Below are 144,179 nucleotides of genomic sequence, written 5' to 3' on the forward strand. Positions count from 1 at the left end.
GCTATAACGACTTATTAACTATTCATTGTTACAATATGCTGTTTGAGAATTGAAAAGCTGAGGTGGCGGGGGGGAGAGAATTAAATTTCTTAACATTTTACTTCATAATTATCAATTTTCCTCCTCCGAATTAAACATTGAACTTAAAGCGGATGGATATTGTAATTTCTTGAATGTGACGCTATGAACAGTGTACTGTAATACTAGGCTATGAAGACTGAGCAGCTGCTTCTCCTTTGTTTTTTTGACAGTTTTCATATTTAACACTGAAAAGTATGTTTGAGGGGTTTAGTGCTAACTGTGCCAGGGGTGAATTTGAATCTTGTTAATGAATGAAACTGAATGCATACATCTGAATATACAGATTTGCAATGAGGGTTTTGCATTCCCATTTTAAATCAGTTTGAACACAAGCGAATGTAATTTCTACATTTAAAAAATCCAAAATCCATTTAATGGTCATACCTGAGATCATCAAGAGAGGCTTTATAGGCTATTCTGCAAGCAGTGGGATGCTATTGTGTAACAGTGCTGGTACCCATCCTGTGAAATAGCCTTTTCCCTATAGAGTCTGCAAAGTGGAGCTTGTGCTCAGCTTTAAATGTATTCTGAAAACATACCTGTGTACACAGGCATTCCCCAGCTGATTAGGCATCCTCTGTTTTGTATTATGTTTTACATTGTTGTCATTAGAAAGTCTTAATTTTTTAAGCAGTGTTAATATCATACTAGGTGTACAGTATATATCTAGGATAAGCCTCTTGGAGATTTTATTACACTGCGCAGCTATGAAACCTACTTGTAAATAAATAAAACATATACATTACGTCTGCTCAAAGATTGCCAGAACTCTGCATCTGGTGAGATGGCAAAGAAGAACAGGGTGGGGGAGGAAGATGTGGGAAAACGTTTGAGGGTTGATTCATGAACTCTGCACCCACCAGTAGGGTTTTTTCAATAGATTTTTTTCACTTAACAATTACCTGCAATACATAATTAAATCCATAACAAGTAAATATGCATGAGACTTCTGCGTGGAGATCTGAGGCAGAGGAAGCTAAGCAGCAGAATAGCCAATTAAATAATAGCTAATTAGTTAGTGAAGAGGAAATTGAGAGATTCTATGATGCAGTCAAGGAAAAAACTGACAATATACCATCACAAGATTTCATACTAAAAATTGGAGACTTGAATGCTAAAGTTGGCAACAAAGAAGAATAAAAAATAGTAGGAAGATTTGGATTAGAAACAAGAAATAAATCAGGAGAGCCTCTGATAGAATTCTGTGAGGCCAATAATCTATTCATTGCAAATACCTGCTTCATACAACCGGATAGGAGACTATACAGTTGGACATCACTAGATGATAAACACAAAAACCAGATAGACTACATAATCGGAAGTAGAAGATGGTGAAGCTCTATCCTTGTGGCCAAAACCAGACCAGGAGCTGATTGTGGCACAAACCATGAAGTGCTCATAACAAAAATCATAGTTAAGCTGAAAAAGAAATCAAAAACCATCATTATACCAAAATATGACTTGAATAACATTTCAGATGAATTCAAGGACATTGTAAGAAACAGATTTGAACTACCGTTATAATTGACCGGGAATTTGAAGAACTGCGGACAGAAGTCATGGAAGCTTACCACACTATTCCTCTTGGTCTGTTCTGAGAACAGAACGGAAAGAGCAGGAACGAGTGCGAAACGAGTGCGGAACAAGTGGGGGATGGATTTTACCGCACACACCAGTCCCTCATTCGTTCCGTTCCCCCTCTCTTCCGTTCTCAATCCATTCCAGAGGGGGGAATTTTTGAGAACTGTTCAGAACAGTTCTCAAAAAGTGTTCCCTCTGGAACGGAATGGGAACAGAAGAGAGGGGGAATGGAACAAGTGAGGGACTGGAGTGTGTGGTAAAATCCATCCCCCACTCGTTCTGTTTCCTGCCGGGCCGTTCTGAGAACGGCCCTGAAGACCTGTGCGGTAAGCTTCAAAGACATAATTAAGGACGGATGCAAGAAAACACCAACAGTGGCCAAAAAGAAAAATAAGAAACAATGGATGACAGATGAAACACTTCTTGCAATAAAAGAAAGAAGAAAAGCAAAAGCAAAGGGAGATAGGAACAAAGCCAAAAGTATGGAAACAACTGTCCAACATCTGACACACAGAAATAAGGAGACATACTACAATGACCAATGCAGAGAAATAGAAGACAACAAGAAGAGAGATTCTTACCGGAAAGCAAGGCCTTTACTCCAGTGGAAGTGCCCACCCTAAGAGGATAAATTTACAACAACCAAATGTAGGCAGAATATAAGTTTAAAATCCTCAGCAGGAAGCATATTTATTAAAGAAATACAGTCATCCCTCCATATTTGCGGCTTTGATATTTGCGGATTTGATTATTCACAGATTTCATTAATATGTTCTCTCTAGGACTGTCTAGGTCCTCCAGTGCAACTCTGTGGTCAACTTTAACTAAAAGTTGCACCGAAAGACCATTTGTAGCTACTCCAGTGCCATTCAATGGTCAGTGTATGTTGGACATTGACCACAGAGTTGCACTGGAGGACCTAGAGATTCCTAGAGAGGTGTCCTCTCAGGGAAAAACAGTGTTTTTGTTATTTGTGTTTTTTCCATATTCACGGGGATCTTGTTCCCCTAACCTTAGCGAATATGGAGGGACAACTGTACATTCATTTTAAAATAATGGAAGCCACAGAAATGGATAAACTGACAGAAGTTCAGATGGACTCTGAAGAAACTGAAAAAGAATGAAATATTCCTTTAAAATATTGTAAAGAGAGGTGGAGTTGTTAGAACACGCAATATACTTGAAATTCAAATAAGACACAATAAATAAATAGGGAATAACTTCTGAGGTGAACAACAGGTAACTAAAACAAGACTGAAGTGACATTGACATTACAGCAGAATGAAAAGAGGGGAAAAAAGGCTTGCACCAAACAGGGAAAGGAAAATCTGACTACAATGAACAAGAAGTAAGCAAGAAGTAAGCAATAAAGATAATTAAATATCAACTCAAGACAAGGGACTAAGGGGAAGGGGAAGAGATGGGGAAGATATGATAATAGTATGATGTATTATGATATAGCTATTAACATAACAAATTATGATAGTATCAGTGTTGCCAACAAGCCTTGAAGATATTCTCGGGAATGTTTTACCAAAATCCCAAATCCCCGGAATTCCCCAATATTTACCGGAATATTCAGTCAAAATCCCCGGAAAGAAATTAATTAAATTCTCTGGATTCCAGGGAATTCCCCGGAAATTGGCAACGCTGGATAGTATAGTAATACATTTTTTTAAAAAAAGAAGTACATTATTTGGATAGAAACAGCCTGGTCTTTTCCAGAAGAGATGAGAATAGCAAGCAGACAAGTTATAACATGCCCACTTTCATGAAGAGAGAGAAAACAGACAGCATAGGCCAGAAAAACAAGGTGCAGAGAGTTCAGCCTGGGTTAGTTCCTTTTCTTTAGAAGAGTGGGCAGGCACTTAAGAAACCCTCACTGAACCAGGTGATGTAATCTGCCCACAATGATCTGAGATATCGACGGGGGAAGCGTGTCCCTACTGGTGCTCTTGGACATCTCAGCGGCTTTCGATACCATAGACCATGGTATCCTTCTGGGACGCCTGGCAGAGGTGGGAATCGGGGGCACTGCGCTCCAGTGGTTCCGCTCCTACCTCTCCGGGAGGTCCCAGATGGTGCAGCTGGGAGACGTGTGTTCCGACGAGAGACCCCTTAAAACCGGGGTCCCTCAAGGGGCCATTCTGTCTCCCATGCTATTTAACATTTACATGAAACCGCTGGGAGAGATCATCCGGAGACATGGGGCACGGGGTTATCAGTACGCTGATGACACCCAAATTATTTTCTCTATGTCTCCGACTGATGCAGTGACTGGGGATGGCGTCTCTCCTCTCGTGGCCTGTCTAGAGTCAGTAATGGGCTGGATGAGGGAAAACCGACTCAAGCTGAATCCAGAGAAAACGGAGGTACTAGTGATAGGTTCTCCTGGTCCAGGAATGGCGGTGGTTCCACCTGTCCTGAACGGGGTCACGCTCCCTGTGAAGGACTCCGTGCGCAGTCTGGGGGTGCTTCTTGACTCGTCGCTTCACCTGACTGCTCAGGTGAGTGCGACGGTCAGGAACCCCTGTCATCAGCTTCGGCTGATTCGCCAGCTGCGCCCATACCTGGCCCAGAGGGACCTAGAAACTGTTGTACATGCTCTGGTAACTTCAAGACTGGATTTCTGCAACGTACTCTACATGGGGCAACCCTTATACCAAACTCGGAAGCTGCAAATGGTGCAGAGCATGGCAGCCCGGCTGGTCACTGGTGCTCCCAGGACCAGCCATATAACACCGGTTTTAAAAGATCTCCATTGGCTGCCCATTCGCTTCCGAGTTCAATATAAGGTGTTGGTAATTACCTATAAAGCCCTAAATGGCTTGGGCCCAGGATACCTAAAGGACCGCCTCTCCCCGTACATTCCGCCTCGCACCCTCAGAACGTCTGGGCAGCAGCTACTGAAGGTGCCTGGGGCTAGGTTGGTCTCCACCACTCGGAGGACGTTTTCCATAGCTGCCCCAGCCCTTTGGAATGCGCTGCCCACAGAGCTCCGCTCGTCTACTACCCTGGCCCAATTTAGGAAGGATCTCAAAACCTTCCTATTCCAACAGGCATTCCCCGAATAAATATCCTGTGGGCCTCCCTCCTCTTCCGTGGCCAAGAGGTTGGGCTATGGGACTTTTTGCTTGTTGGTTGATTTTAATTATGTATTTGTGTATTTTTATGGATTGTATTTTAATTTGTTGTAAGCCGCCCTGATCGTAGGAAGGGCGGCATATAAATAAAAATTTTATTATTATTATTATATGTGGCTGACAAAGGAAGCAAACAAGCAGAAAAGAAAAGTCTAGACACAGAGAAGTGAAGAACTACAATGTCATGCAGTAAAGCAATAGAAAGGTGTTACTATCCATCTTAACCTCCACTTTCTTTCCTCATGTGATAAGCTCCTCAGCGATTCAGTTCGTAAGCCGTGTGGGTTTGAGAATTGAGGGACTGAAGTGAAGGGGGTGGAAGGAGATGAAGAGAGCATTTGCAAGCCAGTGATGAGATTTTAAGCCAAGACAGGAGTGAGGAAGGGGGAAGGAGAGGGAGGGAGCATTTGCATAATATTTGACTGCCATATTCCAGTAACAGATGTAAATTGCCTACATGTCAACAAATGCCACATAGATAATATTTGACACAGGGTAGGTATCTGTGGATGAGCAACAAGTTGAAATAGTAGGATCTGGAAGATTTTGAGATAGATCAAGCAGCATTTGAAGCATAAAATCTGTCCCTCTCATCACTAATAGTTCTGCTTTGGAAAGCCGCATTTTCGATTCCATCTTCTATACAATTAAATCTTCCTTTGCAACCATTAAAGGTGGTTTTTTAAAATATGGTTTAGAGTCTTGAAAAGTCAAAATCTGTGCCAGATAATGGATTTCATGCTGTTCTCAGAGCATATGTAGGCAATTGGTCTTGCATACATGCAGGATTTGGCCATGAGTGCAACAAAAGTTTTATTAAGAACCTTCTTGGTGATATTATTTCACCACCTTCTCACAGACCATTATAAAAACCTATGCAATTTCACTCTTTTTCTTCAAAGATCTTCTAAATCTCCATTGGATTTCATTTACAACTTTTCCAGATGTGCTAAGAAATAACTACTTGCGTTGACACTGTACAATTGTGATAAAATGTGACACTGGTTTGTCTTGTTATTTTTGGTTATTACCCATAACACTTCCTTCCCTGCTTCAGAGGCAATTGGGAAGAGTCAACTTATTTCTGGGGCTCAGAAATGAGATTTTATATTTTGAGAGGATTTATGTACAAGATTTCATTAAAGGAGGACCTTTTCTTTCATTGCTGTCTGTGACAGCTAACTCCTCCATTGCAGACTTTCTCCTCTCTCTACAGCATATTGCTTAGAGCTGTTGCTGAACATTGCACTTATCTTGAATATATAAATGTTAATGGATAGCTATTTCCTCCCAAATTCCCTTAGTCATCTCCATCTAAGAGATATCATTCTAAGGCAATAGTCTTGCAGACAATTATGCTCATATAAAATCTATTTATTGAGACAGATTTTATTGTGAGAAACATCACAGTCCTAGTCCATCTCAAAAGGTCTGTATGTTCCAAGCTACAGTAGACCCAATGAATCAATTTGCTTAGTCATAAAATCTACATTTACACAAATCCCACTGAGTCAATAACTATGCTCTAGTTGGGACTAGTAATTGAATCTATGCCCCAAACTGCAAACTCTACAAGCAGTATGGTATTCCCCCCTCCCCCAGATAATTTCCTGGAAATGCTAGGCTTCTTTCTTTTCTTTTTTCATATAGAATATCACATTTGAATATATATATATATATATATATATATATATCCTCAAGATTATAGAAAGAGGTGTGAATTTTACAAGGTATGTTGAGGTTCAAGTCTCACTGCCATGACAAAATAAAATTTAACATGTTTGAACATTTAATGGAATTGGTTGGCTCTGAATATGCATGCATTACTAACTCCTGACACCTTTTGATGTTTTAAGAGCCAAGAGTCAGGTTCAGGTTTAACATATCCATCTTCTGTCTAAGGCTGCTTCAGTACTGCAGAAACAGTCCAGTTTGGCACCACTTTAACTGCCATGGCTTAATGCTATGGAATTCTGAGATTTGTAGTTTGTCATGGTACCAGAGCTCTCTCTTACAGAGAAGGCCAAATATCTCACAAAACTACAAAACCCAATATTACACATCATTGAGCCAGGGCAGTTAAAGTGGTATCAAACTGGATTATTTCTGCAGTGCAGATGCAGCCTTAGTGCTACAGATATGGTAGATGTCTCTTAACCTGTTGAGATTGAGTCTCACATGCTGTTTTTCAAAGGGACAGAATTAGTGTTTTGAACTGGTCTCAGTAGTTATAGCAATAGCAAGTACATTGTTTATCAGTGCACTTAAGCACTCCCTAAGTATTTACAAAGTGTAAGTTAATTGCTCCCAACAAGTTGGGTACTCATTTTAGCGACCTTGGAAGGATGCAAGCCTGAGTTCACCCTGAGCCTTGCTTTCATAGCAATGTGATCTGTAGAAAGTTGCAGATTATAATAGTTCCATGCCATGAGTAAACATTTCACATACTACAAATTTAGGCATAGCAACCTATGTTAACCTCCCATTCCCATGATCCAGCAATCTTGCTCACACATCCTGCCACTTTTTTGTTGTTGTTAACTACCCTTGAGTCAACCCCAACTTATGTTAACCCTGTGAATAAGATACTTCCAGGGCCCCCTATCATCCACTGCTCTGCTTTGATACTGCAAAACCATGCCCATAACCTCTCTGATTGAATCTATCCATCTGGCATGCAGTCTTCCTCTCTTTCTACTTCCCTCTACCTTTACTGGCATCATTGTCTTTTCGAATGATTCATGCCTTCTCATTGTTATTACTATATTCTTCTTATTATTAATTTTATTTCTATGCTGCCTTTCTCCCAAAAAGGGACCTAAGGCGGCTCACAATATTCTCATGATGTGGCCACAGTATGACAGTCTTCGTTTGATCATCTTGACTTCCAAGAAGATTTCAGGCTTGATCTGTCCAAGGATCCCATTTGTGTGTCCTTTTGGCCATCTACGGTATCTTCAGCGCTCTTCTCCATCACATCTCAAATGAATTGATGCTCTTCCTATCCACTTTCTTCACTGTCTAGTTTTCACATCCATACATGGTGATGGGAAATACTATGGCTTGGATGATTCTAACTTTAGCGCTCAGTTGTATATCTTTACCCTTTAGGATGTTGTGTAGTTCTCTCATTGCTGCCCCTCCCATTCCTTCTTCTTCTGATTTTTTTTGATGGCAGTCTCCATTCTAATCAACTTTCCTAGAGGTTGTAAAAAAAACCAACAACTCATCACCAACAAATGTCCACATTTCAGTGTAGGCTTTCCCCCCATCCCAGAGGAAAAGAATGAGCTCCAAATGTCACATAGAATAGGTAGACATCTTGTCCCTGATCTAACAATCAGTGCCTTTCTAAGAAAATAGTTGCTAAGTAACTGTGTAAACATGAGTGTCAAGTTCTAAGCCCAGGTCGCAGGCAGCTTCAGGTGGCTTCTCTGATAGCTGTGGGGACTGGCTGCTTCTACGTGGCTCCCCTCAAACTCTGAGGGGATGCCTAGCTCTATTGTAGGAACGTGGGTAAGCTCAATATGTGTCTCTGTGTTATGTGCATTCAAGTGGTTCCCTGTGATGGCCCTATCATGGGGTTTTCTTGGCAAGATTTGTCCAGAGGAGGTTTGCCATTGCCTTCCCCTGAGGCTGAGAGTGTGTGATTTGCCCAAGGCCACCCAGTGGGTTTCATGGCCAAGCTGGGAATTGAACCCTGGTCCCCAGAGCTGTAGTCCAACATCCAAACCACTATGCCATGCTGGCTCTCAAACCTGTGATAAATACTATCCGTGGCTGTTTATATGGCTCTCTGAGTAGTGCTTTTTTTTTGCTCGAAAAAGAATGCAGGGCTCACATCTCAGTGTAAACCCCCTTTTATGATCTGGATGTTCTCCATAATCTCTGGGTGTAGTAAAATCTCTGCGTTCATTTAGCGGTGAGAGAATGCATCCTTCACTGCTCTTTTCATTTTTGCCAATACTTGGTATCTACCAGGATCAAGCATTCACAAGTTCTGGCACAACTTACATCTGGACCATGTCATTAAATGAAGCTTTCCAGCTTGAAGGGATAAGCACTGAGAAATCTTTTGAGATCAGGTTGTGTGTGCGCGTGTGTGCATTGTGTTCCTTCAAGTCATTTCCAACTTATGGCAACTCTAAGGTAAACCTATCACAGGGTTTTCTTGGCAAGATTTGTTCAGTCTTTCTGATTGTAAAATTCTCAATTTCTTTCACTGAGCTCCTTGTTGGAGGGAGGAGAGGCGGAGCTCAGCTTTCTTTCTACCCTCCTTGCCTCCAAGATAGCTCTGTCTTTTAGATGCCAGGTTGTTATTTCGTTCATTTTTATGCCACCTTTTCCCCAGAAATGGACCCAAGGCAGCTCACAACAGAATTAAAAAACAAACAAACTTTGAAATAACTTTTAAAAACCAATTAAAGTCATCTACATTATATACTCAACTATAAGTCAACCTCATGTATATGGCGTGGGCAGGTTTGGGGACCAAAATTATGGATTTTTATATGACCCATGTATAAGTCGAGGGTAAAACTTTGGAGTATTTAACAAAGGATGTAAAGCTTGAAGGAAAGGAAAGGATGAAGGAAAGGAAAAGGATGCCAAAGGAAAGGGGGTTGTTGCTTCTTTTAGTTTGGACTACGCTCTTGCCTTTTGCCATTCTACTCAGAGAAGGAGATGGTTCATATTTATATAAGAGTTAAGATATAGAACTTACACTGACATATGAATAAGTAGACCTCATTTTTTGGAGTTGATTTTTTGACTAAAATTTCTAGACTTATACAAGAGTATATACAGTAGTTAAAAGTAATTAAAATTAGAAGTATAAAATTCATTCTCACACCTCACATCTGACATCACCTACCATGAAGGCAGAGTATATATCTACAAAGTGAATTGCAAACTGGGCACACATGAAGCAAAATCATAGATGCTTCACCGTATCCAAGTTTCAGCCCTGATCACTTAATTCAGTGGCACAATTTAGGGAGGCTGTATTTCATATTGTTTTCCTTCAGAAACACCCACATTTCTGGCTAACCCACTTGTTCCACATACCAAATGGCTGTTATTAGTAAGAAATACAGTATATTGACTAAATATAACATATGCATTCAAAGGGGCCAACAAATTACCTAGGGCTCAAAGAAGCCCAAACCAACACAGTCACATTTTACACTTGTCAGCTGTGCCTCTGGAAACTAGCCCACACCATTGTTCTGAATGTTATTATTCTGAATTTCAGGCAAACAGAATCATTTAAAAAGAAATAAACCTATAGGCTGTCTGGTCTAAACCATCTCCCTGATGGATGTTTTCTGAAAATGTTTCATGACAACGATGGGTCAGTTACTTTGGGAAAACCTCCCAGACAGGCAATTCATTTCCCCCCAGCGTAAACAGCATTTTTCTAATGTTTCTCTGAACTCACTTATTTTCCACCTTTTCTTGTCCGTTTCTTCATAGATATATGTTCTGCCTTTTCTTTTGACAGACATCAAAATATAAACACACACCTTCAAAATGCCTCTTCTCAATCTTTTCCTTCTTTCTTTTGTGCTGTAATATACCCATTTTATCCAGCTTTTCCCTCGCACTCTCTGTGGGTTGGCTTAGTTTGTCATCTATTGAATGAGACAAATTGCTGAGATACAGGGGTCTACAACCTGCTGATGAAAGATGGAGCTGGGCATTATTTTGCACCTGTGAGACCTTAAACATCGCACACAGGCCATGCAATGTAAACAGAAAAGTAGTCTTTGATAGGCTCCTGCTGTTCAAGCTCAGTCCTTCCTTTAAATTCTTGCCAACAGTACAAACAAATTCAGTACATATTCTGCCATAATCAGGACAATGTGTATTCCATTCTCACCCTACAAGTGTGGCACAGCCAGAACCCAATCTATTCACAACTATTACCTTTCTTTTTTAAAAAATCAAATTTTCAGCCAGGAAGATTAGAAATTGTACAGGAAAAGTCTAGTGAAAGCTCAAAAGGCAAGGTACTGAATATGATTTCTCGCAGTTGTATTGCTGTTGTGTGCCTTCAAGTCATTTTTTTTTTTTTTTTAGCTAAGGGTGATCCTAAGCCACACTTAACATAAGGTTTTCTTGGCAAGATTTGTTTGCCATTCCCTTCCTGTAAGGCAGAGAGAATGTCACTTCCCCAAAGCCACCCAGTGAGTTTCTGTGGCTGAGTGGAATTTGATCCTTTGTCTCTCAGAGGGCATTCACGCTTATGTTTTTGTCCCGCAGAGATCTGGATCTCCGTGGTGACACAATACAGGATCGATGTACCCGCTACAATTAATGTGACTGAATCTCTCTGAGGCATTTAAATCTTCTCCAGCGTTCACACATGCGCCACTTCACTTCCATATGGAGGTGCCTCCATATCCGGGAACGGTCCCCACAATCTGGATCTATTCGGTAGTGTATTCACACTACAGGAGCTCTGGATCGCTCTGGACCTTTAAAAAAAGATGCACTTAAGGACCCAGTGCCAAATACACCAGATTAAGCAGGTTTTTCCGCACTTCCCTCCTCCCCCCCCCCCACACAAATGGCGCTGGGTGCATTCAGGGTCAGTGAGTATATTGCGAAAATGACCCAGTTATTTCTGTGGTGTGGATGGGCCATAGTGTGGAGTTCCCTGAAAGTTAAAAGGAGTGGGTTTTGTTGACTTTCCGTTCGGATTAATGTAGCATTATTTCTCATTGATGCCAACGTCGTTTGAAAAACTACCTGCTTTTGTGGGTTATTTTTACTTTCTGTTCGAGTTAACCCCAAATGTCATGTGAAAAACAAACCACTTTCGTGGGTTGTTTCACTTTAAATCCAGTTTTCCACGGGATCTATCTCATGTGATAATGTCCATAGTGTATTTGAGGTAAAAGACATTCAGAACTGGTTTACTAGTCCTGCCATTTGTGAAATGCTAACAAGGTGTAATAAGGAGACCTTGGTCTGGGGAATTTATCATTAGCTCAAATAGAAGAGCGGTCTCTATCCTATGTATACGAAGATAGCCAAGGTAATAGGTCAACAGAGACAAGTTTTATGAAAACTGAATACTGTTTATTATTCATACACACATAAGACAATCATACACTCACACAATCACCCAAGAACTCCGGAATATAGTAAGTTAGCGTTGGATGGATAACATGAGGCTTTCTAATGGCAATATTCACCTGCTTTGGAGGTGCTCTGGGTCAAGATTGATGAAGACTCAGCAACACAGAGGGGAAGGAAGAAAGGGGAAGCAAAGTGAAACTATATCAGAATCTGACAGACATGAAGCCTGTCTGGATTCTAACATAGAACAATGACAAAAGCTTTGAGGGACCTTAAATAGGCCAAATCTTGCCTCAGGAGAAGAGTTGTCTGGTGTGAGACACCCTACTCACAGCAATGCTATCTCTTCCCTTGCAAGAGCACCTAGTCCCACCGTCATGGAAAGATAGTGCCATGGTGTGTAGTCAACATGTAGGTAAATACCATTGAATGATTGGGTGTTCTTTAACTACGACAAACAACAGGATTCAAAGCAGACCTTTGTCTTCTGTTTTCTGATCTTTGTTCCTGGTAAACCTTTGCCCTTCTATTTTCTTGGATTGGTTTGTTAAAATGTATAGCATGACAAACGTTTTGAGTTGTTGCTGCTTGTGATTTAGCTCTCACCCCAGACAAGTTAAATCCCTTTGGGGTTCGAGGCAACCGGCCTCTAGTTCCCAATGCAGATAAAAATGTCTGTGCATTAATGTTAAGGCACCAGGCAGTGCACAACCTGACAGTTCACACAGAGTAGCTTCTGGACTATATTTTGAATAGTTGATAACCAATAGCATGACACTTCTCTTTTGCAAGCACATCTTTAACAAAAAGACGAATTGCCCTCTTCACTTGAAATCATTGCAGAACAAGCTAATTGAAAGTAAATGAACATAATGTACAGTAGACATGGAGAAACTTTAAACAGGACATAACATTTGGGGGATGAGGGGCTCACCAGTTGATTGGCTGGAGAACTGGAGTGTTCTACGCATGGTTTTATTTTAATTGCCAAATGTTGGAGGATACATTATGCAAGCCTGCTTACGTTCCAAAATGTACAATTGTTGCAGAAAAGTGTTTTTCCAGTATAAAATTATGGTTCTTTTTCTGTCAGTTCCAAATTACAGTTATTACAGAATTTTGAACTTTAAAAAGTATCAGTGTGCGCTCAGTCCTGTCCTCTGTATAGCTTTATGTCATAACATGGTTTAGGTAAACTGTGGCTTTTACTGATGATTGGATATATAGTGCACCAACAAATAAATGTAAGGATGCATTAAGGTGGGCAGTACCATTTCCAGCAGGATTTGGAAAACTTACTTTGGGGGCTGTTGCTGTTGCTCTGTGCCTTCAAGTCATTTCCAATTTATGAAGACCCTAAGGCAACACTATCATGGGGTTTTCTTGGTAAGATTTGTTCAGAGGAGATTTGCCATTGACTTCTCTTGAGGCTGGGACTGTGTGACTTGTCCAAGGTCACCCAATGGGTTTCATGGCCGAGCAGGGAATCAAATCCTGGTACAGCACCCAGAATACACCACCCACCATGACTTATGTCTATGGCCACCCTGGCTGGGGGATTCTGGGAGCTGTAGTACAGAACAGTAACTTTTCCAAGTTCTAAAAACATGCAGGGGTAGCTTGGTTGGCCATTTAACAAATCCAAACAAAAATCTATTTAACAAATATTTAACAAATTGAAGAAATGCAAACAAAAATCAAGTATACTGTGCATTTTGGTTGGCCAATAAAGGTATCACTGATGGATTTTCCAAGTTCTGGAAGCACAAGATGGCAGTTTTGAAAGGGTTGCAGGCTGGCCGGCTGAACGGTCCTTTCAGCCATAGCAGGAACAAACTGAGACAGAAGGACTCTGTGGGTCTGGAGGACTGTGTTGATCCATGGTGTGTTGAAAGAGTTCTCCTGATTTCCACAAATGAAGCCTTCTTGTTCCCAGTGGGTAGCAAGTGAACTTCTTCAGAGATTTGCCTGTCTGCTTGGCCCTACTTGAAGAGCTGCTTTCCTTGTCAGTAATGAAAATAATAATGCATCCCTATACCACCCCTTCCTTCATTGTCAGAGGCAAAGTGTGACCTTCCCTGGCCCCATCAAGCTAACCAGCAAGTTTGGAGAGGCGGCCAGATTATAGTGCTCAATTGCTAATTAGGGGCTCCCTGTTGCCTGTCTTCCTCCAGCATGCTAACGGTTTCTATGGCAATGTCAGAAGCAAATGCAGGAGTGACTACACTCAGGAGTATCGGAAAGCAGCCCAACCACAACCTCCCGAGATCTTCCTGAAGAGGATGAAGGTGAGTGACTGAGGGGGGAGTCATAGAATCATAGAGTTGGAAGAGACCACAAGGGCCATCCAGTCCAGCCCCATTCTGCCATGCAGGAATTCACCTCATCAGTTCCAATCTTTACATCTTCATCCTTTTCTGACTGATACACATCTTGTACCCAACTTCCATGGGAAACATTTTAACCATTTTCTGGAGTCTATATCTACAGTTGGCCCTCCATGTCCACAGATTCTTTACCCATAGATTCAAGCATCCATGGCTTAGAAATATATAAATTCCAAGAGGCAAAGCTTGATTTTGCCATTTTGTATCAGAGACATCATTTTACTATCCACTGTATTTAATGGGACTTGAACATCCACAGATTTTGGTGTCCACAGAGGGTCCTGAAACCAAACCCCAGAGGATACCAAGGGCCCACTGTACTTTTTTTTTCTTTGAGTCTGTTTTAGTTTTCCTTGTATCTTTCCTGCGTGCTCTCTCTCAGTCAGCAAAAACTTGAAATGAGAGAAGAAAACAGTAAAGGTGCTGGTGGCATATTTGGAGTTAGGCTGTAATCCAATTGCAAGTCATGATCATGCTGCTAACTAAGGTCCAAAACACAGTACAGAAATAATCTAGACCTCATTCCCACTTACAGATAAATTGGTGTGCGATTTGAATCGATAGATCAATTTGACAACAGAGCGTGGGTCCCACTGCATTTGCCCCAATCGCATTTTCCCCCTCTAAAATAATCCACTTGTAGTTCCCATTCATGCATGAATCAGTTCAAAATGGGTCCACTCCAGCTGGCTGAAGGACAAATTTAAATTGATTCTAATCCACATCTGGTTCACACTTGCGCAGAATCGATTTATCGAAAAAGACGTGGAAAACATCAGTGTCAAAAAGATGTGGATTAAATGGGTCTAGCGCATGGCCCCCCCCCTCTCGGAATTGCTTCAGCAATTCAGTTTAAGTGGTTCAAACCACTGATGGATGATATACTCTCTACCCTTTTGCAATTGTATTATTGCTCCTTTCCAAAGAGTTTAGAGCAGTGGCATCACTGGGGCATGTGTGTGCAGGGGGTGCAGACTGCACTGGATGACACCCCAGAGGAGGAGTGACACCTGTTTGGGCCCTCTTCTCTCTTTGGAGCAAGAGGGGTCAATCTGCGTGTTTCCCGGTAGCTCTACCATGGGCCTTTCTCCCTGGGGTGGAAGGCCATCGATGGTGGAGAAGGAAAGCCTGATGCCAGGACAAGATGGAGGGGCGAATGTGCACCTTTCCTGGCTGCTCTGACATTGGGCTTTCTCCCTGCAGCTGGGTGAGGCAGTGGCTGGGGAGGAGAGGCAAGGGAGTCCACTGCAACCTGACAACCTGCGGGGAGGGGGTCTGCTGGCCAGGGAGGGGGATGCAGGTGAGCAAGTTATGGGAGGGGTGGGACAGCCTTTTAAACTTCCCCAGCAGCCCTCCACACCAGATGATACCAGTGGTATCACTAAGGGGTGCGGGGGATGCGGCCCATACTGGGTGACATCCCACAAGATGGGTGACACCTGGTCACCCACCCACCCCCACCCCCCACACTCCCTAGCTACGGCCCCATTCTCCTTATGAGGGCAGTGATGCCACTGGGTGACACCATAGAGTAGTTACACCACTGGCTCAGAGCACCAAAATATGAGTTTGCAGATGGCCTCCCATCACAGAATTACTAGGCTTGGACCTACTTAACTTCTGTTACAGGACTGCAACACCATCTTGAAGATCTGTCTTGGAAAGTAGACCTTCATCTTGTGTCTCACCTCAGCTACTTTTTAGGAGAAGGGACATTTTCTTTGGGGGTGCCAATATTAATGTTCCCCAGTTCTGAGGATTGAAATGGCTGATGAGTGCTTTCCGAAAGCATTCATAAATGTGGTGCTAATTCCATTCTTCCTTCAGAACTGGGAAAATCAGAGGCTGGGGAGGATCCAAACAGAGGCTGCATCCACACTGCAGAAATAAACCAGTTTGATAACACTTTAACTGCCATGGCTCAGTGCTATTGAATTTTGGGAATTGTAGTTTGTTGTGACACCAGAACTCTCTGGTAGAGAAGGCTAAATCCTCACAAAACTACAGTTCCCAGAATTCAATAGCACTGAGCCATGGCAGTTAAAGTGGTGTTAAACTGGATTATTTCTGCCATGCGAATGCAGACATAGACGTGTTGCCAACAGGCCTCTCTACAGCCAGGAAAGAAGAGAAGTTTGGAAAGGAGGCAGCCAGCTGCTTAACTTGAGTTTAGGCAGTGTGTACATTTCTATGTGCATGATGCCCAGGATAAACATCTGAATTCAGTCTGGATAACGCTGCTTCTCAAAAACTGATTATTTTACCCCGTTTGACTTCTCTGCACATCTTCCAACTGTTCTCATTATTCCCAGCCCCTTTGCATGGGAACAAAGTAGTTCAAGGTTCTGGGAACTGTACAAATTATGACATAATATAACACATTGTAATATAAAATGGTTTTCGAATAAAAAGAGCTTTGGGGGAAGCTATGTTAATGGCTTTGTATTTATGATCAGTTTTATGAAGATGTGAAAACCACACTCATAGAACCTAACAACTTCTAATAGCCCAGAATGTTGTTAATTGCATCTTAATTATCCTCCTGCTGTTTCAAATAGCTGCTTGGAGGGCTTTTATATTGGAAATGTGAATATACATTTCTCAAATAAAAAAAATAATTGATTTTTAAAAAGATACAGCAAATTCTAAGGATTTGAGGCTAACACCTGTGAAAGTTATTCTCATTTGTTAGCTGCTGGTGGGAAGAATACCCAAGTCCATTGCAGGCCGCTCTTTTCTGCTTCTGGGAGAGCCTGGTTGTCTCCTGTTGCTGTGATAGGGAAGTACGAGTGCTCCTTTTATGAATTCTACCTGCTGGGATTTGGGGTAGTAGCTAAGCTCTATTTAATTGCCTTGGCAATATCGAGAACAGCATGTTGTGGATTAGACTCCTGCCACCACATCCTGGCAGTGACAGTAAGAGGCTTGGCATCTGTCCCTATTAGCTGATAAACAGAGCTGACTTTTAAATCTCTACCAGGAACCTACAGCAGTATTTACCTGTTGTCAGGACTCTTGTTTTGCTGTACATCAGCCCCTTCTATGCCTGAGGTCCTGTCACATCCCAGCATTGTAGAGGCAAGTAGCAGAGTACTGTGTTGTGATAATGGGCATATATCATGTGTCACATTTGTTCTGCTCAGATCATCTCTTTGACTGATTTTTTCCCTTTGCAAGAGGGAATCTCCCGCTGCTGATTCCTGACTACATTACATCTTAATCACCAGATAAACAATAGCACTCAATATAGATCTGTAGGAAACATATCTAGTGTGACTCTAGAGTAGGGAGATCAGAAACAACCAACTGGTCTTCTCTCCATGAATATTGGTATCCATTTGAGCAGCTGCTACTTTTCCCATTCGCAGCATGTTAACATGACAAGCTGCACTGTTGATATTTGCTCTTCAGAAACTTAATAATGGTACAAAAGCCTTTGCAGTCTGAGTGCCCTGAAGCACTTTATCTTGCCCCTAGACACAATTGTATTTTTAATGATACTATAATAAAAAAAAGTTTGCTAGCAGCTTAACTTGTACTAAAATTTTGGTTTTCAAACACTGTAAAGGAGATGGTTCCATCTCTCTTTGAATGATGAAGCCCATGTTAGTTGATGGTGCTGACTTCATTATGAAGCTTGGGCACAAATGAAAGGGTGGCAAATATACCTCTCACCCGTGACTGAAATAGGTATCTGGGGAACCAAATGGTTTCCAAGAATACAGAAGAAAATGGCAATAGTTCAGTGTCAGAGGACATGTTTAGCATACAGATAGCCCCTAGTTCAATCAGTTCTCAATATCTCCAGTTAAAGGAGCTCAGACCTCTGCCTGAAACTGTAGGGAGCTGCAGAGATAGATGGAAGGATCTATGTATGATCTGACTCGATATAGGAAAGTTATATATACTTGGAAGTCAGCCTTGTTGTATGCCATTTGCCCTTGCACTGGGATTGGGTTGTCAGTGCTTGCTGCTAGGTTTTCAATCATAGCTCACTTGTTAAGTCATTGAATGGGACATGCTTTTCTGCATATATTGAATGTGGGATGGAGGTAAATGACCTCATAAGCAGAGTATTTGAAGATGAAGTGAAAAATAAGAAGGGCCATAGTTCTGTCACAGAACATGTGGCTTGGACACAGGAGGTTACAAGCTTGAAGGATGTCAGATGTCAGGAAGGATTTGCATGAGGTCTTGAGAATTACTGCCAGCTAGAGTAGATTATAGATAATAATAAATAAATAAATCATTTATTTGTAGCCCGCTTTTCCTGGGTAGATCAAAGCGGGTAACATGGTTGTATACAATATACAAATTGTAAAAACAATCAATCAATACATCAATATAAAAACAATTAAAACAAGGTTAAAAAATACAAGCTAAAACATACAGACTAGCTGTCTCAAAAGTGCATGTGCGGTGTGCAGTGGGGAGATAACAGATGTTACAATGTCTGGGGAAAGGCTTGTTCGAAGAGGAAGGTTTTTAACCTCTTCCTAAATTGGTCAAGGGAGGTGACTGAGCGGAGCTCGCCGGGAAGAGAGTTCCAGAGCTGCGGGGCCGAGATAGAATACGCCCTCTGAGCAGTTGCAGCATATTTTGTGTCTGGAACCCTCAACAGTTGCTTCCCGGCTGATCTGAGAGCGCGGGGCGGATTGTATGGGGAGAGGCGGTCCTCCAGGTACCCTGGGCCCAAGCCATTTAGGGCTTTATAGGTTATAACCAACACCTTGTATTGTGCCCGGAAGCGAATAGGCAGCCAATGTAGATCTTTCAAGACAGGTGTTATGTGGCTGGTCCTGGAGGATCCAGTGACCAGTCTTGCTGCCATGTTCTGAACCAGTTGTAGCTTCCGAGTATGGTACAAGGGTTGCCCCATGTAGAGCTCATTACAGAAATCCAACCGTGAGGTCACCAGAGCATGTACCACCGTTTCAAGGTCCCCCCAGCCCAGGTAGGGGCGCAGCTGGCGTATCAGCCGAAGCTGATAACAGGTGCTCCTGACCGTTGCATCCACCTGAGATGTAAGGCGGAGTGACGAGTCCAGAAGCACCCCCAGACTGAGAACGGAGTCCTTCAAGGGGAGCATGACCCTGTTCAGGACAGGTGGACAAATATCCTTCCCCGGGCCCGGGGAACCTATCACGAGCACTTCCATTTTCTCTGGATTCAAACTGAGTCTGTTTTCCCTCATCCAGATGGGATAGACTAGAGGGGCAGTGGTTCTTGTAAGCAGTGTTCATATGGCATATAGATGAATTGTGAACTTTTATTATGTATATGTTATGTACACCATCTGTTTACAGGGTACTTTACAAATGTGAGTATTGAACCACCTATCAGGCTTGATAGGCCCCTTCCTCAAGGGGACTGACAGTCTGAAATCAGAAGAGGGAAATGAGAAGAAAGAGTGGGGCATGAAGGCTGGGATTAAAAGAGGAAGAATGAGGGAGTATTTCAGTTACACATGGATTGGTTACTATCTTTCTGTGGGTTGTTATTGGAACACTGGGGTTTTCTTAGCAGGCTTCTTCTGGGTGGGGTTCCATTGCCATCCTCTGAGGCTGAGAGAGAGTGGATAGCCAAAGGTAGGTTTATGCAGCCTAGCTAGGATTCACACCCTGGTCTCCAGAGTCATAGTACCTTACCACACAGGGCACAGAAGTAGGGTCAGTTCGCATTGGTCGATGCGTATTCGCGTTATATCGCATTGGTGTTTCACACCTGTGAGCTCAGAATACGTATTGAGCAATGCAATATAACGTGAATACGCATCGACCAATGCGAACTGACCCTACTTCTGTGCCCTGTGTGGTAAGGTCTTATGACTCTGGAGACCATTCACGGCGGGGTTCCGAACTGAAGGCAGCCGGCTCCTCCGTTTTGCGAGTCCGCAAAATTAGTGGATTCACGGGGTCTGTATTGATGGCCAGTGCGAAACCTCTGCTGCTTTGGCTGGTGTGTACATCCAATCCGCTGGTTCTCCTGAAGACCACTGGGTTACAAATTTCCCATGATGCTGCGCTGGAATTTCCCCCATCTCCTTCCGCTGGCCCTTTCCCCTTTCAGGACAACCGCCGGGGCTGGGGAGCTATTTTTCCACTGAACGAGATAAAGCAGAAACCTTTTGTGTGTGTGTGTGTGGGGGGGGGAATGTATATGTATATGTGTGTATATATGTATATGTATGTATGTATACACACACACACACACACACACACACACAAAGATATGTGTGTAAGCATATACATGCAGCACTACACTTTCGGCTGCTCCACAGTTTGTGTGTGTGTGTGTGTGTGTGTGTGTGTGTGTGTATGTATATGTGTGTATATATGTTTATGTATATGTGTGTGTATGTATGTGTGTGTGTGTGTATATATATATATATATATATATACATGCAGCATTACACTTTCGACTGCTCCACAGTTTGTGTGTGTGTGTGTGTGTGTATATGTATATGAATATATACACACACACACACACAAAGATGTGTGTGTAAGAATATACATGCAGCATTACACTTTCGGCTGCTCCACAGTTTGTGTGTATATATATATATGTGTGTGTGTGTGTGTGTGTGTATGTATACACACACACACACAGGGAGATGTGTGTGTAAACATATACATGCAGCATTACACTTTCGGCTGCTCCACAGTTTGTGTGTGTGTGTGTGTGTGTGTGTATATAATGTATATGTATATGTGTGTATATATGTGTGTGTGTGTGTGTATATATATATACACACACACACACACACAGAGACAGCTGTGTGTGTACACATATAAATACGGCTTCACACTTTTGGCAGTGCCACTATGTGTATATATGTGTATATCTGTGTGTGTGTGTATACACACACACACACACACATATATATATACAAACACTCAAGCAGACAGATGTGTGTGTACACATATAAATACAGCATCACACTTTTGGCTGTGGCACAGTGTGTTTTTGTATATATGTGTGTGTGTTTGTGTGTGTATATATATATGTGTGTGTGTGTGTGTGTGTGTGTGTATATATTAACACTCATACAGACAAATGTGTGTGTACACATAAAAAAGGCATCACACTTTTGGCTGTACCACTATGTGTATATGTGTGTATATCTATAGATGTATATATGTGTGTGTGTGTGTGTGTATACGCTCATACAGACAAATGTGTGTGTACACATAAAAAGGCATCACACTTTTGGCTGTACCACCACGTGTATATGTGTGTATATCTATCTGTGTGTGTGTGTGTGTGTGTGTGTGTGTGTGTATAAACACTCATTCAGACAAATGTGTGTGTACACATAAAAAAAGGCATCTCACTTTTGGCTGTACCACTATGTGTATATATAAGTATGTATGTATATATATAAGTATGTATGTATGTATTTATGTGTGTGCATATACAGTGGACCCTTGTTATACGCTGGGGTTTGGTTCCAAGATCCCCCGCGTATAACAAAATCTGTGTATGCTCAAGTCCCATTAAGTATAATGACATAGCAAAATTGTGTCCCTAATAAAAAATGGAACATCAAGGTAAATTTATACTTTTTTGGAACATTTTCAAACCGTGTATGCTTGAATCCGTGTATAAAAAATCCGTGTATAAGAAGGGCCGACTGTATATATATATACATACACACACACACACACACACACATATACAGATGGTGCATACCCCTTTCATAAGTGGCTAAAGGCAGCAATTCTCGCGATATTACACGCTAAACAGTGACCTCATCCTTCACCCTGGAAGTTAAAAATGTTGCCCCCATTCAGAGCCCCACAGAGCATGCACAAGGCTGCTGATGCGCACCAGCCAATACACATTGTATTGGGCTGGTGTGGTTATCCACTCTGCACTTGCCTCGCTTTGCCTGAATACGCATTGGCCGATTCGCAAAACCTCGATTCGGAAGGCCGCCCAGGTGTGAAACAACAGTGCGATATGACGCAAATACGAATCGGCAAAGCGTATTCAGAGAGCGCGGGTGTGAATGAACAATGCGATATAACGCGAGTATGCATCGACCAATGCGAACTGACCCTACTTCTGTGCCCTGTGTGGAAAGGTCCATAGTCCAATTCTCAGACCACTACACCATGATGGATATTCAGGTGTGCCCTATGCTGAGAGGCCATGCATGTGCTGACAGCCCATAGCCAGGAACTGGGGGGGGGATACCTCTGAAAGAAAGCAAAGCGGGTCTTCAGTTGCCAGCTTGCAAGCATTTGGCAGGCATCAATGAAAGGCACAATAAAGAATCCCTTAAAATGGTCACTCCTGGTGGCATATTGATTCAATTTGTCTGCCAAGAGAGTATTTCTTGAAGTTGACAGCTGCATATTGAACAGTCTGCATTTCCACACAGCAGTGCTGAGCAGCTTCTTCAACAGGGAGGAAAGGGCCCAGCCGTCCAACACTGCGCAGGATAAGGCCCTGTAAGTGATGACTAACAATAAGTTTTGTTTGCCTGAGAATTGAATGATTTGTTTTCTTTTTGTTGACATTAAATGTTATTTCAATAAAAAGATGACATATCACTTAACAATACAGCCTTGTTACAACAGGCTTTTAGGAACTCTCTGCAGGAGCTTTTAGTAGTGTGCTGTTTTGTAAATTTATTTACTGTATTTTTAATAGATTTTTATAAATGGTTTTAATGCACCATGCATTTGTGAATGTTTTTCTTTATGTTTTTGTATATATTTTTATATGTTTTTTTTAACTTGAGTTCATTCTCTGGGAAAAGCAGCACATATGACCAAATAAGAAGGAAAAACAGTGACAACATAACCACTCGTTGATGCTGTTGGTGTGTGCTTTCAAGTCGTTTCTGACTTATGGTGTCCCTATCACAGGGTTTTCTTGGCGAGATTTGTTCAGAGATTTGCCATAGCCTTCCCCTGATGCTGAGAGCATGTGACTTATCCAAGGCCACCCAGTGGGTTTCATGGCTGAGCTGGGAACTGAACCCTGGTCTCGAGTTGTAGTCCAACACTCAAATCACTGTGCCACACTTCTAGACAACCACTCATTAAGAGGGGCTAGTACAAATCATTGATTATTAGTGGGCTTGTGTGATCATGAAATGTGAAATAGCTCAAGGAAAAGCTTACTAGTCACCAACAGCTCTGAGAGTTTAGATACACGTTACTTGGAGATCTAAACAATCTATTGTTTACGGATGAGATACTTTCATTGCCAAAGGAAAAATGAAAGGCAGAAACATAGGATGGGTGGCATCTAGCTTTATAACATTATATATGACAAGGATTCTAGGGGTTTTAGTAGAGCACAAGCTGAACATGAGTTACTAGTGTGATGCAGCAGGAAAAGGAAAAGCCAACACAATTCTAGTTAGCAAGAATGTATGTATGGCCAGAAAAAGGGGCCTGCCTGCCTGCCTGCCTGAATACCCCTCCATACAGTCTGAACTGAGAACAGCAGCAATAACATTTTGACAAAATGCAGGCCTATGACTAACATCATCACTTTTTCCCTTTCTCCTGTATGATTTTTAACACCTTTGCTTGATGAAGAAGCCAGTGGAGCTTTGAAAGTTTGCAACATGTATTTTGAGCATTTGGCCTGATAATAGTATCACTGTTTTGTGGTTTTTGGATGTTATTGTAAAATGTAGGCCTGTAACCCTAACATCATAAGTTTTCTTCTCCTGTGTGATTTTTAATATCTTTGTCTCATGAAGAAGCCAGTATGGCATCAATAACTTGCATGATGTTATTTTGTGCTTCTTAGTTTTCTCAATAAATGTATCAGTTTTGTGGATTTTAAATCATTCTTATCTCTGGTCATAGCTTTTCTTGGTTAGCTGTCAAGAATGTACCCTTGATGCCCCTGATCTGGATTACTATAGCAATTGTGCTTTTTGTGTAGCCCAACCCATCAACTGGATTCTGGGACAAAATGGGTGGGAGCTGCATAGCCTACAACCAAGGGTGACACATGGACTGGTTTTGTAAGTAATCAGTTCATTACAAAAGCACCATAAGCTTCCAGTGATCTTTCTAAAGCCCCACTTTCATGACCTTCATGGGAGTCTGCTGGATGATCATTTGTCCCTATGCCTCTTTATGGGGCAACAGCTATGGCATGTCCACCTTCTAAACATCTGCAGGATCCATAGGTTTTTGATTGTTAAGACTGCCCATTTGCTTGTCCAGGCCTTGGTTATTTCAGGCCTGGACTATTGCCATAGCCTACTGGTAGGTTTGTCTTTTTGCTCTCTTACTCCTCTGGTTTTAATCCAGAACAGTGCTGTCTTGGTTGTCTTAAATCTCCCCAAATACTCCCATGTTTCTTCCTCTCATAGATCTTTCCAGTGGCTTCCAGTTTGGGTCAGGGCTCCTTATATGTTTTTGGTCCTAGTATTTAGGCCCCTGTGGTTTAACCTCCCCCCATATTTGGCAGCTTGGCTAGCATGGTATGTACCATCTAGAAATTTAAGATCTGCAAAGTATTATTGGCAGTTTTACCCATGCGTATAGCTCTGTCAAGGCTGTGAGGATCTGGCTCCATGTTTGAGGAGCATCTGATCCACTTTCATAAAGGGTTGAAAACTTTCCTCTTTGATTTGACACATTAAGTTGCTGAGCATACCTAAGGTGGCTGAAATGGGTAGTGATGGAGGATTTTGTTTGTTTTTAGCATATTATTTTAGTATTTTTTGGTGTGGTGTTTTATCATTCACTTTTTACTGTATATGTTCTAATTTACCACTCTTTGGTAGAGTGGGTGTTATAAAGAAATGTTGTTATTCAAAGAAGCAGTCCTTTGGAGTTGCATTGGACTGCTTTGGAGTTGTGTCCATTATCACATCACTTCCAAGATCATAGTCGTTTCATTTCACAGGTGGAGAACCTGAGGCTGAGATTTAAGGCCAGAAAGATGGTACGTATTCCTCCATAGCTCCTCAGTTTGTAGAATCTCTGATCTGTGTGTTGTGCTAGTCCTCAACAAGATTAAGATCAGCAAATCTCATTTTCTGTTCCTTGTTGGCCCAGCTGCAGGCTGTACCTTTTACATGGATCTAACCTTGGTTTGTGTTCTTTTCAAGGAAACCCCTTCAAAGCACATATTCTCCAAGCACGACAACAGGCATGCCTTCCCAGGATCAGCAACGTATTTTGAGAGCGTGAGTATGCAGGCAGGATACGCCTGTGGATTTCTGTCAGCTCCTTGTCTCCCCACCCGACATAGCAAAAGAACAGGCAGAGAAGTTAATCAAAGGAGTGGTTGATTAGGGCCATTATTTTCATTCCTAATGTGATTAGCTTCCCTTGGCAGCTGCCAGGAACTGGGATGACATCAACTGGCTACATTTGATGAAGCACTATTTAAGAAAGGACTGTGTGCTCCACAGGTAGCCTAAGGTTGTACCTCCGCTCCTGGTAGCTGACAGTCTCACATCCAATAAGTGCCTGATGTACTCCAAACAGTGGCACAGAGCTGGGAGGGAGGGGTTTTTGCATTTGGTCATCTCTTGCCACATCATGAATTGTTAATACAGATTTGTTTTGTAAGAATCCTTCCACAGCTGAACACAGGCATCCAGATGCACCATTAAGGAAAGAATCAGGCAGAAAGGAAGAGGCAGTGTTATTGGGTCCTTCATGAGTTCCTTTACACTATACCCTTTACACCAGGGTTGGAGAACCTGTGGCATTCTGGATGTTGTTCAGCTACAGTTCTTATCATGCTCCATCACTGGACTTGTTGGCAGAACTGACAGGAGATGAAGTCTAACAATATCTAGTGAGCTGTGTATTTCCTATCCCAGAATAGAGGCAAGTTCTGGTCAGTAATGTAGCAGTAGATTGCTAAATTTAGGAGGTCAGGACCACATAAATTATGTGATTTAGTGCAAGAAATTGGCATCCTGAAATTTTCAGCATTTAAAATATTTTTCTAGTCATTATGGCTGCAAAGACAAGGTTGGAAATAGGGATGAAAATCCTCAACTCTTTCATTCTTTGTGTGCAAGGATAAATAATTGGTTTTCCCCCTGCTGTGGGAGAAAATGATTATTCCTTTGTTGTATTATCCTCGTACTCAAAATGCCTCAATCTTTTGGAGGAATTATTCTGTACAGAAAGTCATGTGGGCTTTTTTTGTGCAAAAATTGTTTTCTGTGCAGAAAAAAAAGGGTGGGGGTGTTGCACAAGAAACTTATTTTCAACTGAGAAAATAGATTGTTGTCCACTGGCCTCCTGCTATGTTTTCTATGTAGAATAATTCCACCACGACACTTAAGAAGTGGGAGAAAATTGTGCAAGATTCTCACTGCTCTATTATTCCTCCCATTTTCTTGATCTAGGAATGAACAATAACAAATATTCTTTGCATCCCTACTTGGGAAATATTAGTTAAATGGAAGGTGAATTTGCAGAAGCCATAGTACAGAGCTTTGGTCAGATTTCCATTGATCAACACATGGATCTAGACAGTCCTTTATAGCTATTCTTACCAGAAAGCATTGCAAAAATTAGGAAAAGATTGCATTAAAAAAAATCTTTGCCTGGCTAATACACACTACAGAACCATTTTCCAAATGCAGATTTTTTTTTTAAAAAAAATGCTGGTTTTAAAAGATAGGAATAGACATATTCTTGGTACTATATTAGGTATGTCATGCAAGATAGCCCTATCCGTCTCCAGAATATTTTTAAGACAGTGATGGCTATATAAACCTATAGCAACTCTAAAGCAACCCTACCCCTGGGTTTTCCTGGCAAGATTTGTTCAGATGGGGTTTGCCTTTGCCCTCCTCTGACTTGTCCAAGGTCACCCAGTGGGTTCCCATAGATGAGTGAAGATTTGAACCGTGGTCTCCAAGAGTTATAGTCCAACATTCAAACCACTATTTACAATATAAAACTGGCAGAAGATGGTAATGAATCATGGGATTGTGGCATGAGATGATCTTTTGATTACTATTTGGAGAACTGATACATAATCAGGTGCTGATGGCAAGAGATTCACTCTAGAGTGATGGCAAATTTAACTACTAGAACAGTCACAGTGAATGGTATGACTCCTGTGACTTGCCCAAGGCAGGGACGTAGCCAGGATTTTGGGAAGGGGGGTCCAGACTAAGTGCCACCATTATAATAGGGCTTGGGCGCAGCAGCATGCACCATTCATTGTATCTAACGGAAGGGGGAGGGTCCAGACCCCACGGACCCCCCCCCCCAGCTACGTCCCTGCCCAAGGTCACCTAGTGGGTTTCTATGGCTGACTGGGGATTTGAACCCTGATGTCCAGAGTCATAGTCCAATTCTCAGACCACACTGGCTCTCCACCATTCCTCCCTTTCAGTTTTGTTGCTGATATTGCTGCCATCATGTTATACAGATGGGCGGAAGCAGAAGGCTGATGGGGGTAAGGGTGGAGAGAGGTTTAAAGACCACAGTATTACTACTATCATAGAGACGAGAACAGTTTTTCAATACAGAATTGGGCCTAGAGCAGTGGTTCTCAAACTGTGGGGGGCAGGGTTCCCCCAGCTGTATGTGTGGGGGGAGAGACTTGGAAACCCTGATCTCTCCTCCTCCACTTCTCAACACGTGTTAAATATTGAATTTGCTTAAGTAAAACTGTTCTAATTTGAACAATGTTATTCCCTTATAAAATGTAAAAAATATGAACATAACATGAATGTGCAAATGAAAATACACACACTAAACAAACAAAATAGTTGTTTTCATATACCAGTGAGGGTGTCAAAAATGTATTTTTTCCAAGGTGAGATCAAAGCCAAATTGAGCCCAGAGTAGTTAACTCATCACTAGTTCCTACTAAAAGAGGATAAGAGAATTTTCCAGTAACTTTCACTCCTCTAAATGCTTTTAACATTTGTCTTTACCTGTGAAGAATCTTCTCTTTGCTTCATGGCAGGGCTTAGGAAGGAAGAGAATAGAGGGGAGCCTTCCCAGCACACACAACCTAATCGACTGGATCCCCCTGAAGGAAGAGTTACAACGTGAGAGGCCCCTTATCTCGAGTTACCAGGCTGACTTCCGCTCCAGAGAGAAGATCCCCCAGTTGCTAGTCCGGCACGCTTACCTGGAAAGACAGCCCCTCCTACGCACCCCTAGCACCACCTACCAGCACACGTTCCGGAGCTATTCTTTGAGGGAACCCTACCCCAGGGTACTCAAGCCGCACGCACAAGAGATGGAATTTAAGGAGCAAGGGACAACTGCTCCTGCCTCCGACGAGACCACTGCTTCTGCTTCTAGTGAGACCACTGCTCCTGTCTCTGGCGAATCAACTGCTGCTCCCACCTCTGGTGAGCCCACCGTTCCTGCACCCAGTGAGCACACTGCAACAGAAGCCAACCCAGTGGCAGAAACCCTTGCTCCAGAGGGAAAACCCGTCTACACGCGTCCAATGTCTTCCAAGCTACCCCGATGGACGGTCTCTGACTGTTTGCAGTGGCACACTTGCTGACTGGACACCCAATGTTTCCTCTGTTTTTGTCTACGGGAAGTTAAATGCCCCTTTGTACAAGGTTAAGAATGGGAGAAACTTAAAATCTTGCTGGACTACATAACTTCCGTCTTGTGTGAGAAATGAAGGGGCTGTACTGCTGTGACTTTTCTACAGGCCTCCCCATAAGGGCTTTGTCAGTAAGGAGGAATGTATATCTGGATTCCACTTACTTAATTTAACCTGTAAATAGCATACTTGCATTAACAGTCAATTTATGTTTAATGATTTACTTTAAAGGTAGCTATTAACTTGCTGTCTTGAGTCCCTGTATTGAGAAAAAGGTGGGATATATGTAAATAAAATAATAATAATAATTTTTAAAGTATGGGTTGGTGGAGGAAAAGGGTAAGGGAAGTATTTAGGTGAACTGGCAGGTTAGGTTAATCCGCCTCTGTTCTGAAGTCTACTTTAGTTTTCAAAGCCTTTGGATTTTGTCATAAGTGGCTGTAAGATCAACTTTTAGCCTTGCTTATGACTGTAGTTTTCATATCCAAGAAACCTGATTTTAATTCACCAAGAGCCTGTCTCAAAGATTATCACACTAGGATTTAAATCATTGTGTCCTGTAGACTGCACTGGCCCAATCCCATTTTTGTGGCTATTTAAGCTCTCCAGAACATTGAGAAAGCCCTCAGGGATCACCTCCCAAATATTATTCCAGTGCAAATACCATGCTGTGGCCCAGAAAGGGATCACATGGAAGCCAAAACAGGTAAAGAGGCCCAAAAAGATATTTCGTTTGCAGACTTGGAGGTTATCATATTAGGTTTCCTGAAAATGCAATATCCAGGCTACAGTCCTGTACATTTTTAAAAAGTGACACCAGCACAAAAGTATGGGGTCTGGGACCTTTTATCATTTTGTAATGATAAGGTTTTTAAAAAACAAAAACACAGAATCTTGCAGTTTTCAGGATAGTGCGTTCTAGGAAATCTAAGATGATGGCTGCAACCTGAGGTAGCAAAGATCAATTGTCCCAGCAGTTATCACTATCAGTTGTGGGGCCCAATAGGTAGCAATACTGGCCATGGATCCCAGTAGTCAGGTAGTGATGCTAGGCCTGCTCAGTTGGCCCAAAATTCGACTTATAAAGAGCTGCAAGTCATCATCTAGCTCTTAGTTGAGCAATAGGCTGCCCTGTATTGGTCCAGCATTGCTTTCTTCTCGGGTTACCCTCTATTACTACTCTGTTTTGGCCTCTTTTCCTGTTTCCCAAAGGAGGCCACTTGCTGACTCGCATGTTCAGCCTAGCTAAATCTGGCAAAAGTGGATTTAGAATTTTTCCGGCCTCCGCACAGCATCCCAATACACACCTGCCCCTTTTGCACCTTTCTTGTTTTCAACAGGAAAGTCTGATAAGAGATTCCAAATGCATTTGACTGAACGTGCCTAGAGTCCTTCTTGTGCCTGAGAACCCTGATAAGCAGGATGCGGGAATGCAGAAGTCTTAAGCACATTCAGCTGAATGTTCTTCAAAGCCCCCTTTAGCCCTTGACATTGAATATATACATGAAAGAAGTGGAGTTTGTGAGTGTTGAAACACTGGAAATGGGGCTCACATGTGTGCTTTCTCCCCGATTCAACGTCCAAATGCATTCACTTCTTTTTTATGGACAGGGCTTTTGACTCAAGCCGAGGCAACCATTTATGAAAGCACTTCATGAGGGCAGATTGATTATTTGGCCAAGGAGAAGTCATTGGTGTCCCCACCCCTGGGGTCACTCGGTGCAGAGGGGCTGCTAGGAGGGCGGCAGTGGCCAGAAGGGCATGCTCTTCCATTTGTATCACCATGATGGCATCCTTCTGCTGAGGAGGGAGCCACTGTTGCTGCAAAGCCTGGATGGATGCACCTGTCTTTCTTGTTCACTGCAGTGCCAGCCTCCTCCTCAGGAGGAGGCTGGCACCACAGTGAGAGCTCTTCTCACATGTTTGCCACTTCTCACCTCGTAGTGGGAGGAGGGTGCAACTGGGTGTCACCTCTCTTCTGAGGGTAAAATGCAGAGAAACAGTCAGGATGTGATACCAGCCAAGACAAAGAATGGATCAGCACATAGGACCTAACCTTGAATGAGAACACAAAGCCAGGAAAAAAAACCCACTGGTTTTATTGGCATGAGGTGCTAAACCACCTCCTAGGCACTGAGCTAGAGGGCACCTTATGTGCTACATGAGACAGGAAACTGGGTTAGGAACACACCACAGGGCGTCACGGCTACACCCAGCCTTCCTAGAGTTGACAGCTGAACAGCATAAGAGACATCAGCACAAGAATAGCAAGGGCAGCTGAAAGCAGAAACAGAAGATTATCTGCTCTACTAGGAAAACACATTCATTCATTTTTCCTCAGAGCCTGCTGAGGAAACATCCCCTCTGCACTGCCCTTTGCAACTGAGGGCCAGAGGTGAGAGAAGGTACTTTTTTGGACTACAGTGTTCACAATTCCCCTGCCATCCACTGTTCAGTGGAAGGTGCAGTCCAAAAATGAACTTTTCCAAATTTTAAGGGCCACTCCGTGCTGCCAAACAAGCATGGGAAGAATGGGGGCAGAATTGTGTCCTGGGCTGTGTGATTGCTTAACCATGAATTAATCTCCAAAACTCACTCATGCTTGCCACACCATAACCCAGTTGTTTCCTGAAGGCTTTGCATTCATCTGAGTTGTTATTAACACAGCATCACCAGTATACATGGGCAGCTTGCAGAGTAGCATAAGCAAGGAAGAAAGATTGACAGAGAGCTGTGGTCTGAAGAGTTTACAACCTAAAATTCAACAGTGATAACAAAAGGGAAGGGAGCTGAATTGCTTAAAGTTTTAGTTTGGTGAAAGCAATCACTTAAATGGTGAGCCCAGCCATGTCCAGCCCACCCCACATTCTCACCATGTCAACTTGGAGCCAGAAGGTTGCATGCAATGAAGGATCCATGGCTGTGCAGCAAGGCCTTCTGCTCCTGCCTGTGGCAACAAGAAAGCCAGCTTCCTTAAGCCCTTCCCCTTGCTCAACCAGGTAGAGAGCGTGTTCACATGCTTGATTCCCATCATGCCTATGGCAGGGGGCAAAGGAGCAGACTGCACCAGTCTCTGGGCTACTCTGTACTATACTGTACTTTGCAACGGTTCAATGAGTTTCTGGGAGAACAGCAAGAGAAAAGATACTTCCACAGGCTGCCACATCAGCAATGAAGCATGTGTTCTCCTCCTGGCTTCCTCAGACATGCATCCATCCTACCACCATGGTCAGGCACTTCATTCTTCTTGAGTTGTGTTGGCGGAAAACATTCCACCAGGAAGCATCATTCAGATCCCCTGCTGGACACTCAAAGCCTCCACAGCACTGCTGGGTCCCTGGGCCACCCCACCAATCACAAAGAGCAGGTTGGGTGTCTCCAGACTTGAGCAGGAACAGCGCCCTGTGGGCATAGAGGGCAAGGGCTCCCATTTTTTTCTTGCCAGGTTAAAGCCTTCAACAGATGCCAGAGGACAAGATTGGTTCCCTGGAAGGAAAGAAGAAGAGAGAGAGATCTATGAACCAAATAGCAGTTTCCCCAGCAAGAGCCAGACTCTGCTGTTGACTGTCAGCAACTGAAATACCACATGGCAGAGGATCTGGGAATGCATGCTGTGTCCATTACAACAGCATGGCATCTGTGAGCCATACGGCAAGCCAAATATCTCCCAAGAATTACTGTACAGATGTCTTGCTGCAGTTAATTAAGAGCTCAATTTACAGGCCAATGTGACCCTTACTAAAACCAAAAAGCTTGGAGCTCAAACTTAAGCCACAAACAGTTCAGGCAGATCCTGGTACACTTACACTCACAGCAGACTATTTTGCTATCACCTTTGACACTGCCAGCTACAATAAGATCTTTATAAAAATGGGTGACCCAGTGTCACCAAGTGTGCTTGCATATTTTTAGAAAATCCCATTTCAAAGTTGAGCTGTCTGCATTTATGGATTTTAATTTTTATTCTTTGTACTTTTATGCCTGTATATTGCTAGGATATCTAGTGCTGTTTTTAAGGCACCAAGAGTGCATCTACACTATAAAAAATAATGCAGTTTGACACCACTTTAACTGCCATGGCTCCATCCTATAAAATTCTGGGATTTGAAGCTTTGTGAGCACCCAAATGTTTTGGCAGAGAAAGCTAAAGATCTTGTAAAACTACAAATCCCAGGATTCCATAGGATGGAGCTAGAGGACTTAAAGTGGTGTTAAACTGCATTATTTCTTCAGTGTAGATACACTGAAGTTGGAAAGACAGACAAAATGGGGGTGGGGTAGAAATCAGTAGGAATAATTCTGCTACCATGCATTTAGCAACAAAATGAAACTTTTGTGTATCCCATACCAGCAGGCATTCTACCTATACCTGGGTGACCTGAGCAATGGTTGACCTTGTAGTACTCAGAAATAGGAGGTAGAAAAGAGGGGTCTCCAATATTAGTGCTTGAAAGGGCAGAGGAAAGACCTTTGACTCAGTGTAAAACTAAGGCACTGGTACATGCATAAATGTAACAGCTGGCAGGATGTAACCTGGCCAAACCCTGGAGCAGAAGCCTATTTGACAGCCTTGACAAAGGAGCGGAACCTGATTGAAGGCACTAGCAAAAAGAGGCGCAGGCAAAATTAACAGCTTGAGAAACTGAATCAGGGTAGGATAATAGGTGCCACGTCCTAGCATTGTTGGACTACAACACCCATCATTATATAGTTAGCACAGCCAAAGATAATGAATGATGGGAGCTGCAACATTTTCCCTAGGAGGCCAGGGAGGCTGAACTTGTTATTGTGTTTAGTCAGTTATTAAAACTATTAATAGTTTAAAATATGACAACGATCAGTTTTTTAAAAAAGAAAATCTGCACAATGCATGCAGAAGTATTGCCAAGTGGTTCCGCCCTTACAATCCATAAGGCTGGCCAGAACTATACCACACGCAACTGGTCATGTGAGATGGTAGAAAACAGAAGAAAACCATGACAACAAAGCCATGAATACAGTAAGAAAGGACAACAAGAAAATGTGTTAGATCTATTAAACTGTCTTTAGAATGGATTCCATAAATAAGATGCAACTTTCCTTAAGGGGTCCCTAATGGGAATTCGGACTACCTTTTAGACTGAATTGCAATTTGGATTAAAAGTGGGTTATTCCCACTGCCACTGTTTTTTTCACACCCAGATCAGGGTTTTGCACACCCGATCCGGGGCAAATCCCCCTCAGCACAGGTTTTCCGAAAGCGTTTTTTTCCCCATTTCTTTTTGGGAAATGAGGTCAGCAAATGTGAACTTGTCCCCGGTCATGATTGAAACTTTTATTTTGTGACAGATTATGCAAATGCTTGTGCTACATATGTTTCCCTAATGTGTGCATGCTTGTGCTACATACAGTGGGCCATACGCAGGGGATCCGTTCCAGAACACACAGCCCAGATAAAATCTGCATATGCTCAAGTCCCATAGCACTCAGGTGTTGGGTGTCCACCATTGAGGACAATGGTACTGCCTCCCTTCCTCTGGAGGCCCCTGACAGTGAGAAGGAAGGAGGCAGGAGGGCGCCGTCTCAGTCCAGGGCTCCTGGCTGTTGGACTCTGACCGTGGGGCTCCTCAGGGAAGCTGGCCCCCTCTTCACCTTCACCTCAGGCAGCAGGCCAGCGGAGGGCCCCTCATTGTCCAGGGCAAAGAACACAGCTGCCCCTCAGGGGTCGAGGGCTGCCTTGGGAGGGAGGGAGCCCAAAGGCCAGAAGGCAGCCAGAATTGCTGAACACTAGTTGCGAAGAGAATGGAGCAACACCTGGGCTTCCTCCCTGGTGGCACAAAGGCGGAAGAAGTGAAGGGGGCCGGTGGGATGGACTTTGGATTCCGTGGAGGTCTCAGGGCCTTGGCCACCTCCAGAGAGGGCTTCTGGGTAGGGGTGCGTGGCAATGGGCCTTGTCTGTGGGGTGTTCCTTTGGGAAAAGGCAGCAGTGAGGTAGGAACGAAGGGCACCTTCTGCCTCAGTCCTAGGGGACTGGAGGATGATGGGGAGAAAGGGCTTCTCTCTGAAGGATCCCTTGTGAAGGTGGGCACCTTCCATTCAGAGCCCCCTTTGGGCTTCAGTGCTTTTGGAGATCCAGAGAGGACCTCCTTTTTGGAGGATTTTAACAGAGAGGCTAGATGCTTTGATTAGGAGTTCTTTTAATAGTTCTTTGATTGGGAGTTTTTTTTCATTTTCACAAGTTGATAGAATATGCAAACGTTGCCACTAGATTTTTTTTTAAAAAAAGAAGGGGGAAAGCACCCATGCCATTGGCTAATGACTGCATGACAGGCCACCATTGACAGCGAAAGTGAATATGCAAATCATTTGATTGACAGACCCTCTCAGGCCTCTGGAGACCTGGGGAGCCGGCAGCCTTGCACCAGCTTCTGAGGGGCCTCCGGAGGCCCCTCAGAAGCCGGCGCTTGTGCTCTGGGGCCGCTGGCTTCTCAGGCCTCCGGAGGACTGGGAAGCCGGCGCGCGCATGCACAGACGGCTGCCACACTACTTAGGAGAAGGGTAGCCTTATACGGTGAGTATAGGCTAAACCCTAGATTTTTATTTTAAAAGTTGGGGGTTGTCTTATACGCCCGGTTGTCTTATACATACGTGGTATTTGGCTTACGCGGGGAGGGGGGTCTGGAACGGACCCCCCATGTAAGCCAAGGGCAGACTGTACTTTGATATGTGGCCAACACAGATACCCTGGATAAGTTTTTTTGTATAGAAAGAATTAGACTACTAATCCATCTTGCCCATCGCTCCCTACTTCAAATGGAAGAAGCTCTCCAAGATCCTGGCTAGAGGTCTTTTGCAGTCCTGATGGTGAACATCCATTAAAGAGATGCCAGGAGTTAAGCCCTGGACCTTCTGCCATGCGAGTTCTGCCACTAATTCAGGCTCATTGCTGCAGGATGTATATACCACCCACCGCCCCTGACAAAGTAACTTCGGACAATGTTATGCTCCTGGCTCCTCACTCAGTTACCAGCATGGATAAGAAAAAATGCTCTGGACCTAACTCTCCACTATCTTAAATACAAGTGTGAGATAATGATGACAACTGTCAAATCTGTATTAAAGTCTAAAACAGCAATTTATGCAACAGTATTTGGTGCCTAATACAAACAGGGCAGTGGAGGTTTGCAGAGGCGATGTAGTGGGTTTACTTCCATCTGCCATGTTTTCTTACAACCCTTCCTCCCCAGATAATTGGCTCTTCCTTAGGGTTTCCCAGCTGCAAGAATGGTGATCAGTAGAGGAAAAGTGGTGGACAAACAAAAGACCACTTCTCCCCTGCAATAGCCAGCCCCACAAGCTTTCCCCGTCCTTTCAAAAGTGTTTATATCCAGAGATCATCCCATGTTTACTAGGTGATGTACTTTCAAATGAAGTAAAAAAGCAATACTTAATTTTAAAAAATTCAGATTTAGCCAAGAATGCCTCCAACAGATATAGGGAAAGTGACTCACTTGGAAGAAAATACTGTGGGGCTCTTTGTTTTAAGGGGCTATGTTTTAGGCAACAACATGTCAGGGTCTGGCTGTAAAACATTCTCCTATTTTGGAAGCAGTTCTTTGGCATCTCTCTCCACCCCATGCCTCCAGAACCAGAAACCCCAGATCTGCAGCACTTACCCAGACCACCAGCTGCCACCACACGTCCACCCAGGTGACCAGCTACAAAGTCAGCCCTCTTGTCCCTCATGCGGAGAGTACGGTTCAGCCGACTCCAAGATCCTAAATGGAAGATTGAAAGAAAGGGAGAATTAAGTTCTTGTAAAGGCTTAGGGAGGGTAATAAAGGAAGATTTAGAGTGATAAAAAAGCTCTGAATGCAAAGATGGGGGATCTGTGCCTCCATTTTGAAATAGGCATCTCTGTGTAGCAAGGGAAGGAATTGTGCAGCCAAATGAGGCACATTTGATTCTCCAAGCCCCCTCCCCCTTAGAACCATAGAATCAGAGTTGGAAGGGACCACAAGGGTCACCCAGCCCAACCCCCTGCCATGCAGGAAATCTCAATCAAAGCATCCCCGACAGATGGCCATCCAGACTCTGTTTAAAGACCTCCAAGGAGACTCCACTACACTCTGAGGGGGTTTGTTCCACTGTTGAACAAACTGTCAGGAGGTTCCTCCTGATATTGAGGTGGAATCTTTTTTCCTGCAGCTTGCATCCATTGTTCCGGGTCCTAGTCTCTGGAGCAGCAGAAAACAAGCTTGCTCCCTCCTCAAAAGACATCCCTTCAAGTATTTAAACAGGGCTATCATATCACCTCTTAACTTTCTCTTCTCAAGGCTAAACATCCCCAGTTCCCTAAGTCATTCCTCATAGGGCATGGTTTCCAGACTTGTCACCATTTTAGTCGCCCTCTTTTTTTTGGCAGCCATCAACATCTCTACCTTTTCCCCAAAATTTCCCTCTTTTTTTAAAAAAAAGAGATTCACAACTTTAGAAGCTTCAATGAAATGAAATTCTCAGATATCCCCTAAATCAGTGTTACTCAAAGTCATGGTTCTTGGACCAGTGACAGTCCCTGGTGAGTTTTTCAGGAAAGAAAGACACCACTGTAGTCAATAAGCACAAATATGATACTGGTCCCTCATGCACTGGAAAAAAACATGACAGTTTCCTCACATTAGATAGCATGGGAAGCACTGCTTTAAACCAATGTTTAAGAAAGTAGCTGGTGTCCCCTGTGATGAATCTGGCCTAGGGATTACCCAAAAACCTTATGTGATTGACAATCCTGATCTGGACATGTTAGGTTAAAGGACTGAGTGTGTACTCATAATGCCCCAGACTCTGGTATTAAGATCAGGATATATTTCGAATAAGGCCTTAAAAATAAAAAATCTATGCAGTGTAGAAAGCAGCCTGGTCCCACCACTAGTATTACCACACATGCTTGCCCTGCCCTCCTTGTGCCAGAGCTGCCTAGGTTCACATACTGTAGGTAGAACCTTCCCTTTAGGCAAAGATCCAGAAAGGGGAAGAGGGAGCTGGAGAAGTTTTAGGAGCACTTGTACATGCACTCTCATCCTCATTATAGTTAAATCCCCACCCACCCATGAAGAAGCTGAGTGCATATAAGGTAACAGGGTTATCTTGACTTCATCCCTTTTGTTACAGAGGAACAATCATTCTTTAAGCTCAGGAGTCTTGACTCTCTCTCCTGACTGCAACACACAACTCCATCTTACCCTCTTCCAAGTCAAACATCTCCACGGTGTTGACAAAGTGGGGCCGGGAATAAAAGTTGTGGGGGCCTGGCTGCTGCAGTCCTCCCAGGCTAAAGAAGCAGCCATCCACCATGGCACAGCTGGCAAAGGCACGCCGACTGGGCACACTGGGGTAGCGTGTCCAGCTCCTCACTTCCAGATCAAAGGCTTCGAAGGCTGTGACAGGCAACTTGCCTTGTCGCCCTCCTGTGAAAAGAGGAGACAGCAAAAACTCACACACTTTTCTTGGTCTGTCATGAAATGAGGCAGACCGTCCAAAGATTCAGAAGCAAGAAAGAATTTACAGCATAGACACCCCCCCCCTCCCCCGGTTCTGCCTGCAGAGACAGGACTTATCCGGAGGTTAATATTCAAAAACTTAGCAGTATTAGTCTGGAATATCAATATGGAAAGGGATGTTGTAGCATCTTTGAGAATAACCCAGAGAAAGAAATTGTAGCATAAGCTTTTGCCCTGGCCATGAAGGAAGAGAAGAGCAGGCAGTATCTATTGGACTTGATTCCCTTCCTCATTCCCTTCTTTTGTGTAATGGCTTTTTCAGTTGTAAACCTGAGGGCAGGGAACTGTCAAATTAGGAATCTGTAAGCTGTTCTGAGAGCATCGAATGCTTTCATGGCCGGCATTCATAGTTTTTTGTGGGTTTTTCAGGCTATGTGGCCATGTTTGAGAAGAGTTTCTTCCTGATGTTTCGCCAGCATCTGTGGCTGGCATCTTCAGAGAATGCTTGCCTGAAAAGGAGTTGGGTATATATATTTTGTGTGACCTGGGAAGGCAGGAGGGATTTGCATGTGGATTGTTCTGTTGCTAATGGCAGGCCTCAGGGTGGGAGGGTCCGCAAAAGAGGATTAGTGTCTGCTTTATTAGAGCTCATTGTCTGCTGGGAAACCCCTGGCCCTGGGAGATTTCTCATTTGTATTTGTTGAGTCTTCATCTTGCTATTTTTCAGGACTGGTAGCCAAACCTTATTTACTTTAAGGGTTTCCTGTTTCCTGTTGAAACTGTCCAGGTGTCTGTGGATTTCAATGGCTTCCCTGTGCATCCTGACATGGTAGTTGTTGGCATGGTCCAGAATTTCAGTGTTTTCAAACAGTATTTTATGTCCAGGATGATTTGTAACATGTTCTGCTACTGCTGATTTTTCTGGCTGACCCAGTCTGACTCGTGTTCCTTGATTCTTGTTTGCATACTGTGTAAGGGACCACCAAACGCAGCTGGCCCTCCTTATGCACGGATTTTTTTATACACGGATTCAAGCATCCACGGCTTGAAAATATTAAAAAATATATAATTTTCAAATATCAAACCTTGATTGTCCCATTTTATATAAGGGACACCATTTTGCTATGCCATTGTATTTAATGGGACTTGAACATACATGGATTTTGTTATTCATAGGGGTTCCTTGAACCAAACCCCACCAAGGGTCCACTGTACTTCATGCTCTGCCCTCCTTGACTTGACACTATGGTCCTATGAAAGAATAATAAAGATGACACTTAGAACCTACAGGTTTTATAAGTATTGGTATTTAAAACCAATTTAAAAATCTGCCACCTGATTAACTAGGAGCAGGAGGGGCACTACTACAGTCAACCATAATGTTTTCAGTTGATTGGGGCACTTTCGGTTAGAATGGCATCGTGCTGCGTGTATCCTTGGTGAAGGAGCTGAGACTACACCAATCATCTATGGAGATCACCAGTCTAGCAACACTCAAACTAACAGAAATTGTCTCCCTGTAATAGGGAACTCAGAGGGAGCACGCAGGGTCTGTCCTTGGCACTTTGTTGGGAAGATTCCATTGAGACATGATTGGGTAGAGGAGGCAGAGGCAGAAGATCCAGTGCTGACAGCCATGATGAATCAGCACAAGTGCTGCCATCAACTTTTTTAATGCCGAGGAAAATTCACTGTCTGAGAAAGAAACCAACTAACTGATGGATGCATGTATCTTCCTATTCACCTATGCTTATGCAAATGGAAAAAGTGAGAACTTTTGGGATGAAGGGGTTAAAACAGCGATGAAGAAGAACAGGTTAAAGCCAATATAAATAATGGTTAAGGAAATGTTGAACCCATCCCATCCCTCTTTAAATATTCAGAACTTTAAGAACATTAAGACTCAAAATCTAAAAAAGAAAGCAAGCTGGATTAAAGCATTTATTAACTATTTCCTACAGGGCAAGCAAATACCAATTTCATAACTGGTGAGAATTTTAATGTAAACTAGATCATGGATGCTATGAGAATTAGAAGAACTTTGAGAGGCCAACCTACAAGAAAATTAATCTAATTGCACAACTAGTTGAAGTCTTGAAACAAATGTGGAAGTAGGTTTTAGTAGACCTTAAAGATATAAGAAACTCTCTGGAGTAAACAAGTGAACTAGAAGCTAGAGATATTACAGGAAAAACACAGAAGTTGGAGGAAACTATAGAAGATATGAAGCAGGATAAAGAAGAGGAATTGGATGTTTCATTCTCCTCAATTTCAAAGAAAGTGAGAAATCTGTAAGAATGAGAGATTTGTTGGAACAGCACAATAAAAATACACATATAATAAAGACTGAAATACTGCCTGACTTCTCTGATATCCTGAAAAACAATTTCAGATAGGACAATGAAAAAGTGTATAGAGTGGATTCCTTTGTGACTGGACAAAGACTGTGGCCCAGGGAAAGGACTACTTATTTTGCTAGATGGCAAAAGATGATTGGAAATGTAAACAGAAGATAGGGAACTTTTACCACATGTATGAACTTGTAATGAACCACAGAAATCTGGATTCAATTCATTTGATGTTAGAGGACATATTCAAAGTTTAAATAAAATGGAATTACAAGACTAATTTGCTGGGGAAGTAAGAGGAATAGTGTGAGAAGAAATATAGACACACATGACATACAAACTTGCTGAAATTGACACATTTTCAGTGTTAATTAAGGATAAGGTTTTGATTTTTTTTTAGAAAGAATGGGATTTGTTTCTTTTTTTTGCAAAAATCGGATTTGTTTATTACTCTTTTGTAACAGTATTAAGGATATATATCAAATTTAGACTTAATCAGAGAAATAGAATTTGAAAATATAATTTTAGTAGAAGTATAATTTATTATCATATAAAGGAAGTAAAGTTAGAGTATATCCATATAATCTAATTTTATAAGGGGTAGGAAGTCAGTTGTATAGTATATAATTATGTTTTTTAGTTTGTTTAATAGTTGTTTTGTGTATTACGTTTGTTTGACACATACATTTGTGAGTATATTTATGTTTTATGGCAAATAACAATGATTTACAAAAAAAAACCACCAGTGTTTTCAGTTGATTGATGTAGGTGATTAACCAACTAAACATGGATACCCTGTTCCTTACCCATCACAAAAATCTTGTTCCCATGTATAAAAGTAGAGGCTCCATAGCAGGGTGTAGGCATAGATGGAAGGGGCTGCCAATGATCCTTGGATGGCTCGTACATCCGCACCAGAGCTTGTGGAGAAGTGTCTGTACCCATCCCACCTAAAGCATAAATGGTACCATCTGGAAGAGAGGAGACACATGCATAGGTTAAAAGGGTTGGCCAGAGGAAGTATGTAACAGCAGCAGCAGCAGCAACAACAACAACAAAAATAGTTTAAGTGTTGGGTAACACAAGATGCATGGCAGCTGGTGGGGTATAAGTAATTTGAGTGTTGAACTAGGACTTCAGGAGACCAGGAGTTTTCAGCCATGAAAACTCACTTTGGGCAGACACTCAGCCTAAAAGAAAGGCAATGGCTAACCTTCTTTCAATAAAGATTACCAAGAAAACAATCAGGACATGGGTTATTCCTCCAGTGGGAATGAGCCCAATGTGTAAAACAATTGCCCCCAACAAGCTGGATACTCACTTTACCAACCTGTGAAAGGATGGATGTTGAGTGGATCTTGGAGCCCTCCTCTAGCATCGAATTTACAATGTTGTGGCTGAATACAGCATTTAACCACTACACCACCAGGGCTTCTTCTAAGCGAGTGGTTCTCAGCCCTCCTAATGCTGCAACCCTTTAGTACAATTCCTCATGTTGTGGTGACCCCAACCATAAAATTATTTTCGTCTCAGTTCCTAAGACCATCAGAAATACGTGTTTTTGAATGATTTTAGGCGACCCCTGTGAAAGGATCTTTCAACCCCCGAAGGTGTCGCGACCCACAGGTTGAGAACCACTGTTTTAAGCTATATGATGTGCAGGGCTAGCAGGGTTTGTTTTGTTTTTTTTTGTCCCAAATGTGCCAGGGATCAGTACCATTTATGTACCCATTGGTTATAACGGATTCTTTCTTTGCTGTGGACCAACAGCCAATGGCTCACAGACCAGCACCAAGTTCATAGACCACCACTTTGAGTAATATAGTTGGCCCTCCATATCTGCCACAGATCCTTTATCCACAGATTCAACCATTCACTTCTTGAAAATATTTTAAAGATATATAAATTCCAAAAGGCGAACCTTGAGAATTTGCCATTTTCTGTAAGGGATACCATTTTACTCTGCCATTGTATTTTAATGGGACTTGAGCATCCATGGATTTTGGTATCCACAAGGGATCCTGGAACCAAACCCCAGCAGATACCAAGGGCCCACTGTACTGCTTTAAATAACATTGATGATGGGATTCAGCTAGGGTCCCCACTCTAGCCATGAGATATGGCAACATTTAAATATATCTCCTGCACCTTGACCATTCCTCACATCTGAACGAGAATCCTAATCCCTCCACTTCATTGAATCCGAACTTGTTCCAGGGCCACAGGAGCTACTGCTCTCTGGGAAACTCCAATGGCTGACAGACCCCACCTCATTTTGTCAGGTGGTACCCATCCCCTCTTTCGAACATACTGAACAATGAACAACACAGAGATACCAGACAATCACATCTAATTATATTTGCTGTGTTGTATCCCTGGAGATACCATGGCAACTCAGCCATGCTGCCAAGTTCTACTTCCAGCGCAGCCTGCCCACCACTTTGCAAATAGTTAAAAGCAGGGGGAAAGACAGAGGCTCCCCACCATTTGAGATGGGGAGCTGTTGCCATGCTCATTATATATAGAGAAGATTCCTAGTTCATGAACCCACACACTCTTTTTGTCCTGCCCTTTGTTTCCCCATTGTGCAGGCTGATCAGACCTAACACACGCTCAAAGAAATGAGATCAAGAACTATGCAGCAGGGCTCTTATTATTGATGGGAGATCCCCATGGGTAACCAAGACCATCATCTATCACAGCAACTAAACCCTTAGGGTACTGACCATTTCTTGTACATAAATAGCTCTTTTGTGTCAGCCAGCATAAGGAGGAACCCTACCAAGCTGAGTGGAATTTTGTCAGTAACCTCTTGCCAGCAGCAATAAGCTTTGCCTGAAAGAAAATCCCTGATTTCTTGAGTAAATTACAAACCAGGCAATGAATACAGTTGCTCAAGCAACCGATTTTATTTCAGAAACTAATATAAGGGAGAGAAAATGGGATTTCAAGATACATGAAAATGTTAAACCCACTGAGGGGGAAAAAGTCACTGCAGCAAACATTAGAAACATGTGAAGTGCAATTAAGTTCAGGATAATTAAGGTACATGAACAGATGAAACAGTTCAGTTATATACAGATTGTTTGAACTGTCCATTTAGGCAGCTACAATTTTTTTTAAATTGTGCATTCTATGGATCCACAGATACGCCCTGCCTGATTGTAATGTAAAACATTGTTAAATGGGGTAAAACAAGATCAATGCCTCCAGCCATGTAAGAAATCCACAGATCAATGGCAGACTATCAGCTTGGCATGTGTAAAGCTCCCAGGTTCAGTTGCTTACAATGTTCCATCTAAGGACTAGGTGAAGCAAAAATCTGTCTGAGAAATTCCAAGCTACTACCAGGGGTTGCAGGAGTCGAACCATGGAGAGCAGAGGGCAGGTAATTCACATAAGTAGGTACATTTATCCTGTGTTTTCTTGGTTGCTACTAGTTTTATATCTGCTTTTAAATGTTATTATTGTTGTTAGCTGCCCTCGAGATGACTCTGACTCATGGCAACTCTGTTGTTGAAAAAAAGAAAAAAAAAAAAGGGGGGGGGGGAGTTAGGTATTTTTGAATACTATCACAATCTGTATGGATGATATCCAAAGTATTTATCTACTACAGTATTTAAATATCACAAAACAAAATCAAGTAGCATAAAAATTACAACATCCATAAAAGAAACAATGAATGCATAAAATAAGGACAGAGGTCCTGTGATCTTTAAGAAATGATCATCAGTAGCTGTAAATATAGAAGTCCTTGATTAACCAAGCCTGTATTCAGAGACTTGACTGTTCTGTAGTTACACTCCAATCTAGCTTTCAGGCAGAATGTTCTGTGATTCTACTCCAGTACAGTCACCAGCCAAATGCATTTCGACCTATTCATCAGTGGCTGCAGTGTCACTAATATCACAAAACAATGTGTGGAATAATAAAAATACAAGGAAATCACTGACTACTCTGATGAGGCAACTGATGGAGACTTTATGGACTTTATCACACTAGCAAAATCCCATTCAGAATTTCTGTTTTACCTTTGGTTTATTTTTGCATTATTTCATTTTAACAGTAACATCATGTGATAAACTTCCCGCATTTGTGGGTTTTTAAAGATTTAAATCTAGTTTAAATCCCTTTGCTGAACGGGATTTCTTTAGTGTGATAAGGTCCTATGTTGAAAAGTGTTTGGCTGGTGACTATACTTGAGTAGAATCACAGAACATTCTGCCTGAAAACTGTATTCGAGTGTAATCACAGATCAGTCAGGTCTCTGGATACAGGCTTGGTTCTTCAAGGACTTTTATAATTACAGCAACTGTCCTCCACTGCTGTGCTTAGGTCCTGCAAATTCAGACTCCCTAACTGAATCTATTCATCAAGCGTGCAGTTTTCCTCTCTTTTTACTGCCCTCCACTTTTCCTGCCATTATTGTTTTTTCCTAGTGAGTTGTGTCTTCTCATGACGTGGCCAAAGTACAACCACCTCAGTTTGATCATCTTGGCTTCCATGGAGATTTCAGGCTCGATCTGTTAAAGGACCCACTTGTTTGTCTTTTTGGCTGGCCACGGTATCCTCACCACTCTGCTCCAGCACCCCATGCATTATTTTAAAAGTATTCCTCCACCATCAAATACTCTAGCAAAGTAAAATCTAGGAGTAATTGTCACAATGGCTTCCATAATGGCACTTACTATTTGCAATCACTTGTGTTGTCTCTGGGCCTTATTGCACCATGGTGCTTTGGTGACATAGCAACACTGCCAGCGATCATGCGCTACTGCTTGATGTCGTTGATCACCTGACAACATCCCATCACAGTGCCATCACAAATGTGCATTTTTTTATGCTGGAAAGAATCCATTAATGACCACCTTTCAAGCTACCAAAGTAGCTTTTCTGCTGTGGAACTCCAATCCTGTTTCCTTCCGTGAGAATCCATTACTGGGTAGGATGGGAGAGGTTGGGGATGTGAGCAGCTAGTTCCTATTTCAAAATTCCCCAGAAGATTTGTGTAGGGAATCCACGGACTATGTCTGTGCTTGGTCTGAGATGATCATGCTCTGCTGCTGCACCCTACTGGACTGTCACCACAATAATAATAAATAATAATATTAATAAAACTTTATTTTTACCCCACCTCTCTGTCAAAAGACAATCGAGGTGGCTTTCAATTAAAAGAAATCCATACAGTACAAATGTCCCAATATTCCCTCTCTCCCCTAAAACACCAATTAAACATATAAAGCATTAAAATAATCCATTAAAATGCAGTGATGATATGATGCTGCAATGGTAAGGAAATGGCTAAAATGCCAAAGTATACCCCTTTGACAAGGTTGTCAAGCAGTGTCTGACTGCAGGGGGTGGTGACCATCTCCATTACTAAGCTGAAGGGCCAGTGTTTTAAAAAACGACTCTGTGATCATGTGGCCAGCATGACTGCACAGAACACTTACCTTCCCAACTTGCACTTTTACATGCTTTCGAAGTGCTAGGCTGACAATGACAGGAGCTCACTCTATCACGCTGCACTTGGGCCTCAAACTACCAGCCTTGCAATCGTCAAAGTCTCAACTGCTCAGCCACCGCGTCTCCACTCTCCCACTACATTAGGAGCACTGGTGGCGCAGTGGCTAAATGTCTATACTGCAACCATTCACTCAAAACCATAAGGTTGAGAGTTCAATACCAGCAAAAGGGCTCAAGCTCGACTCAGGCTTGCATCCTTCCAAGGTCGCTAAAATGAGTACACAGATTGTTGGGGGCTATTTGCTTACAGTTGGAAACTGCTTAGACACTGTTAGTTCAGTATGAAGCAGTATATAAATAAAGCTATTTGTTTTTTGGTTTTGTTTATTAGTCCAAATCAAATATTCAAAGATAGGCAGTTTCTGATGGAGCAACGCTGTTTTCTGCTGCTCCAGAGAACCGGACATGGAACAATGGATGCAACATACAGGAAAAGAGATTACCTCCTGACAGTAAGGGCTGTTTGACAGTGGAACACATTCCTTCCTCAGAGTGTAGTGGAGTTTCCTTCTTTGGAGGTCTTTAAACAGAGGCTAGATGGCCATCTGTGAGGAGTGCTTTAATTGTGAGTTCCTGTATGACAGGGGGTTGGACTGGGTGACCCTTGTGGTCTCTTCCAACTCTATGGTTCTATAATTCTATGAGCAATTGTGTCTTAAACAAAAGGAAAAATATTTGGAGTAACAGGTGACATGGAGTGACATGTATTCTATGTGACAGATACAGGTAGTGAATCATGGGCACATGGCATAAAGCAAAGCTGCAGCAAGCTTGCATCATGCTATGTGACACAGAGTATGGGTTAGTATGGAGTTATAGTTGGAGTTGTGGTTGGATTAACAGTGTATAGAAGTTGGTTGGAAGTTGATGGTGTGTGTGTGCGTATGCTGTAATGTACACATTGTAACTGAAGATAAAGCCTCCAGAACTTTGGATGAACCAGTACATCTGTGAGTCTTTGTTTGTGAAAGGGGTAACAGGGCATAGCCAATACCAACAGCTGGCGTTTTCCTTTTGTGTTTTCTGTTTTTCCACTGCTACAATAATGTTTGGCTGCATCTGGGTTAGTTCGTCCCCAGACTGCACCAGTAGTTGGCTTTTCCCCTTGCCAACAGTTTCATCTACACATGATGGGGGGAAATGGTGGGGGTGGAGTGGCTAATTTCTTTTCCTGTTCAATCACTCATGAGAAAAGGTCTCACTCAGCACCAGGAGGAAATATGACATATTTCTGCCACAATGCTACAGCGGCCAAACAAACAAACAAAAGGCCCAATTGTGAAGCTAGGGGAGGGATGCGGAGGAGGGTATGATGAGGGTACTGCAGAAAAGAAATCTGTGTGTGGAGCGTGCTAACGGCGAGATTACTACAGAAAAGCAACAAGGTGCAGTACAATTCAGTATCCCTACCATGAATGTCTGGAATGGTTTAACCCGACATAACAAAGTGTGATAAGGTCCTCTGAAACCACATGCAAACCAGCAGTAAGCAAACAGGTATCCATACAAATGCCTATTCTCTTCAAAGGAATCTACTGAGTGCACTTGGCCAGGCTTGCTTTGAGTGGTGCATTAAAGGCCAAGCAGTCTTTCATTTTTAAAGAATCCAATTTCTCACTTTTTGGGGGGGAAGGCTTTGACTATTATTATTATTCTTTTTATCCCAGTCTTAATCCATTGCTTTCTCTGCACAAAAGTCCTAAAGGAATACCTTCACAGGGAAAAAGTAACAGGCCCAGGGGTAACACAAAGAGCTTCATGGCTGAATAAGCATATGGCCCTAGTCTGATGGGGTTTTAAAAAGATTTTCCAACAACACAGATTACCTGTCAGACAGTCCATGCTAAAAAAATTAAAAAAAAAAAAAAAAACCAACACAAAATGTTCTTCCCATCTTGCTTATATCACTGGGACCTTCTCCTCTGGAGCTATAGCTAATATCTACTATTTAGTGACCACTTTAGTTCACTACCACTATTTTTCAATTTATTTAATTCTTCATTTACTTGATAGGTTCACTCTCTGTCCCAATATAGGAACTTATCTATTCCTGCAGCCTCATCAAACCTGTGCCGCCAAAACTGGTACATCTCAAATACTGTCCCTCCTATTAACAAGAATCCTTGAATAATTTTAAAGTTTCTTTCATAAGCAATTCTGCAGTTTCTGCTTATGCTATTGTAAATTTCCATCCCAATGGCTTATTTCCAATTCAAAGTGTGTATTGAATTTCTCCCATTTCTGTCAGCTTTCAAACTGCTCAACTTTCCCATAACTGCACTTTTTGTATCCAACAGCACACAGACAAAAACCTCTTGCTGTATCTTATTATAACTGCAGTACCATACCAGCTCTCCTTCAGGTTTCAGATTATGTTTCTCACACCAAATGTCCTGGGTTCAATCCCTAGCAGCCCCTTTTAAACTGTCTGCAAATGTTGTTGCTTGTGGGCTGGACACAGCTCACAAGTTCCCCCCAGTGTGACCCCTCATTCCCCCCTCACTTTAATTGCTAGAAAAAAAATCAGCCTAAAAATAGACGAATGCATCTAACCAACAGTTTTTAGGGCAGTAGTACACAAATTCTAGTCTCCAGGGTGTTTTGCACATCAGCTCCCTAAAGTCTCAGCCAGCATGGCCAACGCTCAGGAATTCTGGAAGCTTGAAGTCCCAAAATCTGGAGAATTAGGGTTTGAGAACCACTGATTTAGGGGACACAATTGTCCAACTGGAATCACTAGAAATTATTTCTACTTATTTTTGGTTTCAGAATAAGCAGCTGCTGCAGTCTCCACAGATCGAGAAGGATGGAGTTGACAATAGGACAAGGGCAGTTTCCAGACCCTCTGAAGTTGCCTGCCTCTGATTTAAAAGCATCTAGTGGCAAATAATGAGAAAGATGTTTGCTTGATAACCTGGAAGACTGCTTGGAAGGAAAAATAATCTTGACACAGTATAGTTCGTTGTTGTTGTTGTTAACTCCCTTCAAGTTGACTTCAACCTGTGGTGACCCTATGAATGAGAGCCCTCCAAGGTACTGTAACCTCAACCGCCCTGCTCAGCTCTGGCAGATTCATGGCCATGCCTTCTCTGGTTGAGTCTATCCACCTGGTATGCAGTCTTCCTCTTTTTCTATTGTCCTCAACTTTAACAAATATTATCTTTTCTAGCACATGCTTTCTTCTCACAGTATAGCCAAAATATGACAACCTCAGTTTAGTCAACTTTGCTTCTAGGGAGAGTTTGAGCCTGATTTGCTCTAGGACCCATTTATTTTTAGAATCTGTGGTAGCTACAGAATTCTTCTCCAGCACTATATCTCAAGTGAGTTGATTTTCTCCCTATCAGCTTTCTTCACTATCCAGCTCCCACAACTATACACAGAAATGGAAATATACAGTATAATTACAGCTTCCTTAATTTTCTTTTCTTTTCTTACAATTTCACTCTGCATACAGATTGTAGAAATGAGGGTGGGTTGTTTTTTTTTTTAATTGAGAATGAAACATCTCTCCTTTTGAAGAGTCTTCACTACTATCTGGCACCTATCCAGGCAGAATCTCCATTAAATAAATGTATTCCATTTTCGGCGAAGCGGAACCATTCAAATCTGGGGGAAAACCATCACCTGTTTTCCCAGATGGAAGGCGAACTTGTACTGTATTTTTCTAAGCAATGAAGCAGAAACTGAGCAGTATGTGTGATCTTGGGAGCAAGAGCCAATAAAATAAAATAAAATAAACAGAAATTTGAATCTGAGGAAGACAGATTAATCCCATAGTGGAAAAAGAGAAAGGCAGGGCAGATAATTCAAACATTTCAAGCATGTCCAAAGGAGGGCGACTAAAATGGTGAAGGGTCTGGAAACCATGTCCTATGAGGAACAACTCAGGGAGCTGGGGATGTTTAGCCTGGAGAAGAGAAGATTAAGAGTTGATATGATAGCCCTATTTAAATATTTGAAGGGATGTCATATTGAGGAGGGAGCAAGCTTGTTTTCTGCTGCGCCAGAGAACAGGACCTGGAGCAATGGATGCAAGCTGCAGGAAAAGAGATTCCACTGCAACATTAGGAGGAACTTCCTGACAGTAAGGGCTGTTCGACAGTGAAACAAACTCCCTTGGAGTGTAGTGGAGTCTCCTTCTTTGGAGGTCTTTAAGCAGAGGCTGCATGGCCATCTGTCGGGGATGCTTTGATTGAGATTTCCTGCATGGTAGAGGGTTGGACTGGATGGCCCTTGTGGTAGGTAAGACAGCTCTATGAGATAACCTTTAGTGTATTCACTAAGACACAGAAAAAGCAGAACAATCTGTAACTGAATTTAAAATCTGTAATTGAATTTAAAATTGGTGGTATTGACGGTGTAAACGGAGCTTCTATTGGAGTAGTGTGGGGCAAGGGGAGATATAGCGGTAGGAGTGTGGAACTACTACGGAAAGGAAGGCGAGATCGATGCTTAATATCTATCCCTCCTTCCATCCACCCTCCTAACCAAAGAGAACTGAGGGTCAGTCCAACTGTACCACAAACCCTGTCTCTGCTCCTGTGCAATGCCAGGTCTGTTAGAAATAAGACCCACATTATCTACGATCTTATACAGGATAAGAACTGCGACCTGGCTTGCATTACTGAGACTTGGCTGGGGCCCGAGAGTGATGCAGTGTGGGCACAGGCCCTTCCAGCCGGGTACTCAGTTAAGGACCAGATCAGGTTAGGTGGGCGGGGTGGTGGTGTTGCCTTGGTCTATAAGAACACTCTTCCCTTAACCAGGAACCATGTCCGGAAAACTGACTTCATCGAGTGTATTTACCTGACCCTGAGGGCCAGGGACAGACTGGGGATTCTGTTGGTCTACCGTCCACCCCATGCGCTAACAGACTCCCTAGCTGAGCTGACACAACTGGTCTCGGACCTGGTGTTGGAGTCACCTAGGCTTCTTGTCCTGGGGGACCTCAACATCCCTTTCAACGCCAGTTCACAAGGTCCAACAGGTGCGGCTCAGGAGTTCATGGCTACCATGACTGCCATGGGCCTGTCCCAATTGGTCTCAGGGCCTACGCACTGTGCTGGTAACACACTCGATGTCGTCTTTAGCACGGACATGGATACTCCGTGGGCAGAGGTATGCAATATCTCTGCCCTATCATGGACGGATCATTTCCTGGTCGAGGCTCGACTCAAGGCTTCTACCCAAATCCCTCCCGGGGGTGAAGGACCTATTCAGATGGTCCACCCTCAAAGGCTGATGGAACCAAAAGGTTACAAGAAGCCCTAGAGGGCTATATGGTTGGAACTGATGGCGATTCTGTTGATGCCCTGACTAACACCTGGGACAAAGATCTCTCCAGGGCTATACACAGTATCGCTCCTAAGCGTCCTTTCCGGCCCGCTTCCAATAAACAACCCTGGTACACGGAAGATCTCAGGGAAATGAAGCGGGCCGTGCAATGACTAGAGCGCAATTGGCGAAGACACCAGCACTTATCCAACAAGACACTCCTTGAGTCTCTTTTGAAGGTTTACGGAGTGGCAATAAGTGCAGCAAAACACTCGTTTTATGCTGCACGTATTGCGGAGTCGCGTCTGGCAGAGCTGTTCAGGGTTGTGAGGGAGCTAATACAACTGCCCCCCTCCCTGAACCCTATTTTAGAACCTTGTGACGAATTTAACAACTTCTTTGCGGATAAAATTTCTCGAATAAGGGCTGATCTCAACGCCGGTATTTCTTCAGAGCCTATAAGAGAGGCATCCAGAGCTTCCGTGGACTCTATTAAGCTGGATCACTTTGAGTTTGTGAATACCGAGGAAGTGGACAAGATTCTTGGAAGTGTTAGGAAGACGACATGCTCTCTCGATCCCTGCCCTTCATGGTCGACGGCCCAGGGGGGAGCTAAGGTAACATCTATGCTGTGCAGCATAATTAATTCATCCTTTAGTGAGGGGAGATTTCCATCCAGCTTGAAATTAGCTATAGTTAGACCTCTGCTAAAAAAGCCCTCCTTAGACCCCCTGATATGAAATAATTATCGACCTGTGTCGCTGCTGCCTTTCTTGGGGAAGGTGATCGAGAGAGCGGTTGCCTTCCAACTCCAAGCGATCTTGGATGAAACGGATTTTCTGGACCCATTTCAAACTGGCTTCAGGGCGGGCTATGGAGTTGAGACTGCCATGGTCGCCTTAGTCGATGATCTCCGTCTGGGCATGGACAGGGGAAGCGTGTCCCTGTTAGTGCTTTTGGACATCTCAGCGGCTTTCGATATCATCGACCATGGTATCCTTCTGGAACACCTGAGGGAGTTGGGTATTAGGGGTACTGCGCTCCAGTGGTTCCGGTCCTATCTCTCAGGTAGATTCCAGATGGTGCAGCTGGGGGACTCTTGCTCCGACAAGAGGGAACTTACATCTGGTGTCCCTCAAGGAGCTATTTTGTCTCCCATGCTATTTAACATTTACATGAAACTGCTGGGCGAGATCATCCGGAGACACGGGGCACGGTGTTATCAATACGCTGATGACACCCAAATATGCTTATCTGTGTCTCCGACTGATGCAGTGACTAGGGATGGCATCTCTCCTCTAAATGCCTGCTTGGAGTCGGTAATGAGCTGGATGAGGGAAAACAAACTCAGTCTGAATCCAGAGAAAACGGAAGTACTAATAATAGGCTCCCCAGGCCTGGGTAGTGAAATTTTTCCACCTGTCCTAAATGGGATCACGCTCCCCCTGAAGGACTCTATTCGCAGTCTGGGAGTGCTTCTGGACTCGTTGCTCCAATTGACATCCCAAGTGGATGCGACAGTCAGAAGCACCTGTTATCAGCTTTGGCTGATATGCCAGCTGCGACCCTACCTGGGCCGGGGGGACCTTGAAACTGTGGTACATGCTCTGGTAACCTCTCGATTGGATTTCTGCAATGCGCTCTACATGGGGCAACCCTTGTACCAAACCCGGAAGCTTCAATTAGTACAGAATATGTCTGCGAGATTGGTCGCTGGTTGTTCCAGGGCTGACCACATAACACCCATCTTACAAGATCTCCATTGGCTGCCCATTCGCTTCCGGGCACAATACAAGGTGTTGGTAATTACCCATAAAGCCCTACATGGCTTGGGCCCAGGTTACTTGGAGGACTGCCTCTCCCCATATAATCCACCCCGCACACTCAGGTCAGCTGGGAAGAATCTGTTGAGGGTTCTGACTGCGAAATATGCGTCGACCTCGCAAAGGGCCTTTTCTATCTCGGCCCCAAAAATTTGGAACACCCTTCCCGATGAGCTCCGTTGTATCACCTCCCTGGATCTCTTTAAAAAGAAACTTAAAGACCTTTTTCTTCCATCAAGCTTTCCCCCATGTGCTCTGATATCATGTGGTTCCCCCCCTATATGTATTTTGCATCATGGATCATCAGCTCAGCTGGCTTGGACTTAGGTTAATAGTTTTTAAATTGTACTTGAAATTTTCTACACAGTTTTATCGTATGTATATATTGTAATTTTATTATGTACTGTTGTATTGTTGTATTCTTTTGTTCTGTACACCGCTTTGATCAATATGGAAAAGCGGTATAGAAATATTATTATTATTATTATTATTATTATTATTATTATTATTATTATTATTATTAAAATCTGAAAGACAGAAGAGGAAAAGGAAAAGAAAAAGCCAAAGGAAAAAAGTGCTTAAAAGATATGCCAGGGACTTGGCATATGGATTAATACAAGCTAAGCACAGTCCTTCCCCTCCAAAATGAATAAGACTGAAGTTGGCATTTGTGAAATACACATCTGTGCATAGTTAGGCACTAAGACCATCTGACCATCAGTTTAGTCATCTGGGCATCTAGGGAAAATTCAGGCTTGATTTGCTCTAGGTCCTGTCTGTCTGTCTGTTCATGGTATCTGCAAAACTCTTCTCCAGCACTGCATATCAATTGAATTGGTTTTCTTCCTGTCAGCTTTCTTCACTGTCCAGCTTTCATAAGCATATATAGAAACTGGAAATATAATGACATGGATAATTGTTACTTTAGTTTTTTGTGGGTTTTCCGGGCTATGTGGCCATGTTCTAGAAGAGTTTCTTCTTGGCGTTTTGCCAGCATCTGGGGCTGGCAAAGATGCCAGCCACAGATGCTGGTGAAACGTCAGGAAGAAACTCTTCTAGAACATGGCCACATAGTCCGAAAAACCCACAAAAAACTATGGATGCTGGCCATGAAAGCCTTTGACTTTAAATTGTTACTTTAGTTTTCAATATTATCTTTACAGCTGAGGATCTTGCCTAGTTCTTTCATAGCTGCCCTTCCAAGTCCTAATCTTCTGCTGATTGCTTAACCACAGTCTCCATCCTGATTAATGACTAATAATAATAATAATAATTTGTATTCCGCTTAATCTCGAGGAATCCAAGCGGATTACAGCAGTAAATCAAGGTACAGTTAAAGGAGAAATGCACTGCCTTAAAAATTCCAAGATCCCCATCCCTCCCCCTGTCATAAAAACATAATTAAATACTAAAAAGAGATTAAACCAAGACAAAAAGTTTTTTTTAAATTAGTGTACAATAAAAATTAAAATGAAATAAAAATTTTTCAAGTGGAGTCCAGGTAGAGTAAAAGATAAAGATGTAGTATAATGGGAGAGAAAAAAAGAACCAAAGTATGGAAAATGGCTGAGCCAAAGTATGGAAAATTATTATTATTATTATTATTATTATTATTATTATTATTTATATAGCGCTGTAGATTTGCACAGCATTGTACATAAAAACAATAAATATAAAAGGGTAAACCTGCCTATGGCGTACAATCTAAGAAATAATAGGGTAATACATATAAAATCTTGGGTCTCATTCACACTTACATTTTTGTACCAAGGACACCCGAATCTCCCCAATGAAGCAACACTGTATCAAAACTCCCACTACATTTACTGTAATCGAATCTCTTTGTGGCATTTTAGCCCTACTGCAGTTCACACTGCTGTCATATTGATTTAAAACGGAGCCTCCATTTTGAACATGTTCGATTGTTCTCAGGTAGTTTTTTAAAAAGTCGATCAAGTGATGCGCATCTTCGTCATTCTGCTTCCACTTTTACTGTCGGTGATGTGACACTGCTTCCCTTGTCGCAAGCAGTTTGAATCTGAACACAAAAAGTGTATAAATCTGTAAATAAGCCTTGCGATGGTAAGGCGAGGGAAATGGAGGCAGTGGTAGAAATACTGGCCGGATTTATGGAGCCGGTGTCTTCACTGGCAAGATCAGGTGGGATGTGTATTTTCCGCCCCTCCTTCCTGTTTTGGAAGAATCTGTTCAGAATGCTCCAAATCAAATCGGCAGCAAGTTTTCATTTGTGGCAATCCACATCTTTTCAAACCCCCCCAAGTATTGAATATACCAGGGTACGTGGGTTTTGAGCAGCCCCCCCCCCCCCAACTGCACCGAGTGCACTTAGTGCAACGTGACAGAATTAATCCGGTTTCCACACTGGGTTATTTTGTAGCGTGAATGAGCCCTTGAACTATTTCAATGTCTTCAGCATCTGCTTTAAAGTTATGTAAATCATCTCTGGTCACTATTTTAGTTTTCTTTATGTTCAACTGTAAACCCATCTTTGCACTTTCTTCCATGACTTTCTCCAATAGGCATCCCATGTCTTTGCTATTTTTTGCTGGTAGTATGGTATCATCTGCATATATTAAATTGTTCATATTCTTTCCTTCAATTTTCACAACACCTCACTACAACAAGTCTAAGTCAGCTTTGCATATGTTCATCATACATGCTAAACAGACAGGATGATAAAATTCAGCCTTGTCTGACCCCCTTGCCAGTTGGAAACCATGATGTTTCTCCATATTCCATACTAATGCTGGCCTTTTGCCCTGGGTACAGGTTATGCATTATGACATTCAAATGCAGTACACCCACTACTTTAAATAAGGGCACGAATAACGAGTCACTCACAACTGGGGAACCCCTGATCTTTGTAGTTACTATTTATTGTAACCATAGCATAATTGTCCCCACTATTTTGCTAACACAACAACCCTGAAGAGTTGGCTAGCTCAGAATCAAATGATACATTTCATTTGGTTGGATAGGTATTTGAACCTGGGTTGTATTCAGAACCTAACCACTACACTATGTCTGCTCTCCATGCCTTATAAAGCCACCCAATTATAAAGGGTAAGTGGTGAATCCTGCCCCCTCTTGAAGATTTTTTAAAAAATCAGATACCCCTCTCTCCTTCCCCTTCAGGATCATAACTTACAATATCTCTGCAATAGATCCTTGGCTCAGCAGGAGCTGTTCCTGACTGTGACTAATACAAAAACTATTCAGGCAGTGCCATTTTGAACTCTTTTGATGTGCTTTGAACAAAAGTCTGTAAGAAGAGCCAACAGGTTTTAAGCTCTACCTGATAATTACATACAAAACTAGCAGTGAAGAAATGTATTGGGTTTAGTAATCCTTAATTTTGGAACATTTTTCTGCTTTTCTTCTATAAAGAGAAAAGCCACAATAGCTCAGTAGCAGAACACACACTGCAGATGGAGAGGGTACTTAGTTCAATCCCTTGCTTTCCCAGAGTGGGCCATGAAACAATTCTGCCCTCAAACCCTGGATTGCTGCTGAATAGTATTGCAAATATCTCTGCAAATACTGTTGCATTACAGATACTACCAGGCCAGAGGGCCCAATCATCTGATCCAGCTGTAGGCAGTTTCTAAGAGTTGTAGAATCATAGAATCATAGAATCGTAGAGTTGGAAGAGACCACTAGGGCCATCCAGTCCAACCCCCTGCCATGCAGGAAATCCAAATCAAAGCATCCCTGACAGATGGCCATCCAGCCTCTGTTTAAAGACCTCAAAGGAGGGGGCTCTATCACCTTCCGAGGAAGTGCATTCCACTGCCGAACAGCCCTTACTGTCAGGAAGTTCCTCCTAATGTTCAGGTGGAATCTCTTTTCCTGTAGCTTGCATCCATTGTTCTGGGTCCTGTTCTCTGGAGCAGCAGAAAACAAGCTTGCTCCCTCCTCAATATGACATCCTTTCAAATATTTAAACAGGGCTATCATATCACCTCTTAACCTTCTTTTCTCCAGGCTAAACATCCCCAGCTCCCTAAGTCGTTCCTCATAGGGCATGGTCTCCAGACCCTTCACAATTTTTGTCGCCCTCCTTTGGACACGCTCCAGTTTCTCAATGTCCTTTTTGAATTGTGGCGCCCAGAACTGGACACAATATTCTAGGTGGGGCCTGACCAAAGCAGAATACAGTGGCACTATTACTTCTCTTGATCTAGACACTATACTTCTATTGATGCAGCCTAAAATAGCATTGGCCTTTTTAGCTGCCGCATCACACTGTTCACTCATGTTCAACTTGTGGTCTACTTGGACTCCTAGATCCCTTTCACACGTAGTTTCATTCAGCCAGGTGTCACCCATCCTATATCTGTGCATTTTATTTTTCCGCCCTAAGTGCAATACCTTACATTTCTCTGTGTTGAATTTCATTTTGTTAGCTTTGGCCCAGCTTTCTAGTCTATTCAGGTCATTTTGAATTTTGATCCTGTCCTCTGGGGTATTAGCTATTCCCCCTAATTTGGTGTCATCTGCAAATTTGATAAGTATGCTCCCAATTCTGTCATCCAGGTCATTGATAAAGATGTTGAATAGCACTGGGCCCAGGACAGAGCCCTGTGGGACCCCACTGGTCACTTCTCTCCAGGATGAAAAGGAGCCATTGTTGAGCACCCTTTGGGTTCGGCCGGTCAACCAATTACAGATCCATTTAACAGGTCCTTTGTGTAGCCCACATTTTACAAGCTTGTTTGCAAGAATGTCATGGGAAACCTTGTCAAAGGCCTTACTGAAATCAAGATATACTATATCCACAGCATTCCCTTCATCTACCAAGCTGGTAATTTTGTCAAAGAAAGAGATTAGATTTGTCTGGCATGACTTGTTTCTCTGAAACCCATGTTGACTTTTTGTGATTATGGCATTGCCTTCTAGATGTTCACAAACTCTCTGTTTAATGATCTGCTCCAGAATCTTTCCTAGAACTGATGTCAGACTAACTGGACAATAATTGTTGGGATCCTCTTTTTTCCCCTTTTTGAAGATGGGGAGAACGTTTGCCCTCCTCCAGTCTGCTGGGATCTCTCCTGTTCTCCAGGAGTTTTCAAATATGATTGCCAATGGCTCCGATATTACTTTTGCCAGTTCTTTTAATACCCTTGGATGGAGTTCATCTGGTCCCGGAGACTTAAATTCATTTAGATTAACAAGGTGTTCCTCTACTATCTCTTTACTTATTCTGTGCTGAAATTCCCCTATTCTGTCCTCTGCTCCATTATCCTCAGGTTGAGCACCCTTTTCCTTTTCTGAGAAGACTGAGGCAAAGAAGGTGTTGAGTAATTCTGCCTTTTCTCTATCTCCTGTTAGCATTTTGCCATCTTCTCCACGCAGTGGCCCTACCGTTTCCTTCTTCTTCCTCTTGCTGCGGACATATCCAAAAAAGCCCTTTTTATTGTTCTTAACCTCTCTAGCAAGCCTGAGTTCATTCTGCGCTTTAGCTTTTCTGACTTTACCCCTACACATGCCTGCTATTTCTTTGAATTCCTTTTTCGTGATTTCCCCCTTTTTCCATTTCTTATACATGTTCCGTTTCAAACTTAGCTCGGTTGAAAGTTCCTTAGTCATCCATCCTGGTTTCTTGAGACACCTCCCGTTTTTCTTTCTCACTGGAACTGTTTGAAATTGTGCCTTCAGTATCTCCCTTTTGAGAAAGTCCCATTCGTCCTGAACTCCTTTATCTTTTAGTATTTCTGACCATGGAATCGCCCTCAATACTTCTCTAAGTTTACTGAAATCCGCTCTCCTAAAGTCTAGGATGCGTGTCTGACTCTGCCTGGCTTCTCCTCTCCATTGTATAACAAACTCCAGGAGAACATGGTCGCTTCCACCTAAGGATCCCACCACTTGCACCCCATTAACCAAGTCATCCTTGTTGGTTAGGATCAGATCTAAAATAGCTGACCCCCTTGTTGCCTCTTCCACCTTTTGGACCATGAAATTGTCTTCCAGGCAAGTGAGGAATTTGCTAGACCTTGAGGATTTTGCTGAGTTTGACTTCCAGCAAATATCAGGATAGTTGAAGTCGCCCATCACTACTACATCTCTCTTTTCTGACTGTGTGGTCATCTGTTCTAGAAAGATATCATCCAATTCCTCAGTCTGACTTGGGGGTCTGTAGTAGACTCCCATCGTAACACCCTTGTTGTTTCCCTCCCCTTTGATTCTTATCCAGATGCTCTCCACCTGGCTTCCATGATTGATGTCCAGGATCTCTTCACTGGTGTAAATATCTCTGACATATAGTGCTATTCCTCCTCCTTTCCTGTTTGGCCTATTTCTCTTAATAAGGTTATACCCCTCTATTTCCACATTCCAATCATGAGACTCATCCCACCAGGTTTCAGTGATGCCTATTATATCATATTTGCTTTGTTGTACTAGGAGTTCGAGTTCATCTTGCTTATTTCCCATGCTCTGTGCATTAGTGTAGAGACATCGCAGACCATGGTTCCCTTTTACTTGCTGCCTGTGCAAGTTTTTTTGCCTCCCACTGCTGGGTCCTTGCACTGTTTGCCTTGTTTCCTCTATGTCAGTTTGACTATTTTCGCCATCTCTTTCGCCTTCCTTAATATTGTCTCCCTTCCCCTCGGAACTCAGTTTAAAGCTCTCCTGATCAAGTTCTTGAGACTGTTGGCAAAAACATTTCTTCCAACTGGCGTGAGATGCAACCCGTCTGTTGCAAGAAGTCCCTCCTCATGGAACCGCAGCCCATGATAGAAGAATCCAAATCCTTCTCGGCGGCACCATCTGCGAAGCCAGTTGTTCACATCTGCTATTTTCCTCTCCCTTCCTGGACCATGCCCTTCAACTGGCAGAAGAGACGAGATGACAACCTGTACATCCATTCCTTTCAGCTTCCTACCAAGCGCCTCGTAATCCCTTTTGATGTTCTGAATGCTGTGTCTTGCAGTATCATTAGTTCCCACGTGGACCAAAAGGAAGGGGTATTGGTCAGTAGGCTTGACCAGTCTTGTCAGCCTCTCTGTCACATCACGGATCTTTGCACCTGGAAGACAACACACCTCTCGAGACATCTTGTCAGGCCTACAAATCACTGCTTCTGTACCACTCAGCAAGGAGTCCCCCACTATGACCACACGCCTCCTCCGAGGCTTAGCAGCGACTGTTCCCTCGGGTGGGACTCTCAGGCTCCCCTGCTCTGTCCCAGAAGTCTTGTAGTCATGACTGATTGTATGGAGCGATGCTCATCTCCGTTACTAAGCCAAAGAGCCAGTGTTGTCAAAGACAACTCCATGATCATGTGCCCAGCGTGACTGCACAGAACACTGTTATCTTCCCACAAAAGTCGTACCTATTCGTCTACTTGCATTTGCATGCTTTTAAACTGCTAGACTGGCAGAAGCTGGGACTCACTCTGTCATGCCTGGGCCTCGAACTACTGATCTGCCGATCTTACAATCGTCAAATCAACATCTTAACTGCTGAGCCATCATGTCCCTTTCCAAAGTAAGAGCTGGCACCCATTGCAGTGGATATCTCTTGCCTACAAGAACTTCAATTCTTTGGTTGATGAGGTGGCTGCTGTTAACCAACATCACCTCAAGATTAACAAAATGGCTTATCCAAGTTGTTTCTCTCTATCTTTTCTGCACCACACAGAAAGTCAACCAGGCTGGGCCATTTAGCTGCCTCAGCAAAACACCGCTTTCCATTTGAAAAGTCAAGGGGAAATGTATGGAAAGTCAGCCAAAAAATGAGAGTGGAGTTATGCAGTAATGCACCCTCCTTTTGGCACAGAACTGAGATACCACTAATGTACACAGCTGTGATAAATGGACTTGTTTATCTCGGATCGGCCTTTTTAGTCATCAACGCGCTTATAGAAAGCGTGGGATGAGTCCTTCCTGAATCTTCGTTCACAAAGAAAAGCCAGAGAGAGAGAGAGAGAGAGAGAGAAAGTGAGAGATATCAAAACATGGGGAATACAGAATCAAATTGTAAATCTAGTTATTTCAGTTTCTACTTCAATTTAAGCTATTTCTAGCCTACATAAGAGCAGAGGAAAACATGAACAAATGTGCTACAATTCATTCCACCCCTGGAAACAGGTAGGAGATTTAACAATCAGATATCAGATTCATTCCCTCAGCATAACTATTCTCTTGGGATCCTGCCTCCAGAATCCTTTTTTTCTCCCACCCATTACTTTTTACTTCTTTTGAAATCACTTATCAGAAATGGAGCCAGTTCTTCAAAAACAATCATAAAGAAAAACAGTCCAAACCAAAACACAGCCCCCAATCCTCTGTATGACACAACCATGCAAACTGTGTGTATGTGTAAACTGTAGAATTTTATGTGGAATTCATTTCCTTTTGATGTGAAGTCGGAGGCTTTCACAGCTGGCAGCCATAGTTTCTTGGGTTTCTTCAGGAGTTAGTGGCATGGAAGTGAGTGGGGTATATATACTGTATGACCCTTAGTTGGAAGGAAGTGATTTATATGTTAATCTGTGTGTTGGTCTGTTGTTGAATGGCAAGACCCCTGCTTCATGATGGAACAAGAAAAGGAAGGACCATTGCCATTCTTTGATGTCCTGGTCATCTGCAAACCAAACCGACTATTGGGCCACATGGTATACAGAAAACGTACACTCACAGATATCTACATAAGAACTCCAACCATCACGCGGGACAAAAAAGAAGCTGGTAGACAGCGCAAAAAGGATCTGTGAATCCTGCTTCCTGGAAGATGAACTGAAACACCTAAACTGAACTCTACAGGTTAATGGTTACTTTAGCTCAGACATCAGAAGAGCTGACAGACCCAGAAAAAACACAGGAGTGAAGACAAACAACTACCCAAAAGAAATGTATTTTTACCATACATCAAAGGAGTCACAGACAGAATAGGGAAACTGGTAAGGAAACACAGCTTCCAAATGATCTACAGACCAATAAAAAAAAACCAGCAAATGCTGCGCTCAGCGAAAGACATGCGTTTTCCACATACTGTGCAGCTGCAGACAAATCTACATAGGGACCACAAAATGCAATGGTCAAACATGAATCAAGGAACACCAGAGAAACTGCAGACTGAGCCAGCCAGAAAAATTAGCTGTAGCAGAACATGTTATAAAACAATCTGGGCATAGAATGCTATTTGAAAACACTGAAATTCTGGACCATGCCAACAACTATTAGGTCAAAATGCACAGGGAGGCCATTGAAATCCATAAACACCTGGACAACTTCGGCGCAGGACAGACCGTCCAAAAAGGACGGTCTCCCAGCACCTAGTTTTGGTCTGCAGGGAAGCTGCTGCCTCCAGGCTGCAGGGCTTTCCCGCGGACCAAAAAGAACCCACGAAAAGCAGGTTCTTCTTGTGACGCCATTACAACATCACAGTGCGCCAATGGCGCACTCACAACATCATAATGGCACAGTGACATGCTGACACTATGTGTCTGGTACATCATAATGGCGGCACCTGTCTGTACAGGGCACCATCATTTTGACGCCCTCATCACATGCGAGGGGTGTCTAGGGACACATAGTAGGGATGACCAAGGGTGGAGTGTCCGTATGCCCCGCAACCCCACTACGTGGCAGCAGTGTCATCATGGCAGCCTCCCATCTACACGGGCCATGATGCTAGCACCGCCGCTGAGCACCCAAAAGTGGTGCACAGGAAGTGGCATCATGATGGCACCACTTCCTGGTTGCGGCGCCACAACAAAGGAGCTGCTCTAGGCAGCTCCTTTTCATTGCAGCACTGCAAGCTTCATTCCCGCACTGCAACCAGGTGGCCCCTTTCTCCCATGGCTGCGCTTGTTGGGGTGTCCTGGGGCATGAAGCACCAAGTACACCCCTTTTCGAGACCACAGGGAAGCGACATTTTGATGCTCCTCTGTAGTCTCGAAAAGCGCTGGATTGGGGCCTCTGGGCTGCCGGTGAAGCTGCCCTGCCCCCAACCTGGAGCGAAAAGGGGAGGGTGCAGGCCACCCCAAAGGGGTAGTCTGTACTGGGCCAAAGTTTGACTACCAGTCCTGAAATACACCAAAATCAAGACTCAGCACATGCAAATGAACATCACCCAGGGTCAGGGGGTTTCTCAGCAGGCAATGGATCACTACTTAAATAGACACAAATCTTCCTTACATAGCCTCCCACCCTGAGGCCTTGCCAGTTACCAACAGACCAACATACAGATTAACATGTGATAAACACAGATTAACACTTCCTCCCAATCAAGGGTCACCCAGTATATGTACCCCACTCATTTCCATGCCACCAACCTCTGAAAATGTCAGCCACAGATACAGGCAAAAAACATCAGGAATAAAGAAATAGCCAAAACAAACAAACACAAAAAACTATCAATCACTTACAATCACAAAATCTGAGTTTAGAGACACTGCAATTAAAGTCAAAATTTCAAACCCCATGGACTTAGGTTATCAAACAACAGATTTTAAAAACATTTAGGTCTAATCTGCACTGCAACAATAATGCAGTTTGACACCACTTTAACTGCTATGGCTCAATGCTATGGAATTCAAGGATTTGTAGTTTGTTGTGGCACCAGAGCTCTCTGACAGAGAAGGCTGAATATTTCACAAAACTACACTTTCCAGAATTCCATCACATTGAGCCAAGGTAGTTAAAGTGGTATCACGCTGCTTTATTTCTGCAGTGTAGATTAGACCTCAGTGCCTAAAGATGTGTCCTTTGAGAACACTTTCACAAAGAAAAAGAGAAACAACATGTGAAATCTTAGTAAGGCTAACAAAAGTAAATGGAACGATAGTACATCTGATTCCTAGGAAAGAGAACAAGTTCTGAAGCAAAGATTTGGTTTTTAAAAACCTGATAACTTTCATTTATTACATCAAATGAACTACTGGCTAGATTTGATAGCATAAAATGTGTAAAAATTTGCAGACAAGTAAAATGAAAAAATAAAGAAAGACTGATAATATTTATACTTAAATTCTTCATCGGCAAACTACTATATTTATGTCCATCACACAAGGATCTTGAATCTACTCCCAATGGTTTGAAAAAATGAAATTACATAAGAAAAGGGAGAGGAGGGAGGGAAAAAAGAGGAGATTAGCCTTGAACTAAAAGAGAGTGGCCAGTTTGAAAGGGATCAGAGATTACCGTTAATACAGTGTGCTCGCGTTATACGTGGGCGCGCTATATGTGGACTTGAACATATGCGCTGAAGCCGCGGGAAGCGCACGGGGTGCAAGGGGCAGCGGGTCCCATTCACATGAATGGGGTGCGCTCCTGTGGCGTGCGCTGCACATGCTGCCACCACGCCGTCGCGGGCACAAGCCCCATTCGTTTGAATGGGGCTTGAGCATCCACATATTTTCTCTTACGTGGGGGGGGGGGGGTTCCAGAACAGATCCCCCACATAAGAGAAGGGAGGACTGTCATTGACTATAAGTTGATCTCATGTATAAGTCGAGGGCAGATTTTGTGGCCAAAATTATTGATTTTGATATGACCCGTGGATAAGTTGAAAGTGAAACCCAGGGGTATGTAATAAAGAAGCTAAAGGATGAAGCAAAGGAAAACAACAACAAAGAATTTACAAAATTCCAGCAGGCATCACTGTTTGTGCTCACTCTAAGGGCTGGATGGATTAGAGAATAGAGGAGGGTCAGTGATTCCAGGATAGATTACACTCTTGCTTTTTACTAGTAATAAAATAATAATAACATTTATTTATATCCCGCCTCTATACAGAATGCAATTGGGGCGGCTTACAAGGTTAAAATATACAAAAAGGAGATGGTTCCTTTTTGATGTAAGAGTTAAAGTATAGTACTTACATTGACCCATGGATAAGTCAACTCAGATTTTTTTGGGTCTATTTTTTTGACTAAAATTTCTACACTTATACATGACTATATATAGTAAACATACCAAAAATGGAGAAAAGATACCCACAAAAATTCCAAGCATGTCACTTTTAAAAAACAACATAATACATTTATCTGCAGAAACTGAGATCTGCAGATTACATATTACACGGACCATCTATGATTGGATCTTCCATTCATAAAGCATTTTTTATATTATAACTATGCTCAGGTCCACATTTTATCAGAGTACAAAGAGTGGGGAAAGAGGTACCCATTAAACCATTCCACATTCTCATTTGATTTTTCTGATCTAAATCCCTCCACAAAACTGCTGTAAAGCCAAGCGGCAGAACAGGGATACTAAATTCCTGCATGGGGTTAGCAACATCACTCAGAGAATGATATACAGTGATATAATGGTGCAAGAATAGAGAGAAGTCTGACAACAACATTTCTTTGATTGAACTGTCCCCCTCCTGGACTGCTTTAAATTGAAAACAAGGATGATTGGAGAGCAGAGAACAGACTTCCCACATAATTAATAAAAGCCAGTACAGGGTTGTAAACAGTGTGTCTGACCAGGATTTCAAGGACCTGAGTTCTAGTTCTCACAAAGCCATGAAACTCACTGGTAGATCTCTCTCAGCCTGGCCTACCTTACAGGGTTATTTTAAGGATAAAGTAGAGGGGAAGAGCACAGACTGATTAAAAAGACCAGCAAGTTCCCGATTTCATTTCTCCAATTTTATTTTAGATACACACACACATTTTGTTCACTCCAGCAGAGGGACCACACAAGGTGATAACCCTGGGCAGTGTGCACCTAGCGGGGTGGCACACCTGGATGGACTTGTATGGCAGCCCACCCAGCCCACCCTCCACAGCCCTTTCTGGGACCTGCACCAGGTGACACCAACCTTAGTAACGCCAGAATATTTTCTGTCATCTCCTGGTATAATCAGACTTTTAATGCCAGCTCCCTGGATTGGTTTGTTTTAACCCAATATATAATTAGAAAGTCAGTGTGGTGTAGTGGATTGAGTGTTGGACTATGACTCTGGAGACCAGAGTATGAATGCCAGTTTGGCCATATAAACCCACTGGGTGACCTTGGGCAAGCCATGCTCTCTCAGCCTCAGAAGATGACAATGGCATCCCCCCACCTCTGAAGAAACTTGCCAAGAAAACCCTATGATACATTCGCGTTATGCTCCATCCTCTCAGAAACAACTTGAAGGCACACAGCAACAACAAAATTGGAAAGCACAAGAAAAAAATCTGGAACTTTTCAATCTGTCTGGATGTGCCCAAAGACTGCCATGTGTGTCACCCTGAGCTCACTGGAAGATAGACAGAATACAGATGAATCCTTCAGCTTGATTATTTTCCGAGGCCACGGTACAGTCTCACAAATAAGTTCACAGCATGTGCCTATGCATGCCCGTGCCAATTACCAGAGGGATGAAGAAAGACAAAAAGAAAACAGGGCTTGTAAAGTTCGCTGCAATGTTCTCCCGGTCACCTCAGCAGGTCAAAAATTCAGGCCTGATTTGAATGCTGGATGAAAAAGAAGAATTTACCAGTGTCTCATTAAATCAGGTCACCTGCACATCCAGCATCAGCCCATCGGGGATCCATAGCCCAGGCAGGCATAATGCTGGCACAATAACACTGCACACAGCAGCAGAAGAGCCAATCTGGATGTTCCACCACAATGGAACTCTGAATCACATTTTATTGTACAATCCATATGGAATTAGACCTACAATCTAGGTATTCTGTGGCACTGTCACCCACACAGTTGTAAACAATTAACCTACATTTCAGCCATTTAATATATATATTTTTTCTACATTCAAACAAACAAAATGTCAGGGACCAAACATGTTCTACGAGATCTATTTATGTTTGTCATGGGGTACTTTCTTTTGGTCCCAATCTTTTTAAGATATTGTGACAAAAATGCCATTTTTCAGGCTTCCAAGACACAGAAAAGCAGAAGTGACATGCTATAGTTTTTTGTGGGTTTTTCAGGCTATGTGGCCATGTTCTAGAAGATTTTCTTCCTGATGTTTCACCAGCATCTGTGCAAACAAGAATCAAGGAACACGAGAGACACTGTAGACTGGGCCAGCCAGAAAAATCAGCAGTAGCAGAACATGCCACAAACCATCCTGGGCATAAAATGCTGTTTGAAAACACTGAAATTCTGGACCAAGCCAACCACTACCATGTCAGGATGCACAGGGAAGCCATTGAAATCCACAAACATCTGGATAATTTCAACCGGAAAGAAGAAACCTTTAAAGTGAACAAAATTTGGCTACCAGTCCTGAAGAATAGCAAAATGAGGACTCAGCAAATGCAAATGGGAAACCACTCAGAGTCAGGGGCTTTCCAAGCAGATAATGATCACCAATTAGCAGACACTAATCCTCTTTTGCATTAGCCTCCGAGCCTGAGGCCTGCCATCAGCAACAGAACAATACACATGCAAATCACTCCTGCATTCCCAGGCTCACACAGTATATATAGACCCACTTTTTTCCAGGCAAGCGTTTTCTGAAGATGCCAGCCACAGATGCTGGCGAAACGTCAGGAAGAAAATCTTCTAGAACAGTGGTTCCCAACCTTCCTAATGCCGCAACCCTTTAATACAGTTTCACATGTTGTGGTGACCCCCAACCATAACATTATTTTCATTGCTACATGCAAATATGTGTTTTACAATGGTCTTAAATGACCCCTGTGAAAGGGTCATTTGACCCCCAAAGGGGTCCCGACCCACAGGTTGGGAACCACTGTTCTAGAACATGGCCACATAGCCCGAAAAACCCACAAAAAACTATGGATGCCAGCCATGAAAGCCTTCGACTTCACAATGACATGCTATGATTGTCAGGAGGTTCTCAGAGCAGGACACTGAAACTGTGATCAAGAAATTTATTAACTGTACATATAACCCTAACCCTAAATACAATCCTAACACTAACTTTTACTCTTAATAGTTTTGTAGTGGTTTGAGCCCTAAACGCTGGAGACCAAAATTCCGCTCACCCATGGAACTCCATTGGGTGACCCTAGGCAAGTCTCTCATCTTCAAAGGTTGGCAAAGGCAAAACCACTCTGAACAAATCTCACCAAGAAAATCCCATGATAGATTCGCCCTAGGTACACCATAAATTAGAAAAGACTTCAAGGTGCACAACAATAATAAAGTTTGGGATTTTTCATTAGAAAATACTACAACTACCTGAATGCAAGAAGCATGGAAATTAAATAAACCTGTTTATTTAAATATATTAACTATGTTTTCATGCTATATTTAACAATTAATTTCAAGGGAGTCTATAAACAAAAAAATTACAAAAAACAAAATAAACATTAAAAACACCAAGACTTTTCTTTAAAAGCAGAGTAGCTGCTTTGAAATTAAACATCAGTCTGTGCCACTTGAGCAGATTTGAGCCTTCCTGAGTGCATTAAAACCAAGCTTCCATCAGCACGCTACGTGCACTTCTTTACAAGGCATCATATACATTACCAGTGAACTCATTGTCAAAATGTGGCTGTGATACAGCACAATCCACACAGAAGAGATGTCAGCAGGCTTAGGGGAAACCGAAGATGTGCAGAAGTATCAGACATGGTTTTTTTGGGGGGGAGGGATCGCCAAACAGCCGAAGAATAAACATGGTCAGCAGCAGGGAATATTGACTGGCTCTTGAGAGCAAAAAATGCAAAACCAGGATGAGTGGGCTGGGCTTGGCTAGAAATCTTAACAGAAGCATTTTGTAGCAGATACCTTTTGTTCCTGTAAGGACAGAATTATAGACTCAGAGAGATAGAACAGACCACAAGGGCCATCCAGTCCAAGCCCCTGCCATTCAGGAACACATAATCAAAACATTCCTGAGAGTTAGCCATTCAGCCTGTGTTTAAAAACCTCCAAAGAAAGAGATTCTGAGGAAGTGTGTTCCACTGCTGAACAGTTCTTATTACCAGGAAGTTCTTCCTAATGTTGTGGTGGAATCTCTTTTTATGAATTCAGTGCTCTGGGTCCTGATCTCTGGAGCCTCAGTAAACAAGCTTGCTCCATCCTCAAGATGACATTCTTCAAATACTTGAACAGGGTTATCATGTAACCCTTAACTTTCTCTTCCTCAGGCTAAATGCACCCATTCCTGCAGCTGTTCCTCATGATATGGTTTCCAGAGCCTACCCTTCCTAAAGATGTCAGCAAAAATACTGAGATATTTTCATCACACTTGCACCACAATGCCAGTTACACCTACCTTTTTCAACAGCTGAAACACCCATGGAAGGCTGGGCCAAATCTCCTTTCTTCTCCCACTTGCCCTCATCCATGTGGTAGACTTCGACTGAGGCCAAGGGGCTCTGGGTGGAGTCCACTCCTCCAATCACCAGCACATCCTTGCCAAGCATGGCTGCTGCAGCTCCTGCCCTTGCAGTGGGCATAGGAGGCAATGCTGTCCACTTGTGGGAAACAATATCCAACATTTCCACAGTGTCCAAGGGTTGACCCTGTTGGCTGCAACCACCCACCACAAAAAGATGTCCATCCTGGTAGGTTGGGCTGCAGTATACCCGACAGGTAGGCATTGGAGGAAAAGCCTCCCAAAAGAAGGATTTGGCATTGGCTGCTTCCATTTTGCTCGAAGGCCTGGCATCTTAGGAGACAGACATGGCAACAACCCCTGTGCTGACCAGAAGTCTTAATGTGGCAGCTTTCCACACAGCACTCCAGAGATCTATATGGATTGGCCTGAGGCAGAGTGAAGGCCTTACCTCCTGCTCCACTGGAATTGCACATCCACAAGGCATGAGTAGACTGGGAAGCAAATACAGCTGCACAGAGTGTCCATGGTCTCCTGAGGGAGTTGGCAAGGAGCGCCGTGATGCACTGGGAATGCTGTTTCCAGAAGAAGGGAAAACATTCTCTTCTAGAAGAGCTAGGGAGATGCTGAAAAGACACTCTGTACACTTTGGCCTGGCCTAGAATGCTGGAAACTGGCCATAAACAGCAGTAGATCTGCCAGTCTTGGAAAGCACAACTCTCCGAAAAAGTTCTCTTCTGACATTTGTGCCTCTCCTGTCTTTGTACTGATGATGCATCCTGATGCAGCCTCCATGAGGGAAAGAGAGAGCAGGGGAGAAGAAGAGGAAGGTATGAGGTTATTTATTTCTCTTATGGGAAGCATTTTAAGAAATTTGGACACAGTGAAAACAAGCCATGCTGTACTACAGGAAGCCTCTCAACAGTCACACTCAAGTTCACTTCATGGTTTGGCACCAGTCATTTTATACTCAGATAGAGATGACTTTAGGCTGCCTGGGCTTTAGTTTGAATTTAACATCCCCATACCAGTTCTGTTCTTCCTAAAGAGTGAGGCAGAAATGTGCAACCAATAGGCTTCACATGATCTGCCAAAGCCCTTTCTCATAGAAAATCTTGCTTCTCTTTTAATCTCCAAAATAAGTGGATCTGTAAACTTTCCCAAAGATGCCCAGTGGGAAGTTTGTTTCTAGCTCATTACTGCTTCCTCCTGATGGTCAAGGAACCCAGACTACTTGCCACTTTCTCATTCTCAGGGATGAAGAACCTTTGAACTCCAGATGTTTTGGACTTCAACTCTCAGAATATCCAACCAATATGGCAAATGGTAAAGTATTGTGGGAGCTGTAAAGGCACAAGATCCCATCTGATCTTGGAACTTAAGTAAACTCAGCCCTGGTTAGCACTTGGATGGGAGATCACCATCAAATTCCAGGTGCTGTGGGATATATTTTAGAGAAGTATTCCTTGGATTATAAAATTCATGAAGGCACCATAAGTCAACAGGCAACATGAAGTCACACACATTCACATAATCTATAATACCTGGAAAGCCAAAGGTTCCTTAGTTATTAGGATTGTCAAAGTAGTAGTTGTCTATCCTCTCATGCTGGATCAGACTAAAGGCCTATGTAGGCTAGAATTGTAGTTACACAATGGCCAACCAGTTGCCAGAATCTGTAAAGATATGTAGAATGAACCCATTAATATACGTTTGTGGGTTCAGAATTATCAGCTAGCTGTTATTTTAAATTAACTAATACTGTACTTCTTCAGAAGAGCATTAGGCAATAGAAAGTAAAAGAGAAAACAGATGGGTTTGGGACTGGGGGACTGTGTATTATTATTCTGCAAAGCTCTCAGTGATCTTAATAGTGGTAGTGGAATTAGCCCAGTCTATTGCTTCCAGAGAAGAGAAGCACTAGTGTCCTGAGGTCAGTATCACTCAGTGTCAGGATGGCCCTTGTCAAACAAATCATAGACACTGCAAGAGGACACAACAGTCCTGTCTGGTGCATTCACACTTTGGTGGAAGGACAACAAACATTTAGTGGGAGAGAGAGACAAAAGAGACTTAAGTAAATGTGAAAGGTGCCTGCTGGAATGTAACTAGCTTCAAAACACATTTTCTGCAAAACTACAGGACTGAGGAGGGTCACCAGAGGATAAGAAAGTGATGCAGGATATGGAAAGAATATTAGTAAGAGTTTGGAGAGAGTATAACATAGCCAAGGGCCCCTGCACCGTTCCCAGGTGTATGCCTGATAAAGCCATAGCCTGACAAATGGTTAATATACAAGACAGAGCTCTCCACCCATCAGGGGTTACCACCACCTATCACTGCAGCTCTAACTATGGCTATAGCAGCATATGTGATGTGTGACCCTTTCGTGTATCCAAGTGTTAGCAGTGCTTCACTTACCACAGTAACCAGTTGGAAGTGACCAGAGGCAAGTGCTAAAGGCAAATGCTACTGATCCCACATTTAAGAAGTCCTTTCTTTTAACAAGAGTGTGCCTTTTCTTTTCTTAAGGAAAAGAAACAGCACCATCTCCTGACAGCTCAGAAATAACTATACAATAAATACTAGGGGTGGGGAAATGTGCTGCATGGGCCACATATGGCCCCAAGGCAGATTTTCCAGCTCCCAAAGATCCCTCATGCCCCCCCACTGAAACTCAAATATTTTCCTCCACCAAAACAATCAACAGTGTCCCCCCCAAAGCCACTGTAGGACACTATTGGTCATTTTCTTGTATTTCAGACATATAGGATAACACCATTATCCTGGTCTTTTTCCAACCAGGAAGTGACTCTATAGTGACTTCCTGTTTGGAAAAAAGGCTAAACAAAACCTGAAAGATGGCGGGGGAAGAGGCACTGGAATGCAGTAAAATGACTAGCAGCCCCCACCAAGAGACTTGGGGACATTAATTCTATTGGGGGGGGGGGGGTAAAATATGAAACCCCAAATCTAAAGGCCAATGGAATTTTAGGCTGCATCAATAAAAGTATAGTGTCTAGATCAAGAGAAGTAATTGTGCCACTGTATTCTGCTCTAGTCAGGCCTCACCTGGAATATTGTGTCCAGTTCTGGGCACCACAATTCAAAAAGGACATTGAGAAACTGGAGCGTGTCCAGAGGAGGGCGACTAAAATGGTGAAAGGTCTGGAAACCTTGTCCTATGAGGAACGACTCAGGGAGCTGGGGATGTTTAACCTGGAGAAGAGAAGGTTAAGAGGTGATATGATAGCCCTGTTTAAATATTTGAAAGGATGTCATATTGAGGAGGGAGCAAGCTTGTTTTCTGCTGCTCCAGGGAACAGGACCCGGAACAATGGATACAAGCTAGAGGAGAGATTCCACCTCAACATTAGGAAGAACTTCCTGACAGTAAGGGCTGTTCGACAGTGGAACACACTCCCTCGGAGTGTAGTGGATTCTCCTTCCTTGGAGGTCTTTAAGCAGAGGCTGGATGGCCATCTGTTGGGGATGCTTTGATTTGGATTTCCTGCATGGCAGGGGGTTGGACTGGATGGCTCGTGCGGTCTCTTCCAACTCTATGATTCTATGATCTGGAGGGAGGAACTGAGAAGGCAGGGGACAATAGTAGGTGGTTCAGTTCTCCAGAATCTCAAGAAATGTGCCCTCATGGACCCTGGCAGTTGTCCATCCCTGATGTATATCAATGTATTTCAATAATTTTCAGCTACCTCTGATTATATTTAATGAAATCACATAGATTGTGACTGGACATGTTTGGAGGATACAATTTATGGTTGTGCAATAGCTGCAAACTGGTGCTAGAATAAGCTTAACAGCTACTCTACACAACCTGTAAACAGATGCAATTAAAAACTAACACTGAGTAATATCAACACATGTGCATGAATCAGTCCGCTATGTCTGCCAAAATCTCCAGTGGAGGTCCTCCTGACAGTGCCACTGCCATCTGAGGGTAAGCAGGTACTCTCTGTCCATCTTAACTGCTACCATCCTGACCTCAGAGGGAAAGAAGGAGAGGCAGGCACAGTTTCACCATGCCTAGCCCTAGAAGCAGATGGAAGATCATCCCTCCATCTTAACTGCTACTACCTTGGCCTCGGAGGGAGAGAAGAACTGGCAGTATCTGTTGGACTTGATCCCCTTCCATTGGACTTGATTCCCTTCCACTGCCATTCCCTTCTCCATTTTTGTCATGTCTTTTTAGATTGTAGACCTGAGGGGAGGGAACTGTCAAATTAACAATCTTTAAAATGCTCTAAAAGCTTTTGTGGTTGAAGAGCAAGGTATAAATACTCTAAATAAATAATGAATAACTAAATAAATACAGGAAAGAAGACCTTCTTGGTGGTGGCACTCCAATATTGGAACATTCTCCAAGAGCAGTTCATGAGGTATCTACATGATTGCTTTTTGGGGTACTAGGCAAAGGCCACTTTATTTTCCTGAACTTTGTAGATGCAATTTTAATCTTGCTAATGACATAGTTCTGTGGGTTCTGGCTTTTTTATTTTTTCTATTTATATTTTTAATGGTTTCTTTTTCTGTAAAGCACCCTCAGAATATAACTGAAGGGTAGCCTAAATACATTAAATAATTGGAATGCATTCCTACTCTACAGCAGGAAGAAGAAATCAAATGAAGGGAATAAAGGGCTTCTACTGAATTCCTAAGACCTGCATTTTGATGTTAGGTTGCAAACCACCCTCCATCCTGCACCTTTAACATCGGTTTGAAAAGTGTAATACTCATTTCCTACCAAGGTTGGCTGGCTTAAACCAGGTTGGTTTAAACCAAATGATTTTTATATTAAAAAACTCCTTCTTTTTAAAATTGTTGTTGTTGGTGATGTTGTGTGCCTCCAAGTCATTTCTGACTTATGGCAAACCTAAGACAAACCTATCACAGGATTTTCTTGGCAAGTTTCTTCAGAGGAGGATTGCCATTGGGGGGGAGTGGGGGGGGCTGAGAAAATGTGACTTGAAATTGATTATTTATTCTTTCTTTTTTAAAAAAGCCTAGCTATTATTACTATTTTGCAGCCCTCCAACTGGAACAATTTTAAAATTAACTGTTTATTGATAATTGTTCATTAGACCAGTATCCAGTGTCAGTTGCTTCTTTTTAATCACTTTATTTTATAGTGCAAGAAATGCCATTCAGAAACAGTTCTTTTAATTAACATAAGTTCAACCAAAACAATTTGCCTTAAAAGAGCACTTTTAAAAAAAGAACAATTATTATTTAAATTAGTGGCTATAACCTCTGAACTGCACTTTGCTGCTTAATTTTCTGATTTAGCCCTATATTGGTGTAGTCTTACAGTGGACCCTCCACATTCGCTGGGGTTAGGGGCACAGGACCCCCGGTGAAAGTAGAAAATCCACAAATAAAAATAATACTTTTTTTACCTGAGAGAGCACCTTTCTACCTGGGGCCTCTAGGGCACCTCTCTGGTTAACATTTGCTGGAGGTTGACCATAGAATTGTGCTGGAGGACCTATAAATAAAGATGACCAGGTAGGGTGGGGGCACTTTCAGACCAAGGACTGAAATTTGGTGGTGGATAAGGGGGTGGGGGCTCCTCTACAAATGCCTAGAGAATTGTTCCCTCTAGGAATCTCTAGGTCTTGCAGTGTGATTTTTGGTGGAAGCTGACCCACAGAGTCATGCTGGAGAATCTCTAGACATTCCTAGAGAACATATTAATCAAATCTGTGAATAAGCAAATCTGCAAAAGTCAAAGCCGCAAATGTGAATGGCTGACTGTAATTTTTAAAAAATTGATTTAAACAACCAACCAACCAACCAAACAAACAAACAAACAAACAAACAAACAGTTTAAACCAGAGGCAGAGCAGATTTCTCCTTTCCCCTCATGTCAACTAGCAATCCTGTTTGCACAGTTTAAGGGTCAGTCCCACATAGCATTCCTTTCTGACATCATTTTGGCTGAAAATAGCAATGAGGCTGAAGTGAAGCCACTTTTACAGTCACTGTTCATTACATCATCGTGGAATGAAGAACGAGAGCAGGGAAGCAATAGCTTTCTGTTTGGGACTGAATATCAGGCTAGCCCTCCTGCCTCTGCTTTGCTACCTGAGCCCTTCTCCTCTGCTCTGTGCTCCACCTGAAGTTTTTAATTGGTAGCTAGTCCTCCCTATGATAAATCCCCATCTTAAATCTTGTCTACTAGGAGCACTTCACAGCTCATTTATCTTCTTCCTCTCAAAATTAGGCGCTTTAGTAGTTTAATAGCTGAGAGCTGCATAATTTAGAAATGGAGGCATGAAATATTGATAACAAGTCCCCAGATCAGGAATAGCGGTTTGCCTCTGGGGCAAGGAGGAGCTTTGTAAAAGGCACTTTTTTCCCATCTTCAGAGCTCAAGGGAACTGGGAATATGCTGGCTCCTGAGGTTTGCCAGAAACATGTAAATTTAATCTGAAAGCAAGGTAATGCTCCCAATACATAAGAACTGGACAAAGCTTAGGAAAGCACGAATCAAAAGTAGTTTGCAGTGTAATCCACTGTGAGGAGAGGCAAGTAATTCATTATGTTACTTTTTTCTTGTTTTATTTATTTAGATAACTCACTTCTAATTATAAAGGGATGATGTAATGACATTACCAGTCATTACTTTCAAAAGAAAAGTTATGTCCCTATCATTCCCAGAAATAACACGTTATACATGATGTCGCAGATGCAATCATTTGTAACATGCTACTTCTAAGCTCTGAAACTCAGTGATCCACAATGCCATCAGACCCTCGAGTTTGTTCTCAAATGTACTGTGGCTGCAGTATGAAACTGTGAGGAAACAGAACATACACTGCAAGGGCTATGAATGAAAAGGACCTTCCTTAGAAAAATGCTAGAAAACTAGTTAAAGGAGTCTTGACCAACATCTGTAAAAACTGAGGAAAATAATAAAGGATTAAAACTACAGCCAGTTATATATGGAGCATTCATTATTATAACTTGCACCTACTGGATTTGGCTACAAAGATGGAAGGTTACAGCAGCCTACCAGTACAGCAGCCAGTACAAACAGCCCAGTGGGTTGGGATGGCTCAATGCAGGAAAAAGGATGTTGAACTGTTTTATTAGATGGAGCACTGATTCACTCCTGAAGAGTTCTTATGCATATTTCTGTAGCCAGGAATAAACAGAAAACCTCTAAGTTAGAGGAGCTCACCTGGATGTGTCCTGACTGGAAAGAATGTGTGCTTTGGACTCCCCTGAGAAAGATGACTGTAGGTTGAAATGACATTACCCTTTTAAAAAGAAAAAAAATAGTAGTTATAGTTTCTTAAGTATCATTTGGAAATGGGTATACAAGGAAACAATTTCTGATTGTGGTGCAGGAAAGATAGGGAAGGACAGGTAATGCTTTGTATGTGTAAGTTACTATATTAGGGTTGAGGAAACTGAGACCCAGAAGTCATATCAGACCCTATGGTATTCTCCAGATATTATTTATTTATTAAAATATTTAAATCCTGCCCTTTATCCAAAGACCTCAAGGTAGCTTACAGATGGCCACACATCCTTCCCCAAGGTTTGGTTTGGAAACCAAAAGAACCAGAAATTGGGAAACATCCAATGAAATCCTCTTGTCTTTTTGACTAAAATAACCACCATTTTTAGAGCATCTTGAGATGTGCATCCAGTTTCTTCTGTCGGTTTGGACACCAGGAACATTTGCATGCTTCCCCCTGCCCCTGCTCCCCAATACCAAAAGTCTGAAATATCTCTAAGGCTTCACTGTTGGCAATAAGAGTTTTAAGCTAAAAATATACTGGTATTTTTGGTCTCCTCTTTTGCCTTCAGCCCCATCTGTCACTGGAGTCCCTGCCCCTTATCCACCACCAAATTCAGTCCTTGGTCTGAAAGAGCCCTTGCCCCCCCCCCAACCTGGTCCTCTTTTTTATGTATTAAAATATCTCTATCGTGCCCTCCGTCTAAAGATCTCAGGTAGTGTGCATTAAAATCAACTTAACCAACTTAAAAACAAGATAAATAATAAAACAATTGAAAAAGGCTACAAATATATTAAACAATTAAACAAGTTCAAAGAAGCCAGATTAAAATGATTTAATATCATGTAGATTTGTGTATAAAACCTATTAAGCACCAAAGGCTTTAGTAAACAACTATGTCCTGCCTCACCCAAGCATTCTGTCAGTTATTTAGAAGAAAGTGGGGTCAGCTTTTCCTCATATTAAGTTTGTTTAGATGCCGAGATTTAATCCTGAAACAAGACCCGGTGAAAGAAATATATCCGTGGGTGGCCCTTTCCAAGCTGAAACCTTGCGACATGTATTCAACCATTCTGCTTTTTATTTGATATAGCCTACCTTGTTTGAAAGGGAAAACACTCTTCCAGCAACTTGCTACAAGATATGCTGCACCCTCCACCTTGCACTTGGCAGCTTCCAGTCCTGCAATATAGATCAGTGGGGGTGGGAGGAAAGGAATCCCTTCAGCCTGTGGTTGTTCTTGCTAGGAGAAACAGCAACCTGGGACTACCTTGGATCATGCCCTCTAAGCAGCCGGCTTCACCAAAGCAAGCTCACAAAAGCTGCTGTGGAGCTGCAGAGGAAGCAACTACCGGACAAAGGGATAGATCACATTTTGCTTTGATCGAATGCAGATGCTTTGACTGCATTGCTAAGCATTGCTTACTCAGCATCTCCAGCTCTGGCCACCCCTGCAGTTCAATACAAGCAGCCAAAGAGTTTAAAATGTATATCTTAAGGGAAAAAATCCCACTGGTGCTCTCACAAGACAGGATGTGCAGGCGGAGCAAGTTTATTCTGCTGTTGTCACCTTAACCCTCTCATACCTCAAAGAAAGACTTTTGAGATTCATTCTTAAGCTAACTGAAAATTCCTTTTTTATTAACCTGAGCCTGATAAGCCCAAGCTGATTTAAAGGATCATTCTTACTACAAGTAAAGGAAGGTTAGAGGGCTACTGAGACACACACACACAAGCATGCACACAAAAAAGAAACAGCCCCTGCTCTGCACCCAGAGAAAGTCAACAATAATTATGCAAACTAAGTCAGTACAGTACTTACTTTGCCTAATGTATTCTGCTTCTGAGATTTAGGTTAGCATTTTAAGGCAAGAAGGAGAAAGTGAACAGCAAGAGGAAGAACACTATAAGGAACAGAAGAAGGGAATCAGGGAAAAGATACAGTTTAGTAGATCCAGAAGTTAGGAAATTCACTAGCATATTAATACCCTTAACTCCTTCTTGCCTGCCCTCTATCTTCCACATACATCTTTGAAACCATGCCAAATACTGCCCATAGGTTTCCAAGTTACTCTTCATATCTATGAGGACTAAAAGATTGAAGATTTTCAAAATTCCCAGTTCTTAATTTATTTGAGAGAAAGCCACATCTTCTTGATTTTGTCACGTATGCTTGGAATTTCCTCCTTGGTTCCAAGCATGCATGGTCAAGGGGTACATCAGACTTCCTCAACCTGGTACCCTCAAGATGCATTAAACTACAACTCCCTTTGCCATGCTAGCTGAAGATAATGGAGATTATCACACAGAGTTTATCCTGTCCTTGTCCCGTTCCTGTCCTGTCCTTCCCACGTGATCGTAGGAAGGACTTCCAGATGACGTCGCACAGATCCCATCATTAACTGATCTTAAAAGCATGATTGACAACAATCACGCAAAAGACTTTCAGATGATGTCACACAGGTCCTGTCATTAACCCATCATTAAAGCGACACTGGCCAGCATTTTGTATTAACAGAAATTCATATTATTGCAGTGCCACATTAATGACAGGCTAACGGTGAGATTGGCGCTACGAGTTCATGCTATTGCAGTCACTGACTGCTGAATGATGGGATAAAGACAGGGGAGCGATATTGTCCCTATCCCATCGGTATGCGATAATATCCAATAATGTGAGCTGTTATCCAGGAACATCTGGGAAGGACCAAGATAGGAAAAGAGGCTGGCAAAGGTTATCAGAACACTTCCACCAAGAAAGATTCCTGCATGTTCATAACCTGAGACATTTCAGCAACATATCCAACAAAAAGAAAGAAGTTCTGTAACTTTCTTCTCCATTGATGTCTGTTTTGAAAGGGACCAGGGAGAGAGTGCAGTGCTTTTCTGGATATAGGACTTAACTGCTGCAAGTAAAAACACCTTGCATCACATTGATTAGCTCAGTAACTTTACAACAGCAACGAATAAGGTGCTTTTGCCATCTATTTCCCAATTAGCCCAGATGGCTCAACTTGATGACTCCCTCACAGGGCTAAACTTATTCATTATCACAATTTATGTTGCTGTTATGTGCTGTCAAGTTGGCTTGGGCTTATGGTGACCCTATGAATGAGTATCTTTCAAAAGGCCCTGTTATTAACAGCCCTATTCAGGTCTTACAGACTCAGATTCATTGCTTCCTTGATTGAGAAAATCCATACAAAATTTACACCCCGCTAAATTTCTAGGGCTGTTAAAGATGGCATGGAGGAACCATGAACTGGTGAGCACAGAAGGAGTTAAATATCTCTCCCTTCCCACTGCATGACTCTCTACTGTAAAATTCCCTCCCTGCAAATTTAGCAAATATGATCCTTTGCTAGGAAAGCACATGGTTTTGTTCTCATTTGTATAGGAGGTGAGGAGTCCTTAAAAACAGAAAGAGGAAGATAGAGACCAAGGGGATGAGAAGAGTAGCAGCAAAAGGCTTTACAGATACAAGTACTCTTCAGATACAGCAAAGGGAGCTCATAGAATCATAGAGTTGGAAGAGACCACATGGGCCATCCAGTCCAACCCCCTGCCATGCAGGAAATCCAAATCAAAGCATCCCCAGCAGATGGCCATCTAGCCTCTGCTTAAAGACCTCCAAGGAAGGATACTCCATTACACTCCGAGGAAGGAGTGTGTTTAGAGTTGCCATTGTCAGGGATGATGGGAGTTGTAGCTCTTCACCTCAGGCTCGAATTCACCACCTTGTTACGCACCGGCGCTGACCAGTTTTGGCCAGTGGTTAAAGCTTTGCTCTAAAGCAGCAGAGTTACAGAGAATAGGCTGAAGACCCTGACAAACTCTCCAAGCCTTCTCACTCTTGCTTCCACAGAAGTCTTCACACTTCTTCAGGATCCAGCTGGCTCTTGTATCTTCACTCAAGACACCAGACAACTCAGTAGTCTTATATAAAAGATCTACTTTATTCTACTATATACAGCTCCAAAACTATCCAATACAACTCCCCACTACTACTAACCACAAAATACATTGGGATTCATAGCCATTATTATAGTCATTGCAAAATACCACCCACTGTTGTCTGTTTCCACCCAGTGGGCGTGTACATCCACTCTCATTGGCTCTCTTGGTTCAACCCACAATTAATGATTTCATCATTTCACCTTGTCCACTTAACAATTCTCAGGTGTGTTCAATTATCCACTTTGCATTTCTGTCCTTGGCATTTAGGACTTGTTAATTACATTACCTTTTACACCTGTGTGGCTTCTAATTGCTTCTGCTGAGTCACCCTGACTCTCACATACATGTTTTATTTCATCCACTGTATATCCCATGTTGCATTTTCCTTAACAGCCATAACCCGGTGGGGGCAGGAATTTCCTGCTTTTGGACCGTCTACACGGTCACGGTACGATTTGCTCCCGCCCCCGGGTTTGCCCCCGCCCTCGGGCTTTTTTATTGCGCCGCTATGGCGGCGCCTTTGGCCGCTCTTGTGGCCGCCGCCGCCACCACCACCAATGCAGCTGTCGCTGTGTGGTGGCCTGCCTGTGGCTGCTCCTCTGGCCGCCGCCGCCACTGCGGTTCGGTAGGTGCTCCAGCGCGCCCACACTCACAGTATTTAATTTTCCCGGGCGCGCTGGAGGAGCACCTACTATTGGCTGGCAGGCTGGCCAACAGCGGAACAACCCACCCCCTGCTTCAGGAGTCTTTGACTGCTGGCAGGGGGCGGGGCTGTTCCAGCTCTCTGCCCCCATTGGCCACCCAGGTTAAAGAGGAGGAGCTCTCCTCTGTTTACTCCCTGGGCCGGCGAGCGGCGAAGGACTGAGGCGGCGGGTGGAGGAGGGCACCGGGCAGCCCCCGCCGCAGCAGCCACAGCAGCAACAAAAGCGGCAGCCGCAGCCAAAGCAGCAGCCACAGCAGCAGCCAAAGGAAGAGGAGAGGACCAAAGGTATGCCTCTGGGCGGGGGGGGGGGGGGGACGTTTTTGGCTAGCTGTGTGAGTGTGAATCAGTTTGCAAAGGGACCTTCCACGTTTATCATCATCATCATCATCATCATCATCATCATCCAAAGGCCTAGCTGTGTGAGTGTGAATCAGTTTGCAAAGGGACCTTCCATGATTATCAATATTATTATTATTAGCATGCAAAGAGCTAGCTGTGTCAGTCAGTTTGCAAATGCCCAAATGTGCTTCGTGTGTGTTTTGGAATGGGGGAGGGGGTTGGCCAGAAAGGGAAGTACATTTCTGCCATCTGTCTAGGAATAATGCCAAAATGTCCTCCATTTTGATCATGCATAAGAAACATGCATTTATATTAACATTTTTTAAAAAATAATAATTTTTTCGCATGTCCTCCATTTTTATAAAATGTATCCTACATTTGAAAATATTGCCCTACATTTGTCCTACATTTGTCCCGGTTTGGAGGTCCAGACTTATGGCAACCCTAAGTGTGTTCCACTGTCGAACAGCCCTTACTGTCAGGAAGTTCTTCCTAATGTTGAGGTGGAATCTCTCCTCCTGTAGCTTGTATCCATTGTTCCGGGTCCTGTTCCCTGGAGCAGCAGAAAACAAGCTTGCTCCCTCCTCAATATGACATCCTTTCAAATATTTAAACAGGGCTATCATATCACCTCTTAACTTTCTCTTCTCCAGGCTAAACATCCCCAGCTCCCTGAGTCTTTCCTCATAGGGTAAGGCTTCCAGAGCCATTGTTGAGCACCCTTTGGGTTCGGCCGGTCAACCAATTACAGATCCATTTAACAGTTACTTTGTCTAGCCCACATTTTACAAGCTTATTTGCAAGAATGTCATGGGAAACCTTGTCAAAGGCTTTACTGAAATCAAGATATACTATATCCACAGCATTCCCTTCATCTACCAAGCAATATCTACAGCATTATCTACTGGATGAGATGTACAGTGGACCCTTGTTATATGCTGGGGTTTGGTTCCAAGATCTCCCATGTATAACAAAATCCGTGTATGCTCAAGTCCCATTAAATATAATAACATAGCAAAATGGTGTCCCTTATAAAAATGGAAAATCAAGGTTTGATATTTGAAATTGATACTTTTTTTAACATTTTCAAACTGTGGATGCTTGAATTTGTGTATAAAAAATTCATGTATAAGAAGGTCCGACTGTACTGAAGTTTTAAACCAACCAAGTGTTAACAAGACATCTGTTTCTTTATAGAAAAAACGGAAGGGTTTGGTGAAAAAAGGGTGTGTTAGGAACAACGTTTATAAGCAAGGAATGGGGGCACATTTAGAACATACAAACAAAAAGGATGAAGGAAAAAAGCTTTCTCCATCCTGAATATAGTGTTAAATGCAGACTCGGGAAGGAAAGATTGAGACAAGAGAGAGAGAGAGAATGAATCTTGGTGAAATAAAAATATGCACAGATATGCACATGTGGGGGGGGGGAGGACAAGCATTATAATGTTTAATCTCCCTGCATTACTAATTCCTTCCTGTCTGTGGTTCCCTAGCAAGAAGCACATGATACTTTAATTTAAAAAACACTTACTTGGACAGTTATTCCACTGTTTTCAACCTGAAGTATTTTAGAGCAGACATTTGTTTTACGATCAGGCTGTATTGTAGTGGATTCAGGGCTTACAGAGTCAAAGTACTGCGAGTGTCTGAGAAGCAGGGCTGATGATTATCATGTGCCAGTTCCCATAGGTTTTCATGTTCCCTCTAAATTGAGCTACAATGTTCACAGTATCTGGGGTACAAAGAGGAAAAGATTAGTCCCAGCCAAATATATTTTGTTGTGAGCTATCCCTACTGCAATGCAAAATATTTTGGGATCGTTTGGTTTTGAATATGAAATTAAGACCTCTTGGGCTGCATCTGCACTGAAAAAATAATGCAGTTTGACACCACTTTAACTGCCATGACTCAATACTATGGAATTTTGTGAAGCCTAAATGTCTCACAAAACTACAATTCCCAGAATTCCATATCCTTGAGCTATGGCAGTTGAAGTGGTGTCAAACTGGATTATTTCTGCCGTGCAGATACAGCCTTAGATTACCAAAAGGCCTGCTCCTGGTGGGAATGCAAACAACTTCCAACCATTATTGGATTTTAAAAGGAAAAATGGAAAATTAAAAAAAAAAAAAAGAAGGGGAACTTTTTGAGTAGTTTTTGCAGATGTGGCTACTGTCATGATGTGCACCTACATTTCAAAATGTTCTACATCACTGAGACCAGATCATAAAAGCCACTTTCAAACACACAAGGTTCAAAAGACCTAACTATTCCCTGGACCTTTATCATCTACCCATTTTTGATAAAATGCCAACAGTCTTGCAATTAAGAATTCATAACTGGCAGGCTGTAGGGAGCTATTAGAGCAACCAGATTTTAATTTCTAACAGTCAGGCATGGCCTGGTACATGACACATTTTCTCCTGGAAGCCATTCCCCTCAGTCTTCAGATACGTGCTTATTTTGCCTGCACGAGAATGAGGGAAAGACAAACCCCGGGCGTGATCAAGGCAATCACTCCTTTTATTACTGACTGTGCACTTGGGGGCCAAGCTCTGTCACACAGCCAACAGCTAGGCTAATCCCTGGATGTTAGGCAGAGACGAAACGAGTCTAGAGACTCATCAGCTCCTCTTCTTGAGGACTGTTTCTTGACAGCTATGATGTTTCCTTATCAGAGTCCCTCTCCAAGCTATAGCCATCAGCAAACACACATGTGCACATGCAGGCACACACACAAACCTCATGTAAATCTGCTTCCAAAGTCACAGCTTTCCTTGGTTGCTCCCAAATACAGTACTCAGCATATATACGCCGCGAGTCTCAAACAGACAGTAAATGCATGAGTCAACATTTAATGATTTCTAAAATGAGCCTGGGTGCAAGCAGAGCTACAGCCAAACACAATTCAATGCTCCTCGTTCGAAATCCTACCTGCTTCATTAAGAACAGGCTCCCAGGTTATGGGCTTTTCAGGATAGGGTTCCCGTTATCCACAAGCTTTTTCTGCCAAACAGATTGTTTCTTCTAAATTTTACAAATCTCTATTTTATTTTTTTCAACCGAAGGCAAGGAATCACTGAATGCACTATACTCAGGTTTGCAGCCAACAAGAAGCTGTGGCTGTGAGGCTTTCCCCAGCTTCCTGCCCAATATAAGGGTGCATCTACACTGTAGAAATAATAGCAGCTTGACACCACTTTAAGTGTTGTATCCTATGGAATTCCTGAGATTTGTAGTTTTACAAGGCTGTTAGCCTTCTCTGCCAAAAGGTGCTAGTGCATCACAAGGCACGACACACCAGGATTCTGTAGGAAGGAGAGACATGGCAGGTGAAGTGGTGTCAAACTGCATTATTTCTACAATCTAGATACTCCCCAAGCCTCTGAGAAAGCCCATACATGGTTTTTTACCCATTATCTCGGAAACTTAATGAAATTATCATATCAGAGTTGGAGGAGACCACAAGGGCCATCCATTCCAACCCCCTGCCATGCAGGAACTTCCAATCAAAGCATCCCCGACAGGTGGCCATCGAACCTCTGTTTAAAGACCTCCAAGGAAGGATACTCCACCACTCTCTTAGGGAGTGTGTTCCAGTGTCGAACAGCCCTTACTGTCAGGAAGTTCCTCCTAATGTTTAGGTGGAATCTCTTTACCTGGAGCTTGCATCCATTGTTCCAGGTCCTGTTCTCTGAAGCAGCAGAAAACAAGCTTGCTCCCTCCTCAATATGACATCCCTAATTTAAACAGGGCTGTCATATCACCTCTTAACCTTCTCTTCTCCAGGCTAAACATCCCCAGCTCCCTGAGTCATTCCTCATTGAGCTTGGTTTCCAGACACTTCACCATTTTAGTCACCCCCCTTTGGACACACTCAAATTTCTGAACATCCTTTTTGAATTGTGATGCCCAGAACCGGACACAGTATTCCAGGTGGGGCCTGACCAAAGCAGAATAGTGGCTCTATTACTTCTACTTCTACTATTCTATTCTACTTCTATACTACTATTCTACTTCTACTATTACTCTGTGCAGCCACCTCCCTACCCCAATTTAAGAAGGGGTTGAAAACTTATTTATTCAAGCAAGCCTACCCCTGAATATTTCCCCCTGAATATGTACTCTCCTCCCCCCCCCCCCCGCCAGCATTAGACTGGCACGAGGTTGTAATGCTTTTAATATGTTTAGGTTTTATTGTGATATGTTTTCTTGTATAATGTACTGTTCGGATGTATACTGTAATGTTAACTTTGCTGTACACCGCCCTGATTTGAAGAAGGGCGGTATAGAAATAAAACTTTTATTTATTATTATTTCCTTGATCTAGACACTATAATTCTATTGGTGCAGCCTAAAATCACTTTGGCCTTTTTAGCTGCCGCATCGCACTCTTGACTCATGTTCAACTTGCGGTCTACTTGGACTCCCAGATCCCTTTCACACGTAGTCTCGTTCAGCCAGGTGTCCCCCATCATGTATCAGTGCATTTCATCTTTCCACCCTAAGTGCACTACCTTACATTTCTCTATGTTGAAGTTCATTTTGTTAGCTTTGGCCCAGCTTTCTAGTCTATTCAGGTCATTTTGAATTTTGATCCTGTCCTCTTGGGTATTAACTACTCCTCCTAATTTGGTGTCATCTGCAAATTTGATAACCATGCCTTCAAATTGTGCGTCTTCATGTTGTTTCAGACTTATAGTGACCCTTGGCATAGTGGTTTGAGCACTAGGCTATGACTCTGGAAAGCACGGTTCAAAATCCCTGCTTGGTCATGAAACCCACTGGGTGACATTTGGTAAGTCACACTCTCTCAGCTTCAGAGGATGGCACAGGCAAACCTCCTCTAAAGAAACCTTGCCAAGAAAATCCCATTATAGGCTCGCCTTAGTGGGGCCGTAAGTTGGATACAAATTGAAGGCAAACAACAACAACTAAATGACAAACAGGGTGGATTTGGAATGCACAATGTCCTAGTCCCATGGTTTCATTTGTGGTTGTCGTCCCCCCTCTCAGCTGTGTCATCTTACCTTAGCAGTGGAGGAAGAAAGAGAGAATGAGGGAGGGAAGTACCAGGCACCTTAAGGCTCCCAGGAAGCCTCTCCAGCTCATCCTGGCTGCTTGACCAGCCAGTGGTGCCTTCCTTGGACCCTTTCCCCCCCATAATAAGAGTCTGGAAAGGCCCAACGAAACAGCAAAGCTTGTCCACCACTGGCATGGGCTTCCTACTGTCCAGGTGTCTCATCCACATTGCCATTCAAGGTTGGAAAGAGAGCAAGAGAGAGGATGTGCAAGGCACTCTCAGGGCACAGTGGCACCTCCCCAGTCTCCCAACTCCCTAATGTGACCAGAGGTCCTTCTTTTCCAGGACATGCCTTACATTTCAGCCTTCTGTCCAGGAACAATTATAAAAAGTCCTCCATTTTGAGCAGGACTAAAAAGCATGAATTTACATTTCTATGTGTTTCTAGCTTTGATTTGATCATGTCCTACTTTTCTTTCTTCTACATCCATAACCTTGCAGTACCTTGTCCTCCTTTGTGGTTAGGACCTCGTCAACTTGCCCCCCCCCCAAGCCCATACATGCCCTTGAGAGTCTGTCAGGCAGGGTGACCAGGCGTTCTCCTCCTTTTGCAGGACATGTCGTCCATTTCAGACCTCCGTCTAGGTGGGATTCCATAAAGTCCTCCATTTTGAACACCACTGAGAAGCACTGCATTTACATTTCTATGAATGTTTTTTGCTTTCATTTTGGATATGTCCTCCATTTTTCCTTGTACGTCCTACATTTTGCAGTGTCTTTTGTGCTTATGAGGACCTCCCATTCCTCAGAAGCCCAGATGCGTCCTTTGGAAACTCACAGGTTGCATCTACACTGTAGAAACAATGCACCTCAACAACACTTTGAACTTCCCTGGCTCCATCCTACAGGTTTGTAGTTTGGGGAGGCACTGGCAGAAAAGGTTAAAGACCACCTGGGGTAGCGATTTGAGGGCTGCTGGACTAGGAGTCTGGGGACCAGGGTTCGAATACCAGCTTGGCCGTGAAACCCACTGGGTGACCTTCGGCAAGTCACATCCTCTCAGCCTCAGGTGAAGGCAGTGATAAACCTCCTCTGAACAAACCCAGTGATTAAAAACCCGTGATCACCTTAGGGTTGCCATAAGTAAGAAACGACTTGAAGTGTTTCCAGCTCGGCCATAGAAATCCACCGGGCGACTTTGGACAAAGCACACTCTCTCAGCCTTGGAGGAAGGCTATGGCAAACCATTAAAACCCCACAATAGGTTCACCACCTTAGGATTGCCATAAGTCAGAAAAGACTTGAAGACACACAACAACAACAGATGCAGCCTCCAGTCCCTGAGGTGCCAAAGCTCTTCTCCCTTCCCACTGAAAGAAACTTTGGTGGGGGAAGAGTTGTTGTTGTTTTTTCTTCTGCCCCAGGCAGCCAAGGTGACCAGAGGTGTCCTCACCGCAAAGGAGGACAAGGCACCACAGAATGGAGGTCCTTCCAGAAAGAAATGGAGGACCTTTCCAAACAGAAGCTAGAAACACTCATAATAGAAAGATAACATTCATGCTTCTTGGTCATGGAACCTCATGAAATGCCTCTTGCACATGATGGTTGAAATGGAGGACATGTCCTGGAGGAGGAGGACCACCTCCGGTCACCTTGCCTCTCTGAAGAAACTTGCCAAGAAAACTCCATGGCAGGGATGCCTTTGTTGTTGGAAAGATTTATCTGCCATCATGGCCATCCTCTGAGGCTGAGAGAGTGTGACACTCTGGGGGGAAAAGGAGGACATTACAACATAAAAGCAAAAAAACACCCCTCCAAAGTTAAATCCATGCTGCCTAGTCTTGCTCGAAAGGGAGGACCTTTTGGGATTCCTCCTGGACACGAAGGCTGAAATGGAGGACGGTGTCCTGGAGAAAAGGAGGACCACCTCTGCTCACCCTGCATCTGAAGGGGGGCAAAGGAGGACATTACCACACAGAAGATCAAAACACTCCCAGAGAGATAAACCCATGCTCAAAAGGGAGGACATTTTGGAACTCCTCCCCCGGACAGAAGGCTGGAGTGGAGGACCGTGTCCGGGGAAAGGAGGACGCCCTCCTGAGGCAGCCCACCATTGGCCCCTTCCCCTGCTTCCCTTCTCCCTCCATTTCCAGGCGTCCTCACCTTCCTCTCCGCCTCGAGCAGCCTCTCTCAGCCGGGGCAAACTCTCCTTCCCCTGCCGTCGGCGGAGCCTCATGGGCGGCTGAGGGAGGAGGAGGAGAAGGAGGAGGAGGAGGAGAGGAGAGACCCCTATCTATCGCCGCCCTTTTCTCTCCAGCCTCTGCTGCTTCTCTTCTTTACGCTCCCTTCAGGAAGAGAGAGAGAGAGAGAGAGAGAGAGGAGGAGGAGGAGGATGGAGGGGAGAAAAGGGCAAACGCCCCACAACACACACAGTACACAACACACACAGCCGCCCTGGTTGGTTTTGCCAGGGCCCTCAGGGGCCCCAGAGGAGGACAAGGCACCTCAAAAAACAAAGGGCAGCATTTGCCCACAGGGAAGCCATGCTTTTGGGGGATATCTGCCCATAGGGAAGCATTGAGGGTTGCTTGTTGTGTCCTCCATTTTGAGGCGCCCTTGTCCTCCTTGGTGGTTAGGAGGACGCTTATTGGTCACCCTGGCAATAGAGCTGTAAATAAACCCTATGGGATGGATTCATGCCACTGTTCTAGCTTTTATTTGGTAGTGTCCTCCATTTTGAGAGGGACGTACTAAAACAAAGGACAGTACTTGCCCATAGGGAATCATGGGGAATACTTGCCCATGGTCAAGCAATCTTCATGATTCTCTATGGTCAAGTATTCCCCATGGTTCCCTATGGGCAAGCAATCCCCAGTGTTTCCCTATGGCCAAATAATCTTCATGATTCTCTATGGGCAAGTATTCTCCAATGACTGCCTGTGGGCAAGTATGGTTTCCCTATGGGCAAGTACTGTCCTTTGTTTTAGTACATCCCCCTCAAAATGGAGGACACTGCCAAATAAAAGCTACAGACAGAGAGATTCATTTCATAGGCCTTATTTACAGCTCTGTTCCCAGAGTGACTAGTGTCCTAACCCTAGAAAAGCAGAAGCCACCTCAAAATGGAGGAGCTTTTCAAATACAAGCTGAAAAGTTTTGAAAACACTCGAAGTAGTATATTTCTTAGGGTTTATTTATAGCTCCATGACAAAGTGTCCTAACCGTCAAGGAGGACAAGGCGCTTCAAAAAAGCTTGCTTCCAAAGCTTGCAACAGGCATAATAATGTGCATTTTGGTTGGCCCAATAAAGGCACCACTGTTTGGTGGATTTTGGATGATACTGTACTTTTCTGATGAATTTATCTCCCTTAAAATGCCTTCTTGGCTTGCAAGATACTTATAGAACTCTGAGCAAGACAAAGCCTTAAAATTGTCCTTTACAAGCAACAAACCCTGGACCACATCTACATTTCAATTACTCCTTTCATTTGTCCACTGTGCCAAAATTAAGGAGTTTATCACACTGGGGCTGATTTCGGCATTAAAGAGAGATTAAAGCGCATTTAAAGCAACTCGCAAAATAAGCAGAAATGGTGAGTAATTCCTCAAATGATTATCAAACGCAATTGTGCAAATAAAGTGATAGCAGAAATGCTTTTGCATTGAAATTTCGAAAATAAAAAAATGTGCATTAATGCTTCTTTGTGACCACTTTAATGGCGGGTTTTGTGCAATGTCGTGTGAAATTGTTAAGTGTAATTACGTGATTTTTCTGGTATATTCAAGGGATAAACTCCCAGCCTCCTTCGTGTGAAAAACTCCTAAGGGAAGAAATATTCTACTTTTGCATTGTGTCCTCAAACTGCCCATTACATTTGTTGTCCTCTCCCCCTCTGAGAAACAAATGGACCCTAGCACTGGGTGCAAATCTTGTCTGCTGCAGCAACTAGGAAAAAATAACTTTACAGTGATCCACCCTATCCCTCTATTTGATGTAAGGATAGGCTGCCAGGTAGATGCCTTTTCCCAATGAGAACAGCAAATGTGGTGTGCTATTCAATGTGCTTCTTACTCATGCTCAAAATGGAGGACATTTTGGAATTCCTCCTGGACAGAAGGTTGGCATGTAGGATGTGTCCTGGAAAAGGAGGACATCTAGTCCCTCTGGCAGCAGGAGGCCTCCTTGTAAAAGGAGGAGGACAACTTCTCACCTCCCTCACTGCCCTTCCTTGCAAAACTGTTTCTGCAGGGTTTTTACTGTTGTAGTAAATGTCTTCACTGAGAATTTTAACAGTTCCAAACAAAGGAGTATTTTCTGAATGGAGGTGGGGGGAAATCATATATAGAAATCCATTACATAAATGAGTGGGGGGAAAGCTACAACGAAAGACTCTGCTAACCAAGCATAGACAGATCTTTGTGCAGGGAAATAGAGGGGTTGCAATTCCAGGGAGCAAGGCTGGCCCCAAACATTTTGCAGCCATTTTCCATTTGGTCTTTGTTGTTGTTGTTATGCTCTCCGCCCCCCACAATAGGGACACAAAGCGTCTTACAAATTAAAAAACAACGCAATTAAAAACATACAAAAGTAGGCATTAAAACAGAATTAAACTAGAATAGTATTAAAATACATCACTCATTAAAACAGGAGGTAGATGGACTAGCCATCGACTCTTCAGCTTTTGTGACAGAAGACAGAAAGAAAATCAGCTCATTTGAGATGTGGTGCTGGAGAAGAGTCCAAAAGATACTGTGGGCTGCTGAGAAAAGACATGTCTAAAAGTGGCCTTTTCCTTTGACAAAAAATAGGCAAAATCAAATTGGACATGATATCATTCATAAAGGCTACCTACTGCCTTGGTTGGAATTCTGGTCCCAAGCTTATTTTGATACCCTCATCCCATCCCAACTTCCCATAGCTACAACACCCAAGAGAAGCATGTTTTTCAGAAGCTCCTGTAATGTACAGAAGATCCTCTATTTAAAGATAATTAATAATAATAATTTGTTTTATTTATATACTGCTATTCCAAAGATCATAGCGGTGAACAGCAAGTAAGCTAATTTGCCCCCAAAAGTTTGGGTACTCATTTTAGCGACCTCAGAAGGATGCAAGCCTGAGTCGAGCTTGGGCCCTTTTGCTGGTCTTGAACTCGCAACCTTGTGGTTTTGAGTGAATGGCTGCAGTACAGGCATTTAACCACTGCGCCACCAGATGCCTTAAATATCACTAGCCACACCCAAAACCTTTTGCTACCCAAGGTCAAGAAGAAGAAGGGTTCCCCCTCTTCATTTTCCATATAGAAGTCAATTGGACTTCCTCTTGACTCTTTGTCTCTGGCAATTTGTCCACTAACAGGACTGTTTAGGACAGCCAGGACAAGTTGGATGGCATGCAGAGAAAGCACTGTTCTGCAACAGGAAGAGGCAGCCAGAAGGAAGTTCAGGACGATGGTCTGGACAGCTGCCTGTGCTGGATCCCAGCACATGTGGCCTGGAGTCATCATCCCATTCTGTACAAGCCTCAGGGATAATAAGGCCTGCAACACTGAATCAAGGGACTGGCTAGACAAAAACAACTCTTAATAGTCCAGTCCTGTTGCATGTGGTCTTCTGAAGAAAAAAGGCATACTGAGTACAACGGGACTTTCCCCAAAGTGTGCTTACAGCATTGTACCCCTAGGCTGCAGTTCTGTACCAAGTAACCTGGGAATGTTTTGTTTATGGTGTTGCTTGCGATCAAGTCGTTTCTGACTTATCATGCCCCTAAAGATTTCATCAGGGAGGGTTTGCTGCTGCCATCATCTGAGAGACTGTGACTTTGCCCAAGGTCATCCAGTGTGAAGTCAAAGGCTTTCACGGCCGGCATCCATAATTATTTGTGTTTTTTTCAAGCTATGTGGCCATGTTTACTTCTAAGAACGTCTAGAACATGGCCCCATCGCCTAAAAAACCCACAAAAAGCCTAGTCATCCAGTGTGTTTGCATGGCTGAGAAGGGATTCAAATCCTGCTCTCCAGAGTCATAGCCCAATACTCAAACCACTGGGAAGAGCTTCCATTAAACTCCATAGTGCTTACTTCTGGGTGGACACCTAAAGGAATGTTCTATTAAGTCTACTAAAAAGCAACAGCAGGTTGTTTTTTTTAAAAAAAAATTAAGGTAAGTATTCTGTGTGGTTAGTGGTTTGAGCATTGGACTGGGATGCCAGAGACCAGGGTTCAAATTTCCTGCTCAGTCATGGAAACCCACTGCATGACCTTGGGCAATTCACACTCTCTCATCCTCAGAGGAAGGCAAAGGCAAACTTTCTCTGAACATGTCTTACCAAGAAAACTCCAAAATAGCTTTACCTTTGTTGCTGTTGCACGCCTTCAAGTTGTTTCCGACTTATAGAGATCCTAAAGCAAATCCATCACAGGGTTTTCTTGGCAAGATTTGTTCAGAGGGTGTTGGAAACAACTTAAAAGGGACACAAAAGCTCAACTATATTTTACTGCGACATGATAGCATCACCTGCACTGCACTCCATGTAAAGAAACCAACAGGACAGACAACTAAATTTTGCTTCAATAATACTGGAGATAGAACATTGCCTTCCAGTGTGCCTGAAGGTTAGCTTAGAAGGTAGACTGTATGGCTACACTGCTTTCTTTTAATACTTCACTGCTGCTGTCCATCACTTGGCATCTGCCCCAGAGATGGTCACCTCACTCACTTTGCATCAAAACTGCAGATAGCAAGCGCTCACTTGTGAGACATTCTCACATCTCCCTCACATACAGGTAGGATGCCTTTTCCAAGGCAATGTCTGCTGCTATGACACACATGTGACTCATCTGAAAACAAAGAAAATACATTTCTAGTTTCAGAAGGAAGGTAGTTTTTTTCTCAGCAAATGTAACCAATGGATCAGACAACCAGATCTCATATGATTGATTCATTAAACATTTAGTTAAGTTGCATCCCACGTTGAAATGAAAAGACTGTTGCATGAGGACTACTGCTGCATAGCTCCTGGTATCTTCTTCAAGGGGCTTGCAAGGAAGCCTTTTTGGTGGACTGTACCCAGTGGGTCACAATGTATGTGTTTTGTACCGTGTGCCATGAATAGCACAGGCATCCACTGTCTGAGATTCCCTTTGCCAGATTCTCAACGCCTCCCCCACAAATACAAAATATTATATTATTGTAGCCGGCTTTATTGAAATTACATTTTGCTTTTAAAATATTGCTCTTCAGACAAATACATATACATCTGGTATGCCAGCAGAATTAATATAACAAATTCATAGGACTGATGTGCATATACATAAAGAACATTTAATCTCAACAAGCTCTCTACAACAATTAGGCATATGGTCTGAGTAGAGGCTCATTTAATAGCCCTAGGGTCAGCTTTCCTGGAGGCAGCTTTTTCTTCATAGAAGGCAATGGTGAGAAGAGGCAACAGAAGCCAGAATTTACTTCAGTGCAATATTATCACCAATTTGCCCAGATGGGCTTGGTGGCCTTTTAATTTATTAGATTAATGCCAGTTTTAATATCACCAGGCAAGCTTCTCCAGGCAGAAAATGGCACTAATTTAAAATTGTCTATTTTTTTTTATACAAGGTGGCTATCTTCCTTTAGGCTAAAATGTTTGCTACATACACAGAAGTGAAACATTTCCTATTTTTTATTATTAATATCCTGCTTTCCTCCTCAGAACTGGGGCTGAAGGCATTTATTTATTTTCTGTGGAGTTTATCACATGGGATGGATCTTGTGCAGAAACTGGATTTAAACTGGAAAAAACCCATAAAAGCGGGTAGTTTTTCAAACGTTTGGGATTAACCCAATCAGAAAGTAGAAAAAAAACCTAAAAAGCAGGTTGTTTTTCAGACGTTAGTGTTAATGCGAATTAACGCAACATTAACCCAAACGTAAACTCCCAAAAGTAAAAAGGGGTGGGTTTTGTCTACTCCCTGTTTGGGTTAATGTCACATTAACCCTGTCAGGTGTGAAAAACTACCCACTTTTGCAGGTTTTTCCTGGTTTTTGAATCCTGTTTCTGCACATGATTGTTGCAGTTTGCCCCTGTGTGACAAACTCCTTAATCTAATTTGTGCAACAGCCATGGTTCAAGTGGTCCAATGCTGTGGGCTGGATAAATAGATCACCTGCTGTGGTTTATCTATGAACTTTCTTCCTCACCCCCTATGGTAACTTCACAAAGACCTTGCTGCCTCTCAGATATACAGTACTTCTTAAAAAATACCTTATAGATGGAGAATATTTTGCTTCTTTCTTAGAATCCAGCTCATGTTGGCAGTGATCCCTCCTCATCCAGCTCGTGGGCTTTTTCCTGTATCATGTTGATGAATATGGTATACTCTTGGTAATTAATTCCGTGATGGAAGAAAAATGGGCTACACATCTAAGAAAAATACAAGATGCCTATCCACACGTAATATTTTCTGACAACTGTTATCAGGTCTTCAGACTTGCTGATAGGATGTTAGTCCTTCCTGAAGATGCTAAGAGATTGAATCTGTTACCTTGTTGTTTAAAGTGCTTCATCAGTAAGCAATTACCTTATACTTTTAAATAAAGTTTGAAAGAGAACCTGTACTACAGTAGTGCTGCCCTGCCATCAAACCAATACTTTCCGTCTTTTCTAAAAAGTACATAAGTTGTTTTATACACATCATCACACACTTATTTATTTAGTCTGGAACAACATAGAACAAGCTGCTGCTGTTGCAGAGACATTTCTTCTATGTCCTGATCAATATACAAATATTATCTCCACGTAGGAAGTGTAATATATGTCCCATTACTTTCTGGCTGTCCAGCTCTCTAGCAGCTGGCTAGTTCCATCTGTCATGTTTTGACCGTTTGCCAGAGGTGAGCAACTAGCTCAGAAATAAGTGTCACACTAGAAATTCATAATGAGCTGGAAGACTATCCCTAATTTGTACACTTAGGGCTAGGTAATGAAAGCAACTTGTGAACCAGTCATACAATCATGATGAACAACACAATGAATTATATGATGTTAGTCTTAAATTGCTAACCACACTCTATGTTTCCCCAGTGTTCTGTTTGCAGCAGACTGTCAGGCAGATGCTTCTAGGTTAGGGTGGGTAAAAACAGTCCCAAGGCTGCTTTTGTAGTCTTCAGCATCTCCAGACACCCTGAACTACCCTTCAAATAGGGTGTCTGTCTCCTCTTGGAAGCCTTCAGGAACAGCATTTCACCTTTGAAAATAAACTGCAGTGGCACTTTTTGCTCATGTAACATTTAAAAAACAACTAAAATACCTGTTTTTCAAAACCAGAAGTAGATGTCCAGACTTTCTGCGTGTGTTTGTGTGTGAGAGTTTTTATGATCCCCGTAAAACCTATGGGCAGAAAATGGGGGCCTGGATCACAGTTGTTCTAATCCCAAACAGGACTGAGGATTATACAGGAATTATACCTCCAACGTAATATGTGTACTTGTACAGACATTGCTTTGACATATGTAAATTCTATTCAGTTATTTACTGTGCCTAGTAGAGTCCTCTCCTCCATGAATTTGGCTAATACTTCCAAAAAGGCAAACCGATCTTGCTGTAATCAATTCTACATGGTATATTAAATAACTGCTATGAGCTATTCCTTTAAAAATAACTTCGCAATCCAGAAGAACCAACATTTTACCAACAGAAACAGAACTCATCCTTTCCCTGCCTAGCCTCCTGTGCTTTTAATCTGCAAAAGTGTAACAGGTGAAGCATTGCCCATCACTCTATTTCCCTGCCAAGAAAATATCAGTTTGCTAACTGTCTGCAACAGCAAACTGGATAAGCTGTAAAAAGCAAAAGACTTTGCCTGGAGCAAAAGTTGGCAAACCAATATATAAAAGAAACAGAACTTTCATGTCTTGCATAGCTCACTGTTGATTTATAATCTGTATAATCTTATAATTTACTTTGAGCATGGAGCCTGAGTTCCCTCTGTCTAAAATGAGACTGTTTGGGCACTAAGGACAATGAGCTTTGATGAGAAAAACGAACAGTGTTCTTCAGTAAAAAAATAAATACACTGCATGCTATAAAATGGAAGAAGTTGATGTGCATAAAGAGAACAATGTGCTGGGATACAAAAAGAAGTAGCCAAATGATGTGTATACATCTTGAAATTAGTTTCATTACTACACTTTTATCTCAGTTCCCTTTATTGACAGAAATCTGAGACAATGAACACTACAAATAAGTCAGCAATGTAAAAACACTGATACCAGTGGTAATGCAGTCACACCACACCAACAACGTCCAAATAAACTACAATCAATTCAAGTCAATTCAAGTGCCTGCTTGAATAATATACTTTTAAAAAAGAAAACACAGCCAGATTCCTGCAGCCCTGCCACAGGGAGTAAGTGCTCCAATTTACGATTACAATGGCCCAGGATTAACGCTTAATGCATTTTATCCAATCCTTTGTGGTCATAATCAAGATAGCAAAAAAGAGATTCACTCCCCCGCTCTATCATGCACTCTTATAGCATGCTCATGCTTAAGAGAGCAATTAAAAATATGTTCCATTATGTACACCATTGTATTTCACTCCAAATCAAACAGAGATGGATAAACATAATCTAGAATAATGCCCACAATTAATTTCTTTATTCAAATCACTGAGATCATTTAAAAATCCCTATTACCAAGGTTACATTCAAAGAGAAGGGGAGCAGTTAAGTCTTGCTGTGCTGACTTAGATAATAAAAGGGTGGAGTAAGTGTGAAGGAATATAACCAGTCCTGTTCGGTGTGTAACTATTGAGATTATAGAACCAGAGGAGTGGTACTTATTCCAGGTTAATTAACCTTCAATGAAAAAAAGAAGAGAGTACCTTGGCATCGGACCTGCTAGGACTGCATGCTGAGGCACCACAGAACTGGCATCAGTACAAACCTTGTAGAGTGCCAGCTCTGTACAGGTGTTTTGCGTGGCAGGCTGCAAAACGGGAGCTTCCAGCTGCCTTAATCCTTCAGTCTCGATGGCAACTGAATTCATAATTGATGAAGAGAGGCTTCAGGGAGAGAGCTGCCATTCACTTGTCAGGATGAAAAATAGGTGGAAGGACAGGTCCATGCTGTCAAATAATGGGCAGGAGGGAGACTAAAATGGGAGGAGGGCTGCCACCACAAAAGAGGCTTTGGATTTCGTGAAGACCAACAAGACCCATCTTCATTCAGCTTCCCCTCACAGAATGAAAGAAGCAACTGGAAGTGTGCAGTCAGCTGTTTTTGCAAATCCCTTCAGTGAGGTTAGTCTTCCCAATTTTCAACAGGGGAGAAGAACAGGAAATTTGAGCCATCAGCTCCCAAGAAGACTTTCCATTAGCCTCAGAAAACTGTATCTGGGGTATGTGCAATGTTTTAACATATTAAAACAATAAATTGCATTAGGTACCTTGGCAGATGAACAGACACAGCAGTGCATAAAATAAATAAATAAATAAATCTTTAGTTTCCCAATTTTGCCATATGGACTGTTTTCAGAACTGATCATATGGCATCTTATGCCAATCATCAACACAGTGAGCCATTTGGGGTAGAAATATTGAAACATCTTTAAATCAGTCAGCCTTTAAAAACATAATTTACATAACACTTTTTGAATGTGCAAATTTGCTCTGTAACCATCTACATTCTCTGTAACCATCTCCATCCTGTGAGACAGGTTTAATTAATTTATATCCCGCTTGTCTCCCACATGAGAGCTAAAACAGCAGATGTTTATAGATTCCCATTACAGTTGATATTCTGTTGAACATTCACAGGACCTGCATAAATCTGTGCAGATTTTGGCTGCAGCAAAGAGGTTGTTAGTAGGGATCTAGCAGAGGAGGAACATGAGGGAACAGAACTCCAGCACTCTTTTTAACTGAGCACCATAGTGCGATTGCCCTACCACTAGGCAGAGAGAAGTGGCCACCTCAGGCAGCAGATCGTGTAAGAACACCAAACTTCTTTATTTATTTTAATTCCAAGGCAGAGGGAAAACTCCTTGTGGGATTTTCTGGCTCATGAGCCAAAACAGTTTGGATAATTTGGGGCACTGTAAACTTTGAAGTGGTGTGGGTGTATGCATGCGCACACATGCTTGCCATTTCGTTCTCTGGCTCAGGCAGCAAAATGTCTTAGGCCACAAGGATAAACACAGCTAGCTGCATTTTTAACACTGCCCAGGGGGATATGATTACCGAGGCTCCTACAATGGGTTCCTGCATTTCAAATGTTACCTCCATAGTGTAGGTCATGGAAAAATATTGCCATCCTGCCAGCTTGGCACTCAACTGACATGCACTATGCCATCACAAAATGGATTGGTGGTGATACAACAAGCAAGAGGACTCTTGTAAAATTTAGCCTCTGTCTACCATCTTTGAACATGGAGGCTCCCTTTTTCTGTTACAGGTATCAGCCACTGATCAATCTCTCTTCCTTTAATATCCTTAATCAATACTGTTTCCAGAGGTAAATGCATGTGGCTGGCATTTAATGCTTGCAGGGTTACTTTAAGTTTAAGGAGGGCACTATGTTCCCTCTAGATGTTCTTGAAATGCAAGTCCCAGTACTCTTATCCAGCATAACCACTGCTAAAGAATCTTGGCACCTGCAGTCCAACCCTGTTGGGAGTGCTTTGACTGTGTATTTCTGCATGGCCGGGAGTTGGACTGCATGGCCCTTGGAATCTCTCCCAAATCTGTGTGTCTTGCATGGCAGGCTGCAAAACGAGAGCTCTCAAACATCCGGGGAGTCACACGATTCCCACCAGAGCTTTAGTTGCATATCTAACACCTGAGATATTCTTTTCCCCCCCAAAAAACCTCAAATAATCTTCCTAAGTAAAGGGATGGGGCAGGTTATTGCATTTACATAATAAAAAATAACCTGTTTGCACTGGTCATATAGATTAATTCATGCAAAGCCATAGCTTTATTTTTCCATGCTACTGACACAGATACAACCCTGTGCAGTAAAAGGGCATCTTTTGAGCAAACATGGTGTTAATGTTCTTTGCACCACAGCCACATTTATTTTAGAATTGCACTGTGGTTCACAGTCCTCCTTCCCATTTTGTCCACATTTTGCCAGTAGCTCCCTAAAGGGAAAGCACAACTTTAAAGGCAAGGAAGTGATGAGAGACAATGGCTTGCAGACACTGACCTATGTTCTGGTTTCTGCTCACCTTCTGGTACAGGAGTCAGGCTCAGCCCCCTGCTGCTGGGGGAGGTGAAGCTATTCTCTCAAGCAGCAGACAGAACTATGGCTTCACATCAGCCACAATAGTGGAAGGGACCTCATGCTGGGTGGGAGGCACACTGTGAGTGACAGTGCTCTCCACAACAAGCAACAGCAGCCTTTGATTAGTTCTAGTTATGCTTCAAGTGGAGGTAGGGGGGGAAGGAAAGAAGCTTGGGAGAAAGGCAAGGCCTTCTTTTGCACAGCAGAGGTGCAGGTGGTTGGCAAACAGAACTTTAGCCAAGTCTCAAGGTGTGATTAGTACAATGTTCATCATCTCCAACCAACCTGACTATGATGGGACTTGTAGAAAGAGAAGACTGCCTTAGGTAGTCACAGCTGCCTGAAGAAGTCACTTCCTTCTGGCAAAAGTAGAGTCCTTTATGTATACAAGTTGACAAGGGTCCAAAACACACCACAGAAATACTCCAGTCTGAGATCACTTTAACTTCCCTGGCTCAGTGCTAGGGGATCCTGGGAAATGTAGTTTATTGTGACACCAGAGCTCTCTGACAAAGAAGGCTAAATGTCTCACAAAACTACAATTCCCAGAATTCCCTAGCATTGAGCCAGGACATTTAAAGTGGTCTCAATCTGGATTATTTCTGCAGTGTATTTTGAAGCAAGGATACCGGCTGGTTCTGGAAGCCAGTAGACTCCAAGGCAACCTTGCAATACACTTGCTGATGGCTAGAAACAGATGGACAATTCCTTAAACTGGATCAGTTTATGAGCCACTGGCCCTTATTCAAACCTGCTTGGCTGTACCAAAGATAGGCCTTCATTCTTCAAACATCTCTTACAAGGGTATGCTAAGCACAGGGCATCCTTAACACCATATGTTGGCATCAGCGGCATCCATCATAGTAAACAAACATGTTCACTGAATGGAGTCCATTGTACTGCTAAGAAAAATGGCTGCCTAACACAGTTTCCTCTGCACCGCAAGCAAGTACAAGTAAGTACAATGCAGGAGAACTTTGGGGTAGTTGCAAACTCCTTGGAGTTTGGACTGGATGACCTTTGTGGCTTCTTCCAACTCCATGATTCTATGATTGCCCATCTCTGTGGCAAGGAAGTCTCCATGGGCTGCTCTCCCATGTCCCAGCTCTGAATAAATATTCAGTAAAAGGAAATTATTAAGACAGCACCAGAGAACATAAGACTGATTAGGCTTTTAAAGGAATACCCGGAATAGCCTGCACTGAGTGCTGGCTGGGAGTTTAAAGCAAAGACAGCAACTCCAACTAGGAAGTCTGCAGAAAATAGTCCAGTGGGGAACTCCATCACCTAAGAAGCCCAGAAGAGTCAACTCCCCTCTTGTTGCATAAACACCACACCAAACATAAGGAGAACAAACAGGTCACCAAGACTCCTCTGGAGAGACCTTGCCTCAGTTCCACTAGATGCAATCCCCAGCCCCAGCCAAGTAGTTCTCATAATTCTCCTCACAGCGTCTGATGCAGTGGCAGAAATAGTTCACATCAGCAATGGCCTCCAGAAGGTCTGTTTGAACCAGGCAAACATCATAGAGCTCTGCGGTGGGAGTGGTCTGCAGACTGTAGCTTCTTTGCCCTGAGAACACCTGCCAAGTTAAACCAAAAAGAAAAATGGAAAGACATCATGAAGAGCCAATTTTTTTTATTCTTTAGATAAGTAGAAGCAAGGGCAAGGTAGCAGCAAAGGAGCAAGTGGGCAGTCCCATATTTTCTTTCAGTTTATGAATGGTAACACTGCTTCATGGGGGTCAGAGACAGAGAGATGCAAGATCTTAAGCACATGCAGGTGGGAGGTCTAGGGGTCAAGTGTCAATTTGGCAGGGGTCTTGGGAGTGTTTCAACAGCAGATACAGAGCAAGGTACGGTAGGGTCAAGAAGAGAGAAGAATGGCCCAAAGCATAATGGGTGGAGTCAAATGTGATAGATTAAGGCCTTGCCAATGGTGATAATTTACCGACCACGGATTGTGGTTCAAAGTGATGGAAGTCTGGAACAGAGAAGTCTCAATAGCCGCCACGACAAGTAGGTAGAGAGATGTATTGAGGAGTCTAATATAGTCAAACCGACAGCATCCCTGTCTGTTTGTAAACTAGACTGAGGAGCCATTGCTTTGGGCACTAAAATTTATACTTAAAACCTTGTCTTGTGGGCAGAAACCAAGGAATGAAAGGATTAAACTCTTGCTAAATGGTTTTCCAGGAGGAAAAGAATGGTCAGGAACAGAAAAAAAAATAACAACAGTAAATGGTAAGGGATTTGCATTCCTTGCCGGAAAGTCCTGGTGTATGCACAAAAAACATTTTCCTTAGCCATGACCTCTCACCACCCTCCAAAGACAAAAAGAATTATGCTGGACCCCCAGGAGATCTCATCATAATGGGTGCTTTCCTTGCTCCCTTGCTAGTGCTAACTGGTTTTCCACGTGCAAATTGGCCAGCCTTCTGCAGTGGCGTCATTCCTAGGTCACTCACCCCAGCCTCGCTTTTAATATTAACTTGATATTAAATATGAAGGGTGATCAGGGGTCTGGTCTTGGGGGAACAGAACCCATTTGCCTATGCTAGGGACTAGGAAATAAGAAGTCTAAGATTTCCAGCAGGCTGGTGACACTGCCCACTGAGGCTATCTATAACAGCAACATAATAGTGAGGGAGGGGAAACTTCACCTCTCATGCACTGACTCATCGAACAAGCATGTAGTTATAGACAAATAGGCCAGAAAAGCCAGAGGTTGGAAACATTTTTTTAAAAAATGATAACCCCTAAAATCTCCTTGACAGAATGGCTAGGAAAGCAGCAAGGTATGGAAGCACCATGTGAAGGTTGCCTCTACAGTGCAAAAGAAACTGTTATGGGAGGCTCTCTGGCAGTCTGGGTGATTACAGTTAGAGAATAGCAACCTGCAGACAGAGTAGCCTGGTCCATGTGCTAGCAGGGAAGAAATGAAGCTGTAGAGGAAACCTCAAAGCAAAACTAGGCTTGTAGTTGGTGCAATTTTCCAGGCCTCTAAAGCCAAGAGAACTGGAACTGGAAGGTGCAAAAAAAAAAAGTAGACTCGCTAAAGGCCATCCATGTACCACTGTACTTTAAATATAACCTGACCTGAGGCCACACAGCCAAGGATGGACGCCAAACATTTCTTTATTTTGCAAATGAGGACTTGGATATCAATCCATTCTGCCAGCAGAGATGGAGTAAGATGCTGGCAGCTACTGAGAGGATTCTTAGCATCTTCCTTGGAGAGCTTGACATATGCTTGATCAGCTCTAAGGGTCAATAAACAGGCTCTCCATACCAGAAAGTCTCTTGGGACCAATAGCAATCCTTCCTATATGCATAGAGGCAAAGTACCCCAATGAGGTATTATAGTGCCTGGATTCCAGCAGGATCCAATTAACTCTCCCTGACCAGCTGTTCCTCAATCCATCAGCCCAGTCTGTACCCCAGAGCACTACCTCCCAGGTGTTTGCCTTCTCTTGTAAAAGGAGAGCTTTTAGGTAGTGACAAAGAACTGCCACAGTGGCCAGACCCTCCCTCTCTTTCTCCCCTTGACGTCTTAGAATGGGGAGGTTCTGGTGTGAAAGCTGCCCTTTCAGCACATAGTGCTGTGAATGAGTTTCAGGCTGCTCAGAGCTCCAACAGGGAGACCAGGAATGACTCACACTAGCTAAGGACAGAGGGAGCTGTGCAGCCCAAACAGGCATGAAGCACCTGCTGTTCCATGCCAGCAAACAATTCTCCTCTAATTACCTGTGGTGATGACAGGCAGCTTACTCCCTGCTCTTCTTCTCCTTTGGGACTATCTAAGAGTACCATCACACGCCCCTCACTAACCTAGACAGAGGAGTTTAGTCAAGGAGACAGGCATCATTACCTGAGGATGGCATATGGTTTGACAAACAGAATCTAAAGGTTCCACTTTACTCAGCCATAAAGCCTTGGGGAGAGGTGCAGTATCTCAGCCTAGCCTTCCTTCTAGCAGTGCTGTGGAGATGCAAATGATAGAGCACCTGTTTTGCCTGCTAAGAAGCACAGGGAAATTATCAAATACCTTGAAAAATGCAAATAGAAGAGTTTCACAGTAACTATACCTGAGGATGAACAATGGTGTCAGAATCATTCAGCCGAATGTTGTCATCAATAAAGATGTGGTGGGTGTTTGCATCATGAGGGTCAATCCAAAGGGGCTTCCCACCCTTGCTAGAAAACTGATTCTTGGCCCACCTGGAACACAAGAAGACACACAGCTGAAAACTCAGAGTCTTTATGAGAGGAGGTAAGGGATAAGAATATAAAGGGGAAGGCGGTCAGTGAAGAAAATAAAGATTAGAAACAGAAAGCAAGTAAGGTCAGGCAGACAAGAAATAGCATCCAATACACAATGGCTGGAATGTTGTGCTGAGCATTTGTGACCGAACTCTTGGCCTCCAGAACTTTCCTCTGATCACTGAGCCGTTTTCAGGTATGCTTACTTAATTCAAAACATTTTTTTACAAATAATAAAGGTGAGATTTTTTTAAAAAAAATTAAAAGTAAGAGTCTCAATATACTATGACTATAAAATAAATTCCATGTTTGAGAAATGAAAGTGCAGATGGATGAATTAAATCCTGTCCTCAATGTGCAATTAATGCATATAACTGGGGCTGTTTATGCCCAGTTCATTTGTGCAAACAGAACTTAAAAGAACCTAGCTCTTGCTGATTCAGAGAAAAGCACTATCAGTCCTTCCTGAAAGTTTCAGGCAGAGCAGGCTTTCTAGCACTCATAGACATAGGCGGGTTACAGACCGCTGAAATGCGATGGTCTCCCGCTGCTTGCAGCATCCGGGAGCTGCAGTGGCCAAACTGCGCGAGTCCCGGACGCTCTGAGGAAGGAGTGCGGAAATCGCGCTCCTTCCTGGGCCCTGGAAAAGATGTCGTGAGGCACTAGTCGCGCACTCGCGGCATCACTTCCAGGGTGCGATGTGCGGACGCACAGCGTCCGCTACGTCAATATGGTGGCGGCCGTGTGGAAAGGCCGCCACCATTTGTTACGGACTCTGTCCGTAATAGGAGTAGGGGCGTCTGGAAGAGACGCCCCTTTTTCAAACTGGGACATCCTGAGGACGTCCGAAATGGCGGTTTGTAATGCGCCTATAGAATCATAAAATTCACAGAGCTAGACAGGACCTTGCAGGTCATTGAGTCCAATCCCTTGTCCAATCTAGAATCTATAATGAAACAACCAAAGTATCCCAGGCAGACAGATAGACACCTCTGCTTGAATACTTTCAACAAAGGATCGCCCACCACTTCCCAAATCGGTCTGTTCCATCTTCCAACAGCTCTCACTATGATGAAGTTAATCCTAATTATATCTTTAGTCCAAATCTGCTTCCCCGCAATTTTCCCTCCACTGATTGTAGCAAATCTGCTTCAACTTCTGTGTGACAACCCTCAATATAGCTGAAGTCAGCCTTCAAGTCTCCCCTTTATCGTCTCTTCTACAGACTAAACACAGAGGACCATTTCCAGAAGGCACCACCTCACCAAGTCAGTTATTCTCCTATAGACACTCAATAAGGAAGTGTCTCTACTGTGGGCTCAGGCTGCATAGTGAAACAGGAGAAATCAACTGAGTTATACCCCAAGAGAAATATCAAAATTTCCACCAAATCACACTTTCTTTTATTTACTGGTAAGGCTCATGTGCTGGGAGCAGAAAAAGATGAACCCACAAACGTCAGTCTCTGGATCAATCCCAGCAGGACACAGTGGTGTCTGATTAAAATCAGAACTCATGATTATGTCTTTAAATAGCAGCTTCCAAGGATTTTAGCAGAAGTGGACTCAGTAAGAAAGGTGTAAACATGACTCAACAGGAATCCCTAACTGAAGTCAGGAAATGGAATGATAATCCTCTTACAAACCTGGTCATTTACCTGGACCAGAAGACACAGTATCACAAAGCATTTTTTAAAAATACTGAGACACATTGGCCTGTTACAAACTGCCAAAATAAAGCTGCTTCGGGTCTCTTTGGAGGTATGCTGTTTAAATGATGCATGCATCCTAAGAATCCGGAAGCTGCACCAAAGCTGCACTCCAGTGCTTAGGAATGCAGTGTGGCTTTGGTGCGATCTCTGGACTCTTAGGACCCATGCATCATTTAAACAGCATACCTCCAAAGAGACCCGAAGCAGCTTTATTTTGGCAGTCTGTAACAGGCCATTGTTAGGAAAAGGGAAAGACTAAAGAGATCAATTTATAAAATAAGGCAATTTAAAAACAATATCTGGTCAGATTGGCTTTTTGACAGCTAATAAAATCAAACTGCTGAAATCATCATCAATAAAAGTACACCTACCACCCACCAAGGACTGTGAAGGAGACAATGTTCTTAAGTTTCTCACCAATCAAAGTGGTCCTGGAAGCCACAGAGGCCTTCCCTGGAGCTGAAATAGGCATACATTTTTCTGCCACCATCTTCAGTGGACAGCCGTTCTGCTCCGTGAGTCAACACTACCTTCCGCTTGCTGCAGCGTATTATTCCGGGACTGAGGTCTACAGGCAACTACCATTGTGGAACGGGGGGAGGGGGGGAAGAGAAAAATAAGTTGAAACTCTATTGCCTTTCACTGACCTAACAAGCCCAAAACAGTAAGCCAGAGACCATCTATCTAAGGCCCCATACAGACAGGCCAAAATAAAGTGCTTCAGGTCATTTTGGAGGTATGCTGTTTAAATGATGCATGCGTCCTAAGAGTCCAGAAGCCATGCCAAAGCCACGATCCAGTCCTAAGGACTGAAGCGCAGCTTTGGCACAGCTTCTGGCCTCTTAGAACACAATGTATAATTTAAACAGCATACCTCCAAAGTGACCCGAAGCAGCTTTATTTTAGCAGTCTGTATGGGGCTTAAGATAAGGAGACTTTAAGATGCAGGATTATTCAGGGGAAAGAGACAGACACATGAGATGATCTTCCTAATGGGAGCAGAAACTCAAGGTTGTCACAGCATGTGAAATCTCACTCCCGAAGGAAGCAGCAGAAAGGTGTTTGCTGGTGCATCACCCAGCCCAAGAACTACTTCCAAGTTGCTTTCTGCTGCTTTTGTCACTTGTGTAGTGGCCTACTCATATGAACTGATTACGTGGGTGCCTGGCAACATAGACTTGTCCCTGCTGGATTAGGCCAAAAGCTTATACAGTCCAGCATTATTTGTAACAGGTGTCAGCCAGATGCCTTTAGGATGGTCATGGGCCAGGACTGAAGATACCAGCCTATATGTGTTGTATATACCCAGAATCTGACAGTCAGGAATCTGCTATGCCAAAGCATGGACTGTAACATGGAGAAGGTGTGCAACAAAATGGATGGAGTATTGACTTTGACTTCAGAAACCTAGGTACAAATGATGGTTTAGCCATGAAGCTCATCTTCAGTTAGTCACCTACTGTTAGCCTAATTTACCTCATGGAGTTATTTGTAAGATAAAATGGGATGGTCTCCTGTGACCACTACCATTATGTTCTCATTGGACAGGCAAGACAGAAGGGCAGTGAATAAACTAAATTTTATATATATATGACATTCAGCATTGTGTAGTGGTTTGAGCATTAGACTAGGACACAGAGACCAGGATTCGAATTGCTGCTCAGCCATGGAAAACCACTGGGTGACTTTGGACACATCACACTCTCTCAGCCTCAGAGGATGGCAATGGCAAGTCCCTTCTGATTAAACTTGCCAAGAAAACCCTATGATAGGGTCACCATAAGTCGGACATGACTTGAAGGGACTCACAACAACAACAACAACAACAACAACAACAACAAATATTCTACCCTGATCAATGGAGGTCCCCAAATGTACCTGATAGATCAGAGAAGTTGCTACAGTTGAAATCTCTCCAGGTCTTGCAGCTGACCAAAATGGAAAGAAATGGCAAAACAACAACTGCTTTAACTTTCACGGCTCCTTCCTATAGAATCCTGGGATTTGAAGTTTGTTTTGGCCCCAGTGCTCTCTGACAGGGAAGGCTAAATATCTCACAAAACTACACATCCCAAAATTCCATAGCACTGAACCATTGGCAGTCAAAGAGGTGTCAAACTGGATTATTTCTGCAGTGCAGATACAGCCTCATTCACATTCTGATCAACTGAAAGAATGGGCAAAAACTAAGCACACTGGGAAGAAGCAGAGTTTCGGTTTCTGATAAAGCACTACAGTGTCTTTCACTCAGCAAACAGTAATGCCTGCTGGGCTGAAAAACCTACGACAAAGAGAAATCCACCATGCTTTCTGCCCACTCACCGAGATATCTGGCAGAGAAGGGAAGTGGGGGTGCTGTCCCTCAAGGGCACAGCGCACCACACGCAAGACACGAGGCAGGTCTGTGCCAAAGGTGCGGAAGATGACAGCAAACTGCCTCCCTTCTTGGTGCAGGCTCTCCAGGAGATAGAAGAAGGAAGGAAGCACAAAGTGGTAGTGCCTGCCTTGTTCACCTTGGATAGAGAGCAGTGGGTGAGCTGGGCCCTGCCATTCCAGCAGCTTCAAGTGGTGCTGGTGAACATCTCGGAACTGCTGCCCTTTGTCTGTGTCAGTAAATTTGGTGTTTCGCCCATACTGAGAGTAAAAACTTACAGCACCCTTGCAGGGAGGAAGCAACGAAGGGGACTCACTGAGCCACTGCCACTTGCCTGCAAGAGAAAAGAAGGGAGGACATGAATGTCAAGGTGCTCTGTTTTAAACTGATCTCTCTTCCATTCTTGTGAAGACATTATCCCTTGTCTCAGGTCAACATACTACTATACTTACTTTTTGTGTTAACTTCAAATTCCTAGTTTTTAAATTGAAGGCCCCCTGCTGCTTCATCCCAATGATCTCTCTATGTTCTCTTTACTTGCCTTCTGCCCACACATATTCAACAGTGAACTGAAAGGGGAACCACAGGCTGCCCTGAATCCCATTTTGGGAGAAAGGCAAGATATAAATTCATATTCTGTATGTGTTATGTACAAGCACAAAAGAGAAAAAGTTGGCAGGCTGAATTATTCAATTCTGAAGAGACCAACAATATTTAAATGTGCATAGGTATTGGCGAAGTACATTATGCAACAGCTGTTTTGATCATGTTAGTCAACCACAGAACAAAAGAACATCATTGATAAAGAAATCTGGATTGTGGGAAGAATAATGGGTACATTGTCCAGCCTTGCAGTTGAGAGAGAGCCAAAAGCATACAAATTGTTGACACAGAGACAAAATACAACAGACAGCACTACATATTAGAAAAAAGGGTGTTATACTGCTAATGTAAGCATTAGACCATAGTTAGTACAATGGGCACCTAACCTTTTCACTGGATGTCAATTTACACTTGTGAAGACACACATAGGCCAGGTATAGAAAGAATGTGACCATCTGAATGTTGGACTGCAACTCCCACCAGCCTATCTAGCATAGCTGGGATCTACAGTTCAGAAACATTTGAAGGGTCACACTATGCCTGCCCTGTCTTAGGCCATATTTAAATAATTCTGTACTTCTACCAGTAGGACTCCAAGGCCAGCATCCTTTTGGTTACTCCCATTCAACTGTTGAATGGTGTGGCAACATATAGACAAATGTTATTGATTCAACAGAACTACTCTGTTTAGGACTAACAATAGGAATATACTAATTTAGGCTAAAGCTAGGAATATACCCAATTATAGAAAAATGGCTTAGGAGAGTTGTGTTTAAAGAGAGGACTTCATTGGCATTTTTGCAGCCAGCCCCATCATAACCCTCTCTCTTTTACCCTTTACCATGGTTAAATGTGGTTTTGAAAGAGGCATTTATTTTGATAAAGTGTTCCTTTTCACGGAAACAGGAAGCTATGCATCGCTAATTTTCAAAATGAAAAACCATCAAGCAAGATCTGGGATGCAAATTCTCTTTACTAAACCATTTTATCAAGCCCCTAAACTTCAGTATTCTAGTCCTGAAAGTGTTTATCTGTGACTGTAATGACCTAGTAGTAGTCAGTATCTTAATCTAATTATTTTGTTCTAATATAATCACAGTGGTTACATCATAACGCTTTAGGACCTCACCTGAAGGACCAACCTTTCCCCAAGTCACAGTAGTCAGGTAACAGTTCAAAGCAGCTCTAGGATCCTGATTGGTAACAGCATCAGAGACTAGGATAGTGTTGTTCAAGTCAATGTGCAGAACTAGCTTCCGTTTCTTAGGATTTAAGATTGCTTCATAAAGAGGAACCAAATGGGTGTTGGATCCTGAATGCTGGCAAGGCACATCATCATCTTCTCTTTGGGGAGACTGTCCAAGTTGCTCTTCAGCACAGCTGACCTTGAAAACTTTGTCTTGATCTGTAGGATTTTGTTCACCTTTCCCAAGGCCATCTGTCGCAGAATCAGAGCTTTTGCTTTTCCTCAAACTGGCATGGTTGGAAACAGATTCTGAATCTACTAGTCCCACAGCCATTTCAGTGCATAAGGGTGCCTGCTTGGATTTCAAAGTTCCAGTATCTCTGCTAGAAATATCATCACCTACAGTCCAGTTGTCAGTAGGATCCCTCTCTCTCAAAGCCATTGTTGGGTTATTCGTGGGCTTGGATGAAACAGGAGAAAGAAGCTCAACTGTATGAATGAGAAAAAAATAATAATTAAGCAGCAATCGTGAATCCTTTACCACACTCAGTGTGATATACAGTACTGGTTTATTATCCTGGGCTTGGACCTGGGAAGTTCAGTTTCATTCAGCTGTGAAGCCCATGGCATGGATTTCAACAAATTTCTACTTCTCAACCATCATGAATAACTGGAGGCTCTTGTTTGAATAAAGGACTGCTGTATGCTTCTTGAAGGAAGGTTGGAGAATACCAAAGTAACTAGTTCATCAACATAATCATCTTTATCCTTAATATCTTCTGAGATCATCCAAATTAAAGTACTATTTCTTTTTTACAGATAGAGGATGGAGGCAGAAAAATGTAACTTCCAGAAGCTACCCCAAGTAAGAAAGAATTCACATTTAGCAAAACTACATGGCACAGCCCTCATAGGATACCACTTTAGAAAACTGTCTAACTCATCTGACACATATGGCCCAAAAAATTAACTAGTGGTGTAGAGCTGGCAAAGAAGCATGTCCATGAAACAGGTCTCCCTGAACCGTTCCCCAGAATCCTGCTCCTCTTCAGAACCGCACAATCCACATACCTTTCTCATCTGTTTTTTCCTTATCTACTTGATTTTATTCTATTCCACACAAGTGAAGCATAACAGGTGACAGTCTCAGGCGTTTCACAGTCACCTAGCCACAAACAGAAGGAAGCATTTTGTTACATAATTGAACTTATGCAAGTTACTGTCACAAGATGTAGTGAGAAGCATTATCAAAGAGAGCACTGTGTATGTGTGGCATGTGCTTTCAAAGGATTAGTCACTGTCAAACACATTGGAGGTGGGTCTACCACTCACTATTAGTCATGACCACACAAGGGTAAGCAGTGGAACCAGCATGTCTATATAGAACTTCTTTATGTGGGAAGGTTTAGAGGCATTTCCTACATATAGGACTGATTGTTATGCTGGTGCAAAGAGCAGAAGAGGCTTACTCACACACATCCCGATCCACATTCTTCCAAAGCCACACTGCTTGAGTCACAGCATGATAGTACTGTGTCCAGAATCCTGGACTATATGAACCTTTGATCTGATCCAGAAAAGCAATGTTAATGTGCTTATTGTCATCACCGGCAAATGTATTTCTAGGTCATCAATGCAACGATGTTTGTGCATTTCAGCTCCTTAGCCCTACACACTCACTGGAACACACAAACATCTGCTAACTGAGGCAACACTCCACACACCTGATCAAGTGACCAAAGCCTCCAAAAGCTTATACCAAAATAACATTGGTTTGCCTTTTAGGTGCCACAGGACTCCTGGTTGTTTGTGATCTAAGAAACTAACATGACCCTACCCCTCAACATTTGCGGTTTTTCAACAATATATATAAGTCTGCTTCTATTTTTGCACCAAAACCAAAACCGACATCTCAAATAGTACATTAAAGAAACAAACCCTTTAATTGCAAAAAAGCTAACTATTCTACTCAATAGCTGCCAACACTCCTGGCCCTAAACAAATTTGCCTTCAGTTAACAAACAAAGAAAACATAGCCTGATCCTCCATGAGTTTCCTAGAAATTAATTCTAACATATCTAATAGTACTGACTTTCAAAGGAGCAAGCACACAGCTGCATTTCCAGCTAAAGTCTACATTTAGTTTTGCGTAATACCCAAACCTCTGACTAAACATGCGTAAGATTAACCTAAGCCTATGATTGTATTACTGAAGATTATCACTCCTGCAGTCTGAGAGATCCACAAACTGTGGAGTCAGCCACAAGCTACATGAAAAGCAGTTTTCTCAAACATCTTGTTTCCTCCAGCCTTATCTTGGCTACACAACATTTTATCAGCTTATTCCCCCTTAATTCTTAGTTGCCAGGCTTAGCATTTAAACTCCCTACATTTTCTGTGTACACTAATGCTCTTTTTCATCCCTTTCCCAGGCCCTGATCATCAACGTTTGGAAGCAGACAGATTAGACAATCAAAGCACCGGGAGGAATCTGTGTTTAAGAGGGATGCATCTACACTGTAGAAATAATGCAGTTTGACAACAGTTCAGCTGCCATGGCGAGGCCTGACCAAAGCAGAATGGAGTGGCATTATCACTTCCCTTGATCCTGACACTATACTCCTACAAACTACAAATCCCCGGATGCGATAGGATAGAGCCACAGCACTTGAGAGCCTGTGCGGTGTAGCCATTTCAGCGTTGGACATTTCATGGCCGAGGTGGGAATCGAACCCTGGTCTCCAGAGTTGTAGTGCAGCACTCAAACCATTACGCCAGGCTGGCTCAATGTAAAACTGCATACGCTAAAAAGCAAACCGTAACTACAATACACACTCCATACAAAAGCCGCTCCACCTTGGCCAACGGTCTTGGATTTTGGGAGCTGCAGTCCAAAACATCTGGGAGGCCAGAGGATGGGAATGCCTTGTGTAGGGGCACCCAGGTCTGCGGCATGAAGAGAGATGTCCTCACCACAAAGGAGGACAAGGCACCGCAAAATGGAGGGCGTTCAAGGAAAAGGACGTTATCAAGTAAAAACTAAATTTGCTCCTAACGGATGACCTTTTGGACTTCCTCCTGGACAGAAGGCTCAAATGTGGGCCATGTCCTGGAAAAGGAGGACATGTCTGGTCACCCTGAGCCCAATGGGGATTTGGGCCAGTCACTCACACTTGCCCAATCCTTTTTGCTCAACCTGACCTACCTGGCAGGGCTGTTGTGTGGATCCAAAGGGGGAGAAGAAGGGCTGAAACAAGCCAGAATGGGGAGAAGAAAGGAGGGAAGGCTAAAGGAGGGGCCTGCCTTACCTCTCCCTATCTCCCTACTATCTCCCTACTATCTATTTTACCCAACCTTCAGAGACTGAAAGGAGATGTGAGCCCATCAGCTGCCATTTCACAGCTGTTAGCCTACAAGTGTACACTGCTTAGAGACTGCTATCCTGGGGCTTTCTTGGCAAGATTTCGTCAGAGGGGTTTTGCCTTTGCCTTTGCCTTCCTCTGAGGCTGAGAGAGTGTGACTTGCCAAAGGTCACCCAGAGGGTCTTTGTGGCTGAGCTGGGAATCGAACCCTGGTCTCCAGAGTCCTAGTCCAACGCTCAAACCACTACGCCACGATGTCCCCCCCAATAACCAGACCCCCCCCCCGACCACCACCAGCAGCTAAGACTACGAAGTTACCGCCGGCTTCCAAGTTCCGCTCCTTCTCCGGAAGCCCATAGAGAAAGTCCTCCAGAGGCGGCTAGAAGGCTTCTTCTCCCTTTTGACACTGCGGCGGCGCCCACCACAGCGCCACCTGGCGGCAGCGGCGCCTCTCTACTCCCAACACCTTCCTGGAATCTCCAAATGGACATTGCATTTCCTTGACTTTGGAAATCTCCCAGTGACCCATGGCCAGAAAAGGGGGCTGTGCAGCCACCAGATAGTAGTACTATCTGAACTAAGACCAGAAGCAGGAAATGCAGGCCTAGGACTAACATCTTCCATTTCTTTCTCCTGTTTGCCTCATGAAGAAGAAGCCAGTGTGACTTCAAAAGCTTGCAACATGTCATTGTGCATTTTGGTTGTACTATGAATAACCAACAAGGTTATTCATAGTACAGTTGGAGGGTCCATCCAGTCCAACCCCATTCTGCCATGCAGGAACACACAGAATCAAAGTATGCTCTGGTCAGGCCTCCCCTGGAACATTGTGTCCAGTTTTGGGCCCCACAATTTAAAAAGGACATTGAGAAACTGGAGCGTGTCCAAAGGAGGGCAACTAAAATGGTGAAGGGTCTGGAAACCATGTCCTATGAGGAAAGACTTAGGGAGCTGGGGATGTTTAGCCTGGAGAAGAGAAGGTTAAGAGGTGATATGATAGCCCTGTTTAAATACTTGAAGGGGTGTCATTGAGGAGGGAACAAGTTTGTTTTCTGCTGCTCCAGAGACTAGGACCCAGAGCAATGGATGCAAGCTCCAGGAAAAGAGATTCCTCTCAACATTAGGAGCAACTTCCTCACAGTAAGGGCTGTTGGACAGTGGAACACACATCTACTTCCTTGGAGGTCTTTAAGCAGAGGCTGGATGGCCATCTGTCAGGGATGCTTTGAGTGAGATTTCCTGCATGGCAGAAGGGGGCTGGACTGGATGGCCCTTGGTGTCTCTTCCAACACTACGATCCCTGACATATGGTCATCCATCCTCTTTTTAAAGACCTCCAAAGAAGGAGACTCCACCACCTAGGTATACCCTAGGTGGGACTAGCAATTGAATATAGGGCTTACAACACATCTGTTATCAGAGGTTGTTTAAAGAAGGTAACATTTTAAAAAAGTGTCTCCCACTAAGGGTGCATCTACAATGCAGGAGGACACCATGCCATGTCTCCATCCTACAGAATCCTGGGATTTGGAGTTTTCTGAGGAAACAGCATGATGCAATGGTTTGAGCACTGACTAGGACACTGGGAGACCAAGGTTTGAATCATAGTTCAGTAATAGAAGCCCACTGGGTGACCTTGGGCAAGTCACTCTCTCTCAGCCAAGAAAACCCTATGAGAGGTTTGTCTTAGGGTTGCCATAAGCCGGAAACAACCTGAATGCACACAACAACAAGAGGCACCAGGACTCTTTGGCCGAGAAGGCTAATGACCTTGTCAAACTACAAATCCCAGGATTCCATAGGATGGAGCTACATCACTTAAAGTAGCATTGGACTGCATTATTTCTATGGTGTAGATGCACCCTTGGAAGCTGAAGTTGTACAACCTCTGGCCTCTTCACATGTTTGGTACCCCATTCTGGTTTACATGTCTGGAATAGCCACATTTTCCTTACTTTCAGAGAATGGAGCTGCAACATCACACAGTCTCTCTCTCTCTCTCTATGGCAAATAAAAATCAGCCCAACATAATTTGCATAATAGGTAAATCAGTGGTAATTGTGCAAATCAAATGTACCTTCTTGGCAGTGTGCCTCATTTGCATAATTTCTTGCAAATTCTTCATCCCTAGCACTCCTACAGCCAATCAGCTGAAAGAGTGAAGGGAAATCAGGAAAGCTACCGTCCAGGAATATACTCATGCCATCTTCTCTGAAGCTCTTCTTTTAAAGACTATACAGTGGGCCCTTGGCATCTGCTGGGGTTTGTTTAGGGATCCCCCGTGGATACCAAAATCCATGGATACGCAAGACCCGTTAAATACAATAGATACTAAAATGGTGTCCCTTATGTAAAATGCCAAAATGAAGGTTTGTTTTTTAGAATTAATATATATTTTAAATATTTTCAAACTGTCGATGCTTGAATCCGTGGAGAAAGAATCTGCGGATATGGAGGGCCGACTGTATATGTGCCATCTATCAGTCATGATATTGCAGCTATTCCAAGAAATCCAGTCAAGGAGACCCAGAAGTGCGAGAAAGTCAGCAAATTTTATTAGCCAGGTGGCTTCAGAGGAATATCTTCCAAAACTCTGAAGCCCTGATCCATAGGTCAGCATATCCTTTTGTAAGGATTCAAACAAAGAACTTCCAAGATATACATTGATTGGTACATAGCATTTCATAGAATCATAGAGTTGGAAGAGACTGCAAGGGCCATCCAGTCCAACCCCCTGCCATGCAAGAACTCTCAATCAAAGCATCCCCGACAGATGGCCATCCAGCCTCTGCTTAAAGACCTCTAAGGAGGGAGACTCCACTACACTCCGAGGAAGGAGTGTGTTCCACTGTTGAACAGCCCTTACTGTCAGGAAGTTCCTCCTAATGTTGAGGTGGAATCTCTTTTCCTGCAGTTTGCATCCATTGCTCCGGGTCCTAGTCTCTGGAGCAGCAGCAAACAAGCTTACTCCCTCATCCTCAATATGACATCCCTTCGAATATTTAAATAGGGCTATCATATCACCTCTTTCACATGTTGTCTCTTTAAGCCAGGTGTCCCCCATCCTATATCTGTGCATTTCATTTTTCCACCCTAAGTGCAATACCTTTCATTTCTCCATGTTGAATTTCATTTTGTTAGCTTTGGCCCAGCCTTCTAGTCTGTTCAGGTCCTAAACATAGGAACTCCTCATTCACTCATTGGTTACCAAATATATATATATATACATTTGAAGCCCCACGTGGGGCATTGCCATCAATCTCCTTATCAGGACTGTTTTCATTCACTGTCCCAGCATGGCATTCCAGCATCCCATATTTTGGGCAAATACAGACATCTAGGCACCAATTGTCAATAAACAAGCCCGAAAGTCTTGAAAAAGTCATGAAAAGATCTCTCTGACCTGTTCGGTTATCTATTACAAAAACAGTCCTTTCCCCTAATTCAGTTTCAGGCATTCTAGCTATAAAACATGTTTGCTATTTTTTTATTAAATTAATTTTGTCAATTTTTGTCCTCCCTGTCCTCTTCAATGATCATAGCAGCATAAACTAACACAGGATGACAGTGTTACAGTTCAGGTGGTACAAATGGGCTTTCTGTGAAGAAAGTCCAATCCCAGTATAGAAAGTATGTATATATAAATACATTTAAGCTGTACAGCGGGCCTTCAGTATCTGCTGGGGTTTGGTTCCCAGACTCCTCATGGATAACAAAATCTGTGTATGCTCAAGTCCCACTAAAAACAATGGCATTGTAAAATGATGTGTCTCATATTAAATACCAAAGTCAAAGTTTGCATTTTGGAATTTATACCTTCTTGGAATATTTCAAGCCATGGCTGCTTGAATCCATGGATAAAAATCTGTGGATATGGAGGGCTGTATGTATATATAATGTATCATAAAGGTATAATTTTAATTTTGCTAGCTATTTATGCCACATCTATTGCCATTACCTTCAGTGGCACAGGGAAATTATAATTGATGAGTAACATTAATACAAAACACATTACTAAGGATTCTATATGGTGTGTATGAGAGGAGGTCAATGAGGGGTGACACCATAAGTTAACACACCGGGTGATGTCAACCCTAGTGATGCCGTTGGTATAGGCCAAACTAGACTTGATATTAAATAGAGAACACGAAATAAAGCAATTATCACATTTTAGAGCCCCAGTGGTGCAGTAATTAAATGCCTGTACTGCAGCCACAATGTTGAGAGTTCAATCCCAGGTCTCCAAGGTCCACTCAGCCTTCCATCCTTTTGTTGGTTAGTAAAATGAATATCCAGCTTGTTGGGGGCAATTGGTTTAATGACTGTACACTGCTTAGAGAGTGCTGAGTTCACTGATAAATGATATAGAAATGTAAATGCTATTGCTGTTTTATGTCAATGGATTGCTTACTGATTAGCACTCAGGGTCTCCTGATGTTTCTAGAGGTGGATGAAGATGGGTGCTGAGGGACTTTAAAGAGCAAGAACATGGTTCTTCAAGGAGCAATGATGGCTGCGGAGCTATGGCATCGCCACAATGCTGAGGCTGGAGACTTAAGAAGTAGCTAGGAGATGTATTATGGCTGCTGAGCAAGAAGAAATCTGAGCTTGTCACGTAGGTAGAAGATGCCTGGGGGATGGTACTCTGAAGTCCGTGCTGTTAGCTTGAATATACTGAACACTGTCTGTCTGGGTGCCTGCAGTGCTGGTTCCCATGCTCAATATGTCTGTTTGCATATTAATTGATATCCTCCAGATATAAACAAATGGTTTTATCATCTAAAAGTAGAAAAATGTGAAACACTGATCACAACATAAGCTCAGCACGCATCATTATTTCTTTCTGCCACTGAGCTATGTTTTAAAATTAATTGTTAATATATATATAGAGAGAGCACCAGAAGTTCTCACTATGATAGAGGTAAACTAAGAATGCCACCAACATTTTGTATTCTACCATCACAAGGAGACAGGCTTTGTAGTGAATGCCCATAGTAGAACACCATTAAATGATAGAATTTGCTGCTGCCAGTTGTGATGATAGCCACCGACCCAGACAGGGATTGGCCAAATAAATGGAGGATCAGGTTGTCAATGGCTACTTTGCATCTTGGAAAAGCAGCCATACTGGCTGGAGTATTCTAGAAATAGACCAGAAAAATAATGTCCCCAAGCTATACTAATCATAGCATACCTTCCAAATGTCCTGATTTTGGGTTTTAATATATCTTTATTAGATTTATAGTATCGCATTAATTTACAAGATTACAAAATATACTAAAGTAAACAATATATCATTTACACCCATTGTTTTTGGCGTCGTTACTTCCTGTCTTCTTACCGAAAATAAATTTCTTTGTGTTGAAATCCTGATTTCTTACTGCTTCTTGCCTGTATACAATACACATTTTTTTTTTTAAATGGGGAAGGAATGCGGAGGCCCCTACATATCAGAACCAAACCCAAAATACCCCAAATAAACTTACTCAAAAAATTGTGCGTATCTCTTTGATTTCTCCAACAATATCGAACCAAATAATCCCGTTTAGAACTACTATCGCTTAATATAATATACCTGGTTTTTTCCTTCCATTATATTCAAAAAAATAATTCCCACAACCCTAAATTATTTATAGTATTATGTAATTAAGCTCGCCAGGTTTTCATCCAGACCCCATCTTGTTTGTAGGAATACCACTACCTGTGCCCATTCCTTATCCATTTTTTCTTTCTTCTTATCACTCAATTTATATGTAAGTAGATCCAATTGTCTTATGTCACTTAGTTTTATTAGCCATTCCTCAATCTGTAGTTTTCCTTCATCTTTCCAATGTTTGGCCAGTACCATTCTAGCCAGCGTTATCATATATTAAAAAAATCTTCCATACCCTCTTTTCCTCCTCCAGTTTTAAAAAATAAGTCATATTTAATAGCTAGATTTCTGGGTTTTTCTTATAACTAATACCTAGTATTTTTTGTATTATAGAGTGAATTTCATTCCCGAAGTCTTTAATTTTTTCGCACTTCCACCACATCTTCATTAGTCTAGCTGGAGTATAGTACCACCTATTACTGACTTTTAAGAAGTTCTCTTTTAGATCCTGACAGCTGGTAAATGTTTTCGTTCTTTTCCAAGCTAGCTCCCAGGCATCCAGTGGTATTTCTCTCCCCAAATCTCTAGCCCAATCTGTCATGAACTGTTTCACAGGTTCTTTTTCATTTTCCCTTTCTCTAAACAAATTATAATATTTAGAATTTTTTTCCCTCCATCATCAAAAATAATTTTATCTAGCTCCGTCAACTTTAGCTCAATTCCCGGCATATTACTATCCTCCACAAACCTTTTCTTCATTTGGTAATATGTATACCAATTTATATATTTTCCCTCTCCTATTATCTCTTCTCTAGTTTTCATAGTCATATTTATAGTCTCAGTGTGTTTAATTAAGTCTTCATATCTAAACCAATCGTCCCCTGTGTCCCACCTATTAGCAAATGCCTTGTGGATAGACACCCAACCAGGTATTTTAAAGTAAAACTTTTCCTTGACTATTTTCCAAGTTTCCATTTTGTGCCTCCTCCTTCCACTGTCCCCATTAGTCTTTGGCTTGCTCCAATTGTTGCAAACTGAGACTACTGCAACCCTTCCTAGTCTGTGTGTTCTTCCTCATTAATATTTTTTGTCCATTTGACCACACTCTGATGCTGCTTGGCCACACATGTCCTGGTTTTCATCTGTGAAATGCTGGAGGGTGTGTATTAGATATGATGACTCCAGCTCATGGGGATCAGTAGTAAGATGCCAAATATTTAAAGCAATGGCTCCCCAATTTTGGTCCTCAAACATTAAAGGTAAAGGTTTCTCCTTTGACATGATTGTCAAGTCATGCCCAATTATAGGAGGTGGTGCTCAACTCCGTTACTAACCCGAGGTAGCCAGCGTTGTTTAAGATAACTCTGTGGTTATGTGGCCAGCATAACTAAATGCCAAGGTGCACGGAACACTGTTACCTTACCACCAAAGTGGTACCTATTTATTTACTTGCACTTTAACATGCTTTCAAACTGCTAGGCTGGCAGAAGCTGGGACTAGTGACGGGAACTCACTCTGTTATGCAGCGCTTGGGTCTCAAATTGCCGATCTGCAATCAGCATCTTAACAGCTAAGCCACCATGTCCCTCCAACATTAGTTGGACTTTCATTCCCAGAAATCCTAGAACATTTACCCTATTACAGTATCAGGGATTAATAGTTCAGGGATTAACATCTAATGTCATCCCACTCCTACACAAAGTTTGTGCAACTTTTAATAGTTGTGTAGAAAAAGGATGCAGTGGCTTAGTCCATTGTCAGGAAGCCATCTTTGACAATGCTTGCTCTTCAGCCTAGTAATAGAGATGAGCACTGTCACCTACAATTGGTTACTAGACATTTATGTCAAGAGGAAACCTTTACCTTTACCTTTTAGAAGAAGGGTGGTATCCATCCTTACAGCCAATTTTGAGGAGCACACTAATTTTGATCTATAGTTGTGAATGCTGGACTGTGAAGAAAGTTGGGCTGCATCCACACTGGAGAAATAACCTGATTTGGCATCACTTTAGCTCCCCTGGCAGAAAGCTATAGAATTCTATGGAATTCTGAAGGCTATGGAATTCTGCTCTGCTCTGGGCCCACAACAAACTCCAACTCCCAGAATTCCATAGCCTTCAGCCAGAGCAGTTAATGCGGTGCCAAACCGGGTTATTTCTCCAGTGTGGATGCAGCCCTGGTAGAAAGAAAATCAGTTCATTTGAAATATGATGCTGGAGAAGAGTTCCACAGCTACCATGACCTGCCAACAAGACAAATAAATGAGTTCCAGAGCAAATCAAGTCTGAACTCTTATTAGAAGTGAAGATGGCTAAATTGAAGCTGTCATACTTTGGACAGACCATGAGACAACTTACTCAGCGTAGGTCCAATTTCATTTAGCAATGCATGCTCTTGGGTATGTGGGTATAGAACTGCAATCTAAATTTTCGACAGATTGTTAATGGTTTTACTAATACTTTATATTTATTATTCTACTTTAAATGATTTACTGAAAGCCAGAAAAATAAAAGAAATTTTACTTTCATAAACAGGAGCAAACAGTTTCATTTGCTTGGAAACTGGAGCAATGCCCAGTTTATGAGACAATATGGCACCCATTAACTGAAGACCTTTTGCCTTTTATGTTCTTTTAATAAGCATGTATATTTTACAAAGAAAACCAATTTCACTTGTGTCTGTGAGAAAAAAAGTTAATTGCACAAGGCAAAAAATAAAACAAACTGTACTGTTTTTTAAAAAGCAAAAGAATAGGAAGGGGAGCACTTACTCATAATCCTTATCAGTTGCAGCTCATTGCCCATTAATTGTTCCATATCTCTCCTACTAACAACGGATGTTTCACAATATTCCCTTATTACAGTGTGCATTTACAATATCAGGAGAAAAGCTGATGTCCACAGTGAAGTCAAAGGCTTTCATGGCTGGCATCCATAGTTTTTTGTGGGTTTTTTTGGGCTATCTTCTTTGTCAGCCACAGATGCAGGTGAAACATCAGGAAGAAACTCTTCTAGAACATGGCCACATAGCCCAAAAACCCACAATAATAATAATAATAACAATAAATTTTATTTCTATACCGCTTTTCCGCTGTGATCAAAGTGGTGTACATAGTAAAATTATTAAAACAACATAAAATTAAAACCACATTACATTAATTACAATATACAATTAAAATCCAATTCATAGGTGTATGTAAGCGAGAGGGAGAAAGGGGATCGAACATAACTTCAGTGTACATGGGGGAATGCTTGGTTAAAGAGAAAGGTTTTAAGTCTCTTTTTAAACAGTTCAAGGGAGGTAAACTACTGATGTCCACAGTTTACCCACTGAGAGCAATAGATGAAGACAGAAGTAGAGGCCAATTAGGCTGGCTGCAAAGTCCAGTGGCATTGCTAGGGTTGGTGTTGCCCATTGTGTGGTGGTGCTGGCAGCAGTGAATGCCCTGTTTCCTCCCTCTCTGCAGCTGGGCAACTGGTGAAGCAGTAGGCAACCTCACCCCCTTACCTCTCTCTGCTTCACCCACTTGTCTGCCCAGCCACAGAAAGATCCACGTAGCTGGAAGGATAGGTGGGCAAGGCAGCAGACAGCCCCAACCCCCTTCCCTCTCTCTGGTTTGCCTGCCCACCCAGCCAGAACCAGGAGGACTTGGACAGTTGGACAGGTAGGCAAGGCAGCAGAGATCCCTGTTGTTTCCCTTTCCTCCCACTGTTTATCCCAGCTGGTCAGACCCAGAAAGATGTGGACGAATGGATGGGTGATGAGGAAGTCCTGCTGTGCCCTGCCTTCCCCTCCCAGAAGAGAAGGAAGAGCAGGGCAACACTCTGCAATGGGGGCATCCTCCCCTTTTTGCAGAGGCACCCTGACTGCTGGTGGTGGTGGTGGTGGGATGATGGATGACGAATGTCCGCCCCACCAGGTGTTCACCCCTGTTCTGGGCTTTCGCAAGGTGTGGTTTGTACTGCCTACACTCCCCTAGTGACACCCCTGAAAAAGTCTCAGCCAGCTTGAAGTAGCCTACTCGATAATGAGGCGTGGAGTAGTTGTGGTTATCCATCACTGGACATGCTAGCATAGCTGAGAGAAACTGAGATCCAAAACATCTGGAGGCAGGTTTCTTCAGGCCTGCAATGAGTCAGAAGAGCTTACAGCGTTTGCCTTCACATTTTTGGTTCTTTTACAGTGTAATAGACAGGACTCTATGATTCTATGATTCTATACTGATTCTCCAGGCTAAGCCATCCACATACATTTAAAAAACTACACTTATGAAAATTCAGCCAGATGTCCAGTTGTGAAAGGTACAAATTCTGGAGAAAGAGAGAAAATGGAAAGCCACGTCTCCGAAGATGTATCAGAAGTCATAGGATGTACTCAAGAGCTATATGGGATCTAAAGCAACAACATTAGCAACAACTTGGGTTGTCTGACTGCTTTTGCTTGGTGGAAAGTACTGTTTCCTGCACTGAAGAAGAAGAGGAGGAGAAGGAGGAGGAATCAGGGCAGGAAAATTAACTGTGCTCCCTGCCTTACCAGCACTCACTCAACTGTGACATTTGGGCTTAGTCTTTATAACATATTTGAACTATTAATCCTAATCTGAGATAGCTATTCCATAAAGACATGAAGGATCATGTTGTTTCCACAGTAACCAAGATTTCCTCTGTTTTCATTATCTGGTACCTAAGGTACTGGTGTTTGCAATCAGTAGGTGTCAAGTACAGTGGCTCCCTTAGTTCAGAAATCCAGACTTTGGTAGTAAAACTCAGAAAACTTTTATTCAGTAACTTGACATCTACACCAGAGATGTTTGTTGTTAGAACTAAACAGCAACCGTTAACAAAAGCATAATTAAACCACACATAATTTCAAATCCTTGGTGGGTTATTTTCTAATTTGTTTTTTAAAAAAGCAAAACAACATGATTCCTAGTTTTTTGTGGGTTTTTTGGGCTATGTGGCCTCTCTGAAGATGCCAGCCACAGATGCTGGCGAAACATCAGGAAGAAACTCTTCTAGAATATGGCCACATAGCCCAAAAAACCCACAAAAAAATATGGATGCCGGCCACGAAAGCCTTCAACATGATTCCTCTCAGTTACCATACCCTGCCTCCCCTTATTTCTTCTGTCTGTGTTCTCTGGAAAATGACCTTAGGCAGTCTCGATCCAAACACAAATCCCTTCTCTCAGCTCTTCCAGCACAAAGGTCCTATCATTTCCCTTCAGTATGGTAGCACATAAACCCCAGTTACATCTCACAGTGCAACTGTTTCATTCTAGATTAACACTTAAATCCATGATAGGCAAGATGCATGATGCAGCTCCAGACATTACACCTGCTTCTCACCAACCTTCCCATTGTGCTTGTGATGATCTCATTGTGATGACCATATCACTAACTACAACCAGAGGGGATTCTAGCTAGCTTATTACCTCATTAAGTTATTAATTTGTTGGATTTTTCTAACCATTTCCTATAATTCACTAAATTATGTTGTAGATGTTGAACTTAAAATGTACTTGTTTTTAGTGCACTTCTTCTTAAACTTTGTGATGGGGACAACTGGCACATACGAGGGACTGGCACCCTTTTTGTGCCCATTTCTTTTCCATTCTGGAAACTTTCCAGGGACTGGCAGACAAAAAAATCATGGACTGGCACTAGCCCATGGACCACAGCTTTAGTGAATTAGAACGAGTTTGAATTTGGTAGGGTAGATGCCTCTCCTTTTCCCAGATTCAGACAAGGAGGCCTTCTGAATTATTAGAGCTGGAGGAAATATGCCACATCGCTCTGTTATTAGGTAGGAAGATAAGAGGGAAGAGAGAGAGAGCATGTGAAACAAACGCATTGTCTGAATTGCAGAAATAATGCAATTTGATACCACTTTAACTGCCATGACTCAATGCAATAGAATTCTGGGCTTTGTAGTTTTGTGAGATATTTAGCCTTCCCTATCAGAGAGCTCGGATGCCCCACCAAACTACAAATCCCAGAATTCCATAGCATTGATCTGTGGCAGTTAAAGTGGTGTCAAACTGCATTATTTCTGTAGTGCTGATGCAGGCAAAGGGAGAGAGAGAAAACTTTTTGAGTCCAGCTCACAGTAGCAAGAAAAGACTAACAATAAAAGAATGGAAAGGAACAAAAAAGTAAATCTTGGAACATAATGGATTTCGAGTGGCATGATACGTGTGTGGAACAAGTTCCTTAAGCATCAAGGTCCCTTTCAGAATGTCAGACCTTTTAGACCTGAAAGTTAGTGTTAACGGGCTGCAAAAGCACATATCTCTTCCTGCCCAGTGTATTAGCCAAAAAAGTGAGCAAGAAGCCAGAAGATTTCAAAACAGGAACAAATTTTATTTGGTTTTGCAAAATCAAAGTAAATGACCAGACAAGAGACAAGCTATCTCGCAGCTTCAGGAGCGGTACCCCTTTCATGGGCCTATGAAATAAAGTATTTGGAATCCTTCTGTTGAGTGGAAGTGCATTGTCAGTCTCATTAGTCACTTATCCTCTGTGGATTATATTCTGTACTTGTTTCTATTGTATATTGATTGTGTCATATTATCTGGGTTGAGCAGCAGTGAATTTCCTTTTAATTTTACCCAGGTTTATGCACATATGCTGTACAGACCAGCATCAAAGGCCGGCATGGGGGCGGAGTGCGGCATGGTGTCTGCACTATGCACACCCCAACTCCACCTCCATACTGGCATGATGCTGCGTGCTCCACTGCATGGCGGGTGGCATCACAGCGCAATGTGTTGCACAGTGTACAGTGCTGCATGACGGGGTGAGCTCCTGTCACTAGTCCCAGCTTCTGCCAGCCTAGCAGCCTAGCAGTTCAAAAGCATGCAAATACAAGTAGATAAATTGGTACCACTTCAGTGGGAAGGTAACAGCGTTCGGTGCAGTCTTGGTGGCCACATGGCCACAGTCTTGCTGGCCATCAGAGTAGTCCTCGGACAACGCTGGGTCTTCAACTTAGTAACGGAGATGAGCACCCACCCCTACAGTCGGTTACGACTAGACATTCATGTCAAGGGAAAATGTTTACATTTAGCCCAATGCAACTTAAAATACAGCTGTCTATGTAGTGCCACCCTGTTATGTACTGGATTACTTCAGTTCAGGAATCCAAGCTTCAGTAGCAAACAAGAACACTTTATTCAGAAACTAAAGATTTTCATCATACAGGTATGTTGTCAGGACTGAGAAGCCAACATTAACATAGTATAATTAAAGAACACAGTAACTCAGATTTCAAGCAGGTAGACACCTCTTTCACCTGTGAAACTGAACACACTCATTTTCTGTCTTTTCCAGGGTTGCCCTTCCTTCTAACCCTTATCATCCATTCTCATTAGACTGACCCTAAAAATCCCAACACAACCTCTCCTCACATCTGCTCATTAACCATCAAAGGAATGTGGGCAACAGCCTTAGTAATTAACTTATAACTACACACCACATCATCCTGTATCATCATCCTGTATGATTATAATACTGTATAATATGTTGAAACTGAGCAAAGTGGATCTCTATTACCTTTGGCATGCAAACTGAGGAACTCAGATCCTGACACATCATGATGGTGGAATCCCTTCTCCAGGGAAGTCAGTCTGGCTTCATCCTTTCAGAGTTTCTAACACTGTATTATTTCATATGGCCTTCAGTCCTTAAAACCACAGATGGCTGCTCTGGATGTTTTAATCATATGGTTTTAAATTCATTTTTAAAGTACTGTAATTGTTTTATATCTGTTTATATCTAATGTTTTAAATATTGTTATCTGCTCTAAGTGGCATCAGGGGCCCTGGTGGGCTGAGAGGAGATAAATAAATGGTTGAAATATCTAAATATATATTTCTGTCCTTATTATCCTCTAGTATATGAACACTTGGGTGAAATATCCCTTTATATCTACTATTCTACAAGCCGATTACAACAATAATCTTTCTTCACATGAGTCTAATCTGCACTGCAGAAATAATGAAGTTTGACACCACTTTAAGTGCCATGGCTCAGTGCTATGGGATTCTGGGATTTGTAGCTTGGTGAGATATTTAGTCATCTCTGTCAGGGAGCTCTGTTACCACAACAAACGATAAATCGCAGGATTCCATAGGATGGAACGTTTAGCAGTTCAAGTGGTGTTGAACTGCGTTAAATCTGCAGTGCAAACTAGATCATGATTTTGCCTCTCACTTCAGAATGAAATGCTCCACAGCTCTCTTCACCATGTTAATCCTATCTGATAGTTCCATTCTGACTTCTAACACCAACACCCACAATCCGTATCTCAGCCAGTTACCATCCATATGGAAATACAGACGGCCCTTCTTATATATGGATATTTTATATTTTTATACAGATTCAAGCATCCACAGTTTTAAAATGTTCAAAAAAAGTATAAATTTCAAATATAAAACCTTGATTTTCCATTTTTATAAGGGACACCATTTTGCTATGTCATTATATTTAATGGGACTTGAACATAGATGGATTTTGTTATACACGGGGGATCTTGGAACCAAACCCCAGCATATAACAAGGGTCCATTGTACACTCGACTCAACATCTGACACCTGTCATTCAATCTTCATGCACACTCTTAACCATACTTACATCTAATACCATAATGCAGAAAGAAACACAAAGCACTGTTATAGCTTACGTAAATATAACAGTGCTCTGTGCCAGAGGTGTGATCAGTTGGGGATGATAGGAGTTGCTGACCTATGAGGGTAACAGATTTTGGAAGGCTGTACTACAACTCTATTTCAGACTGGCTGAAGTGCTTGTTCTGGGGCATTTAGCCTTCAAGTAGAGACCTTGACTGGAGAGCAAGGCACTTGCATTTGTTGTTGATACAGCCCTTGGATGCCATAAGGAAATGGTTTTTATTTGCATTTTAGTGACAGTCCCAACAAACAATACAGTGCCTTCCAATTGCTCACGTCAGTCCAGATCAGCCCCTGACAGGCTTATCTCCCGAGAGATAGCCCAACAAACTACTTCCCACAACCTCTTTACACCTGAGTTTAATGAAGACAGCATCTATGAAAAGGTGCAGGGGTTTCAGGATCAGACAGGTAACCAAGAAGAGAATATTAGCTTTGAATTTCTGTTATACTATACAGTTCTACTATGCTATAGATTTCTGTTCAAACCAATGATGTGCATGCTGTGTGGGATCTTGGGGTGCTTATATAATCTGACTGTGCCTATTGAGTGCCTCTTCTTGGATGATTCTTCCTGATTTATAAAAAGGGCTTGAGCTACATTCTTGAGGAATGTTTCACTTTACCCCCAGCAGTACATTGCTGAACTTTTGAAACAATATTAAAAACTCTCAATCAATTCACTTTTTATAACTTGGACTCTCTTGGAAATTAGGTTTTCAGTAGGGCTGCAGTGTCTAATCAATCAACCAATTTACAAATACATAATTGACTAAAAATATGTTTCTGCTTAACTGGATAGCAGATTTTTAAATTTATAATACGAGATCTCTTTTAACCTACTACCAGTGATGAGTAACACCTTTGAAAAGGTATTTTCTGCTTCCTCTCACATAGAAGAAATGATAGGTCTAGCCCTATTTATTTAGCAGAGTAAAGTAGCAGTTTCAAGCAGCAAATCCTTGGGGGAAGCTTTTTTGTTGGCACAATGGCACAGTGCCCCCGTTGTCTTAGGCCCCAGTGTCTCACTCATCAACATCTTTGCCAGCACCAGTCCTCATCCACCTTTGTACATGGGAGTTTGAATTTCCTTCTGTTCCTCACAACCACTACTTTAAATCACTCTCCAGAAAGAGAAGGAAGAAAAGCTCCAACAAGCTTTCTGACTGGGAGATCTGTAGACAGCATACCATCTGGAATAAGATTCAAGAACTACCCAGGGTAGGAAAGACTTTGCAACCAAAGTGAAGGACCAAGACATGCAACAGTGTCAGCCACAGGTATACACTATAAGAAGCAACACACTCTGGCCAGGGCCAGCCCTGTCATTGGGCAAAATGAAACAGTCTATCCATCCATTCACCATTATATTCATATCCAGCCTTTCTCCTAGACTGGGACTCAAAGCAGCTTACAAAAAGGCAGAAAACTGTGGTAAAAACACATGTAGCAAAAACACACGAAATTAAGAATGAAATAAATTAGCTAAGACAGGGATAGACTAGAATTCAGTTCTTTGAACTGAAACAGGGGGCAATGAAGGAGGAACAAAAATGGCCTTGCATGTGTTAACCCCCAAAATGCCTGCATCTCTGTTATTTGTGTATCCTGGTGCTATGGAAATTCTTGCAAAATAACAAGCTGATGCTGTGAAGGTTACATAGTATAGTTTGTTCTTTATGATGCCAAGAAATTGAGGAATGGGTTAAGTAGCAACAACTAGAGAATTGTTGTCTACATAATAAGATGTTATACATAACTGACACCTAAAAGTCTTGACTTCTGTCAAATTTGTTAGGAATTTTTGCAGCTCATGAACTTTGCAGTAATGACTTGGGAACCTTGAAAAACTATGTTAGAAAGAAAATGCTCTTGGCTCAGGGCTTTCATACTCCTCAGATTCTGGTCTTGTTTCAGGGCGAGAGACAGAACTGCGATTCTTTCGCTAAAAAACCTGATCCTTGATTCACCAGGTCTGGTCTTCCAATTTCTCTAAGAGCTACAGGGGAAGGAAGGCCCCCTTCACACAGCTACAAGATTAGAATATGTTGGAGAAATAATAAAGAATTTGAGGGTGGGGGAGGAAGAGAATGGAGAGAGAACTGTGGAAATAGATAGAAAGTTATTCTTCTTGCCTATTTTTCACAGCAGTTGTTTATTTTGTATTCTGCTGCCTTAGCAGGGTTTCCGAGCCATATGATTAATTGGTCAATATTTATATAACCAGGCCACTACCTTATTTTACAGTACTGATTATATTTCTGTTTCAAATATTCCTACTTTATATATGCTTTCACTTTTGGGGTGAGGTGGTTACCTTTTCTAAAAATACAATTGGTTGGAAATGTTAAGCCGCTAAGATTTAATTTTTGTGAACCGCTTTGATCACCTCGGAAAAGCGGTATAAAAATAAAATATATTATTATTATTATTATTATTATTATTAAGATAAATATAGTTGTCATTCCTGAAACAATCACATATTGGTCCCAACAGGACCTGTCTCCATACTCCAGTCTTACCAGCTCCATAGAGGCAACACCCACCAGATACAACGGGTGCATCTATACTGTAGAAATAATGCAGTTTGACACCACTTTAATTGCCATGGCTCCATCCTACAGGATCCTGGGATGTGTAGTTTGATGTAACACTAGCACTCTTTGACAGAGAAGGCTAAAGACCTTGTAAACCACCAATCCCAGTGTTCCATACGATGGAGCTACAGCACTTAAAATGGTGTCAAACAGCATTGTTAATACAGTGTAGATGCACCCATTGTATCTGTTGGGAATCCTGGGACTGCTTGGAAAACAGGTGGGAAACATGTTGAGTGTTGTGAGAAGGAAACAAATTATCACCAGATGCCACCTGCTGACAGGAACAAGATTGGTAAGACTCAAAAACTGAAGTTGACCTGGATTGGCCCTGAGCTGTTAAACTAGGCTGGCAGCTATCAAGAAAAGGTTTGAGGGCACAGAGGCAGAGTAAAGGTTTCTGTGGGGCAGCAGATCACAGGTAACTATCCTGCAACAAAGACAACTCATTCTTTCTCTCCCATGGACCCTCACCATCATCACCCACATGCCAAAGGGAGGCTTCTTGTGCCTTTGTGTAAGCATCTGTTGATCTGCAGCAGCATACCCTGTGGCATTTCATAGATGAAAGCTAGGACAAGTATGGCCAAGCAACATCAGAGTCAGGATGGCAAATGAGGAAGAGCACACTAGCTAGGAGCAGCTGCAGCAGTTTGCTTGGGCCTGAGTCTTCTGGGAAGGGCAAAATCCCTCCCCTGCTTTTCTTCTTCCTTCTGCTGATTTAAATGAGGGCATACTACGTTTGCACTTTCAGCTCAGTTTGTAGCAATGGAAGTAAGTTGAGAACAAAAAGGAAAACTGAAAGGAGGAGGGGAAAACAGGAACATTTTTTTAAAAAGCTGAAAAGTGGGACAACAGAAGATTAATCACATATATCTATTCCAAATTAGGGCAATGGAAGGATATGTAGTAGCCTACTAGATATACTGGAGTACAATCCCTATCGTCTCACACCAGCATGGCCTTTAGCTAGCCTGACTTCTTGAGTCAAGCGATTCCCAACTGAATCATGAGTTTGATATTAATCAAATATTCGGTGGGAAGGTAATAGTGTTCGGTGCAGTCATGCTGACCACATGACCACCAGAGTAGTCCTTGGACAATGCTGGCTCTTTGGCTTAGTAATGGAGATGAGCACCATCCCCTACACTCGGTTACGACTACACATTCATGTCAAGAGACTACCTTTACCTTTGGGATTTAAACCTTGTTCTCCCAGAGTCCTAGTCCAATACTCAGATCACTGGCTCTTACTTAGGAGAGCTGTAATGGTTTTGAGAATGAGTTCCATTAGCTATTATGGATGTCTATTTCTTAGAAGAGTGATGGAGTATGAGAATGTATTTCTCCTAACAAAAAGTCACAGCCAGGAGACAAAAGGATTGATTGAAGGGTCTTTATGGAGCTTGAAGAAGAATGGAACATCTTATTAGAAGACAAATCTGTTGTATGAGGGCTGGCACTGACTGCTTAGACCATTGGGTTTTTTTTTTTTTTGGCAATATATCCATGTTATCATTCAATGTCTAGATTTTGCAGCCACAACTTACTGTTTTTTTCCTTTCAAACATTTTCAGCCAAAAGGCTTCACTTCTTCAAATGTCAGGTAACTTCAGTGGAAAGGTGTTTTGTCCATGAATCCCTACCCTGTTTCATAGTGTAGTGTTTCACAAAATTAACCACACTTCCATAACACAAACAGACAACCTGAGGCCCACAGCCTAATTTCAAAGGGCCAAGGCAGATCATTCACAACTCACAAGTAAGTACTGTATGAGATGAACTCCAGCCAAATGCCTGAGGAGTAACAGGGATCTCACTTTGCTGACTGACCTGGGTGAAGTCTGAAGTTTCAGCATCCACCACACACACACACAGACACACACACAAAACACAAAGCAAGTACCCAACCTCCTGAATGTCTAACTTCCAGAGGCCAGCCAAAACAACACAGTCCCCCACAATCAAACTCAAGTAAAAATAACAGCTCACCATTCACTGTGTCATCCCTGCAAAATGCAAAATGACCACTCAGGGGTTATTTTGAAGGTGAAAATAATCTGGGTTGAATCTTTGTTGTTCACATGTATTTTGAATGCATCTGATTAAGTTTTTTGGCGAGCTGGCAAAAAACCCACTTACCCTGTGATAATCGATATTGGGTTTCCCCCCTTGAGGTTTTTTTTTTCAAGATTCATATCATCGGCAGTGTGAATAACTGATGTGAATAGACCTAGGATAAACTGGGATAAAACTCTGTATGATTTGAACATGTTTCAAATACATTTTCACAGTCAACTCTATCTTTATTTGAGTGTTGCCATGTGTGAGCACCTGAACTAGCACAGATGCAGTTCCATAGTGTGAACAACAAACCTAGAATGCGCGAGTGAGATTATTTGCATTGTCGCACTAAAAAAACCAATGGGGCAGTACAGCCCTGGATCAGTGCCACAGCAGCTGCACGCTGTGGCACCAATCTGCACCCCAAAAGAAGCAGCTCTGGACAGCTTCCTGGAAGGGGTGTCACAGGTTCACTTGCGTGCCATGATGACGCCCCTTCCGGCCAGCACCGTTTGGGCACTGCACCTGGCATACGTCATCATGCCGCATGCCATGTGGACAGGCACAAACTATGATGGTGGCAGGTCGGTGGAACTAGGGCTAGGAGCATGTGGACGCCCAGCCCTAGTATGCAGTCAGGCCAGCATAAACTGATGGTCTGTACTGCACCAATGTCTGAATGACCCTTCAGTATGTCTGAAGGCCTGCAGTGATGGATCAGGGCCACCATGGGGTTTAAACTTCCCACCCAGCAGACTGCCTTCTTCTATTGACCCCTAAAGGCTATAAAAAAATAAGAATGTTTGTTGGCACCAGTGAATTTCTCATTGCTACCTTTAAAAAAATAAATTCTGGGGTGTGAGAAATGGAAAATGGGGAGAAAATAGATGGGGCAGTTACAAATTCTCCCTGTTTATGTACATTGGGTCTACTTCCAGTCAGAATCTAGTGCAGTTTCTTAGTAATTGATAGCAATTTACTATTTTCTTAATAAATTGGTAGAACCTAATTTAAAAATAGGGGGATGTCCAGCCTTAAACGCGGTCAGGCTGGCATAAATTGCCGGTCTGTAGTGCACCAATGTCTGAATGACCCTTCAGTGTGTCTGGAGGCCTGCAGTAATGGATCAGGGCCGCCATGTTAAAATGCCTAGTTTCCCCCCAAAATGCTCTACAAGCAATCACTCCTCACCTCTGACAACAGCACTCACACGCTCCCTGAAAGGATATGGAGGAAGGACAACAACAAAAAAGTGATGGCTTGTGACTTATGACTGTCACTTGGCTTCTGCTCTCTCCATTATTGGCAGGCAGGCAAGCTCCTGACAGAATACCCACACAGAACAGAGTTTGGAAAGTGTCATTTTTTTAAAAAAAAATTACAATTTACATAGTTCTTAGGTAACAGTCTAGCTGCAGACATTTTGTTGTGTGTTTTCAAGTCATTTCCAATGTATGACAAATAGGTTTTCTAAGGCTGAGAGTATTTGACAAGCCAAGGTCATCTAATAGGTTTCCATGGCCAAGCAGGGATTTTAATCATGGTCTCCAGAGTCATAGGACTATCACTAGCAAAGTTTTAACTGGATAAAAGTGTCTTTTGCTGGTACCTATCACAGAATGCAGTGTCCATCCCGCTGCTGCCTTGCATTCCATTCATTACTGTAGTGCACCTTTCACTGATGAGCAAAACCCATCAAGAGGCTCCCAGTCTCACTGCTGTTCCATTACTGCTTTTGTGCAATAGGTCCCTTCTGCTACAGTTCCATTTCTCAGGCACTCCTCCTTCTGATCAGACTGCATAGATATCCCTTCATACTCAGAGCAAAACCACCAAGATCATGACCAAATGCAGGCTGGTGACTAACATCATCAGGTTTTTTTCTCCTATATGATTTTTAACCTTTGCCTGATGAAGAAGCCAGTGGAGCTGCAAAAGCTTGCAACATATATTTTATACATTTTGGTTGGCCTGATAAAAAGTATCACTGTTTTGTGGATTTTCGATCCTATTGTACTTTGCTGCCAGGCCAAAACGGCTACCCCTGGATATGTTTGTTATTCTTCTATAAGTTATAATTCTAATGCAAGATAGTGATGGCTTCCTTACTGGACAACAAGGAAATCGTTATAATTGGTTTGATATTTATAACTAGATTTTTCCCCCTCCAAGTTGTCCAATGGAATAAGGCCCTTGAAAGCAACAAGATTCCCACCCCATTCTACAGCTACAATCTTGCAAAAACAAACAGATTTGCATAGCAGCTGTAATTTGCCTAATGCCTCTTAGTCATGGTATCTGAGTTTCCTGCCTGAGAAACAACTGGAGTTCTTTGTTGTGAGACTTGGATTTAAAACAAAAAATAAATTATTGGTTTCCATGCAGTAGCTAAACATAACCTTTCTTGGACCCGAGTAAAAGAATGACAGCTGTATAATTCCCCAAGCTCATCATCACCACTTCCCCCTTTGTAAGAGACAGAGCCTGAGCTGCATCTACACTGCAGAATTAATATACTGTAGTTTGACACCTGCAGAATTAATGTAGTTTGACACCGCTGCTATGGAATTCTGGGATTTGTAGTTTGGAGATATTTAGTCTTCTCTGTCAGAGAGATCTGGTGTCACAATAATTACAAATCCCAGGATTCCATAGGATGGACTCATGACAGTTAAATTGGTGTCAAACTGTATTAATCGTACAGTGTGGCAGTATCCTTGAAAAAGTTGCCCTTTTGTAATACAGCTCCCCAAATCCACATATTGACAGGGGGATTCTGGGAGTTCAATCAGCCCAAAAAGTAATTTTTGAAAACTCTGAAAAGCAAGATCCTCTGTTCCAGGTACAGTTTCATCTCAGCTACATGATTGTTAATTATTAATTTCATTTAACTTGTAGATTTAATTAAGTATCTTTGGTGTAGCCTGGAAATGGAGACCACTGAGGATGTTACAAGAGACCAGCTCAAAGATGGGCATGTTAACAAGGAAGCTCTGTCTGAGGTAGAAGCAAGTAAAATTCTTACTTTCCTTCCATTTATCAAAACCCTGTTTTATTAGTGCTCCACGTGGACTGAATATTAGGAACATCTGTGTGAGAGTGCTTTCAGTGGGCAAACATCATATTTCAAACAATCATACAAGAGGTGTGGAGAGAGAGAAGCAGTCGTCGAGCTCTGTATCACAGTCACAAAAGCAATATGAATCATCCACTCCTACTGAGTGTAAAGAGAGATGTATATACTACAAGCACCTTGGGATCTGGGGCAGACTGCTGTATTGTATTAAACAGTACTCAGCAACTTGGCAGAAGGACCCATTAAAACCCGAAAACTTGTATTAACTCTCCCTATAGGTACTGTGAATGTCAGCGTTGTGTAGTAGTTTGAGCATTGGACTACAACCCTGGGACCTCCAGGTGTCTTATAGTGGCCCTTTCATATGGGTTATTCAGAAAGGGGTTGCTACTCCCTTTCTCTTAGGCTGAAAGTTAGTTTCCATGGCTGAGGAGGGATTTGAACCTTGGTCTTCTCAAGTCCTAGTCCAATACTCAAATCACTACACTATACAGAATCATAGAATCATCGAGTTGGAAGAGACCGCAAGGGCCATCCAGTCCAACCCCATTCTGCCATGCAGTAAATCTAAATCAAAGCATCCCCAACAGATGGCCATCCAGCCTCTGTTTGAAGACAACAACAAGGCTATATCACCACCCACCCTGTACTGAATTGGGACTTTGTTCTAACCGATTAACTCTAGTTCAATATTAGTTAATTCACACACACAGAGACACATTTACAAAGTCTTCTCGTCTCATCACATTGATATTCTCATTTGATACATAAAATACCATAACAGTATATATTAACTTAATGTTAGTTGAATCCAAGATACATCATTTCTCATGTTTTCTTTCCTATATAAAACTGTCTTGTTTTTTCAGGGCTTGGAAAAAGTTACATTTGGACTACAACTCTCATAATCCCCCAACCAGTGACCATGGTGAATGGGGAATTCTGGGTTCTGAGTTGTAGTCCCCTTTCAAAAGAGGAAGATCCTATGTTACAGTCTCCCCCTCAAAAAAACAAACACACACTATTTCAAACTCTGGACTTGCTAAGTCCTTGGAGAAGTACTTATGTGCATGTATTGGACTGTGAAACATTATCTGTCACCCATCCCAACAGATTTCTGAAGATTTTTTCTATGGGCTAAACCCAGAGGAGAAGGAATGTCTGGAGTACTTTCTGCAGACAATCAACGCCTTAGATGGGGATATCTTAAAAGATGATGATGATGATGATGATGATGATGATGATGATGATGAGACTCCTGAGGACATGGCAGAATCTCTAGGTGAGAGAAAATAGCATCTGTTTTGTGGAAACCTTCATGCTAGCCCACTGGCTCTTGCAACACATTTCTTTGCATCTTAGGCTCAAATAGTACCCTGTAGCTATTTTCAATCAATAATACATGAATAACACTTTTTCTCACAATTCTGCTTATCTCCATGGCACCAACAAAACATAAAGGTCTCTCTGCATGATGTATATCTCTACTGCCCGTAAGCCTGTGGCTCTCAAACTTTGTTCCATCAAATATTGGGTATTTCAGCTCTAAGAATTCCTGAACATTGGTCATGCTGGCTGGGACTTCAGGGAGCTGAAGTCCAAAACATGAGGAGGACCAAGGGTTCGGAGCTACAGTCCATGGCCTCTTGACCCTCAGTTCAACAATCCCCTTCCAGCAAATTGATCTTTCAATGGCAGTGTTATTTTTGGGTGGCCTTTCATTCCTACCACATAAAATGGTAGGAGGGCAAAACTGGGAAAAGTTATGTTTTGGACTATAGTTCCCAGGTTCCCCAGCCAGTATGGCCTGTCAATTAGTCTGTCTGTCTGTCTCAGTCTCTTGCACACACACACACACACACACACACACTTACACACACACACTGTTTGGGTGGTTAATTGAAATTAGAATCATAGAATTGGAAGAGATCACAAGGGCCATCCAGTTCAACCCTCTGCTATACAGGAACTCTCAATCAAAGCATACATGATAGATGGCCATCAAGCCTCTGTTTAAAGACCTCCAAGGAAGGAAACTCCACCACACTCTGAGGGAGTGTGTTCCAGTGTTGAACAGCCCTTACTGTCAGGAAGTAACTTCTAATGTTGAGATCAAAATTCAAAATGACCTGAATAGACTAGAAAGCTGGGCCAAAGCTAACAAAATGAAATTCAACATGGACAAATGTTAGGTTGGAAAAATAAAATGCACAGATATAGGATGGAGGACACTTGGCTGAATGAGACTATGTGTGAAAGGGATCTAGGAGTCCAAGTAGACCACAAGTTGAACATGAGTCAACAGTGCGATGCAGCAGCTAAAAAGGCCAATGCAATTTTGGGCTGCATCAATAAAAGTATAGTGTCTAGATCAAGAGAAGTAATAGTGCCACTGTATTCTGCTTTGGTCAGGCCCCACCTGGAATATTGTGTCCAGTTCTGGGCACCACAATTCAAAAAGGACATTGAGAAATTGGAGTGTGTCCAAAGAAGCGTGAGTAAAATAGTGAAGGGTCTGGGAACTATGTCCTATGAGGAACGACTCAGGGAGCTGGGGATGTTTAGTCTGGAGAAGAGAAGGTTAAGAAGTGATATGATAGCCCTTTTTAAATATTTGAAGGGATGTCATATGGAGGAGGGAGCAAGCTTGTTTTCTGCTGTTCCAGAGACTATGTCCCGGAACAATGGATGCAAGCTCCAGGAAAAGAGATTCCACCTCAACATTAAGAGGAACTTCCTGACAGTAAGGGCTGTTCGACAGTGGAATAAACTCTCTTGGAGTGTGGTGGCGTCTCCTTCCTTGGAAGTCTTTAAGCCAGGGGTAGGCAACCTTTTTGAGCCGGGGGCCGGGTTGCTGTCCCTCAGGCGACTGGGGGGCCGAAGCCAGGGGTGAAGCTTCAACCCTCTGGGGCGGGTCCACGTGCCGGGGGTGGAGCTTCCACCCTCCGGGGCGGGGCTGCGTGCCGGGGGTGGAGCTTCCACCCTCCGGCGCGGGGCCGTGTGCCGGGGGTGGAGCTTCCACCCTCCGGGGCGGGGCTGTGTGCCGGGTATGGAGCTTCCACCCTCCAGGGGCGGGGCCACATGCCAGGGGCGGAGCTTCCACCCTCCGGGGGCCAGGCCTCCCCATCTTTGCTGGCCCCTTACGGGGCCCCAGGCCCCGTCAGAGACCGGCAAAAAAGCTGGTGGGGGCCACCAGCGCTGGAGGGCCCCCTGGAGGGCCCCAGCGATGGCACTGGGCCTCCCAGAGGCCCCCTGCCGCCGTCGGAGCCCTCCTGGAGGGCCCCAGAGACGGCAGCGGCCCCCCCAGAGGTCCCCTGCCGCCCTGGCAGCCCTCCTGGAGGGCCCCAGAGACGGCAGCGGGCCCCCCCAGAGGCCCCCTGCCGCCCTGGCAGCCCTCCTGGAGGGCCCCAGAGACGGCAGCGGGCCCCCCCAGAGGCCCCCTGCCGCCCTGGCAGCCCTCCTGGAGGGCCCCAGAGACGGCAGCGGGGCCTCCTAGAGGCCTGCCGCCGCTGCCGCGGTGACCGCCCATCGCAGCTTTTCGCTACTCTGGGTGCCGCCATTTTGGGCAGCAAAATGGCAGCGAAGTCGCGCGAGACTTCGCTGCCATTTTGGGTGAAAAAATGGCGGCGCCCATAGCGGCCTCTGGGGCTATGGGCGCCGCCATTTTTTCGCCCAAAATGGCGGCGAAGTCTCGTGCGACCTCGGGGGAGGTCACGCGAGACTTCGCTGCCATTTTGCCGCCCAAAATGGCAGCGCCCAGAGCGGTGAAAAGCCGTGACGGGCGGCGGCGGTGGCAACAGAAGCCGGGGGCCAGGCGGCAGGTGGCAGGCGGCCGCGGGCCGCATCCGGCCCACGGGCCGGAGGTTGCCGACCCCTGCTTTAAGCAGAGGCTGGATGCTTTGATTGATCGGGGATGCTTTGATTGAGAGTTCCTGCATGGCAGGGGTTGGACTGGATGGCCCTTGTGGTCTCTACAATTCTATGAGATGGAATCTCTTTTCCTGTAGCTTGCATCCATTGTTTGGGTCCTGTTCTCTGGAGCAGCAGAAAACAAGGTTGTTCCCTCCTCAATATGACATCCTTTCAAATATTTGAAGGGCTGGATGGCCATCTGTCGAGGATGCTTTGATTGAGAGTTTCTGCATGGCAGGGGGGTTGGACTCGATGGCCCTTGGGGTCTCTTCCAACTCTACGATTCTATGATTTAAACAAGGCTATTATATCACTTGACGGGACAGTGAGAGTATTTCAGCAAAATCTCCTCTCTTTGTTTCTTGTTCTCGCCTTTTGCCTACCAAACAACTCTGGCTCATACTCATTCTGTGCAGGTTCTGAGGTCCAAGCCAAGAGCGCTGTTGATAGCAGGATGCAAGAAAGTACATCTCTGGAGGGAGCCCCAGCCAAACCTGTTTTTCCTCATCCAGCTGCTTCTATAATTAAAATTGTTGAATCCTTTCCAGAGGAATCTGGTGACGTCACCCTAAGGAGCAAGCCTGACTCCAATTGTCCTAAGGGCATAGGCCCTCGTAGACCAGCAGACTTTCAACCTGTGCACCTCAGGAAATTTGACACAATCATGAGGTCAGGTGTCAATGTTCAAGAACTCCGTTCTCGCTTCCTCCTTCACCACGACAGCTCCACCACTGCTGACAGGGAAACTACAGAAGATGTTGCAGGAACAATTAAGCAACCAGGATCACTGCTTGGTGACCAGAAGACTGCTAAGGATGGAGGACTGTAGAAGCTGAATCTCCTGTGGAGAAACACAAGTGTTCCAAATATGAAGAGCCCTCTAGTGTCCATGGCTGGTCAGCAAACTCAGATTTCACTTGCTGAAAGGATGAGCCATGAGGTAACCAAAAGTCCCACTGACATAGCTGAAGAGCCTTTCTAACAGTAGTTACTGGCATTTTCTCCCCAAATATTTACTTTCACTTTCCTTCTGTATCCTATTTTCCTTTTATGTTGTATTTTTTCCACACTGTATGCTGATAGCCTTGTCTTTTTAATATGTAAGCTGCTCGGGAACCCTTCCAATTGTACAGCACAGTATAAATGCTAACAATAAAGGAGGTAAAGCAATTCTCTGTGTCTCTCTCTGTGTACACCTTGATACCAAAACCATAAAATGCAAATCATGAATACTGTGATGATGTATTGTTGTTGTTTTCCTACTTATGGCAACCCGAAGGCAAACCTATCATGGGGTTTTCTTGGCAAGTTTCTTCAGAGAAGGTTTGCCATTGCCATCCTCTGAGGCTGAGAGAGTGTGACTTGCCCAGGGTCACCCAGTGGGTTTACATGGTGGCGTTGGGATTTGAACCCTGGCCCTACTCCAACTCTTTAACCCCTATGCCACACTGCCTCTCTTATGGCTCTCTCATCCCATGCTGGCTGGGGATGTATAACACAGGGTTAATTAATTTTCATTGATTTATGTGTCCATAGTCTGCAGTACCATCTTCAGTCACTAGATGCCAGTTGTAATCTAATCAGGAAAGAAAAAGTTAGAAACAAGTCTTATTAACTTCTTTACAGCTCCAACTGCTGCCCTTCAAACACCAAAACAGGAAAAGTGCGAGATCATCTACATGGTAAAGGAGTGGGAGGTGGGAAGAGTAAGCAAAGGGAATGGTTGAACAAGCACAAGAGCAGGGGGAAAGACAAGTAAAACAGAAAGCTAGGAGGGAAAGAGAGAGAGAGCAGAAGGAAAGAAATGGGTGAGGGGATTATTAAAGTACTTTCTAACTCACCTGAACTCTGTTCATCTGCTAGTAAACACCAGGTAGTGCTATGAAAACATCAGTTTCTCTAATATGAAACAAAAAAGTTGCTTCTAGATACAAGGAACTCTGCAGGACAATTTCTAGTTTCCACATGGAACAAACCAGTCAACAGTTTCCATATATGTTTATTTATGTGAGCTGTAGATCCCCAGAAGTTAGTCATGAAGGATTCTGGTGCTGTTTTAACCTGTGCTAGACTTCATAATATTAGACTTTAGAATACTGCTTCCTGAATTCCTAGCACTGAATTTGTTTTGTTTAATTAAACTAAAATACAACCACCTCCTCCCGTATATAAAGAGGTTTTAGGTAAACATAGCAATCTAGCCAGACCAGAGTGTGTTGGCTCATCTTCTACTTAGGGAAGTATAAATCCAGAATAATTGTGCCCAAGGACAAAATCTTCTGTTTTTATTCATTAATGAAGATTTGGCTAAAGCAATTCTCAAGCATTAATGGGCCATCGTAGGGCCAAGAGCAGAAGTAAATGTTCTTGTCTGATTGTGTTTTATACATACTAATACACATATATATTAGCTTTCCTAATACAGCTTGTCACATTTTTCTTTACTTTGGTCCTCTGCCTTATAAGAAAGCCATCTGCTGCAATTAGTTTGGAAACAGAGCAGAACAACAGCAGGTTTTTATATATTCAGTGTGAGAGCCGTTATTATTTTTTATTCATAACAGGTAAGCACAAACCATGAACTTTTTCACACAGTTCTAATCCAAAGGAAAAAAAAAACAAACCAAAAAAACCCAGTCTTATTTACTTGTTGACTTCATTTATAACTGACTTTCATTCTGAGTGCTTAATGCAACATGTCTAGGTCTTGCATACCCTCCAACATTTCACAGATGAAAACTGGAACACATGGTGGTCAAGAAAGGAGGAAGAACACAGTGCTTGAGAGGCTGCAGCAGTTTGCTTTTATCTCAGTCTACAGGGAAGAGCAAGGTTCCACCCCTCCTCTCTTCTTAACAATGCAGAGTAAATGTTGGAGATTATCGCACTGCGTTCTGAGACCGTTCTCATCACGTGATGAGAACGGAACGCATTTGAGTATACCGCACGTATGTGTTCCAATCGGGTTCTCAGAACGCTTAAATGTGTTCCAAATGTGTTCCAGGAGGGTACAGATATGAATGTGTTCCCAGAGAGCTGAAACGTGATGAGAACGTTCCAACAGAAGTGTGTGCGATATTCTTATCTGTTCTCAAATCCGTTCTCTCATTCCTCCGTCTCCTGATTGGCTGAAAGAATGACAGGCAGGGAGGGAGGCAGGCAGGCGAGCGACTGCAGTGAGGGAAGGGGTGTGTGTGTGAGGGGGGAAAGAAGGAGGGCGGGAAGGGAGGAAAGTTGGGACAAGTGAGAGAAGAGGAAAGAAGGGAAAGAGAGAGAAAGAGAGAGGGAAACAGGGGGGCCAGAGCAGAGAGCAAGAGGGAGAGGGTTTGGCTGCTTCTGCGGGGGCCTCTAGTGTCATGTCTAGCGGGGCTCCTGTGCTGGCAGCCTGCAGGAGGCAAGGATGGCAGGGATGCCCAGGACCTTCTCCTCCTTCCCTCCAGGAAGGAACCCACAAAAGCTCCTCTGTTTGGAGCAACACACAAAAGCAAGCAAACAACTCCCAGAATTCCATAGCAAAGAGCCAGACAAGAATTAAAGCGGGGAGGGAAGCTCACAGGCCCCACCTGGAATATTGTGTCCAGTTCTGGGCACCACAATTCAAAAAGGAGCGTGTCCAAAGGAGGGCGACTAAAATGGTGAAAGGTCTGGAAACCATGCCCTACAAGGAACGACTTAAGGAGCTGGGGATGTTTAGCCTGGAGAAGAGAAGATTAAGAGGTGATATGATAGCCCTGTTTAAATATTTGAAGGGATGTCACATTGATGAGGGAGCAAGCTTGTTTTCTGCTGCTCCAGAGACTAGGACCCGGAGCAATGGATGCAAGCTCCAGGAAAAGAGATCCCACTTCAATATTAGGAGGAACTTCCTGAGAGTAAGGGCTGTTTGACAGTGGAACACACTCTTTCCTCAGAGTGTAGTGGAGTCTCCTTCCTTGGAGGTCTTTAAGCAGAGGCTGGATGGCCATCTGTTGGGGATGCTTTGATTGTGATTTCCTGCATGGCAGAATGGGGTTGGACTGGATGGCCCTTGTGGTCTCTTCCAACTCTATGATTCTATGAAGGCACACATTACATGCGCACACACACAGGAGGCAAAAGGCTGACAAGCAGCCAAAATGGGGAATTGGGATGACAGCAGAGGACTCTTCTTTTCTAACCGGTTTAAAGAGCTGCTATGGCTGCCGGGGCTCTGCCCTTGGCCCAGTCCCCTCCCTGGCAACTTGCTTTTCTTCGGCTTGAAGAGACCTGCATGGAGCTCCTCCTTCTTCCCAGCCTTGCAAAGGAGGTTTGGGATGTAACTTGCAAGGCTCATCTCTCCCCATTTCTCTTTCTCCCTGCCTTCCTCCTGATCCCTCCTTCTTCCCTCCCTTCCCTCCCTCCTCCTTTCCCCCCCCTCTCTCTCTCACACACACCCCTTCCCTCACTGCAGTCGCTCGCCTGCTTGCTTCACTGCCTCCCTGCCTGTCATTCTTTCAGCCAATCAGGAGACGGAGGCGGCCTTGGTGGAATATGTTCTCGGAACGGTTTCAGGAATCGCTGTGCGGTAAAATGCAGTTCTGATCACGTTCTGATCACGTTCTAGTTTACTAATGCAGTAATATCTGTTCCAGGAACGTTCTCATCACGTGATGATAGGAACGTTCTCAGAACGCAGTGCGATAATCTCCTGAAT

General features: G+C 43.0%; 3 protein-coding genes and 1 pseudogene across 8 annotated transcripts; 2 read left to right on the plus strand and 2 right to left on the minus strand.

The window, feature by feature from the left end:
* The first annotated feature begins 8,257 nt into the window (after positions 1-8,257).
* Positions 8,258-29,090, plus strand: CIMIP7 (ciliary microtubule inner protein 7). Its single transcript, XM_089518121.1, has 4 exons — positions 8,258-8,321; positions 14,066-14,179; positions 25,371-25,448; positions 28,211-29,090. Exons 1-4 carry the CDS (start codon positions 8,295-8,297, stop codon positions 28,763-28,765), a joined length of 774 nt encoding a protein of 257 aa, XP_089374247.1. The 5' UTR covers positions 8,258-8,294; the 3' UTR covers positions 28,766-29,090.
* A 1,820-nt stretch (positions 29,091-30,910) lies between these two features.
* KLHDC8B (kelch domain containing 8B) lies at positions 30,911-89,037 on the minus strand. Of its 4 annotated transcripts, XM_089518135.1 has the most exons (10): positions 88,961-89,033; positions 83,306-83,506; positions 77,872-77,955; positions 76,710-76,788; positions 71,053-71,184; positions 69,446-70,297; positions 41,447-41,611; positions 38,035-38,259; positions 36,469-36,570; positions 30,911-32,299 (listed from the first exon to the last, which is right to left on the minus strand). In XM_089518135.1, the coding sequence occupies exons 6-10, from the start codon at positions 69,819-69,821 to the stop codon at positions 32,103-32,105; spliced, it is 1,065 nt and encodes a 354-aa protein (XP_089374261.1). In that variant the 5' UTR covers positions 69,822-70,297; positions 71,053-71,184; positions 76,710-76,788; positions 77,872-77,955; positions 83,306-83,506; positions 88,961-89,033; the 3' UTR covers positions 30,911-32,102. The 4 variants fall into 4 exon arrangements, with proteins under 4 accessions (XP_089374261.1, XP_089374278.1, XP_089374270.1 ...); XM_089518152.1 differs by lacking the exon at positions 77,872-77,955; XM_089518144.1 differs by lacking the exons at positions 77,872-77,955; positions 83,306-83,506 and having other exon boundaries at positions 88,961-89,037.
* Positions 89,038-95,051: 6,014 nt separating this feature from the next.
* Positions 95,052-113,913, minus strand: LOC149321238 (uncharacterized). Of its 2 annotated transcripts, XR_016280661.1 has the most exons (8): positions 113,895-113,913; positions 111,286-111,379; positions 110,158-110,703; positions 108,374-108,759; positions 106,469-106,629; positions 104,166-104,298; positions 97,678-101,660; positions 95,052-95,144 (listed from the first exon to the last, which is right to left on the minus strand). XR_016280661.1 is itself a non-coding variant. In XM_089518174.1 (7 exons), the coding sequence occupies exons 3-7, from the start codon at positions 110,654-110,656 to the stop codon at positions 101,478-101,480; spliced, it is 1,362 nt and encodes a 453-aa protein (XP_089374300.1). In that variant the 5' UTR covers positions 110,657-110,703; positions 111,286-111,379; positions 113,895-113,913; the 3' UTR covers positions 96,983-101,477. The 2 variants fall into 2 exon arrangements, 1 of the variants encoding a protein (XP_089374300.1); XM_089518174.1 differs by lacking the exon at positions 95,052-95,144 and having other exon boundaries at positions 96,983-101,660.
* Positions 113,914-128,070: 14,157 nt separating this feature from the next.
* LOC149321239 (uncharacterized) lies at positions 128,071-140,565 on the plus strand (annotated as a pseudogene). Its single transcript, XR_016277503.1, has 5 exons — positions 128,071-128,269; positions 135,418-135,521; positions 136,709-136,877; positions 139,924-140,264; positions 140,313-140,565. The product of XR_016277503.1 is annotated as an uncharacterized LOC149321239 (transcript).
* Positions 140,566-144,179: the final 3,614 nt, after the last annotated feature.

Source organism: Sceloporus occidentalis, unplaced genomic scaffold (genome assembly GCF_023333645.1).
Source record: "Sceloporus occidentalis isolate IW3139 unplaced genomic scaffold, rSceOcc1.0.p SCAF_1, whole genome shotgun sequence".
In the NCBI taxonomy this organism is placed as follows: domain Eukaryota; kingdom Metazoa; phylum Chordata; class Lepidosauria; order Squamata; family Phrynosomatidae; genus Sceloporus; species Sceloporus occidentalis.

Coding starts and splice junctions, on each gene's coding strand:
- CIMIP7 (XM_089518121.1), top strand. CDS start 8,295: ATGCCTAGCTCTATTGTAGGAACGTGG. Junction 8,322..14,065: donor GCTCTATTGTAGGAACGTGG/GTAAGCTCAATA, acceptor GTCTTCCTCCAG/CATGCTAACGGTTTCTATGG. Junction 25,449..28,210: donor CAGCAACGTATTTTGAGAGC/GTGAGTATGCAG, acceptor GCTTCATGGCAG/GGCTTAGGAAGGAAGAGAAT.
- LOC149321238 (XM_089518174.1), bottom strand. CDS start 110,656: ATGGCTTTGAGAGAGAGGGATCCTACTGACAACTGGACTGTAGGTGAT. Junction 106,630..108,373: donor CTTCTCTGCCAGATATCTCG/GTGAGTGGGCAG, acceptor CCACAATGGTAG/TTGCCTGTAGACCTCAGTCC. Junction 104,299..106,468: donor TTCCAGGACCACTTTGATTG/GTGAGAAACTTA, acceptor CTTGTGTTCCAG/GTGGGCCAAGAATCAGTTTT.
- KLHDC8B (XM_089518144.1), bottom strand. CDS start 69,821: ATGGAAGCAGCCAATGCCAAATCCTTCTTTTGGGAGGCTTTTCCTCCA. Junction 38,260..41,446: donor GAACAAGATTTTTGTGATGG/GTAAGGAACAGG, acceptor CTCTTTTCACAG/GAGGGCGACAAGGCAAGTTG. Junction 36,571..38,034: donor GATGTTTGACTTGGAAGAGG/GTAAGATGGAGT, acceptor TCTTCCATTTAG/GATCTTGGAGTCGGCTGAAC.